The following is a 101,186-nucleotide window of genomic DNA, read 5'->3' as shown; positions in this document are numbered from 1 at the left end:
GATTTATTTATTTATTTTTATTTATTTAAAATTCACTGATTTAACCATGCAATACTGTGGGAGAGGTTCAACAGCAACAACATAAGGCTCTTAAGCATTAAAATATTCATCTGACTTCAGGTCCAGCTTTAACACTTTTCTATCGACTGTGTTTTAGACCTTTTAGCCCTTTCAAACTTTAAATCCTTCCATTTGATAAAAGCGGAGGAGTCTGAATATGACTGCATCGAGCCAATGTTAGCATTACTTAGTTCTCAATTATTTTTTTTTAATGATCATTAGTACTTATGTGGTTGTCTTTACATCATTGTAATGTGATTTGTAAAACTGTTGTCTGTAATTAAAATGAAACTAAAGGACAATTATGTGGACTTGGCTCGGTTGGAGGGCAATTGTTAGGCCTTTAAACACTGCTGTAACACTAGGTGGAGCTTTGCTTACCACCGATAGACTGTATATAGAAGAGGACGTAGCTTCTGGGTCTGGTCCATCTTGAAATAATCTCAACATTAACTAGATATTCGGGCTCAAGCCATAGTTTTGGGGGGTGTCTGTTTGATTGAAAGCCCTGTGGTGCAGTCAGGTTTCAGCTATAAGTGGGTGGGGCATACTGTTCTCCATTTCAATTTAGTCAAATTCACCAGTCACTCCTCCCCATCTCGTCCAAAATTAAAAACTTGAGGCTTCAAAAAGTCAGTTCACAAACCAACTGATGACATCATGGATGGTTGACGCTTGTTACCACCAGAAGTAGAGTTGTTCCCTAACCACTGCTTTGGAACCCAACAGCTGATGTCCTGCTTTCACTTCAAGCCATTGAAACGGGCGCAGCAGAGATAAAACACTCACAATGAAGTTATCACTGCCTCCCCTTACTTATATGACGATATCTACAGTGTGGGAGGTGTAAGATGGAGAAGAGGCAGAAAGATCAGAGGACAAGAAAAAGAGATGTGTATACAGAGAATGTCAAAAACAGATAGAGAGAAAGAAAAATTAGATCTAGAAAAAAAAGATTATGGGATCAAAACGAGAAATGCAGAGGAGACTGAAGCAGCCTGTGAAATAAGATTACATTTATGAGATGGTTGTAAGTGAGACCAAAGCCGCAGGGAAAAAAAGGCACAAGAGAACATCGAAGAGCAGTAAAAATAGAAAGGCTAAAAACAGACGAGAGCAATCCAAGAAACAAATGGAAAACCACATAAAATGAGAGTATAGAATGGGATATGTGTAAAAGAAAGCATATGAGAGAAAGGAGGAAGTCATAAAATTGATGCACAGACAGTCAGTTGTGTGTTTTCTTACATGGAGAAAAAAAAGTCACAACTATTGTAAATTCTTGTAATCTTATGCTGTGTTCTGGTGAACTTGTATTTGCAGATCCTTGAGAACGGGTGTGTAGTCTTTGTCACGATCAGTGCAGGTATTTTTGTTTTGCTGCAATATCACAGATATCTTCTCAGCATCCACCAAAGGTTTGAAAAAACTTCCTGCTACTTTTAGTCAATAACTATTGCCCACTTACTGATGCACCGCTGAGATACTGGAGTTTATACCACCACATTTGAGAGCAGAACATTAAACTAATTATCCAATGTGAGTATGTTGCAGATTTAGATGCTACATTCAGCATCAGTCTTTTCTCTGTGACTTTTTTTGTTTTGTTGCATTATATAAAAAGCACCTCACACGTTTTAAAAGCATAGATAAACATCTCAAAATCAGACAAACCGAATGGTCATATTTTAACTTATAGATCATTTTTAGATACTAGTTTTGAGTAAAATCCCAAAAAGCACTATGGCACATAAATTATATAATCAAATTAAGCTCCACCAAGACCAACTACAGCATTAATTGTCAACTAATCAATATTATAACACCCTGAAATGGCCCATTCTTTACAGTGAGTCCTTTAACATTGAATTGAGTATTTGTTCCCTGTGGAATTGTTACTTTTTTTTTTAAATGATGATTTTAATTCTTCTTCCATCCTGGCGATGTCACATGTGGTTTGTATTTGCCTAAAATATAATGCTCGCTCACGTGTAACATACTGCTGTCTTCGATCAGTTAATGAAGGAGCCAAGTGTAAAACTATCTTAACCTAAATGCAGAGGACATGTAAAATCATGGATTTCGGTCACAGCAGGTTGTTAAACCTTCCTGATGCCACCCGTCACAGTTCCTACTGTGTGTGTGGGCTGCAGCACGACCTGTCTTCCTCCAACATCTGTCAGCACCCTCAGCACAAGAAGCTCTTAACATTGGTGCAATGTGTCAGCTATAATTTTCATGTCAGCGTAGTCCGACAAGCAGTATATTCTCTAGCAGCTGTGGTCTGAAAAACCCTCTGCAATGAAGTCACACCACACACATATTGGTGATAATAATAACAATCTCTGCAGTGAGATTTTAAACTGAAACGTACTGTAAGTGCAACATAGCAAACAATAAAATGATCCATATAAGGACTTCATAACTTAACTGAGGTGAGGTACTTGAGTACATATACACCACATCTGACTTCACCTTTATTGTAATATCTCTTCCCAGAATCACATGATTAATCAGAAGCTTTATCTTGAGGTTATGAAGCTTATCAATTAAAGCTACAAACAAGAAGATAAATGTACTCCTATTAAAAATATGAACCCGCAGAGTTCAAAGTGCTTTTATTCAAGCAAAGGTAAAGTTACTGGAAGAACCAAGTACAATATTCACTCAAAATCACATCACAAATCAGTATTAATTTTCTCTCCACGGTATTTTAGAGGGAACTATTGCACTTTTAAAAAAAAATTTCACATACGTTAACTGTGACGCCGTTGCTTACAAATAACATAACAAATAACAAACTAAATAAGTGAATCATATTTTGATAGTATTTATCGTAGTTTTGCACTGTTGTTTAGTTAGTTCAATTTAGTATTATTCTATTTTTTAATCATATATATTGTATACATTTAATATTTTTTTTACTGTTATTTTTATAACTTTACCCCGTATCTATAAATACTGCTGTAGTGAAAAAGTATCCAGTATTTTATAATACTATAAAACTGTAACTGTATAGTATTTTATTATATTATGACTGAAATTATAAGTAAAATGTATAAAAAAAGAGGTGGGGGGAGAGTAGTCTGAATTGGGTTCTGGAGCCGTGCTCCACCTCACACATCGTACTCATTTGCCAGCCGCGAGTGATTCCAAGCCAGCGGGCAGCACATCCACCACGGCGGCGAAACTGCGCCACCTGGCTTCTGCTGTGAGACCTGCCCGGTCGGTCCCATTATTTCTGTTCACTCGCTCACCCGAATCAGATGACGCCCTGCTAGGGCAACGATTGGCTCTTGTCTCAGACCTTCCCCGAGGTGATTGGTGGAGTGACGAGCACCCAGCACGTGACCTCTACAATGAGCTTCCGCCCACCGAAGGAAGTAAAGCGGTAGGGACTTATTTATTGAGCCCGTTTGGCCACAGCAGACTGTGTCACGGTGCACTTTGTCACGCTTACGTAAATGGTGCGTGATCGTCTTTATTGTGAGACGATCTGTTTTCCTGCTCATCCTTTTAAATACTAATCCTGCCGGAAATATTCGATTTGTTTTTTAAATTTTTTACTTTTTCTGTCTTCCATGTTCATTTTATGCTGTAAATACCATGCCGGGAAACATTGCATGCTGGGAAATAGAGCCGTAACACGTCACCTTTTGATTTTAAAGACACCTTTTTCTTCTTTAAAAAATAACTCATTGTAATATATATATTATATACATAATACACAGTATTATTGCATCACTTTAAAACAGAACATTGTGGTGAAAATGAACATGGAAGACGGAGAAAGTCAATTATTCCTCTTAAATAAAGATACCATAAAATTATCAGTTTAATGTATCGACAAATAAAACTATTGCCTGTAAGCATAAAATGTATCGTTTTTTCTTTTTTTTGTTGAGTTTCCTTTCCTTTTTTGAGCGTTTTAAATTCAATATTCAATGCTCATTAAGATCATTTAATAAAATCTCAGTGAGAATTGACTGATTATTACAGTTTTATGACAGTTTTATTATTACTTTCTAATTAATAATGTAAAATTGACACTATAAATTGACAGGTAAATGTGACATATACAACGAAAACCTGTTCATGTTGCCGCGGCAGCAATTATTCGGCTACGTCTTTAAATCTTCCCATGATCCTTCGCGGGTTTTGACTGTTTTAATTTCAGAACAAGCGGATTTATAAACACTAGAGAGGATCTTTGTCTGAGAAATGTGAGCTACCGCATTTTTTTTTTTTTAAATAGTAACGTTACACTACATTTAACTACGCACTAATTTTTTTTCCGACACCGTGATGTTGACCGGCTGCTCTCGACTCTGCTCTTTATAGTCCGAGGTCGCATTTAACATCCGGGCATTCAGAATACTTGCTCTCTGGGCTACTCGCAGAGGACTCCGTTCCTCCCCACCCCGCCCAGGGGAAAGTCCCCGGACCCCGCGGCAGAAAGTGCCCTGGTTGAAACCAGTGTCGGCCCGCGCTGCACCGTCATGAGCCGAGATGTTCCCCGGAACTGAGCTCGGTGATCGCAGGTCGACTTTGTCAGCGTTGATAGTAATGCAAGTAAGCAGTTACTCACGCCTTAACAGAACGGGGCTCATTCTCGGAATGCTCTCATTTTATCAGCTTTTTAATCATGTAAATATGATTTCACTATTATTTAACTCGTTGTTTCTAACAATGCACAAAATGTATCTGACAGCTCAAATAACTTAAAAAAAAAAAAAAGTAATTAAATAATAGTTTAAATAATATGACGCTTTATTGTAAATCAAACAACCCAACTTTATATAGGCTATACAGATAAAACTAAAATGGTTAATTGACAGAACATTAATTGACATTGTTTTGCTAGATAGGTAGGTAGTTACTTTATTAATCCCCGAGGGGAATTTTTTTTTCGCTACAGCAGCATACAGAAGCAATAAGATAATAATAGAATAATAGAGAAGCAATAAAATAACTGTAAAATAGTAGTACAAAATATTAAATATAAATATAAAATGCACAGTATAAATATCTATATATATTATATACAAGTATGTCAAAAAGTATTTTTTTAACATAAATGTGCTCAGTATTTAATGGTTACGTGTTTCTTAAAGGTCAGGAATTGCTGCTTCTCTTTTTAAAAGCTTTTATTTATTTAGTCGTTGCGATATTTGGAGGACAAAACAAACATCCTGAAGGTGTTTCCTCTTGGTTCTGTCCAAAGAAGTACATTTTTAATTATGGAGTCATTCCGCTAAATACATTTCTACATTTTCACTTCAAATTGGGTTGTAATTTATACGTATTTACACAAGTCATAGAAACCAAGGATAAATCTTTAAAAAAAAAAAAAAATATTTAATCAACCACTATAGCCTCCATTTTTTTTAACCTCATTCTTTTTAATCATTCTTAATTGGTCGCTTTCATGCAGCAGCTATTCTGCTGCTAATTTCCTGGTGATGCATTTGATACACTAGTTTCCCAGCTGAGGATGAGAGTTCATGTTTCATGTTTTGAAATGTTTAGGTCGCCATCTTGTGGTTAGAAATGTGACATGCAACCCATCAGCACCAAGCAGGGTGCTGACCTATTATCACCACTCAGTAAAAATAGGCAAATCAATGACATTAGGCAATAACTTACTTATAAAAAATAATAAAATAAAATGTGTGATTATAAAATGCCACAATCTCTTTCTCTTTTAGTTCAGGATGAACTCCATACATGATCAAATTTAGGAAACCAATAGGCTGCATGGTTTGATATTTAAAGTCAAACATCTGATGCTTATATTTTAATTATGACAGGTGAATAGGAAAGCTTTTACCAGCATAGGCTGTACATTTTTCACGTAGCAAATAAAACATACAGCCTTCATGAGCAGCAGTAACTAAACAACAGCAAAATATTTGTATATCTTACGCTTTAGTTTCATCACTTAGACTAACACGTGTCTGTTCATATTATCATGGAATAAGAGTACATTTAGTGTTGTAATACTGGCTCAGTTTGAACACTTTTCCACCATAAAGTTAGCTTATAAAATGGAAATCAAGAGGGGGATTAATCGCAAGGTGTTGCAGAAACACATCGTCATTATTACTCTTCACTGTGTGCATTGAAAATGGCCAGTAGGTCTCCATTTTCTCAGTGGTCTCATCTTTCTGGGGAGAACAAAAGGGCTTGTCTTTCCATGTTACCACCAGCAGAGGGAGCAACAGCATAACAGCATCCTTCCTAATACTCTATGACATGAAGGCACACACTGACACACACAGACATACTGTATAGCACAGGATTAGGCAGCACACAAAAAGATTACAGCGTCACATGGTGGCCAATCCAAATGGTGCCTTCGAGTAACCTACTTCCCCCCCCTCCCTCCCCCCATCAGGAGCTATCCCATCATTCATTGGGTGTGGGCGTAGGCTCACCCAGCAGCAGCATCACAAAGGTTGAGCCCCTCCTTGCTGTATGCCTGAATTAGGGAAGGGGGGGAAGGAGGGCGGGAGAGACAGAGAGGATCAGGGTCGGATGAATTCCAGTCTGACTGACGAGGCAGTGTGTGCAAATGAAGAGGCGAGTGTGTGAGAGAGGACGAATAAGGGAGGGCTAGAGAGAGAGAGTTGGTTGTGAGCGTGTATATGTCGATGTGTGTATGTGTGTGTGTGTGTGTGTGTGTGTGAGAGAGAGGGGACACAGAGGCTACATCCAGGCAGGAGGAGGAAGGGGACATAAAAAGAGGAAGGAAAAGGGGGACAGGAAGAAGAAGACAAGACAAGGGGAGACACACTAAGAGGGAAGATGGCTGAGCCGGAGCTGAAATCAAGAGGCAGCCGGGAGAGCGTTGCCAAGGCGTCGAGCCAGGAGAAGATGGGGGGTAAGTACAGTGCATGCTCACACTCCCGTAAATACCACATGGTGGAGGGCTGCGTTATTCCACCATGCGCTCTGATGCAACATGGCCTGATGCAAGAGTCGCATGGCAGCGTTGACGTGGGTCGAGTGATGCATCGTGCTGTTTTTGGGTGTGTGGTGGTAACAGGTGATGAAGATGACAGATGTGGCAGTGTGACACATATTAAACAGAAGAAAGTGGGAATGTAAACACAACTATCTGATGCAGACTGTGTTTACATGAACAGAAAAGAGGAAGTAATCAGGATGATGAGGTGTTATTCTGGAGAAACTGATTAGGTTTGACAGGGTAACCTGATATCCACCTTTTCCCAAATCTGAATCCCAATGCATATCTATGTTTATAATGTCTGTTTTGTTTTCATGTTTATAGTCATATAAGTTTGGTATTGCATTTTGTTAAATAAACCAGTGGCTAAAGCATCTCAGCAAGAAACTCTTACTTTGATGATTTCCTTTTCCTGATGATCTCGAATGTAAAAACTGTCGTGTCTGATGTTGTCCTGCTGTCCGCTGACGTCTCTCCACCAGCTACTGAAGCAGACCCCGACCAAGATGGTCTGATTGTGGAGCAACCAGCTTCTCCATCTGCCGACACGGCCTTGGCTCCACCTCCCACGAGCCCCACCGACTGCTCGCCCGGCAAAGGAGAGAAGATTGAGCTGAAACGCAGCATCACCCTCTTCAACGGTGTGGGGATGATCATAGGCACCATCATCGGCTCGGGCATTTTCGTCACTCCAACAGGTGTGGTCAAAGAGACGGGCTCAGCCGGGCTCTCCCTCATCATCTGGTCTGTCTGTGGAGTGATATCCACCATGGGCGCGCTGTGCTATGCAGAGCTGGGCACAACCATTACCAAGTCTGGAGGAGACTACACGTACATCCTGGAGGTGTATGGTGAACTGGCGGCTTTTCTGAAGCTGTGGGTGGAGATGCTCATCATCCGTCCATCCTCCCAGTATGTGGTGTCGCTGGTGTTTGCTACCTACCTCCTGAAACCTCTCTACCCCAGCTGTGCTGTGCCCGACAGTGCCGCCAAGCTCTTCGCCTGCATGTGTCTTAGTGAGTAGATGATGTGGTGCGGGTGTTACCCTGCTGAGTAATAGAAACATATTCTCTGAGTCATCTCAAATGCAATGATTTGATACACCTCACTGCAGGTGAGTATCTCCTGAATTCCTGATTGTACTCCTGTTTGTATCTCCTCACCTCCTGCAGCCTCCCTGACATTTGTAAACTGTATCAGCGTGCGGGCGGCCACCAAAGTCCAGGACCTGTTCACAGTGTCCAAACTGCTCGCCCTGATCATCATCATCCTCTTTGGCTTCATTCAGATTTCCACAGGTGAGCGCCACTCCCTGATAGACCGAGACTCTACGCACAAAGTCACAAAAAAGTCCAGATTGTCTTTATTTTTCCACAATCCATCCAAAGTTTTTAATTATTTAACTTTTGAATGTTTGTTTTAACTATTAACTCGAATTTCTTTTATTCATTCACAACTTAATATCAGTTGCATCACTGCCGTTCAGTTTGTTTCACAAACTGCTTTTAAAATTTTACACCTTACGAAAAGTTGTGAAAAGTCGAGTGGACAAACCACACGAGTTTGTTGGCTTATCATCCCTCCATTGTTAAAGAAAACCTGGTTCTTGTTTCATGTGTGTGATGACGCATGTACCAATATCAACAGTTATAGTATACTATACTTATTTTAGGCAAATCACCCCCAACTTTATTCCTGAATATTACTGCAATAAAATGTAAAACCTCAAAGAGTATTAAATACACATTATTGCCATGTCATAGTCTTCACAGTGTGATTTTAAACTCTCCTTACAAGAAAAATACTTTCCATTGCAAGTGTGTTTCTCAGCATGTAGCTGAGTGTGTTTAGTCAACCGGCCTCCCTTCCTCTCGTTATTATTCATTGCAATAATGATGCTAAAAACATTATACAGTAAATTAAAAAAAATGATTACACATTTTGTAGGATTCATTCAGATTTAGAGTTATCAGTCCATGATCAGTTATTGTCCCATCTTTATTTCTCATCTTTATATATGTATGTGAGGTTTATTTATTTTGTCTCTAATGATCAACACATTGTTGACTGACGCTAACGAGCCGAATGAAGCAGACTGCCCTCCTTTCAGTTTATTTGCACAGTTGCTGAGTCTGAACACAAGGCTCGTCTGTCTGCAGCAATGCCACTGGGGCTGAGCAAGTGTGCAGCCATGTGCATGTGCATCTATGTGGGTGTTCTTTGAAGCTCAACACTGCCGAGCAGGATTTCATACATGACTCATCTGCACAGGACGTATCTCACAGAAATGATAAAAACAGATTTTCAGAAAAATGACACGCCGCAGACAATAAATGACTCTTGTAGGTCAATGCAGTGAATATCATGAGCTAAATATTCCATATGGCTGCCCTAAACATGGCGGCAGACCATCACTGCTGATGTGCAAGGGCAGCTCCACCTTGAATAAGAAGAGAAATGCATGTACGCTTCCCAGAATTGTAACAGCGGAGCGACTGAATCAGGCTCAGTCACACCGTTCAAAATATAAAGCAGCGCGGGAAGACGGTGTGGCCATCACTTGCTCCATGCTTCATCTGCCGCTCTCTCCCCTTTTTGAAAAGGCCACGCCCACCGCCATTGTGCTCCACACTGTGTTACCATGGAAACTAGGTGGCGAAGCTTGCCCGCTGTTGTCACACTGTGGTCTTTCAGAGTGTAAGAGAAGGAGGACAGAGTGAGAAAATAATGCGCGTGTAATAAGCCTCAATGAAAGGCGAGTCATTACCATCTGAAAGCGACAGGTAGAGGAGAGACTTCCAGCTCCGAACTCTTTTGAACACACACACACACACACACACACACACACTCTTCAACAGTGTCCTTCACTGATGCACTGGATTTGTTCGCTGCTGTGGATAAATGAGTGGATTGAAGTTTTTATCTAAAGACATTTCTGCTCATATTTAAATGTCAGCTGTTCTGGACCTGATTATGTTTCTGTACATGAAAGGAGGCGGTCAACCGGCTATCTGCCGGTTGAAAATCTCAAGCATGTCAAAGGGCAGACAGCAACAGTCTGGTCTTGGTTCAGGAAATATAAAGTGGCAGCAGCTCTAAACGAGAATCCGTTTGATGTCCAACTACACAACACCTTCATGAACTAAAGCTGCCAGCGAGAGGAATGTTTATCTTTAGCCTGTTTTAGTTTTATTTCTCTGTCTGTGTATGTCCAGGTGATGTGCCGTATCTGACACCAGAAAAGGCATTCGAAGGCAGCAAAATGGGAGTCGACAACATTGTCTTAGCGCTGTACAGTGGTCTCTTTGCTTTTGGAGGCTGGTGAGGCATTTGTGGTCTTTTTACAGGCCAGAAATAGAAATGATGTATTCGTAGCCGCTAACTGTTTACAAGTAATACTAGTTTTTATCCATTTTTTTTTTAAAAACGCTTCTTTTTTTTTCCCCCCGCGCAGGAATTACCTGAATTATGTAACCGAGGAGATGATCAATCCAGAGAGGTGACTTAAATATGATGAAGGTTGTTTTGACGACTGTACTGACTCTCCTGTAAATATATGCCAACAGCATGAATTCCCTCATCCAGGACTGATTGCATGGAGACTCATAAGTTTTATATCTTTATTGCATTATTGCAGTGAAAAGCACCATGTTTTGTACACCCTTTGTGTGATGCCAGAAATATAACATTTTACAGAGAAGCATGTGACGGTTTTGTTTTTTAAAATTGAGCTTGACTGATCACACTGACCAGATATGACACTGTGCAGTCCTGTTTGCCACGGGACTGCAGGATAAATCACTGATCTCATAAATATAGTACAATATGACTGGAAAATAAATCTGCTGTTAGGTTGCTCTGTCTTCAAGTGACCTTTGACCTTTCACCCCACAGGAACCTGCCCTTGTCTATTATTATATCCATGCCTATAGTGACGGTGGTGTACGTTTTGACCAATCTGGCCTACTTCACCACCATCTCCCCTCAAGAAATGGTTGAATCCGAGGCTGTTGCTGTGGTGAGCATCGTGCTATGAAGTTATCTGCTTCAGTTCATAGCCACATCTTTAACTCGGACATGTTAAATCTGTTGTTTGTTTTTCACATAATGTGAACTGCCCTCATGCGTTTTTACCGTGCTGTTTTGCAGAGTTTCGGGGAGTACCACCTTGGTGTGATGTCCTGGCTGATTCCTGTCTTTGTGGGACTGTCTTGCTTTGGAGCCGTGAACGGGTCTCTCTTCACTTCAGCACGGTGTGTGTTAGAGAATAAAACTACATACTGTTTTGTGCTTATTAGGAAAGTAGGTGGTTATTCTAAGATCAGAGGTTGTTATTGTTTGGAGAGTTTACATAGCCTTACTATTTCATCACAAACATCCCACTGAAGAGCTTTTTTCTTTTTTTCTTCTAGCTTGTTTTATGCTGGCGCTCGAGAAGGTCAGCTTCCTGCTGCTCTGGGATTGGTTCACACAGACATGTTCACACCGGTGCCGTCCCTCATCTTCACAGTAAGAGTCCTGCAACTTACAGTGCAATTTTGTTTTTTGTAAGTAACTTATGATGACATCCAAAAAAGTCTGTTTAAGGAAAATGTTTTTAACATCTGGCAGGGTTTTTCTTTAATTTTTGAGTTGGTGGCTAAATATAGTACAGGCCATAAATATGGCAGCCAAAAGCCTCATATAAGCCTTATGGAAACTATTTCCTGGAGGTAATTAAAAAGTTCACATTATTCAAAGCATATATGTTACAAAACCCTCTTAGAGTACAGTCATTTAGCATGTGTGTATATACTATATATGAGTCCTCCTTTTCCCTTGTATTAGTGTTTGCTATCCATGATGTACGCCATCTCCCAGGACATCTTCTCTGTCATCAACCTCTTCAGCTTTTTCACCTGGTTGTGTGTTGGTATGGCCATTGCTGGCATGCTCTGGCTGCGCATCACCAAGCCCGAACTCAGAAGGCCCATTAAGGTAAAGTATGAAAGGTTATCTCAGGAGGTAAATGTTTGTCGGAGTTTTCCTGTGAGACGTCATTTTTAAAAAGAATGTGAGACTCCCAGAAAGGTTAACCCTGGGTCTACCTGAACCTCAGCCAGTTTCTTTGTCTGCCCAAAAGATCAGCAGGTCTCCTGGCTTTATAATTTTTTTTTATTTTTATTTTTTTTATTTTTTTAATGAAAGCACCATTATATTACTGCCCTTGTTATTAGTTGGAAGTGGAACCATACTGTGTTTCAAAGATAGGAGGGAGTGGTGTTTGTAAATGGCTCTTTGTTTCTCTTTCAATGTGGGAATATTACCTTTGTAGACCAGTCTTTCATCTTTCCTTTGAGTCAGAGTGCTCTCAGCCCATTTTTAAAGATAAACTACTGAAAAGTAATAAATAGATCATCTTTATATTTAGAACTTCTGTCAGGATAATACATTTTACTTCATTCGATCATAATGCTGAGCCATAGTGGCTGAGCATCACGTTTTTCTCAAATACTGTATGTATCTGTAAATACAGCCAAATTCTCAGAATGTAAACAAATGTCAGTTTAGTAGTTTAAAACCGATACTAAACAGAATTTAATTATGTCTGTTAGAATATAATAAAACCCCAGATAACAGTGCAATCACATGACAGCTAGAAATGTTAGCAAAAATTGGAACACCATAACTTTAATTCTGTTCAAATGTTTTACTTCAGTAAAAAGTATCAGCATCAACTGTATAGTAAGAGACAAAAATGAAGCATACGATAATAAAACTAGAATTGTACAACATCCATCAACACATTCTTGAGATATCGCATTTATAAGGATAGCACGGACGGACGGACAACCTGAAAACATCATGCCTCCGGGCACCGCCATTTCAGAGGCATTAAATAATAAAGAAAGATGCATTAATGTGTACTCCAATGATGTAGTCAATAAAGGCAGGTGTAATTTAACTTTACATACAGCTGGGTAACTTTCCACTAGGGATCCATAAAGTCCTATCTTACAGTAGGTCATTAAAATGTATTTATTCCTTTGATTTAGTATAGTATTTAGATTTAGTCATTCATTTGAATCTGCAAAACAATCAGTGACTAAACTGATTAAAAATGTACCAGAATAAAAAAAATTAAAAAATGCCTGCTGTTTATTGAATGGAGGCATAAAGCAGCAGAAACGTAACTGATTTAGTATCTGTCCACTGCTAGTTTTAACTTGTGATGATATCCACAAATACCTCAATAAGGCATATCATTTTAATTAATAACTGTATCATTCTCAACACTCTTATCACATCATCAGTGTTGCAGTATATCATGAAGTTATCGAGCCACAGAGAGACATTACTTTATTTAGTATTTGATATCCTTTATCCTTTTCCCTCTTTTATAACTGTAACCAACCTGCAGCTGTTATATTTTCTCTCTGCAGGTGTATCTTTTTATCCCCGTGACTTTTGTTTTGGGCTGTGTCTTCATGATCTTCGTGTCCTTCTGGGCAGCTCCGTTTGAGTGCCTGGTAGGCAGCAGCATAATTCTCACAGGCATCCCAGCATACTTCCTGGGCTACAAGTGGAAAAAACCTCATGTGGTCAAGAAGATGCTGGGTGAGTGAGACAGTTTTTGTTTATTTTATAGCATTTTTGTGTATTTGTTCAGGTGAGGCTGGAGAAGCATTCATTACAGTTTGTTATGAGAATTCATGTGAGAGTATCTGCTCGAGTGCAGCTGTGGGCACTGATACATCTGGTTTGTTTATATAGTTGGTGCAAAGGACTCAGACAAAGTGTTGATGCAATGTTTAATAAAATCCTGCTACATCTGACCTGTTGTAACCCAGCAAAAGAAAGCAGGCGCAGCTAACATGACGAGTTGTTTCTCCTCAGAAATCTTCACGATGTTCTGTCAGAAGATCTTCATGTCTGTTCCTGAAGAACGGGGGCAACATGAGGCAGCTGAATAATACTGGACAAACTGAACAAGATGAAAGATTGAGTCAATATTTGTGTCTGAACATTCTTGTAATGTTTACATTCATTTATTGTGATTTGGCTATTTTTTTTTTTTTTTTAAACAAAAACCTCTATCTAACCAGGCAGGTAACTGTGGAAGACATTCATATTAGAGAGAAAAAAATGTTTATGTGAATTTATGCTATTGTGTGTAAAGTATGAAGACGTATTTTATGTACACTGCAACTAAAATGTCAAAAGGTCAAATCTTAGTCAGGATTTGACATTTCAACAATTTCCACTGCTTTATTATTCTAAATTGAGTCGACAATTATATCTCCTTTAATGTTAAAACATGCTGAAATGCTGCATGTTAGTTAACGGAGAGTCATGCTTTGATCTTAACATGTGAATAACTGCCACGGGCACTTAACATAATGCAAACACAACATCGGAAGCTGCACATATTGTACTCTAGTAGCCTAAAACACACAGGTTTATTGTGCACCTGCAGTGTACAGATGAGTAGTTTAAAGAGAAAAGACTTTCTTTACATTTGATAAAACTATTACCGAGAATACACACAGTTTATTATAGTTTACAGTTATATAGAATCTGAAAGCTAATGACCTGCAAGTTTAAACTGAGGACTTACTGATATATGGACTAATTTGATGTCATATAAGAAACATCACTGACACTGTATAAATATCAGTGTATAAATAAAGCCAGGTTTGGATGTTTAACACTAGCATAACACTAATTGCATTAGTCCCATACTAACATTTGTTAAATAACAATTAATTTCTATATTTTGTATTTTTTGTATTCATTTGTAAGATGAATCTGCAGCACTATCTTAAAGCACAAAGTGAGCTACAGCAGTGTTTGTAATGTTTTCTTAAGATGTGTTTCTGTAAAGCAGGTCTCTTTCTTGTATCATGTCATTGTAGGATTTAAACAGCTCCTCGTAAACTTGAAGAAATGACAATGGATACCAGCACCTTTGTTTGTGAGGCATTATTAACAGGAGCTGAAGACCTGTCTAGATATCATTGTAGTAGTTGTGTTGTGTTAGTATTTGTATAGGATGCATTTGTTGTATGTTCGAGCTGTGTTAATGCTGATATTCCTTTTTATTTTTGTTTTATTGTCACTATAAGACCAAAATGAATGTTGCAACTTCAGAGACACAGGCTTTGCTTTTAATTTCATGGGAAATCTATCTATAGAAATTGGACTTTTAAACTAAATATCTGAAGTTTTCCAAAAGTCTTTTGCAAGCACTGTCCCATTCCACTCAAGACCCCAGAAGAGAGAAGCCTCTGAGGAAACTGAAGGAGGGTGGAAGTTGTGCAGGTGTCTGGATTTTGCACAGAACAGGAAGACAGTCCCCTTAAAACATCCACCATATCTCTCTGTACTCTGTGTCAGCCTCTACTCATTGTGCTGACAGTTCAGGAAGTTGTCAAATCAACTGGAAATGCATACACTGACACTGGATAATAAGACATATTGGTTCAGGGAACAATGAGGGACATTTTTTAAACATTAATGGAGCTGAACTTCTCAGAGGGAGACAGCAGAACAAAGGAAAGCCTGACAAAAAAACAATTGCCTCTAAAAGGTTTTTTCTCCTTGTAGCAACACACTTTTTGTGACAAGAGATGAAATATGTTGCTTACTTTTTGGAAACACAAACACTCCTCCACCATTATCTTATTTGTTGATGGAAATGGAATTTGAAAGACACCAACATAGACATTTATTTACATGATAAGGCAATAGGAAGCACATCTGTAATCAATGGCCCCTAAAATTTCCCACATATTTTAAGAAGGAAGTTGTTATAAAAGTTTGGACATTTTTATTTAGCATAATGAACCTTCGCCACTTCATGATTTATTCATCTTCAACAGTCAGATAGTTGTATGCACAACAATAAATAACAGATGTTGACAAAATAATTTTATTATTTGCTCTTTTCCTGATAAATCTGATTAAATTCAAACAGCGAACACATTTTGTGTCTAAAAACACTCACTGATTCCAACTCTAAAGATAAATGGTTTCTAAAGGCCTCTAAATATATGACATGTTATGCACAAAATACTGTATCCGTGTGTGTTTAAAGTGTTGCTATCAATATTGCATCAACAATACCTTTAATGGCCTAATGAAACATTCTGAAAAAAAAAAGGAGACTTGTATTTTTCATCTTAAACTTGAGACTGTAACTGTTGTATGTTAGTGACCATGGCAGGTACATGTAACAATAAAAAATATTTTGTTCAAAGTGTTATTGTTTGTATTTTGCAAAGCCAACAAAAGAAAAGCTCCTTTGACGATAAAATCTGATTCCTCACTGCTATATAAATGCAGTGGCTTAATATATTAGCATCAGTTAACAAAGGGGCCGACCGCACCCTCTCTGCAGATAACAGTTCCAAAGAGAAGAAGCAACATACAAGATAGTTTCCATCCCCTCGAGGATGTTTCACACGCACAATTTTCTCAAAATGTCGTCCAATGGTGTTATCGTCCCAGCCATCAAGTGTTTGTGTAGTGATCTGAATGAAATGCTCATCCCTTCTTGTTTGTCTGCCTTGTTTGCTCGCGGTCAGACAATGATGCTTCTGATGACTGTGCTGTCAGGAGAGTTCATATCCGTCTGAAGAGGAAATGAGAGAGTCTGATGGCTGCTGATGGTAGAAGTATCAGAGCTGCTGGACACAATATTAGTGATGGGAGATTGGACAGGCAAGGAGCCAATATTGCACAAGTGTCATAGGGAGTATTATGTCACCTTCAGAGAAAAAGAAGGGTATGAAATCAGGGTTAACAGTTATTTTCATTTGTAACATACAAAATCAGCACATACAGAATATAAGAAAGTCCAGTTTTTGTTTGGGTTTGTTTTGAAGAAATAGTTACCCCTGTTAGACGTTGAAGGTATGGCTTGTTTTAACAGAATCAAAATGGGATTTGTCTTGGATTATACACATCAGGATATTACTTAAGCAATATTTCACGTCATTATTGGCACTTCAGTGTTTACATATGTTTTCTTATCACCGTTTTTTTAGCTTTTCAGTTCCGGAAAAAAAAAAAAAGAAGAGATGTCTGTACAGAGATTTAATTTTTTTTATGTGAAAATGAGAGACTTCTCGTCAGTGGAACTTCTCACCAGCAGGTGGCGATAGAGGAACATTAATAGAAGATGGCAGCAGTATGTAGAGCGGTCCGGTCACTTTAATGCCGTTGGACTGTTGTAATCGGCCACAGCGGTCAAACAAACATCTGTATTTAAATCCATGTGCCTTTAAAATTTTGCATTTTCCCCCCACCCCCCTCTTTTCTTCCAGTATTTAAAGAGTTCAGTTCACACATGTAACTTCTTGAGTTAATGTTAATTCTATGCCACTTTTGCCTGTATTTAAGCAGGACGCTTCTTTTCAGATATACCCTGTTTACATATTCACATCTGGAAACTCAGCTGCCTTGCTCAAGTAGTAATGATGTGGTAATGATGGTGAGACCTTTGATGTTTTGTTTTTTGTCATTACAAATAAAAGTATTAGTCTTTACCTACAGTATAAGTCATCAGGATTTGACTGTAATTAAATGATCTCTATCTTTGGGTAGAGGAGGTGAAAAACAATGCAGTGAGTTTTATGAGTCAGCTCTAGGGGGCACTGTGTCATCATCATGACGGCAGGAGAGAGAGTGCAGGAGGGGTGGGGGGGAGAGAGAGCTGAGGGGGAGGGATGATAGATTCCATTTCTATTCTACCTTTAATCCAACTGTGAAATTCATAACTAAAAGGCAGTTCTTTTTTTCCATCTCAGGTAGTTCTCTGAAAGGCCGTGTACTACTGCATCAACTCTGAGTTTCATCATCGCGCCTTTAACAAAAAACATGGCCAGCGGGCAGAAAAATGTTCCTTGATATACTATTGATCTAGTATGGATTTTTTTTTAAAGAGAGAAAAAGATAAAATAAACCATGAAAAGGTTAAAGTTCATTAAGTGAAGATACTCTGGGAAGCCTAAACTCTTCACCTAATGAGCCACGTGACAGCAGTCACATTAACTTCTGCAACATCAAAGATAATTCTCCTAATTAACCTCAGACACATGCAGGGGGAATGCAAAATTATGTTTATAGGCTACTGCAGCTATCAGGCATCGCTCATCAAAATACTAATGAATCTGTTGAGACTTAATAATGTAAACCACAGCGAGACGATCAAAATAAGTAGAGACATGCACACCCACTTTTCCACTTTAAACATTTTATTACAGACAAAAGAAAACAAAAAGAAGTATTTGTGACACAAAAATGAATCTAATGCTCGTACATCAGTGATGCACCAACAACTTTCTGAAAAAATAGTTATTATTCTAATAATAATGTTGCTTGATCAATAATAATAATAATAATAATAATAATAATAATAATTATGCACCCTGATGAAAATAAGCCAAAATGTTACTTCATATCATTCATAAATAGATGTGAAACCTGCAACCAAATTAAATAGAATGACCATATTGTAAAACATATGATATTCAACAAAACAAAATGGGTTCTCTCATCACTGGCTTTACAAATTAAAGAAGTACATTTGGCAGGTTTATACACAAAATTAAAATATCTACCCCCATGACCGTTCCTCTGAAACGCAAATCCTGCTACAGTGAAAAAACAAAATATCTTAAGAATTTTTTTTTCTTCACAAAAAAAGATAAAGATGAGTTCAACACAATTCTAAAACACCTAATAAAACTAGTCAAAAACTTTAAAACCCACTGTTATGTTTTTTTCTTTAGTAACATTTCACATTTAGCAACTTTTTTTATTCACCTGTACAAGTGGTGTTGGGACTAAAGGGTTGTGGGCGGGGTTACAGGTGGGGGCGGTCCTTACTGACCGAGAGTAGGAGGAGCTAAAAGGAGAGGTTTCAATCATCGACCCCTACAGTCCTGAGGCCACTTGAAGAGAGTGACTCTCTCTATCAGAGCTCCGCCAGCTGAGAAGGAAATTAAGCATCTTTCAGTCTTTGCGTTTCCCTCGTATTTGGAGAGATACAAGACCAGTGAACACAGTTTCAACACAAGTTTTAGTGTGTGTATTCCCTCACTGAATCCGCCTGCACAAAATCACATAACCAAACAAAAAGGATGTTAAAAAAAAAAGCAAGGGACTGCAGCTAAATACACACATAAGAGGGATCCATTTTGGTGATATTTACAATCACTCTGTGATAAATAAAGGAAACAAGGGAGTCCTTTACTAAGGGCAAGGATGATTTACAAATGTCTTATGTGACTATACCTTCATTAAAATGTTGCTTTGCTTTCACTCAGTCGGGGTGTTTCAGTCTGTCCTGAAGTACATCCACCCCGGATGAGGTGACTATATTCTAGTTTCCTGCATTCGATTTTCTAAGACCCCTACGCTTTGAGTATGCTTTGAGCATTTCATCTCCCCAATAAGGGCAGTCCATGGCAAACACAGAGTAATGGAGTGAAGAGGAGAGAAATCATCTTAAAAAGAAAATTCAAAACAAAATCAGAAGACATTTTTTTGGTCTTCATTTCCAGTATGTTGGCATGAGCTTAAAGCTCACTGCCCCTCAAAAAAATGGAAAGTTCACTGATAAGGAAAAAAAAGCAAGAGAAGTGCCTCAGGCTTCTGGCCGATCTAAGTGCTTGGCAAATAGGTGAAGTTACTGTAGCAGTCTTTGGGATTTTCGAAATCCATCAGAAAAAAAAAAAATCAAAATGGTGAAGAAGCAGATACATCGATGATGTTGTTGTTATGTTAGAAAGCTCCCTGGAGTCTGACATTTGGAGGTCTTTCAACTTCAAGTGAGGTAGAGAGGCTTGTCCCGAGCTCCCATGCCACTGCTGAGGAAGAAAGGAAAAACTGTTTTAATGTATGTCTGGATGTATTGATACAACTCTATACAGTTTTGTTCTGACTACTTTTCTGTTTATTCTATATTTCACCAGGAAATCGCTGCAAGATTATCAAATAGTTTTTCTAGGAACGCCTTGCTTAGAGAGCAACTCCAAAACAAACATAAAAGCTGTCGACAAACAACAGACATCAATAAGTGTGAAGTCAAAATTTGCAGATCACTCGGTACTTGAAATGTCAAATATAAAATCTGTTCTCCAGTTATCTTGACTGACACACTGGAAACAATTCAGCAGCCTCCAAAACTCCAAACTACTGTGATCTGACATTGAGGGTGAAGGTTTAAGCAAAGACTCAATCTACCTCAAAGAGTGTCAAACATGATTTGACCCAGGCATGATCCCATTTGACAAACAGATCAATCAGTTATAAATGCAAGCGATACTGACTTCCTCCTCGGCTGCTTCTCGAAGTAGTAACACAGAGTTTCAGGTGTGAGACAAAACATCCCTCTTGTGCCTGCTTAAATAGCTTGATTCAATAAGGGAATGTGCGCTGAGCGAAACACAGGGAAACTTAATTGGATGTCACACTTTTTCCAAGCTTGGTAATAGCATTGTTCTACCGCTGCATTACTCATTTCAATTTCAAGGAGATGCGTTGCTATAGCTGGGAAATTGCAGTTTATGATTAATACTGGCTGAGTCTCTGGGTGTGAAAGTGAAGTGGTTTACAGTAACTCATTTGGAAAATGAGTTACTGTCAGAAAACTTCTTAGTATTCTCAACAATCAAATGTCCTGGGTTGGATTTTTGACCAGCTAACTTTATAATGTCTATCAGGCAAAACTCATGACAAATTTAACACAGTAACTGGTGGGATGAGCTCACCTGCAATGGTTGGGTCCACAGTCCCTGTTGCAGTACTCGCTATCCCAGTCGGGGTTCTGACCGTGCCCTGGATTGGGGGCCCCTGGAGACTGCGAGCCCCCGACACTGTTCTGGTAATCAGCCTGAATGTGGGAGAATCCCTGCAGTTCAGAGAGAAGGAGGAGAAGAGGTTATATCATCCCGCTTTCAGATGGCCAGCCATTAGAGTTTGCTGAGCCATGATACTGAATACGGCCAAATGTCGTTATATCAGTTGCCCGTGAGGGTGGAAAACAGATATAGCACTTTTTCTCTCACCATTTGCTCTCATTGCTCGATTAAAATGGTTCTCAAAATCACACTGACATGACAGCCTGCTGCTGGATTGAAGACATTATGGACTCCCAGGGAAAGGAGAAAATAGTTTGTTTGACACTAGATGGGTCAGTCTTCCATCAGTTAAACGAGTGTTTTAGGCCTGTTATATTATACAAGTGAGGTTTTTTTTCTTCTGACAGCAGCAACTGATGAAAAAAGTTTGAATTTAAATGATAGCCAGAAAAGCCTCGCACCCTGTGGCTCTAAGAAATATCAGCAATGCTAAATACTGGATGCATAACAATGATTAAAGATAAACAACAACTAGTTACAGGTGATATTGTTTGTATATCCAGAAATAATTCCATTAAGTGAATGTATGAAGAATTTTAACAGATGCATGCGATTCATCAATTCACAGATTCTAATAATGGCTTGACCAACCTGTTGGCTGAGAGGAGGGGAATGCAGAGGTGCCTGGAGCCCCATTTGGTGTGAGATGATTGGCTGCGACTGCTGCATGCGGATTGGCTGGTTGAGCAGGGAGCTCTGGTGCAGGGAGAGCTGAGCGTGCGGGTGCAGAGGTGGGCTGATCTGGAAGGGTGCTGGGGGAGAGGCACTCATGCTGGGTGGGAGCATCTGGGACTGGCTAAGGGTCTGAGCCAGGGTGTGGCGGGGCGGCCCGCCATAGCTCTGGAGGTCTGACAGGGGGAAGGAGCCCGGTGGGCCCAGGTAGGGTGAGGAGGGCTGAGGGGGCACACTGTACAGGGGCTGCTTCGGGGGCAGCAGGTGGGAGGGCTGGCTGGTCTGCTGGGCACTTTTTGGTTCAGGGTCATTGTATGTCTGTGGATGCAAAAATACATCATTTTAATAAGACAGCACTCTATTAATGACATGTAACCTGTAAACTAAAAAACCCTCAAAACATCACACTAACTCATCAATCTCAATCCATCAACGTCTGATCCCAGACACATCTCCTCTTTCATTTTTTAAATAGCAGCATCCATTACACTTAAAACAAAATTTCAAGCCTGGACCTGTATTTAAAAGTTTATAAGGCAAGCCGGCAAGCTGACAAACTTTCCAACTCACAGAAATGGTGTTAAAGCATAGTTTGGAATATATGCTTATTCGCTTTCTTGCTGAGATTGACAAGCTCGCGGTTTCCCCCTGTTTCTAGTATTTATGCTAAGCTAAGCTAACTGTCCAGTGGCTCCCCCTCCGTATTACAGTGGCTTCAATCTTCTCCTTAAAGTAGAAAGTGAATAAGCCTATCTCCCAAAATGCTAAATTTACTGTAGGATTTTTTTGGAAAGCTTGCAGTCTTTGCACAGATCACTGTCAGTGTTGACTGAGTCTTTGTTTACCAAATCTCTACCATGCAGGCTGCGAGTAAAAAGTAATCCATATCTACCGTCACAATGGACATAATTGAAAAATACAGGAATGTTCTGTCATCATTCACCCTATTGGTCCAAATTCACATCAGCTGCTTCAGTAGAGTCCTGCTTGTTTTCTACTTACGTAAGGCAGCTGTCCAATACAGTTTAAGAGGACAGTTGACACTTAAAGCTCAAAATACCTTTTACGCATATTGTTGCATACATTTTTTTTCCCTCTCAATTTTTTCAGCCTGTTCTTGCTCTGACAGCTTTCCCCAATCATTTTGCACCACTTCACGCACTCATATGGAGAGACTGACGGATGGGTAAACAGGGTGGAGCTTAAAAAGGGCTGCGGTGACTTGAAGAGAAGCACCAAACTCCACCAAAATCACCCAAACTTGACCTTACTGGACAGTATCCACTCTGAGCAGGTGCAACACCCACAAAAAAAATACCCCACCACCTCCACCTGCACCCCACGCTCCTCAGGCCTCTGTGATGAGCTGTCAGATTGCTCATCTCCAGCCATCAGTGTTGATTAGAAGGTAATGGAGCCCATTTGTATGAATAGAGCTGGGGCCGAGGTAATGATCAATAGACACTTTGACAGATAGATGGAAAAAGGAGAGTGACTCACACACACACACACACACACACACACACACACACACACACACACACACACACACACACACACACACACACACACACACACACACACACACACACACACACACACACACACACACACACATACATATATGCAGGACCCCGAGCAGAGAAATGAGGCTGTTTGCCTGCAGAACAAATGGAATGACAAAAGGAATCTTCCCCACACTATATTGTGTGTTGTTAATACAAGAAGGCACTAAACAATGCAATCCAGAGCCCTCCTCCTTGCATTTCTTTATTCCCCGTGCTACTAAGCTGGTGCATACGAGACGCCATCATTCACTGGGCAAAAAGGATGTCATAGATCTGAATTAGCAGGAAACTGTCAGAGGTGGAAACAGCAGCAAAGCCTGTGATTGTCTGCTTTGATTTTGATGTACTTCCTGTTGTGAATGGTGAGAGGGGGAAATCGATGATCTAATGCATGGCACAGGTGTGGCGTAAGATACATTTAGGATTGCTATTTTCTAAAGATACACACAGTATAGAAGAGATCTACACCTGATAGGATGTGTAGCACTTGAGATAGGGAAATGATTTTCTATCCACGACCTCTCATAGATGTTATGGCCATATGCTGGTGTGCTGTGACTGGCTGACCCTTCCCCCAGCCCTATATCACCATACCAACGACAAATCCCAACCCCCAATATGCACCCTATGGAAATCAGGTATTGTTCCAAATATGGACTGCTCTTTTTGCATCAGATGCACCCACCCTCTCCACCACCACCACCACCACCTCATCCCGAGGAAGCCCCTCCCAGCCCATTAGCAGGGATTTTCCATCCAATCCATCATCAGTCTTGGCCAGGGCTTGTGTGTCATAAGTGTTACCTTGGAAACCAGACTGGCTCGGTACGCGGCCAAAGCTTTCAGGTACTCTTTCTTAGCCGCTTCGGTTTTCCTCTTGTACGCCTGTGAAGAGTAGAAAAATAAATAAAAACACTCTTTGGATGAGAGGAGAGGTTGACATGATCATAAACATGCAGACAATCATTTCTCAATATTCACATACACACGGGCTTTTTTAGGTCACTCTAACACATTCTTAAGCACATCCTGCACATGTGAACACGTACACACACACACACACACACACACACACGCACGCACGCACGCACGCACGCACACACACACACACACACACACACACACACACACACACACACACACACACATTAACATGTCCTTAATGTTTCCCTTTCCATCAGAACCAATGGTACAGAACATCTCTATTTCCTCATCACAGCACTAATACTCCCTCATCTCAATGTGTCTACCTCTATTGTGGCAACACATCATTTCCATTCCAATCCACCTGGAGAAATGAACTGGAACTTCTCTCTCTGTTCCTTTAGCTCCACAATAACACCATCACTACACTGATATTAGTGATGAACCAAAATGGTTGTTGTCTTTTCGTACATTAGGATGTGATCCCGTTGTATGAGTATGTATGAGTGTATTTGAACCTGCCTTCCATATTATTAAAGTGATGTACAGACCTCTGTTGTCATACAAACTACTTGCTGCTGTGTTTTTAAGGAACTCAGTGTGTTTGCATAAAGAATGTGGGTTTATGAGTGAATATGGACATCCACGTGTGATTTCGCACACAGTTATCTTAGTCGATAAAGCACTTATGAATTTGATCATCAGTGGATGTAACAGAACAACGGAAAATGGTTCTATTAGCCAAAAGGACCATAAAAAAAAAAAAATCATGTCTATTATGCACAACATAAAGAGCAGAGAAATGTCCCTCTTAGTAGGTAAAAATGTTTTGATGGATTGTACTTTTTTCTATACTAGCGCTGCTTAAGTACACTTATCTTACTGTATAAGCATGTTTTTCAACACTATAGTTTGTTCATCTAACAAAAGAAGTAAAACTTTTAAATGCTGACTAAAATCGAGCCGCTGTACAAGAACTGTCAAAATAAAAGGATGTAAAACTGTCATAAAACATCGTTTTGTGTAACAGATGAACATTTCTAAATTGCTGTTTGTAAAATATACAGGAATGCTTTTAACTGTTTAGTGTGTAAAGGAACATTATCTTTACACTGTATCCATTCTTGAAATTAAACCCCGCATGCCCCAGGAGACTCGCCAGTTGTAGAAGAAACTAACTACTATGTTTTTTCTTGGCGCTGAATACTCATGAAACACAACATCACGACCTCCTATAACTCCGCCATCATTAGCATTTGCTAGCTATTACTGCTGAGCCGGAGATGACACTAAATAGCAACGAAGACAATAGATTGCTCTTCCTGGATAGCCGAGATGCCCTTCAGCTAAATCCAAGGGTGAGACGATAGTGGAGGGGGATCACTAATTTTGTATTCTAGGCAGGATCAAAATAGCAGGCGGGAGATATAAATAAAGAGAGTGGAAATGAGAACTTCACACATCCCAGCTTGTCAAAGGGCCAATGAAGATGCATGGCGTTGAAGCATCAGCTATGGAGGCTGAAGGGACAGAGGAAATGGGACACTGCCTCAGCCTAGAGTTTTGTGGGGTTTTTATTTTGGCAAAGATGATTTTCACTTTTTTTGCTATATTTTCAGAAAATCTTTTTTTTTGGTTTTGATTGACACAGCACTGCTAAGAAAAACTGAGATGTCTTTGCATGGTGACAGTTGGAAACAAGTAAAGCAACAGCGAGGATTTGAGCGTCTGTGTGTGTATCCATATGTGATTGTTTGCTTTAGAAGGGGTGCACTAGCACATAAGTGTACTTACCCACTGCATAACATATCAGTCTTAAGACTTCTGAAATCTACCCAGGCATGTTTATATTTTTCCCACACTGACCATTTCTTGCCTTTAAAATGTCCTATTTTGTTCATTCTCAGTCTTTTTTACGGCTATTGTTGCACAGAATGGTCCCCACCCTTCCTTCCCTTCCCTTCGCTAGAATTAAATTTAGAGAGAAAATCATTTTAATGAGAGTCAGGGGAGTGGGGATAAACGGATGGATTATCTTTAGAAAGAGAAGAACTAGCTCATTAAGGTGAGCTGTATCTCACAGCAATGTTCTGGTAATTACACAGCAGATAATGCCAAAGAAAGACTGCTTGCCTGCTGCAGCACACATGCCATCTACTGGTGGGACACAAATTATAAATGTATACATATGTGTTTGTGATAATGTACATTGTGCACATTCCCTTGTTCCTTTGCGTGGCAAACATCCTCTTACTAAGCATAAATATTATGTTTACATATATATATACACACACACAAACATAATGTACTCACACATGTACACAATAAGATGATAATAAACTGGGCAAATGTTTTAAGCAATCTAAATGTTTAGATTCTTATCCATCATGCAATGACATAAACGTATCTGATCAATCCCAGATTTATTCTGCAGCATGACAATGACGCACAACATACAGCTATAGTGATAGATAACTATCTTCCATGACAGGAAGAACAAGCAGCAGATAGTATGTCCCTCACAGAGCCCTGATCTCAACATCATGGAGTCAGTCTGGATTCACATGAAGAGAGAGAAGACACTATGACAGAGTCCACAGAAGAACGGTGGCAAGTTCTCCGAGATGATCAGTACAAACAAACCTGCAGAGTAACTTTAATAACTGCGCAAATGGGCGTTTCCATCCAGTATTATTTTGATGTTTTTTCTTTTAACATTTATTTTTATTTAAGTTAACTGATAAATAAAATCTGTTCATGGCATTATGTTTTTTAATCCTCATTTTAGCTTTGGTGCCTAAAACATTTGCACAGGATTGCACAGTATAATGATTGTGCGGTCAATATCCCCAATTTTGCTTCATAATTTCCCTTGCGCTTGTTGAAGAGTTCTGTTTCCTAGTCTGGTTTACTGTTTCAGATCTTCCACATCTGTGTGTTGTGTACCTGTTTCTGTTCCTCTCCTAGGCTGTCCCACATGGAGGCCACAATCTTGGAGACATCCCCGAAGGTGGCGTTGGGGTTTTGGCCCTTAATGGCTGCCTGGGTGTCTCTGAAGAAGAGCGCATATGCTGACACGGGTTTCTGGGGCTCGTTAGGGTCCTTCTTCTTCTTCTTCTTTTGAGGTTTGGGTTTGGGCTTCATCATTTCTGCTGAGGGTCGCTTCTCACTGCTTATCTGGAGACAGAAAGAAGGATGGAGAGGAAGAAAGACAAAGAAACCACTGGTCATAAATCAGTTAATAATAACGCTACTGCTGTAGCTACTACAGAGAGAGGCTTAGGGAGTCTTTCAGTATGCAATGTGTTTATGAGCATGATGCATTGACTGGATAAGATTGTTTTTTTTACAAGGTTTTATATATATATACTGTACACATGCACGCACAAATGCATGCCAGCATGCATGCACGCACATACAATGATACACACACACAAACAAATCAATTTACAGCCATGGGAGCATGTGGACTAAAAGAACCTCAGCCAGACAGGTTCACCTCGGGGTGCAGGAAGGTTTCCTTAACAACTTTTAAAACTGACCAACTTCAAAATGGGCAGAGACTCAGTGTAATTAAAAATTAATCTGAAGCGGTTACATGTGGTTTTGCATTGGTAACATTTTGTCAGTTGCTAAATCACTGAATTCACGGATATTGTATATTTTCTTTTTTTGTCTGTTTCATGTCGACCACAAAGAATTCAATAACACGTCCTGAGGTAACCGTAAGAAAAGGATATTTTTCATAGTGCGTGCCCAGTTAGTTTGTCAACAATAATTCACTGCAATTTCCCCACATTCTCCGAAGGCAAAACTGCTCACATCTGCGTGATGTACTTGATCCAATACACATGAATACATTTTCATTTTCCATGCAGGGCTTTGACTGAGAGTCAAATCCAGGTCACCTGATCCTGGATGTGATTCTAAATGGAAATTGCCTTCTTTGCTGAGGAGAGAACACGTCGAGCATGGGAGAAAGAGGGAGAGGAATGGAGAGGAAGAGGAGGAGGAGGAGAAGGAGAAGGAGAGCGAGAGAGAGAGAGAGAGAGAGAGAGAGAGAGAGAGAGAAGAAGGAGAAAAGAAAGAGAGGAGATGCAGTTGTGGGTGGATGGTGAGGAAAAAGTGACAGCTTGATGTTGCCATTAGTATCGGTGGAACATCAGTTAACCTGATTTCCTGGTTGCTATAAAGGCAGAAAAAACAATCCAATTTCCATCCATATGATAGAAAATATAACGACATGCTGAATATATAATGATATACATTAGTATTATGTCAAATGAAGGATGCTTATGTCACTCTTTATGGTTGTGGAGAGTTATTCAAATGTTGTGAGAGGCTCTGAGTGAAGCGACAGTGAATTCTTTTCTTTTTTTGGCAACGTGACACTGACTCCGAGGCCAAGTTTTGATTTCATCATGTTGTATTTTAGAATTTTTTGCATCACTGAATGTTTGCTTTCATAATCCACTGATCCAGGGTTTCGGTGTTAAACCTCAGCAGGGGGGAGAACAAACCATGAAAAAGATTTGTCCCTGCGTGAGTATCAAACAGCGACTTGAGGACATTTAAAGACGTTCATTTCTATCTAATGCATACTTATCATGAGATTAAGCAACGACCATGTTTTCCCCTTTCACTGTCAACTGGAAAACAGGAAGTGACTGCCTTTGAAAATTGCATTGTTTCACTAAAGCACTTGCCAAACAACACACTTTATTCCACACAGCATGAAATTAACTAATCAAAATTCAAGGTCCAGGAGCACATTTGGCAGCTAAAGAAAAACTTCAAAATGGCTTTTGAGGTATGTGGAAATGAATGAATGTTCCCATTCAGGCTGATGTGAAAGTATTGCTTGTCTATTTCACAGCTTACAGGTAATATTCATTTTTTTGTGTGAGCACGCGTGGTTTCATTAAAAAATAATCATCCCTCACTTTTAGGCAATGAGGCAGAAGACAGGCATTTGAAACGACATCTGTTCCACCCAAGCCTTTGAAGTGAAAATAGAATAAACTGAAGGTAGAGCTAATGGAATGACAAAATAGAAAAAAAAAAGAAGGCTACATAATCTCGCGGAAAATTCACATGTATTCATACAAAGGAAAGAGTGATGACATACAACAGCTCGCAGCAGCATGCAATCAGCCAGGAGAATGAATGGCATATTCTCTCATTTCTTTATTTTCTTCTCTTATAATAAGAGATTCATGCTCTTGAACTCCCATATATACTGTAAGGCTGAAAGATGATATATCAATTAATCTGAAAAACTGAGAAGACAACAGTTGAAAAATAATGAAGATGGATCAAAATACTTCTAAAAAGACATTAAACCAAAACGATACTCTTTTTGGACAGTTTCCATCAAAAAAGGGGAAAATCCACCCTCAGATACTGAATTTGTTCTCATGATGTTTCAGCTTATATCTATTTCTGATACTGGTTTCCTACATTTCCAAGAATACCTTTAGAAAAAGAAGAACAACCGTAGGTGTGAATTATACTGCAAAACAGCTAACTAAAAGAAAGTCTTATAATGTCCATTATTTTGTTTTGTCTTAGCTAACAAATTACTGCAGAGTACCACTTCGCATTATAATATTACAAAATTTGCCTAAAGGTACCAGTTACTGTTCTTACTTACTTAAACAATTTATTTGTGGTTCATGTAAACCTCCTGGTTATCATTATCATAGTCCAAACATCTATTAAGACAAAATGGCCTTTGTTTCTTCAAGAAGACTTAAGTGCAGAAATGGGAGACAGAGGCTTCTGAAATGACTATTATGTCTCCACTAAGAAAATGTAGTGGTTTTACTTGCTGGCTTTACAAATTATTGACAGAGGATAAACAAATACCGACCACGTAGCTACAATATCTAGCTTATTTTCCTGCGTTTTCTCATGGAGGGGCAGGGAACTGTAATGATTATGACAGCTGTTGTTGTCAGTTGAGAAAAAGAGACAGTCACATCCCTTATTCATAATGTAACATTTTGTGGCTGCAATGCATTCTGGTCTATTTTCTGATGTTGTCAGTGGGGAGATTGTTATCTGGTCCTCTTCTATGACAGATTTCTGCTGATGTAAAATGGTGACACCGTGAAACTCTTTGACTCCAATCTGTTGACACCAGATCTTGATGTTTAACATTCAGATTTTAGACGGATGGAGATTTGTTTATGTCCTGCACCAGTGGTATTGTGCTGAAGATATCTGGACTCAACCTGATCTTATTTTAACTGCAATTCACCTGTTTGGTTATGAATAATAAGATTCGAAAGTCGACAAACTAGAATTACCATCTCGTGGTTGTTAACTTTCACCAAATACTGAAGTTGCAGTTTACATCCATGTCTGTCTGGACTCATATCATATATCTAGTGAAGACTGTGAAAGAATTTGGCCAATGAAGTTGATTTTGATAGAACCACACTAACAAGCTGTTGTCATGACAGCAGGCAATGCTTCAAATGGATGTTTCTGCAAAGAAGCTACACATTCTAAAATGTGGATGCTTCACACATCTTTAACCCACCAGCACAGAAAAACTACATAATCACCCAGCCCATCACGACAAACCATGTAAGGCATCCACCAGTCCAGTAAAGGACAGTGTGTCTGTGTGACAGTTAGCCTCACCTTTGAGTTGAAAGTACATGCACATCACAGACAGAGGTCTTTTCACGAAGCCTTAACTATAAGTTTTTGTGCTCACCCCCCCCCCTGCCCTCCCCCCCCTGTTTTCTTTTTCTAAACCAAATGTTTTCTGATGCCAAGAGAAGGCAAACCCATGACACTGACACGCTGTCCTCTAGTGGACTGGTGGGTGTATTACACACTTTGAAGTGATACTGCGTTGAATCATCACGGTTTCAGGGTGGACGGACACGATTTGTGTTACCAATGTAGAATCTGATCAAATGTGAAATACGGTCACAATCTCTCTTCTGTTCCTGAGTTATGGATTGGAATAATGAACAGAGGAGTCTTTTGGACGAACATTATCATGTCACAGTGAAGTTGACCTGACCTTTGGAGAAAAAAATGTCATCATATCTTAATTTTATCCTATTAAACATTTTTTACTTTTTTGCAGGTCATAGTAACCTTTGACATTTGACCATTCAATTCTAAAACGTTCATACTTGAGTCCAAGTGAATATCCGTGTGAAATTTTGAAGAAATTAACTCTAACTGGACCAACAGGAAGCCTGAAAACATATTGCCTGCAGCCACAGCTGTCGCTGGCACAGAGGCACGACAACAGACTGAATCCCAAAATGCAAACTGCATCGCTTGTACCAATTTTCTACCAATTGGAAACGCCAAATTCCCCATACACTGAGTGGTTCAAGATATCTCTCCAAACACTCAACCCCTATAAATCTGGAAATGTTCCTTTAGCTTCCAAGTGACTGAGAAACAAGGCCTGTTAAAGAATTAGTATTCACATTTATAATACTGAGTGTCAGATGATGATGTAGGGTGGGGTGATGCTGTGTGGCTACAACAGTTTGTAGATGGATGGATGGATGAATGGGTGGGTGGGTAGGTAGGTAGATAGAGAGATAGGTAGGTAGGTAGGTAGGTAGGTAGGTAGGTAGGTAGGTAGGTAGGTAGGTAGAGGTAGGTAGGTAGGTAGGTAGGTAGGTAGGTAGGTAGGTAGGTAGGTAGGTAGGTAGGTAGGTAGGTAGGTAGGTAGGTAGATAGATAGATAGATAGATAGATAGATAGATAGATAGATAGATAGATAGATAGATAGATAGATAGATAGATAGATAGATAGAAAGAAAGAAAGAAAGATACGGACATTTTTACATTTTTTTCTACAGTTACGCTGTTGGATGATGCTGATTTTATTCACGAGAACACACTGGGCAGATCAGGTTAACATCAGTGTTAAAACAAATATACCTATTAAAGACTGAAAATTAGACATTACCACAAACAGCACATGGCTGTTAACAGGTAAGACCACCATGTCCTGCACAGAGCAGTAGAGTCTAAATATAATTTTGTACACAGCTTTCTAGTTTACCAGCAAAACGATTGAACTATAGTGTCAGCCTAAACTTGCTCATCCCATCAGCATTTCTGTTGTCTGAGAGAGAGAGAGAGAGAGAGAAAGAGATGGAAGAGTTGGTAAGTGAAGAGAGAGATAGGGAGGAGGAGGAGGGGATAGCTGTAATTCTGAATGGACAGCACTGCACTGGCAAAACGAGATTAGAATTGACAGCCTGATAACTGCGTCACTATCAGCAGAGAGAGAGAGAAATAGAAAGAGCGAAAGAGAGGGAGAGAAAATGAGAAAGAGAGAGTTAGAGTGATATGCAAAGAAAAAGAGGGCGAGAGTTGATGTGAAGAAAATAGATAAAAGCTGAAGGGGGGTGGAATGATATAGAAAGAAGTGAATTGATAACAACAACAAAGATGGGGCAGGAGCAGAGAGAGTTTAAAAGACATGAAAATTAGACAATAAAACCAGGTAATAGCACGGGAGAGTACAAAAGTGGTTGTCCAATCACAGCCTCCTGAATATTTGCATCATAATCATCAGCATATACACTGAACAGCAAAGTGGAGAGTGCTGCATGGAGTATCGATTTTCAAAAGGCCATAAAAACAAACAGGGACTACACTGAGGTGATGCATAGATACACTTTCTCTTTACAGTGATGGCCGTTACAACAAAGCATGATGCAGATACTGAGGAGCACGACACTAAATCAAAACCTGAACGCCAACTACTTCCAAATCTGTATACACTGTCTCATGGCTTTCAAGCCAAACAGCTGTAAAATGGGACACACACACACACACACACACACACACACACACACACACACACACACACACACACACACACACACACACACACACACACACACACACACACACACACACACACAGAGTCACTGTATAATCATCAACAGAGAATACAGGATCAAGATTTTACATGCTATTTTTTGCAGGTAAATATTGTCCGAATGTATGCTGCCCTTAAGAACGAGACAAAGCAAACATACTCCCCAGTAACTGACTGTGATACATAAGAGGCTCTTTAAAACAGCAGTTCAAGAACATCAATCAAAGGTCAGCAGTAAAATGATCTTTCATCAAGCACTGACGGGAAAATAAAGCAGAGAAAGCAGATTTAACGAGCAGATTTCTTTAATGAATGATATATCATGGTTTTTATCAACGCAGGATTGCTCAAATGTTATCTTAAGAATGAGCTTTTTAAAGTCTTACAGTCTTCGAGTTATTACATATGCTTACATATCACATCTGCCCTTAAAAAATGCCCACAATGGAAACAGAAATGTTGCATTTATCATATCCAGAATATTTTCTATTAACAATCCCATAATGCAATGTGTTGCATTTCACAGTTATCAAACACAAAATTATGATTTTTAAATGTTTGTAATCGCAATTCACTTCTCGCTATTCAATCAGCTGCTCATTGTTACACAGGAAGTCATGAAGGAGTGAATGATGAATTGATTACAGATGCAGTTTAGGTAACTTTGGCAGTGACAACTGTGGTGACTGTGGAATAATAACCAATAATTGAATTGCTCATCCTTTAACCAGGAATAACTGATTTTTGGGGGGTTCGAGGATGCAAGCTGTAAACACAGCAGGTCTGAAACAAACAAAGTCTGATATATTATCACCTTACGAAGTTAATGACCAACTTGATAGCAAACACTTGTCCATATGCACATACAGAAGATATTGAGCAGCATCATTGTTCATTAGGAGTTGTTGAGTTGTTTTTGGATCCACTTGATTAATTAAAATCCAGTATTCACTCTCTTTTTAGTTCTGTTTTGCTCCTCACCAACTCCTTGGGGAAATATCTGGCTCTTTAGCGGCTAAATACTCCATTATATTCACCAGCTGGTTGCTAACCTTGTCTGTCTGCCTTTTGGTGCTGGGCATGAAATGTATTCTGGGTGGTTTTTTCAGCTGTTTCCATTGACAACGCCAGCCTGTTCTGGTTGAAAAAGACTGATGAGAGCAGTGACAATCAATCAAATCAGTAAAATGTTTGGAGCCAGAACAAAAACTTTTGAGCTGAAAGATGCTCGTTAGATTTGAGAGGAATTACAATATACAGATTATTCTCACTGTTCATTATTCAAGTGATCCAATATTAATACAAATGTTTATTATAACTGCTTTTGAGAATCAATATTAGTCTTAGACTAACTTGTAAAGTATATTTAGGTGCAGTTTCTTTTATATTGATATTTTGTAATATATTTACCTTTAAAAACATTTACCAGGGAGATTTAATAATAAAATATATATATTTGGTACTGTGCAATAGATCTCTTCAACAGAATGAGCATGGACGTCTCCACACCAACAGTGCGGCTGTTGCAGACTCAAAGCCTTTGGGGGTTAACAAACAGATAAATGGTCATGGTTAAAGCAGAAGCAGGGAGAATAACGTAATTTCAGCATGCAGCATATCATTTTTCTGCAATTTTTACCACAAGCTGCAATTTACAACAGTGAGGCAAACTGCAGCAGCGCAACACAAATATCAGAACACAATGATACTGTGGCAAATGTCTGTTTGAGCGTCTACAAAGTCAGCAGGTTTAAAAATGTAACAGCATTTTTGCATCCAGTTGCCTGCAGCTTGCAAGGATGCAGGCAGTACAGAAATGTATGATAAATGATGAATACTATCCAAAGTTTTCCAGACAACTACATGGATTTAAAACTTGTCAGTCCTCTCTACTTTAGTCTCAGATGATTTTGGAGCGTAAGGGAACAAAATGCTGAAGTGGGATTTGAGAAAAAGTAAGGAAGTCTTTGTTAAGTTAACTATAATTGGGATAGGGATAATATGGTCTCACATTTATTTTGTATGACTTGCATTTAGTCATTATTTAGATATAATTTTCAACTACTATTTCAAAATGCACCTGTGTATAGTGCTCTCAGGTCTGTTGCCTTACAAAATGTTGGCAGGCAAGATGAGAACGTAAACAAAGCTGTTTGAAATCGGCATGGTTCGCCCTTCTGTAAACTAAAACTGCCTGTAGATACCATAAATGGAATCCAAAATTCAAGATGGTTGTTAAAATAGTTTCCTGGAACTGTTTGATTACTACACAACATGTGATAGTCAACTCTTACTCATGTCTTGTGCTGCCTGTCAATTATTTTACAATCACCCCCGTTTTAGACTTTTTTTTGTGTATTCCCATCATCTAGTTCACTTTGAAGGTTTGATAGGTTAAAACATGTCTTAAAATATATACAGTGCCCTCCTCATCTGGAAGCAATTATAGCTCCATGTCAGACCGCCCATCTGTAAGCAATGAGCAGGACTGCATGTCAAAGCCGCTGCACAGATCTCAGAGTAGAACCAGGCACTCGTCCAAGGAGCAGCACTCATCAAATAAAAATAGAGCCCGGCCCAAACAATAATGAACCGGAAGTGCACATTCATGATGGTGATCTAAAAGACATGAAAGGACATCAGTGGGAAGCATATAGACTTGATCCATAAAGAGGCCATTATGGCATTTGTATCCAGTTCTGGTACCAGGCCATTACAAACATACAATGTCTTTATGAGGTGGAGTGTTTCGTCTGTGTTTTCAGACGGGCAGAGTTGCATTTCTGAGCAGGCAATGTGGGTTTGATTTCAGCCAACATTCCCATTGCAGATATTTTAATTCAAACTCAAGCCCAAAGCCATTTCTGAACTAAGCTGCATGATTTATCTGACAGTGGAGGATGACTGACAGCTCTGAGGAGCTCCTCCCTACGAGCTTTGCCTAACAGCACTGGACCTACTTAATCAGCCTAAATTGCAAAGTCGAGGCCCTTGTATTTGGTAATGTGGTGAAAACAGTGGCAAGTGAGAGCTAATTAGATTAACGGTAGTTTAACGAGCTGTTGGAGGGGCCCCCGCAGATTGGATTTTAATAAATAGTGGCAAAAGCATCTGCTATGCACTTCCTGGCTCTGCTGGCATCCTAATTGGCCCCAGTGGGTTGCTGTAGCTCAGCACTGCACAGTGCAATTTAAGAAGAGGAAAAAAGGCAAAATGCTTATTTTCTGTCCAGGTAATTCTGGAAAACGATATATATAAAGTCTTCATGATTGTATGGCTTTACAAGCAAAGCTCTATCAAATTAATACAACACTAATGAATCTGATCACCACAGAATATCTACAAAATGTCAAAGCAGAGAAGAGAGAAAATTTCAAAGTGCAAATAAAACAGCTTTGGACATATTCATCTTTTCCTATTGTTTGTTTTCAAGATGATATGTTCTCATGATCAGGTCTTTGTCGAGCGAACAACACAGAAAGGAAAAAACAATTAATCAAACATGAATGAGCGACCATAGCAGGGTTATTTCCATAGCAACAGCCCGAGGGGACAACTTGAACCCTTTAATGTGAGCTGGTGATGTCTCTTTGTAAACATCTGCGCAGCGGGGGGAGAAAGCCAATGAGAGAGCCTGGCAACAGAGGCATCACAGGGCAGCAACCTCTTGGTATCAATCGAAGTTTCCATTATCTAGTGTTGAAAGGACCAAAAAGTGCTCTGAAACATTGTATTCTGAAGTGTTTGGAGTTGATAAGACTCTTTGTAGGACTTCTTTCCAAAAACAGAGGTGTTGCTGTGCAAATATTGTGGCTGATAAAATATATGCAAATCATTAGAAAGAGCAATGTTACAAGATATAAGTTCATCTCTATAGACATAATTCACCTGTTTTTTCTGCTTAAACAATCACCTTAAAACTGATATCAAGGACATTTACATAATAAACACAGTTTCTTCAAGTTATGACTTTTACATGAGGCATAAATCGCAGTCATGATATTTCTCATACGCATGCCTTATGCAACCTGCAACCAGGAGGCTCTTTCAGCCTCCAGCTGTGACCAACAGCAGGCACTAAATGCACAAAGAGTACAAACAGCTTTTATCTATGGTTGCTTGTTGCTGGCCATGAAGGAACTAGACTAATTGTCATTTTGCAACTCCCAGCTAGGGCAGTGGGGAATTGTTGTCAAAGCAATCTGCTATCTGTGTCCACTGATGTGATTAAAATGCATTAGTCAAAACTTTAAATTTACAACAAGGGTTTTAGAGTTAGGAGAGTAATATATGAGCTGGGGAGAAAAAGAGAACCTCGTGCTCAGAGGGTAACCTGATTGCAGTCTAAAAATGACTCGAGCACCATAAGTATACAGTAGCAGAATAGTAATTCAGTCAGCCACAAAGCTCTCAGCATGTAAAACAGAGCATGAGCAGCCTATAGTTCTCAGCGGTTCCTACTCAAGTCAACAATCCTTGAATAAATCTTCAATCAGTTCTCAGTCTAACGCATCAAAAATCCCAACAAACCCAGTAACAGCAGAGCAAGTAACAGTCTTTAAAAGCTCTAGAGAAAACATGAATAAGGAGTTTTTCCACTCTCCCAGTGCTGAAACAACTCATCAATGACTTGGCTGGATTTGGCGCCTGCCAGCTCAACCGCTGGCAGTAGCAGGTATCCGTAACCTTCTTACAAACACTCTCGTCCCAGACCTCATTGGTTCCTTGGGCGAGAGTAATGGCTTCTTTGCGCTGGGCTGCGCAGTGCTATTGTAGAATCACAGAGCGGTTAATTGAAACAAATGACTCTAATAATGGGACATTATCCCCACAGGCTGGCTTTGTGGTGGGCCTAATTAGCGTTGCGGTGGTGGTGAGGAGGACGAGTCACCACGCTGATCCCTCAAAGGAAGCAGCCGAGGCCCCCTTTTAAGTGGCCAGAACGGGATTCTCCTACTCACAGCGTGTAAGGATGCCAGGCTTTTGCAAAACCAATGTGGAAAACATAAACATGTTGGGGCGGCCTACGGGTCCAGCTCTGTCAGGTTCTGTGGCTGATTTTCCTTTCCTGCTTCTCAACCCTTCCTGACTGAACCAGCTCAGAAGGTTTGAGGTCAGAACAATGAAATGCATTCCTATTTATATTTCTGTTATGATTAGATATAATCTGAAGATGGTTTTCTTTATCTGATAAATCTGTGGATAGTTGGTTTTCAAGTAGAAAAATTGTGAAATCACAGCTTTTCTACAGTTACATCTCAAGATTGGATGTTTGTCCAACCAACAGTTCAAACCACAAAGCTATTCAATTAACTAACAAAACACAGTAAAGCAGCAAAGTCTTACATTTCTGAGGCTTGAACCAGCACAAATTTAGCATTTTTTCCAAAGGATAAATGACTTTGATTTTATAATTACTGTCAATTAATATTCTGTCAATTGACTGGTTGATTAATCAACTAATCATTTCAGCAATTATTAGGATTATTGACAATTTTTCACACAGTTGTCCTCTTGCATGTCATCACGCTCTCTGTCGGAGTGTCAATGGCCCGTAACTAATGGGACAACATGGGATATTGTTTTCCAGATTTATTTTGATCACCGCTGAAATCTGTTTTTGCCATTCCTAATTGTTTACCCTTGTACATGATGATCCCAGAAAGTCAGATATAATGCAGTGTTCAAATCTCTGTGACCAAGCTGTTTTAAATATTCATCAGTTGTAACAGTCGCCTAAGGTTATTTGAATTAGTACCATGAATATTCATGAACTGCAATGAATGTGCATTTGTTTTTAATGCTCAATCCGTTAATGCTCGTCTTCATTACTTCACTCCAAACCCTGCATAATAAGCTACACAAAACAAAGCTTTACTTTTTTAAAGCACGATTCTCTTTGGAAGCCTATTTGTCTCTATGTTTAAATGAAACAGGAGTGCCCTACCAATTATCTCTCTGTCATTTCGTTTGACAACTACAAGACACATTGTTCACCCCTGTTGTGGAGTATAGCACTGAAGGGCATCTGTCTTTTTGTGAAATGGAAAGCCACAACACAAAATATTTCTACTGTTACAAAAAGTGATTTATCTAGGAATGTCACCAAGATGTCATATCTATCCCAGTGAAAGGCAGCGGAGCAAGCAGGTCATATGAGATATGTCTAAAACTTACACTGGAAAAAAGATTGCTGTTTCAATTTTTTTTTTAAAGAAAAGAAACAACACTGGTAATCCAGCTACACTGAGCATGTCAAATCAAACTGCCATTTTCAGCTACATTTTTTAGATACAGTCTTCTCATTAAATAGAAGACGGGGCCTGGAAAAAAAAAAGAAGGAAAAACTGGTCTTCCAGGTTCAAATGTACAAGATGTGCACCTCAGGCCACTGAATAAATTTCACTCTATGTACTGAATAAACACAATTTTACTGTGAGCACTTCCTACATATGCACCTCTTCAGTGCATTTTAATTTCTTGACTTCATGTTTGAATATTACACACCTCAAACAAGATTTTTGATCGACTCACTGATCTCTTTAATGGCTTGATTGGTTCCTATATCTAACTATCACTGTGCTGTCAATAACCACAGATGTCAGTACAGTTTTTTATGTCACTGCTTTGAAATAATTATGGCCTTTTCTCATGCCGTCGATGTCCTAAATGCCAAGTGATGCACAATGAATTTACTTTTGCAGATTAAATGAAGTCAAATGAAGTCAAGCTAACATAACATTGTAGCAATCAGTGACTCTGACAAAGACTGATCCTGAAAACACAGGCGCACACGCACACACACACACACACACACAAGGTCAACACACTTATACAGAGCACACATATGCTGTACAAATAGTTCCAAAGTGCAAACACACTGTACTTATAGGCACTAATGTACAGACACATATTGATGCCTTCTGGATGAAATTAGGTCTTTTTTCAAAAGTTAAAGCTCAATCAATGTTTTTATGTTACATACATGTCCAAAACTACCAAACAAAGCTAAAAAGTAAGTTGGACAATATTGTTGCAGTTGTAATATTGGACATATTGCAACTTTAATGAATGCTTATGTTGCTTGTGGATATGTTGGTTCAACGTGTCCTTCAGTTCGCTGTACTTCGAGCAGCCAAAATAACAAACCATGAACCAAATACGTTGATGCAGCCTTAAAATAAACTTTAAAAAAGATTTAAAACCATAAATTATCCATGATATCAACAATAACCTGCCACTATCAAAAACAGAAGAATGTTAAAATTGCCATAATTTAAAGGCATGTTAGTTACACAGCACCCTGCCAAAAATATTAATCTAGAACTACATATTTAACACAAGTCTACATAATTCCCACAGAAGTCATACGACTGAATATGTGACGTAAACTTGTGAAGCTGGCAGCTGCTTTTTTGGCAGCAGGGGCTTTCCTCCTCCTTAACCAGCCTCATTACACCAGTAATGAGACAGGGACTAGTGCTCTGTTTCAATATTTAAACACACTGGCACCCCTCAAGGCTCCATGTTGGGGCCGTTCTACAAACTCCTTCTCGACCTCTCATTACCATCTGCTGGCGAGGGTCCCTGCTCCTTTATTTTTTTTTTCTCAAAGAGATAGATCTTGCTGGCATCTCCCCCCGCTGTACCATCAGCCAGACCTGAACGATCAGGGGGCTTGTTGAACATGAGATCCCTGGGTGCCACCTCTTCTCCGAGTACTGGGATAGCAGAAACGTTGACAGCTTGGGGTGAGAGGGGGATTCTCCCTCAGCAATGAGCATTCACACGACAGCATGTTACATTTCACAGTATCCAGTCATCCAAGACTTGGCTCTTTCTGCCTTAGTTTAGAGAAGCTGAAAGAGTAGGTCAGCGGTGCGGGGAGGAGTTAAGAGAATATAAGAGTGTTTCTGACAGACAGCTCTCTCTTTTAAAACGCAAAGTGTTGATGCTTCTTCCTTATAAAAGGTGCAATTTTAGGCCTAAGAAATGGTTCAAAACTGGCAGTTAAGACTATTAGGAACAACATGTAACTGCAGAAGAAAAGATCTAACCATGCACCTGAACAAAGTGCGAGATCTTCCAAGTGAACATAAAAAACAAAGCATGCACTAGCTCTAAATATTTGCCTAATACTCAATGCATGTGCTGTATTTGACACCTGTTTTTTTTCCCATCTGCTAAACATCTTTTTAATGTACCAGGTAATATTTTCAGCTGCCTGTGGAGTCAAAATTAGATAAGAGGAAGTTGCCAGAATAAATTTAGCAGGAAAAACAGAGCTCTTGCAGAGACATATGCCTTTCTGCAGGTCAGAAATCTCAAGATTATTATAAAGCTAGTCAACTCTAAGTGAGGAGAAATTACAGACTAATGCTACAAGGAAGAAAGACTGAAGCAAATTAATGTGCCCATGCAGCATGATGATGGTCAGTCCGCTGCTCTCAATCTTGTAATGATTTAACTCTGTTTGCTGTAGGATCGATGTGAGCTGAAAAAGAGAATCCCAAAGCAGGGAGAAGTTTACAGAGCTTTAGCCTTGGGCTAAATGTTGTACAAAAACCAGCAACAACATCCCTCGAGATGAAGTGTATCTGTTGCTACAGCTGAGCTTGTACTTGTAGGAGGTTTAAAATGTGCAGTGAAGGATAGATGTTATTGAAGAGGAGTGTATCCTTAAGGTAACGCTGTCGACTTTTTATTTGCTTCTTCAGCGGCAGTGAAAGAAGGCTGTTGAATGATTAGCGTTTTGGTTTTCCAGCTATCTCCTCCAATTCTGTGAGTTTATTGTAAGGCTTTTGTCAATACAGTACAACGAAGGGTTGTCTTTTCATTTCTGACCCTGGTTACAGTGAGAGCCTATTTCCATCCACCTTTATTATTTTTTAAGCATGCAGCAGACATAAATTCAATCTTGCTTATTATACCTTTATCAGTATGAAATTAAGGTTAATTGACTTTGCTGGGGAAACATCAAATGAAACATCCCTAATGGAACCAAAATGAAAATAACGTCATCTCCAATTGCTTTAAAATATTTCTCAATATACGGCCTACTTTCCTATTCCTCAGCCTCAGAAATAAGCTCCTCTTGTCCCAGGAGATAATAAATGAATTGAATCCCCCCACTCCAACCCCACCAGCCCCCCCTCCTTCTTCCTTATCGGTCATCTATTTTTCCAGAGTAAGCTATTACTTGCTGGGGTTGCTAGGCAACAAGAAATATTAATAGCAGCTATTATTAGCCAGCCTCTGCTAGAGTAGTACTAAAATGTGGAAGTGGGAAACATGAATGTGTTACATAAATCTTTGGACCTTTCACGGTGTGTGCAAGTCTCTGTTTGTGCAGTGATTTATTGCAATGACGGTTCATTTATGAGAAAAGGGGGTGTGAAATAAGAAAATGGAACATTACCCTGAAGGGCTATTTGAAAATAAATAATTGCAAAGGTGAAACAAAAGCTGTTTAAGAAGCAGGCCCTCCTTCTCTGTTTGCCTCTAAAATGTTACTGGCCAAGCAGGGCTGCTTTGCTACATATGCTTGTGCATGGACATCATATAAAGCTTCAATTGTACATGTACTGTACACGTCCATCCAGAGATCCATGTTATAATCTTATCATCAGCTTAATCAAATGATTTTAGTCTTGTCAAACCATCCATCGACACTAAAAAGTAGATTGACTGCAAATGTTCCAGTCAACAGCATCGTTCTCCTGCAGCAAGTATATTCAGCACAGTAGCCAATGGATTGTGACCTAATCCTGAAGACTAGCTTTAATGGAGGCCTTAGCTACCACCCACAGAAAAAAAAAAAAAAAAACGAAGCCTGCAACTTATGCAGTTTGATTCTGAAAATCACATAAGACCTGATTAACGGAGGATAAATGCCAGGGATGCTCACATTAAAGCATAAATATTCATGATGGAGGGCAGAGAGAAAAAAGTAATATTTATGTCAGATGAAAGTATATAACGTTGAATAATTCACCACACAGGCCATCTATAATTCATCTGATTCGATCCTATGATTAAAGCACTTGAATGTGTTCGCCGGGGGGGTGTTTACATGTTCAGTCTGAAGCATGTTTAACACAAGAGAAAGTCCCTTTACTAGAAGGGGGAATAGGGGTCCTCAGAATCCTTTTGAAAAGAAAAAGTAGCTGACAAGGGATACCCCCTCCCTCCCCATCAAGATTTTCTGTTGAAAACCTGCTCCCCCACCCCACTCTCCCCATCTTATTCAGATCCCTTTTTGCTTTGCCGATCATAACGACTGAAAATGTGCAGCACCGACTTTCTTGCTGCCTTTCTTGGCACACGTTAAGGCAAGGAAATCTCTGAGTTGTGCAGCTGTATGGATATTAAAGAAGCTCTGCTGCAAAGGTCTGGGTGTTAAGGAAGCAGTAGCTCTCTGTATTCATAAATGTTGCATAAAGCACAAAGAAAAATTTGTCATTTGACTGTTTTAGTGCTGTTTATATAAGGTTAGAGCTTCACAGTATTGCAGTATTTTAAAAAATGAACTTTCCATGACAAGAACATGTGAAACCTTCACACAAAATGCTCTCTGCGCTGACTTGCTGGCTAACTTCCAACTCTCTGACTGCAAAGACTAATAGCCCACCACAGCGCTTGACTTGCATGATCACAGAGGGCCACAGCTAAAAAGAGACAGACAAAAAAAAGAAGAAGATGTGCTCACCGAGTGCATAGGCCCAGAGAGGAGGTGAGTGTCCTGACCCAGCATGTTGGACATCATGAGGGCAGGCAGCTCGGGGTAGGAGTAGGTGTTGAGCAAGCCATTGTGAGGCAGGGAGTGGAAGGGGTAACCTGACTCATGCTCCATGAGATGGAGCAGAGAAGGGTCGGCGTGGTTCGGGGGTGTGATCGGTGGGATCTCATAGTCTTCGTCCCCTGCTCCTCCTCCGCTGCCTCTGCCCTGACTGGAGTAGCTCTGAAAAAAGAAGAAAAAAAAGAAAGTAATACATTTTTTAGAAGAGGAAAATACAATCACAGTGACCTTTACCTAAAGTATTTACTCCTTTTTGCTACATTTTAGGGTTGCAAGAAGATATTTTTTTCCCAGCATATATTAACAAAAACAATGAAAAATGCCAGGACAGGTCACAGAAATACTTTCATACTGTTTATATGAGCATTTTGGAGTCTACAGTAATTTGCTTATCTGTGAAACATGGGAGGAAGCACACAAGAAAAATCCACAGGAACACATAACAATATAAAAACGTCTGTACCTGCATCTCAAAACAGTGTCACACTTAAATAAAATAGTAAGCACATATAGACACTTGAATCTCAAGGAAAAACAAGTACAAAGAAAATCCCATCAGACAACCATGTTACAATCGTATGCAACATTTTAATGGCAAAATGAACTTCAACAACAATCCAGGAAAGAAGCAGCAAACAAAAGATGTTCCAGAGTAATTAAAAAGCGTCATAATTAGCTTTTAAATGCACCTGTTGATTTTTGTTGTTTGGATTTGTGTTTGCTGCACTCAGACACTGAACTGCAGCAGGCAATACAGTCTGTTTTGCTGAAAATAAAAGTAATTATAAATGCAAATTGTTGCGCTTACAAAAGTGTAAAGAATTTATTCAACACAAATGTGCACAGCCAATTAATTAGTTAGACAGTTAGACAAGAACAGCTGGTGGACAGAAGAAGTTGCTTCAGAAGTCTTGACAGCTTTGAAGCAACAAACTGTCAGCCTGTACGCCTTTAAAATACAGTTAATCAATTTTATTACGTGGAAAAACACCACTGACAGTCACTTAGTGGCCATTCTGTAATCTCATAATTATAATGCCAATCATATTTTTAGAAACAGAAACACTGAACTAAACAAACTTCCTCATTCTAAAACGTATGCAGAATATCCAAATGACCCCGCGGCAGTTGAAACAGCACAGACTTTTTGGTACTAATAAGGTGATACATGAGCAGTGTCTTTTTCAGGGCCTATCTTGACATAATATTGCACTGAGAAATATGATTTTGTGCTCTCAAAAAGCATACTGAGGGTATTCACCAGGGAGTGAAAAGCAATTTTGTCAGAGGCAATCTGATGCCAACTCCCCTTTATAATGACTGAGGAAAATTAATCATCACAAATAATATTCCAGTGTCAGCCATTCAAGAGCTTTTTAATAGAATTTTTATTATTCATGTCTCGTGGTACACATCAACTAGTCCGTTCTGCAACATTTCAGAAATCAATTCAATATCATCTTCGTGTAGGCTGTCATCTCGCCTGCCAGTGCAGCAATTCATCTTGCAAACAAATACTTTTAGCAAACAAATGGCAAGAAACGTTGAGGAATAGCTACGATGTCCCCACTAGCAGAACCAGTGCTTGAAGATAGGATAAAAGTCTCATAATGTGCACTATCATTAGGGAGAAAATAATAATAATAAAAGGGAGTATGTTTACTATCAGGGGGCGATGTGCTGTTTTCTCTTCCCATAACACTCACACTCAGTGCTTGCTTAGAAATATTATCACAGACAATTCCTTTTCCCTTGATAAGTTTTGCAAATGTCTGTTTCTTTGGCGTCTAGCATTTAGCACTGTTGTCGTTTGTTATTATTGTTAACAAACATATGCTGCAGAATAAATTCAAATAAAAATACAAACAAATCTGTGCAAATCTGTGCATCAATGCCTGCCACATACTACTACAGTATGATATCTAAGCATGCATACATTAAACTGAGGCTGGAGGGATCATCAGGTGACTGGTAAGTGACTGTCTGTTGAACATGTGTATTTTAGTAGTGATGCACCAAGGAGAGACCAACAGCTAAACCAGTGCTTACTTCAACTTCGACTTCAACTTTAATGTCAGTCCACCATATGACATACAGACATATAGATGGTGTGCAAAAACAAAAAGGCAAAACAAGTAGCATACATAACACAAACCCTTTACTGCATATACTGTTTACAGGTTTTGTGAACGCAACATTAAAGCTGAAAACTGTTGTGTTATTAGTTGAAAAATCACTGATACTAAAGTGGACACTGTTCATAGATAAAGTATATGCATGCAGAGGTTAAGCACTGCTTGACTAAAATGAGTTTCAAGGCACAAAGGTTGGGAACTAGTACTCTGATGTAGCCCTGTCTAATCAACAAAGATCAAATGAAAGAGGAGTAGAGGCCTGTTTCGTATAAATGACTAATTAAACATGTTGAAGCACAAAAAAAAAGCTTACGAGAGGACATTAATTACTCTACTTCAGCAATTAGACCACTGTGGGCGCAAATTTAACTTAGCAATCATTTGACTTTGGATTACATTTTAGAACAAAAATGTTTACGTGCAGCACATATCAGTTTCTGATGAACACAGCTATGTTTCTTCACCCCTTGTTCAGTAATGTGTCAGATGCCACATTGAAGATGAATAGTAAATGTTACCAATACTGTTGAAATATCTCTAGGTTTTCTCTAGGGACGTAAACGTAAACAATTGAGGATTGACCCAATAATATAGTTGCATCCTGTGTTTTTGGCCACTTTTTCTCCCCAAGATGAAACATAACTGTTGTCATGTACATGCACCAAGATTTAAATGCTGTCAGAGGCTATTTTATGGCCGCGCCTCTCATCGGTTTTGTGATTTTATTTTTTTTCTCCCCCCCTTACAGCTTCTTATGATGCCCTTGGAGATAAGACGCAGGACAAGGACATCACAAGTTTAACATTTTCAAACACAGATAAATAATTCATAAATATACTGTCTTTCAGGACATGGAGAAGAGTGGATAAAAGAGAGAGGGGTCAGAAAAAACCGCCAAATGTTGATTCAGCCTTCTCTAGCTATAACCTTCACCCCCCTTCTGCAGAGGTGAAATTTCAGCAAATCTGTCATTTTCCTGGACAAAGACGCTACTTTGGACCTTTGAAGACTCCACATATATATTATTTTTAAATGTTCTGTTTTTAAACTTGATAAACATGATAGTACCGAGCCTTGCACATCACTTGTGACTCGACATCAAAACACCATAATGTTCACAATCTTTAACATGATTTAGAGATGTGAGATATTGCGCTGAGGCATATTGACTATCATCATGCATAAACCATTTGCCAGTTCTTTGAGAAAAAAAAAACAGGAGTGAGATGATTCACTGCATAGGATCAGTGTTGAGTTTTTATCGATGGGAGATCCAGGCTGACAACACAAGCATGTCCTCTGATGTTCAACGCTAACATCTTAAAACGAAACTGAAAACTGGTTGTGAGAAGAATTTGAAGAAAACATAAAACTATATTTACTGTTTGTTTTGAACCTGAGGTAAAATCACTTATGTTTGCATTTTTAAATCAATAAATATCTGAGGTGTCTCGACCTAAATTAAACTAATGACATTACTGCCAAGCAGAAAAGGAATGTGAAGTATAAACTACAAATCATGCTTGGAGGGAAAAAGAAAACCTTCTGCACTGCATAAACATTTTTATTTTTAAATCAAGTTTCACTTAAAACAAGTGTGACCGAAGTCGATCAACCAGTATGACCTGGACAACACACTATTCATTGCACAGTTACATTTTTTTTTACTTGTAGTGTTATTTAAAAACGAGCCATTACATATTTTGAGTATTAACCACACTGTGTTTGTATTGTTTTCTTATAGTTGTCAATAACTGTAAGGTATTTCCAATTTCAACATCCAAATATTTTAGTTATTTTAGATCTTATGCGTTCCAAATTAAATAATTCACATGCAGAGGTGCAACAGAAAAAGCAGTAAAACTCTGCTTTTTCATCTATTTTTAAGATACTGAGACATCAATCCCAAAATTGTATTCGAGTTTAGTTGGATGTTTTTTTTTTAATTGAAATGTGCTTTTATTCAGCAAAATATGGTATCACAAAATGTATTATTTAAGTACAGAAAGTCACCAGTCATACAGTTTTTAGTCCTCTTCCTTGCATGTAAACATTTCTCTGATTTGTTTAGTTTATGGACACGACATTATTCATGTTCACATTCTCAGAGAATAATACACACATGCTGTTCAGCCAACAACAGAATTTTACCTTGAGATGAGAGCTTGTAGGTGGAATGGTCTCTGAAACCAAACATTGCTCCACCTTGTCAAGTAATCTTAAGTAATTAAGTTATCTGTAAGTGGAAAAACATTAATCAGCTTAGCTAAAAGTATTTTTGACACAAATGGCTGAGAAGATGAGATGAAGTCATTAGCCTGGTGATGGAGTCATTCAGGGCCTATGAGGTGTTTAGTGGAAGACAGCTCATCTGGGAACAATGATGTGTTCGTCAAAGGGAGGAGAATGAAAATGTTGCACAGTATACCAGAGAGCCTGTCATGGCTGATTGGGGGCAAATTGTCCAAAGACAAGAGCTGTCTGTCTTTGATGGACTTTGTTACTATAGTATCAGCTTATTTGTGATCTGAAACACTTTTAAAAATAGCTAATCAGAAAAGAAAAGAACATCTTCCTTGCGTTACCAAACCCCATAACTTTGAATGCGTATACAATGTCCTATATGGAAAGTCATCGAGCCATATGCTTCCTGTAAAAAAATGACAGAGCAGCACGGTTTAAGCGACAAACAACAGCTGGCCATGCATACATAAAGGTTTTCATGTCCACTATCTGTACTCCAGATAGATGGATGGCAACAGTAAATCTTTTAAACATCTTCTGGGGAATTTGAAAATTCCCCTTCACAGATAAATCTTGCGGAGCAGAGAAAGGGCAGAAATCAAACTCATCATCAATGAGTGTTTGAGCCGATGCGTGCAGCACAAGTGACCATTACAGTGATGGTCTGCAGGGTCCACAGAGGCTATCTGACCTTGCTTTGAGACGACAATAAACTCCATTTGGGTGATGTATCAAGAAAAGCAGCCGTTGTGGTACAATAGAAGGAGAAAGGAATAGCAGATCCACCGGGTTGACTGACAGAAAGACAGAACTGGGATAAGTGAAGTGTGTGTGTGTGTGTGTGTGTGTGTGTGTGTGTGTGTGTGTGTGTGTGTGTGTGTGTGTGTGTGTGTGTGTGTGTGTGTGTGTGTGTGTGTGTGTGTGTGTGTGTGTGTGTGTGTGTGTGTGTGGTACATTTCACTAAGTCCGATAGTAGCTCAGGGTCATAGGTAGCGTCCGTCACTAAAGGACAGGTGGGCTGTGGCGGGCTTCAACCAATAGCGAAGGAGTGAGCTAACCTCTTCTCTGCTCCCCCATGCACTAGTAATTCTCTCAAATGTCACATCAAAATGGATCTCATTTAGGTGGGTAAAAAGGACCTGACTCTCCATTGCAGATGTGGGTGGACCTGCACTGGATTGTACATGAACTCTAAAAACACGGCCGCAAAGGAAATATTTTGAAAAGGTGTGAAGAAGGGCCGTGTGCCACACATTTGAGTCAGTTCAATTCAAGAAAGAAAATAAAAAAAGAAGTCAGTTATAGATCAAAGATGAAGGGTGAACAAATATCTCTGATCTTTGTACTGCAACAGAGAAGTAGAACATTATTTAATGTTGGGACCAAAGGCTGAGTTCCATTTTTTGTTGTTGACAAATACGGTAATACCGTGGTCTTAGACACATTTCCTATTCTTATTCATTAGAGAGAATCGTATAAATAAATAAAATATGTTGTCTCGTAGTCACTCATCCCCCCCAAGGGAACATGGAAGCCCCGGTAATCACATATGGCACAATAGCTTGCTCATAATCCCCTTTATTTTTATTTTCATGATGTCACTCTCTTTAAGCCCCTTGCTTTATGAGTCGCAAACTGAGTGGAGAGAGGGGAGAAGAGGAGGAGCGCCGAGCAGAGGAAAAAGCAAGGGAGGGGTGAAAACAAATGATGTGGATCCCTCATTGTTCTTTCTCTATGCCCTCATTCCAGTCAGGGCAATAAGAGAACATTGTGATTTACTGTCAGTGAAGCGCAAGAGTGCATCAGAGAGAATCCACTGCGGCAGGGGCCATTAAAATAGATTTAACTTCCCACAGTATTAGGCCAGATGTCTACACTTCTATTATATTTCAATCAGCCATGACCTTGGTCTCTATATGATGAGAAAGATCACTAAGAGAGAGGGAAAGAGAGAGTGAAAATACATGCGGAAAACCAATAGGAATATCAAACTACTTAGTCCTACTAAATCCCTGCGCTCCGTCGTGCTGCATATACAGAGAGAGGCCGGGACCGAAATAGAGCCAAGGGTTTCAAGTTCTCTTAAAAGAGTGTATGAATCATTGAGTGCACTCTTGCTGCTGATAAGTTGCTGTTTTTGGGGAGTGCTGTTTTTCTGCGGGGTATGTATTTGAGGTGGAATCGAGGGAGTACGCCAAAAAGAGTGGGACAGTGGGTCGTTTTGATGTTTTCCAAAGCCTCTGATATCGACAGATGAAAGAGGAATCTGTTCATATTCTTCGGAAAAGGAAAATGTTGACTTCTCACATCAACATGGACCCCTTTCTATTAACATTTATAAAAAAAAAAAAATCATCCTGCCACAGACTTTAGACTCTTTTAATAGCTTTCTATTCTGAATGAATCCTCATATAATTTATCGGTGGCATCGTTCCATCCATTTCAGTCCTATGAAAGCAGAGCAGAGGTCACTGCTTGTTCTATTTCAGAGACTGATGATAATTGGACTTATTGGCTGACATGGACTGACCTACATAAAGAACTACCAATCCTTGGTTACAACTGAAATGTACAATCCCTCCTAGCATGGGCGTGGATGTTGTGCGGATGCTCTTCTGATGTCCCTCCAGCATTGTTTTCACATATCAATGACCCAGTGTTGGTTGAGAGTTGAAAACAGAATTCAGCTTGAATTCGTGAAACGGAAATTGTACACTCTCTTGAAATTTAAATACACGCCGCACAATATGTATCTCGACCGCATTCTGGCGACCTTGCCAGCGGCTCTGTTCAGCCTCAAAGAAGTGAGATGTGTGTTGGCGTTTTCAGACCCTCAATTTTCATTTTTCATCCTTTGTCTCAAATGTCCCCCCCATCTTTTTCGTGCAGGGAGAGAACACAGATAGCGGATAGAGAGAGAAGCACACTCAGTGGAATATAAGGGGATGTTTGGTGGGGAGAGTGAGTGTTGTGAAGTGAGGAGAGTGTTGCAGTTGTGGTGGTGGGGGTATAATGGTGCACTGTGAGTCACTATTAAGTAACGGTGCCTTTTCACATCAGCATCGCCCACATTGGGTGTACAGTGCCAGGGTGTACTGAGGTGTCTCTGACTCAGAGAGAAAGAGGGAGAGAGAGAGAGAGGGACGGCGATAGAGAGAGACGAGAGATGGAGGGTGTGCTGGTCCTAATGGCCAAACAACATCTGGATTTCTATTAATGGTTGGATGACAAAACATCATCATGTCACAGTTTTAAGAGATCTATCTGTCTTTGTTGTTCAAGGGGAACGGTGAAAGGAAACAGCCAGCCAGGCTCTGTTTAAATGTAATAAAATCTGCCAACGCCTCCGAAGCCCCATTAATTTAGTAATGAGTTATATCTCATTTGTTTAGTGTCTTAAAAAAAAGTTGCAAAGTAAAATTGGAAAAAATTTTGTATTGCAGGTTTTTTTTTCTACTTTTAGTTAGCAAAGCTAAACTGTCTGCTGTTTTCAGCTTCATATCTAGTGGACATGTTTTATCTTTAAGTTGTATCAAACATTTATTGACATACTTCCCAGCATGCATTGCATTTGGTCTAAAATGATCCAATGTCTGAAAATGTCTGATGGAGTCTTGTTATTTATCTTATTTGTCTTTGCCACTTTAGATGTTTTATTCATTTATCAGCACTGATCGATATACCTTCTATCAGCATAGCAACAGATACAATAAATGTGTAGTTGATAAACTGCTTTACAAAAATAGAATTAAACATAGTTGAAAACCTATATTTAAACCTAAATAACTTAGTTACTGGCTAAATTTGATTTCTTTAGTTTACTCAACTTGCTTGGTTTAGTTGAAAAAATAAGTTTTACATTTGAATAAGTGAGGAACAAAATAGACAAATAAGTCACTTACTTTACTTAAATTCTTATCTTGAAAGACATTTTCAAGGGTAGTTATTTTATTTGATGAGCTGTGTTTAATTACTTTTTATGTGCATTTTCTTCAAAACATTAAGTGAAGTGAATGGATGAATGAGTTTGCGTGTGTGGAGTTCAGCTGATGTGTGTGAGAGCGATACATTTTCAGGAGAAAGAGGCTGGGTGGGTGAACAAGGGTGAAATAACTGAGAAAGAAAGAGTAAGACGGAGAATGTGAGTGTGGGGGGCGCGTCGGAGTTAAGAAATACACAAAAATAAACAGACAGAGCCGTAGCCTGAAAACAGACAGAAAATACAGATGAGGAGAAAGAGAGTGAGAGAGCCTGCATCCAACAAGTTAGGTTTCTATTCTGATCTCGACCATCAGCTGCTGTTCTCTTACAGCCGGCCAAATCAATAGAGACACATGGCTCAGCAAGACACCTGGAAGCAGAAAACATAGTGGCATAAACAGGCTGAAACTTGCTGCTTCTCCAAAGACCAGTGGCCCCTGAGCTTCCTCTACTGCAAAGGGATACAATGCAACAAGTAGAGCACAACAGACAGGAAGAGTAACATACATAAAATGACTCCCCCTCTTCCTGCTACTGGCCTGTTTTCTCCTTTAAGCTCCAACTCTAACCAGCTACTGTATTTCTCTAAATCATACGTATATACACATGGACATGCATCCACACAGCCAAACCAGCTAAAACAGAAATATACATGCAAGTACAAGTCTGTGATCATTCAAAGTGATCAGGCCTGATATGAATCCAAATAAAGAACACTTATTATCCATTATAGAAAATGACAATTTGTGTTGGGGGAGGGGGGTGGGTGGGTGGGTGGGTGGGGGGGGGTGAAGGAAGCCATTTTGGATTTGGCTGTGTTCATTTTCATGAAGCTATTACAGTGCAGCAAAAATATACACTGCAGCCAGCATTATTTTACATATATATGAGTGGTAGGTGGATAATGACTGAATTGCAATCTTCACTTTATTATTAAGTTTGAAATTATGTTCTTCCACGGGAGGGAGATTTGAGTGTCGCGTCTATGTCATTTCCAGTCGACACAGAAGCTGCAGTGCTGGTTGTTAAAGCACCCTTTTCATGCTTTTGGAAGAGAGATGTTCATTTAAGACTTATTTCGGTAAATGATGTCCTCATTCTTAAATCCAATCAGACAGCTGTGACTGACTCGGTTGTTTTTATAACTGGGGAATCAGCAGTCAATGGGCACATAAACCTGCATGTGTTTGAATCACTGAAAATATATTTGATATGGGCAGCTTCTCAGAGGTCTGCAGCCAGGGTATTTTGGATGATTTAAAATCTGTATTGTTCGTTACAGCATTTTCAGTCAATCAGGATAATTGAGATGTTTAATAATTTTTAATTCAACAAACTACCCTCTTCGTAGCTTTGTGTGTGGGCAGATACAATAAAGCTGGTCAACAAATAAACCCACCCACACTTTTTGTTTATAAGCTGAAACCTCAAAAGATGAACCAAATGGAAAAAAACATCAATATCATTAAACTGTCTAATAGCTCCATGTGTGCAGTTTATATGCACGTTTTGTGCAAAAACCATACAGTATTCTCAAGCTTTGGAAACATCTTGTTTGAATGGACAGATTGTGTCCAAGCATACAGTGAACGGTCCCTTTAAAGCTGTTTCTGATTAGCGGTTTTCTCTTTTTAAAAGCCCAAAGATGTTATGTGTAATGCAATCTTCTGGCTTTGTCAAACTGCTACCTCAGTGTGTACGCGGTGGAAGACCCCAGACATGCAAACAAAGGACTCTCTGTTCTGGCTACAAGCACCTTTTTCACAGGCACACATCACGTAAAGGCTCGGGTGGGCATCTTACCGCAGTGTTAAAACTTGCATTAAGGCATATGGGCTCCCTCTTTCACCGTATGCTTGCGCAATCGTAAAGGTGCGTCTGAGCATTGTCCTCAGAACAAAAGAATAAAAGTCTTACTGCAGGGCGATTCACCCAAAATAAGCAGAAGACAAACAGCAGAAAATGTTCTTTTACAAACACAGCTGGGGAATGCTTATTAAAAATGATAAATAAATTAAATAAGTAATATGCACACACCAGAATGTAGGCATCTATTCAGCATATTCATTAGACAGTAATTACCATTTCAAATTGATGCAGAAAGTCATTGGCATATTTGTCTGATTTAACTTCAAAAGCAAACCATATGTAACAAACCACTGCACAGCTAATGCATCCAATTAAGCATCAATTAAGAAATGATTGACTCACATGCACGGCAAGCAGTCAGAGGGATGAATTTGGCATGACGCATAAAGAAAATGCCCACATTCCTTGAATGTGATGGCTTTGAAGATATTTATAGTTTAACCTCTTCATACCCTTCAGTTGGATAATCACTATGGCTCTTACCCAAGTACTGCACCAACAAAATTGAAGAGGAACATTGGAGTTAAAGGAGTTGTCAAAAGAAAGAAAATGTTGTGCCTTAGAATCAAGATCAGGGTGAACCACACAGGTATTTTTCAACAGGGCAGAAGCAGAAAATAGCCAGAAATGTCTGTCACAAATTCTGAGAGCCCAATGCGACATCTTTTTATTGCTTGTTTGGTCAAACCAACAGTCCAAAACCTAAAGATTTTAAGCTATTAAGTGAGAAAAGCAGAAAATCTGAGACACTGAGAAAGCTGGAGCTAGGAAATGGGTGGAAATGAAAAAATAACCAATCATCCAAACATTTGTAAATGTATTTATTCATTTATTTTATAAATTTAATAGATCTTTTGCACTTTGAAGGTGAAAAACTGTGCTGAGAACTCTATGAAACCATTTACCTCTGAGCAAAGGTGCACATCCTCCCTCTTTCAAATCTCAAATTAAATGTTCTCTATTAGAGGATCGAAAGCCAAACAGCGAACTCTGTGTTCAGAGGGCTTTTCAGAACTGGTGTGTAAGCTTCCATTTGACGGCACTGACAGAGCATCAACTGAAACTGACATGTTTTGAAAAGCCCAAATTGCCTTATCCACTAAGAACGTATTTGTTGACACAACACTGCAAACCTGGAGTGGGCGTTGGTGATTGACACGTGACCGCTTCAACAGAGAAACTACAAAGCTGGACATTTATCCCAATTAGCACACACCCCTGTACGCACGCAAAGTGACATAATTAGGGCAGACGATGAAATGTGGCCAACAACGATGGACCTCATGGTCTGTGATGTGTGCTGTAAGTAGACAATAAGCTGCTAAAGCTCCCACTCGACCCCTCATTATAGTCACTCAATCCCAACTTCAAAGAAAAGACAACCTTATGGCTATAGGATGATGTGTGTGTGTGTGTGTGTGTGTGTGTGTGTGTGTGTGTGTGTGTGTGTGTGTGTGTGTGTGTGTGTGTGTGTGTGTGTGTGTGCGTGCGTGCGTGCGTGTGTGTGCATGTGTGTGTGTGTGTGTGCGTGTGTGTGTTTGTGAGGGTTTATGAGAGCATAGTGTGTGTTTAAGTGCACATACATATGTTCTTGTTCATCAATCTGTGCGAGGGCCAATTTAAGTTTTACACCATGAGAGTCGGTACATTTTTGGAAAGTGAGCACATTTTGGCCAGTTTTCACTTCTTCGAAGAGCTGTTAGAGAGTTAAGACATGTTTTTAGGGCTTGCGTTATAATTAGATTCATTTTAAAGGGTCAGTTACGCAATTTAAAAAAAAGAAGGTAGCTCTATTGAAACCGTTTAAAGCACTGCTTGTCGATCACCTAAAATAGCCAGGAACTGGATGGGCTGGTGAGTTTTTCATACATCATATTTACGATACTACCTATTAACTTTCATTCATTCACATTGTACAGGGGGTGGTAGATGACGTTTTAGGGGAAGATCTTAAACTCATTAGCATAGAAATCCAAAACTATTTGCATGCCCAGACTGCTCCAAGGGACAGTGGGTAAATATGTTTTTGCAATATGGATGCACTGACCCTTTAATGTACGGAATGGGGTTAGTTGTCATGGTTACATTGAGGGTTATGGCAAGAGACTGCATTATGTCAATGTGTGTCCTCACAAGCATAGATACATGAACACATGCGAGAGTGCACAGTTTGCATGTGAGTGACACTACACGTCGCCTTGGACATGTGCTTATGACTTATGAATAACTTTGTGTCAGAGAACGTGTCACTTCCTATTACAGTTAATGTGTGTTTGTGTGAAACAGAGACAATGTGTGTGTGACGTCCTTGGCTTTCTGCCTTTGTCCAGTGACTCTCTGACTTATTTGGCAAGGCGCTAATTGACCTGGAGCCTCCACCTCATCGTGTTTTGTCAGAACATGAAGGCCCTGCTGCTGGATCAACAAATCCTGGAGCTCCAAATTCTACCATATGTCCAGCCATGTGTTCCCATCTACCAGCTGGGAGCACTCAGCACTGTGCCTGTCTAACTCTCTGACTGTGTGACAGGGGACTGCGCCGCTCCAGACTGGGACCAGTGCTTCAACGAGCTCAGAGTGGTGAATGTTACTGCTGGCGGTTTAGCAGTGAGCGACGTGTCTAGTGCGGTGGGCTGACAAGTCACCAACACTGTCGGGGCTGATGGTTTAATCCCTCCGATGTTAAAGATATGTTAATGTACTTTGGGTAAAATCATCTATCAAAAGGCACGTGTTTGGTGGAGGCTAAAGGGATACTTAGGCTTATGAGGAATTAAATGTTTTCCTCCTGGGTGCAAAGGGTTCAAACTCATGGATGCCTTTTATAGAGTGATGCTCATTTCAAGGCTACCAATCATTCATTTAATACCAATCATATAAAGATTTTTATAGAAATTTTCCACGAGATCTTGTAAAAGACCCTGTTTTTGCACACATTGGCATAAAGCCTAAAAGATCAAATGATACAGTAATGAAGACTTATGAGAGCCGCCGTGGGGGGGAAAGTCCATTTTTGAAATTCATAAAGTTTTCACTGAAGTACAGAGGCAAATTTGAGGCCATAATTTGGACATATCATACCCACAATAGTTAATAGAGGCCGTGTTGAAAGGTGACACATGACTGTAATTTGTGTTTTCCATTCAAGTTGACCAGAAAGTGTATACATTCCCCAGTTTTCATTGGCACCGTCTTCGCTGACAAATATATACATGCCAAACCATAAATCTATAAATTCTTTAAATACTGACACCAGCTCCTTCAGACAGTTATTTATTATTTAATGTCTGTGGGGTTTATAGGAAAAGTCTTACCTGGTTTGGCGACCGAAACTCTTGGTTATTGTCATTCATGTACATGTTGTCACCATCAAACTGTGGACAGAAACAGAAAGGAGAAATAAACATGGTATGCAAGAGGAGGTTTGTAAAAAAAATTTTTTTTTTTAAATACAAAATTGGAGGCCTCTGGAGGAGGTTCGAAGAGGAAAAGCTCTTTACGGGTGGCCTGAAGTGTGAGACTAATGACTTTGTCACTTTGGTTAAACCTCATGGTGGCATGGCAGCGTGGGTAATTACTGTTCGTCAGCGGGCCGGTAATTAGGCTACATGAGCACAGTGACGAGAGATGGGCTTTTCCCTGTGGGCTGCGCTGTGTGTGTGAGAAAGAGAATGAATGTGAATGAATCTGAGTGTGTATAGTAGTAAAGTGTGTGCATGTCTGTCTTTTAGGCTGTTTATCCAGTGTGTGTGTGTGTGTGTGTGTGTGTGTGTTTGCGGCACCGTGAGAGCATGCTGTGTCTTCGGGATAGAGCTAATCAGGCAATGAAAGATCACTTGCTGCAGGTGCCAAAACACTGCTTGACACGGGGTTAGGACTCACGTAACAACAAGCGACCCCTCGACCCTCAAGGGTGCTGGGAAACAGCACCAGGTCACCAGTTGAGCACTACATGCAACATGCTAGCTCTGATGTCTAGTATGTAACTGAGCTACATCCCTGAGGGTTTCCCCAGTGAGATCAGCTTAAACTGTGCTACAAATGAAGAAAAAAAACAACACCAAATCTGTTTTTAGCGCCACAGAAAATGAGACTCTGCCCTACAAACGGCTCAAGAACTGAACCTGTGCAGAGTTAAGTTGAATGAGAAACTGTTACTATGTTAAGAAGAGCCGTATTGTAAAAATGCCCTTGGTTTCCAAAGGCATTAAGGTTTGTCATACCACACTTGCAGCAAATGGAGCAAACCTTTTCCAGACTGGATAATAACGGTCGTGAGCACTTACACGCACACAAAAACACAATGTGTAAAATAAAGGCCCCTTTTTTGTTTGTTAACTGAGGTCATTCTCTGTAGTATCAATGCACACAAGACATGGGAACAGACAGCAGAAACAACATGATCAAACTAGACAGCACTCATGTCAAATTCCTCAGATGTGAAGATACGGGGGTGTTCTGCTTTGTGCCTACAGAGAAAGTGACCAAAGGCTTGGAAAATAAACACACGCTGGATATCATACGACATACCTGCTCAAAACAATGACCAAATAGGTAGGCTAATGGGAGGAAATGGGCAGGATTCCTGGATGGGGGATGGGGGATTTAATATCTACAATCGTAGACAGGATTAAGTCGAATTGGCTAAATGAGCATGTGAGCGGTGAGAAAGAGAAATTACTGAACATTATTGCAGGAGAAAGGCCGGGGGAACGAGCGCCTGCCTCAGGGCAATGGTTGGTTAACGATGCATATCTTGGAAGCCCTAGTGAGGATTCACTTGGTTATTCTAATGATTACATTTACATTCAACCACACATGCAAACATGAAACTGAGACAGGAGCTGCATACATGCTGCATTTAAGCCTCATTCACACCTCGCATGATTAATCTAAAAGCACCACACCAGCAGTAAAAACTACATGTTTGTTTCAAGTGAAATTGAATGCTGACTAATTGTTGAATGCTACATGCTGGACATAAATACACTAATTTGCCTAATTAAGCATGGCGGTATCTATCCCCTGACTGAACCGCAGCGAGAAGAGTCTGAGGCTCACTGAGAGGGCCAAAGTAATGTTGACCTTGGTGACACATCTGCAAAAAAACTCTTCACTCCTCACATGAAAGCCTCTTGTCCTCGCCTAACTGAGCAATTTCATTCCATTGAAATCCACTTTAATGCCATTGGTGACGTACAGCCATTTTAAGAGCTTCTTTAGGATAAGATTCTCTTGGGTAAAAAGGGTGTGTAGTCACTGAACAACACTCCCATGTCTTACATTATAGCTCATTTTCCAAACTGAATTCTTCCAGTGCAAATCCTTGTTAACTCTTCTTTCCGCTTAAAAGGACGCAATGAAGTGAGATCATGCTCATTTTCCCCAATTACGTCTATAATGTATTATTCACCAAAAAAAAGGGCAAAATAGCCTAGAAAGGTCAGCCATTTTGTGCTTCAACATGGCTGCCCATATATTGCGACATAAAGCTCTTTCCTCTTTCTCTTCTCTTCTCTCTCGATAGCTCTCCTTTGCACTTCCTCGCTCTCCCACTTAAAATGCCAATTTATCCTCGGCTCAATGCTATCAGCTCTGCCATTACTCCCCATATACTGCAGGAATCATCTTCTCTTTCTCTTTTGTTCCCTTTCTCCTCTTCATCTTCCTCTTTTCTCTCAATCTCTCCATCTTTCTCGCTCTACTCCCTTTTCTCTGTTACTGTTTCTCACCTCCTCCTTGTTTCTTTCTCTCTTCTCTGTTCGCTTTCCCGTGTTCTCATCATCCCCACCTCTCTCCGTGTTACAACCTCCCTACTTCTACTTCTCTATCTCCCACCCTGCCCCTCTTTCCCCCTCTTTTCTCTTTTTATTCGGCAGGCCTTGGCATCGCTTTCTCATCGGCAGTCTAATTGGGCATTCTGCCTGAGACAAGGGCCTCATTAAGCAGTAATTACACACATGTTGTTTTCGGCAAACATCTCTATTTGGATTGCTTTGCATGGTAATTGTTCAGCAGGGACCACTGCTCGCGATGTTTCCCTCCGTGACACACGTGGTGCTGATGGAGAGGAATAAAAACATGGAAAAGACGGGTGGAGAGGCAGGGAGGGGTGGAGAGAGAGAAAGAGAAAGGAGGGGAGGAGGGGGGGGGGTGCAAGAACAGAGAAAAATTATAATAGGTTGTGGAAGAGAGACAAATTGAGAAATAAAGAATGCATACATGAGAGAGAAGGAGGATGAGAGCAACACTGAGGCAGAAAAGAGACAAGCTGAAAGGATGAAGGCAATGCTGAGGCAGTAAATGGAGAAAGACAATGAATAAATGACAAAAAAAGAGGTAGACAGATTCAGCATGAGAGGAAAATGAGGTGTAGAGGTAGAGAGAGCGTGAAAAAAGATACAGAGAATGAGTAAATGAAGAAGAGAAACAAGGAAGTAAAGACAGTGACAGAGGGAGACAGAGAGAGAGAGTTCCAGAAGTAGGTCATGCCTCGCAATCATCGACAAAGCTGAGCGTTTCAAAAATAATGAAGCCACAAGGTGGAAGTAATGCTAACTAGTATATCCAGGGAAAACATCTAATATTTACACAGTGCTAATGGTGCAATACAATGCAGGGATCTTTTAATGTTGGGGTGCACAGGGGAGACAGCTGATAGCAGGATTGGAGGCAAAATTACAGACTCCACTAAAGATTGTTTTTGATTGATGGACAGCTCTTCACTAAGCCTTCTAACATCTGTTTGTGAAGAGAGTGGGGTAAAGGGCAGCTGCATGTGTGTCTGCGTAGTGCCACAACTGTCCAGCCATTAAAGAGAAAAATAACCTTGTAATGAAATTTTTTTTAAAACACGATCTTGAAAGCATTTATTTATGAAATGAATTAAAATAATAAATGAAGCTAATTATATGAACTACACAAACACAACCTTTTGTCTGCTAATATTAATAACTGCACTGCATTTCAGGTTTGTTTATAAAGCTTTTGATCACAAGCGGTTCTCAAAGGGTTTTACGAGTGGTGAAAAATACAGAGGTACATTTACTTTAGGGTTATGTAAAAGGGTATTTCCATCTTTTGCTCCTTTCTTCCTCTTAAGAGAAAAGAAATTCACTTTTTACTCAACTACATGTATTTGACACATTTATAGTTACTAGTTACTTTACTGCAGATTCAAATTTTACAAACAAGTATGTGAGCAATTCAAAAAATATGACATGTTACAGATTAAACTACTTAACTACAACACAACTACTACATTCATTTAATATCTATATTATCTATGATATTAAAGTGCTGTTTATATTCTAAAGTATTATTAACAATTCAGTTGTATGAATAAAATACTCTGAAAAGGGAGTTTCTTTTTAAGACACATTTTTATTGTATATTTCACTGTGACAGCACTACTGTGGAAGATATTAGCACATTTTCTAACAGCTGCACTACATTCTCATATACTGTAATGCAGCGAAAGTAGTACAAGTGATATGATAACATGTCACTGAAAACAAAAAGCCATATTTTTACTTTTACCCTATCGACATTTAACTAGGCCATTGCAACTTATGTAAAAGTTGTAACAAACAAAAAAAATAACCCTGACAATGTAACACCAAAGAAAAACCACAACAAACTTTTTGAACTTTTCAATTAATAAAAGGGAATCTATAAGCAGAATACTTGTGACTTTAAAAGCCTTTGCCAGTACACCAAGTCTCTAAAAATAATTCTCTCACCGAGCGGAATTAATAAGCCCAGAACAGTACACAGCCATTCTGTGAAGACAGGGGGTGTGGTGGTGTTGGTGGTGGTGAGGGCTCATGCAATATGTATGCCTGTTTGAGCACCCTTCTTCCTCATCTTCCCCCTCTTCTCTTTATTTCTCTTTTTACATCTCTCTCGCTCTCTCTCTCCAGTCCTCTGTTCAATTAAGCTGTAGGAGCGACCTAACAAACCTCAACCTGAGACAATGTGCCACTGAATTTTGATGTTGCCCAACTTGTCACTGCTGGTTCAAAGCCACAGAGGATGAGACAGACAGAATGACACACCAACCTGTGTGTGTAGGGAACAGACACGCACAGACACACTCACACACACTTAAAAACAGTGGAACATTGAAAGACAAGAGAGTGAGAAGCAGAAACAGCTGGAAAGAAAGAAAGAAAGAAAGAAAGAAAGAAAGAAAGAAAGAAAGAAAGAAAGAAAGAAAGAAAGAAAGAAAGAAAGAAAGAAAGAAAGAAAGAAAGAAAGAAAGAAAGAAAGAAAGAAAGAAAGCTGTATTAGGTAGATATTCAGAGTAGCATGACAGGAGGAGGAGAGAGAAAGAGACAGAGAAGAGAGACTATAGTAACAATTCTGGTGTTGCACCACGCCCCAAGCAAACAATGAACATGGGCAAACAATGAACATGGCACACACACGCACACACACACACACACACACACACATACATAAACACACTTTCACATTCACACACACAAAGCCCATAAAAAGCACAGCCTGTGGCCATGGCGACACATGCTCTGTTGTCGTTAGATAAGGGAAACAGGGCCTCTTCCTGGGTGTGAGTTTGATCCTACACACACACACACACACACACACACACACACACACACACACACACACACACACACACACACACACACACACATTGAACACACTGCACTCACACTACACGTGCACGCTTAGCTGCAGCAGCACTGGGGTCACATCCACCAACACCCAGCATCTTGTGTATCCTCACCTTTATCAGCTGCATGGTTAATTTTCATATGTAAAACCTGGGCTTTGTCTATCCGAACACGTGGGGCTCCGGTCAGTGGACCACACAGACGACATGGTCTGATACGGACAAGATACAAGGAGCAGCTTCCTGAACCTGTCACAGGATTTTGATGGAGTTCTGTTTGGAGTTGTTTGGCTTAGAAAGTATTCGGTTGTAGTAATAGAGAACATGAATCAGTGTCGTGTTGCATTCCTCAAAGGGTCATTTCAAAAGTGTTAAAAAGACGAGCTGCTTTACTTCTCCAGCTGATTTCCTGAAAGAAATATTTGGTAGTATTGTCAGCGATGGAGCAATCTATCAGCTCACATTTGATGAGTATCAGTTCCACAGTGTGACAACACACACAAACTTACAGCACCCTTATCACTAGGAATAAAAAATAAAAAATAAAAAAAGAGGCTTTTTTCACAGAAAACACAATACAGGTTTCAACCGCTTCCGGCTCCACTGATGCCTTGTGATGTGCAGGGAAAAAAAAAAAAAAAAGGGCAGGCTGAAGCTCCCATTCATCCACTTTGCTGTTAGACTGGAGCAACCACAAAACAGAACCAACAGTCAGGCGCAGAGATGGTGACAGATGGGAGGGGAGATTGAGATTGTGTGTGTAGGATGGGGGTGGAGGGGAGGCGGGTAGGTTGGTGCTAAATTAGGTTTTGTTTCCACCGTGAACTTGGGTTCACTGTGACTTAGTGAGTTCACAACGGGATACAAATCTAAACAGAGATGGTGGCGCACGATTCACTGCAATCACAGGTCAATGGCTTTAAGAATGTGATGAGATTTAGCTGTTTTCATTTTCTGTTATTGACATATCTGTAATCAAAACAATGTCATAAAGCAATCGGATATTATTTATCTTTGAAACGTAGGAACTCAAGTCTAAAATAAAACCCCAAAATATGTTTAATACAGCATCCATCTTAGGATCGTGTGTACATTTTAAACTTACAAGTAACTCTATATTTGTGTTGCAAACAGCAGGAACAAAATGTTTTTTTAATTAACTTTAATATTAGAAATCATGCAACACGGCATCAGTAAACAACACACATGTTACACATGTTTACCAACCCGCCAAGACTGTTATTGTTTTATACTAAAAGATATAGTTGCTGATACTATCCAACATTGTGTTGCTGCTTTTTAGGAGATACGCCTCACATTTAACTTTAAATCTCTATGTCTAAAATTTTCTTTGGCAGTCCCATTTCTTAATTTAAATTGATTATAATCAATATTTTTACAGTGGATCATATGACTACATGTACTGTATATGAAATTGGTTGCTTTAAGTGTTGAACCCTCAAAGAATCATCACTCAACTCTAAAGTTCCCCTCAGTTCTCACATGAGCATTTGTTTGCTTCAGCTCATTGATTTGGTTTTCTGGCCGCAACTTTTCTATTTCAGTTCACTCTCACCGTTCTCATCTGTATTATTTTCTGCCACAGCAGCCAGCTCTTTTCAGAGAAAAACCTCTGAAAGTTGACAGTGGTGGAGCATTTAGCAACAAAAGAACCTGATATCGCCCTTATTGTTTGTGTGTGTGTGGGTGGGGTGGCGGGGGGGGGGGGGGGGATATAGCTAAAAGCAGAGTGACGATTAGACTTAATACTGATTGGATGAACTAGAGAAATTACTTCAAATGAATGCTAATGTTCCTACAAAAATGATAGAGGTGTAAACATGCTGTTTGCAACAAATTAATTGGTGATAATAACTCAGTGTTGTGTTTTTAGCTTGTTTCTGCTGAATCCATGTAGCCAAAGCATCTGTTGTTGCAGGTTTGTAGTTCAACAGCCAAACGCTTCTCTATAAAATTATACAGGTGCAGCTTCGAGTCAGAGCTTCTCTCCCTATTGGACTTGTTGGAGGAACCATGGCTGCACAGCCTCAAAGAGGTGTCAGCACACGGTTTGATTGTGTATCATCTGTAACGTCAGTCTGTCTGTGCAGAAACTTGAACAGAGTGCAAATGAGGTCACAGTCATGGAGTGAGCCACGTGCGAGCACATGTGCAAAGGTCTATCAGAAAAAGTATATCAGACCAAAGTGACACCCACATGGCCTCCCTCATCCTGCTGTGGTGGCATTCAACTGCCTGCCTGCTAACCAGTGCTGGGAAACACCTCTTTAGCATCAAGGACAGTAGCATCACATGCAAGTAGCAGCTAGCCCCAGCAGGTGTTGGTGCGCTGAACTTGACAACACGGGCGCCACAAGGAGGAAAGTAGTTATCCCACCGGTCTACCTGTCACTTCGACTGTCTGGGGTGAGAATGTGTGTATTTGCACGTTTGTGCGTCTGCGTGTCTGTACAGTACGTGAGCCTAGGCCAGTGAGGTTTCTCTGGCAGCACGAGAGGATGCAGAGCACAGGCCACTTTTAACTGACTGGGGTAAACAGTGATAGAAGATAAAGGGCAGAGTGAATGTCACATTACCCCAGCCCTTTGCCTCTGCTCACCGCAGCATCAGATAGCTGCAGCAGGAAAAAAAAAAAAGTCTGGTTTCCTCTAGCATATAATTGGTTATCTCATTGCAATCTACTGCTCTCTTGCCTCTGCACACAGTCAAGTATGAAAGAGCAAAAGGAGAAGAAGAAAAAGGTTTGACTGTTCTGACAGCGACTAAGATCATTATAAGCATTAGAACCACATCAGTCTATTTCCATCGGTGTTAACATGCCACGGACTTAAACATGCAGCATAGTTCAGAAATGAACAGACACGAATAGAACAACAGTTCCTGATAATCAGGTTGTGGTCTTGTCACTTTCAAACAAATAATTATAGCACTTGTAATGTTAACACAAAAACACTTTTACAGTATATTAAAATAAGAAGGATGGTTCATTAATACCAACAATGTCAACACCTGATTATTAATGTAGTTTTGAGAAAAGAAATTAAATTCATGTCATCTTATTCTGATATAAGAAAGATCCTTTTTTTTTTTTAATTCCATCATTAGCATATTCTATGAAAAATAGTTCTGTTTTACACTTATTGTGATTCATTGGATGAAAAAAGTTTGTAAAAATGAACTCTAAAGATGCCATAGGCGCTTTCAGATTCAAAGTTAATATGTTTCCAAGAAATGCCGCAAAGTGTTACTTCACTTTAACAACTACATAGGCGTATCTTGCACCTTTGAATGTTTTCACACAAATGTTGCCGCAATAAACTCCTGACATCATGTGTAAATTCCAGTAAAATACCAGTCTGTGAATAAAAATACATGCAATATGTGTGTTGTACGGTAGAAAATAAATTAAGAATTTTTTTCTGCTAATGTATGTCTGTATATGTGTGTGTTCTTAAAGGTAATTTCACAAGTTCAAGTAAATATGTCTCCCAATGAACTGCAGTTTTATCTTAACTCCGGATATACTCAGTTTGGAGCCTCCAGAATTCCTCCGGGCCCAGGTTAGTACCTGAAGGTACACCTTTCTAAATCAGTTGGCTAGCACAAACAGAAAAGGTTTCAGATATGGGGGGCTTGGCTACTGTTTCTCACCACAGCAGTGGGCAGTCTTTTCCTAGATGGATTGATGCCTGGAGGGGGGGCAGTGTGGAGCCTAACCCCTCGTTCACCCACAGTGTACCGGGCCTGTGGTTAGAGAGAGAGACGGCGGGGAGAAATAGAGAAGAGAGAAAGAAGACAAAAGTAGGGAAGGAAACGAGATGGCGGGGCTTTAGTTTGCGAGGCACAAGCAGGGCATTTGTAAAGGGAACATGGCAAGCCCCCCCCCCCACCTCATGAACCTTTCCCTCCTTCTCCCTTTCTCTGGATGCTCTGCTCTTCCCCTCGTGCTCAGCGCACGCGTGCAGGGGGCGGAGTAATGACATGAGACTTACACAGTGACTCTATGCAGCTGAATGGAGGTTAATGAGCTGACATCCCCTCCACCCCGAACACGCCTCCTCCTCATGCCCACCTCCTGACTCTCTTACACACACTGACAAGCATATACACAAAACCCCTACAAGACAGTGGGGCTGAACGCTGGCATTGAGCCAAGGCTCTGCAGATCAAAGGAACATCATGGGGCACGACTGGAGTTTACACTGTCTCCATGTACAGTACATACAGCTCGCAGCAATAGTTGTGAACAACTGTGAGAGAATTCTAACATAATGTACATAATAATTATGACCTGCAAACATCAGCTAATGAAATCAAGAGCACATATAGTGGCCCAATGAATGAAGATGTAGTGATCATTAAACAACAGCAATCAGAGGTTGAATAATGTCTGGTTAAAATTTTATTTAGACTGAAGGTGGTGCCATGTTGTTACCTGATTTTAAAGAGTCTCTGTGCGTTACAATACCCATACTACCATATTATTTAGTATGCCAGATTTAGTATGTCCCAATACATAGTATGTTAAATGCAGTATGCCAAAGGTACCAGGATGTCCTGCTACATTCGGTCGTATGTTGCAGCGTGCAGGCCAGCATGGTTCTCTGGCAGTTCAGACCCACAATCTTCTGCCGCAGTTGAAGATACGTCACATCGACTGAGCCACCGAGAGAGTTGGTAGCGCTAATGATCCACCCAGCTGCATTAAAAGGAAGTGTTCTTGTTACAAATTGCATTTTAAATGTTGCGCTACGGATCGCAAGGGATATGACAAAGAGGGTCAAAGTTCAGGGTGCATTTCTATGAGAAAGTAGTATGTCACAGTTGTATGCATACTACATGCAACAGTACATATTTTGTTAGGGTAGCTGCAACGCATATTAAAAGTAAAAAGAAAAAAAGAATGCGATTCAGAACGCAGCTTTTGTCTATGTACGAGGGATTTTAGGACATTAAATATGCTAAGGGTGCCTTTGAATTTGTTCATTCATTTTAGAGGTATTTGCTCAACGTCTAAAGTGCTGGGCAACTGGAAGTTTTATTCTGCTGCACTAGAAGACAAATCAGGGAATCATCAAAATCATTGGATTTCAGCAGAACGAATACGTTGGCACCAGGTCAGTGCCAAAAGCCTGAAAATGTGATGATACTTGTTTTCCAATGGTAATGTTGGTACTGAGGGTAATGTACAGACGTCTGTAGGTAACGGCGATACTGGACAGTAACAAAAGCATGAGAAATGTTGGTGGCAGCAGCAGGTGCAACAGCACTTGTAACAAAATAATAGTAAGTAATAGTAAGAGCACATCAAGACTGAATAATTCAGTGATATTGGGACTTATTACCAAATTTCAGAAATCATGACATCACAATTCATTAGGATTCATCTTCAGGTTCATTTATGGTTATAAATGTGTCTACCAAATGTCAGCCCACTTAATTTTTGACCAAACTGACAAAGATGATCAACTACGACTGTCAGTTATGCTGTTTGCATGGATGAAAATAATGTCCAACCACAAGTGTCAAAATCCTACCAAACACTACACAACAAAACACAACACAACACCACAGTCGATTTATTACAGACAACACCACAAACCACAGGCTAAACACTAACAGAAAATAGAGCACTGTGAATAACCGATTAGACCCTCAGATGCGCCCCCATTTCTTGGTTCTCACGTGGTGGTGTGTGGGTGTGTACGATGTTGAATAAAACCTCAGTGGCCTTTAAGTTGCATCACTGGAAAACCAACATGTAAAGGTGACAATGTTTGACAGATAAAGAGTCCATCTGAGCAGAAGAATCCACAGACATAAATAAATAGCAGAAAGGTAATGAAAAAAACCCAGCCTGGTTCAAAGAAAAGATTCAGAAAACCTTTCAGCAGAAAAAAAACAAACTTAGATGAATGTAAGTTCTAGTAAACGAATTACATTTGTATGAGGCCATCTGAGAATAAATAAACAGGTGCAGGTGTACTGAATGCTGACATCAGGCAAGTGAATCGGGCATTTTGTTTGTTTGCCAATGAGACATCCCAAGACTGCTCGTGTTGAATCTATGTATAACATAAGCACTTGGTACTCATATTGCCATCTGACAGTTTCATTACACCTGACTGACGAGAGACAGGATACTAACGTTTAAGCTAGGAGCTTTCAAAACTGGAGTTAGAGATCATTTTTTTAATCAAAATGTCAGAGTAATGTACCCTGATGTAGCTCAAATGCCTTAATCACCTCATATAAATGAGTAAAAAGCAACTGTGTAAAATAACAGCCTTCATGGAATAAAAGACTTTTACCAAAAGCAGAAATAGAATTGATAATGGTGCAGCGAAACACTTTCACAGAGCTTGAAAACAATGGAAGATGGATGGTTAGTCATTAGCACCCATTGTGAATCTTTCCAGTGAGTAATTTGTGGGAAGGCTTGTGCATTTTTAATAGTCTTAAACTGAAGAGCCCTAAGAACACAAACTCCATAAAATAATAACAGGCATTTCACCTTAGCACTATCTGAGCCTCTCAATTATTTACCACTAATGAATTGCTTCGGGCAATATTCTTCCTAAGTACAAAATCAACCATCCCAGGGAGGCTGAATCAGCTCGCTCAAATACTTAAATACATTTACTCAATTATGCTCACTGTTTCTGATATGAAAGAGACAAGGATGTCAAGCTTTCTTCTGCTTGCTATTTCATGTGCTCTGTTTTAGCTTTGATATTTCACAAAAAATCCTCCCGTGGACAACAATGATTAATTGATAAAACATTTTTATAGAAAAGCAATAACAAAGTTCTTGACTTTTCCTCTATTTTTGTATCTGTGGTGTGGGAGGATACAATAAAAGCATGTTTGCTGTTATTGTGGTGTCTAGCCTTAGTCACATAGCAGTGTTGCAGGCTAGTTGCCAGGCATCTACCAGGCAATTTGCACCGGTTGCAATTCTGTGCTTCTGTTTTTGGATTTTTACATTCATATATGTGAGTGTGCTCGAGCAAGTGTTTATAAATGCGCATATTTTATATCTGCGGTCCGCTCAGAGTAACAAACTGAGCATTCAGCTTGATTCTTATACGTTCAACATTTTTATCAACACTTAATCAGAAAGCATTTCCAACCATGATACTTCCACTGCATAATGGAGCCGGTCAGACCCAACTAAATGTGGTAAAGTCCATGCTATCCAGATGTAATCATTAGTCTTTGGCTGTAACTGGAGGGAAATTGAAGTGCAAAGGATCCCGTTCCTAGACAGCTGGTAGTTGTAAATTCCTATCAGGGAATAAAAAACAGGGAAGGAGGGTGAGAGTTTGAAAGAAAACATATACTATTTTCATTTCAACTGCTTTAGGGATTAAGGCTTGGGGCTCTAGAAAAAACTGCATTAAAATAATCCACCATTTGCATGTTTTATCTCACAAAGGAGGCTCACATAGACACGCATGCACACCAACCCCCACTCTCCCTCCCGCCTTCTCCTCCTTCCCCTCCCCCATTCTGGGTGAGCACACACACACACACACACACACACACACACACACACACACACACACACACACACACACACACACACACACACACACACATGCTCATACGTACGTCACACATATACACACTGTCATCATTAAACACACACACACACACACACACACACACACACACACACACACACACACACACACACACACACACACACACACACACACACACACACACACACACACACACACACACACACATCGAGATCAACCTGCTGCCATCTGCTCTACGCGCTCTGTACAATCCTTGCAGAATACATTATTCACTACAATACATCACATCACATTCCCTCAATGTCATAGCCTTGCGCTGAAGAGTGAGAGAGAGACAGGAGGAGAGTGGAGAGCAAAACAGCTATTGTACTGAAAAGGGATTGAGAAACAGAGAGAGATTTGACCTGTTACTGGTGCAAGACCAAATTAAAAGACAGCTTTATTTGGCTTTAAGGTGAAAAAAGGCTGTCAGCGAAATGTGTTCCTGTTAGAGCTACCAGGCTATATTAGAAATCCAGACTAGGAGGACAGTTTACGAAAAGTGAAGGATAACACAGGCTAAGAAAGTGAGAGGAGGTCGGACTGGCAGGAGGATAACTTTTGGTTACACAGCATGGTCCACTTTTGTGAAGGCCAATCTTAGTACTGTTAACAAGTGTCAACCGCATGATCTGATAAGTGTAAACAAATCCTGTGAAAAAAACATCATACTTACCCTAAACGGAAGTTCTTTCATCAATTATCAATATTTTGGCACAATAACAGTGAGTAATGTCAGTATTAGTAACTCAGTCATTGAGGAGCATTTATTAGCTAAAGATCCCTTTCTTCTTCAGGACTTGGTGAAGACAAACAAAAGCAGAGTGAAGATTGGACGTTTTATTTGCCAGATGGTTCACTGGGAATTTACAGCAACAAGGCAGTGTGACTTTATAGGTTTAATCATTTTTGGACATTAGTGGCATAGAGGATAAGCTGTATCTAGCTTTGCCTACATAAATTATAATTGGTAGTAGGATCAATTATTTTAGTCTTTTTATGGGATTTGTTGATTTTCTGTCTGCCCCCCCCCCCCCCCCCCCCCCCCCCGACCGGTCGAGGCAGATGGTCGCCCACCTCTGAGCCTGGTTCTGTCAAAGGTTTGTCTCCCTGTTAAATTGGAGTTTTTTTTCCTTCCACCCATCACTCGTGGGAATTGTTGAATTGTTGGGTTTCTCTCTATAATGCTGTAAAGTTATTTTGTAAGGCATTTGTTGTGTTAGGAGCCCTGAGATGACTTGTGATTTGGCACTGAATAAAATTGAATTGTTGACAAAAAGAAAAATATAAAACGATTGCAGTCGTATCTAGAGAATTGTTAATTCACTGTGTATAACTATAATTGAAGTGAGGTTTTTTGTTTATTTAAAAGGTAGACATACATAAACGTACAATAGACTGTTTAGACCAGGTTTGTTTACATGTTTATTTTCTCCCTGTTAGTTCTTGTGTGCAAATCATGAACATGTTTGCGCATGTGTGCGTGTCGCCATTGTGCTGTGGCAGTACAGAGGGAGGGAACAGCTGGCAGGCCCACACTTGACTACGTATTGACCTGCTTTGCATTCACCTGTTATTCAGCCAAACCTAATGTTTCCACTTGGCTCTGCTGCAGCTGAGCTGCAATTAACCTCGCTGTGAGTGCAAGGCAAGCAAGTCTTAAGTAATCTGTCAGAGTAGTTTGAAACTTTTGCTAAATGTCATTCTACCGTATCTTGTTAAATTAATAGTTTTTATTTTACTTAAATTTTCACACTTTGAAGAAAAGAGCGGAAAGTGTTGCTCAAGGAAAGACTTCTAACCCTTCTTACATTAACAGTACCTGTGAATGGCGCCTATATTCACACAGCATACAAGTTTTTCACTTTCTTAAGGTGTCTGACAGGGTGCACATGATCTCCTGATTGCAGATAATTAGCCTCTGCAAATGTTGTTTGCCCGTCTAAACCATTTGAATGGGAGCAAGCGCTGCTGCTGCATCCAACACTTCCCTTATCTGCAATTCACTCCTCCACTTTGCCTCCTCTCATTTTTTCCCACCCTCCATTTCCCCCTCCCTGCACTTTTCCCAGATGCCCTCTCAGCTCTTGTCTGTGTTTGGGCTGCGACTGTGAAGGGTCACTGACTGGCTTGTCTCCCATGTGGAGCAGTGATCATCTATGTGTGTGTGTGTGTGTGTGTGTGTGTGTGTGTGTGTGTGTGTGTGTGTGTGTGTGTGTGTGTGTGTGTGTGTGTGTGTGTGTGTGTGTGTGTGTGTGTGTGTGTGTGTGTGTGTGTGTGTGTGTATGTATGTGTGTGTGTGTGTGTGGGTCAGAAAGAGAGAGAGACAGCACACACTCGTCTATGGATAATTATATGAATGAGAGAGTAAGAACAGCAACAAAAAAAGAAGTGTGAGTGTGTGAATTTATCCCAATGTGTGTGCAGTTGAGCCTGAGTGCCTTTCCCACTGCGTGTGTTTCAAACTGTTTGAATGTGTATCTTTGTGTGTGTGTGTGTGTGTGTGTGTGTGTGTGTGTGTGTGTGTGTGTGTGTGTGTGTGTGTGTGTGTGTGTGTGTGTGTGTGTGTGTGTGCACGCGCGCGCGCTTTGCTAGCTCAGTGCCAGGTCTCTCTAATGAGTCTGTCAGGCGCTGTTAGCGACGGCGTGCTCCCCTGGCTCAGCGCACTCCTACAGACACACTGTGATTAGCCGGGCCAACGGCACGCCACCGGGCCAGATTAAACACTCACCACGCCGCCAGGGAACACACACACACACACACACACACACACACACACACACACACACACACACACACACACACACACACACACACACACACACACACACACACACACACACACACACACACACACACACTCAGCACAGCGCACATTAGAGAAAGCGTCACACACACTCGCACAAGCCCCACACACAGACGTACTAAGACACACAGCTTCATCATCATTGTGCCTATTAGCCCGCTCTGATACAGTAACACGTACTTGCCCTCCAGAGCCAGGTGTTGGTGCAACTGGAATTGAAAATTAATGTGAAATATAAACATAATACAAGCCACCAGTGGCACGGGCAAGAAAATGCTAGTATTTCATTAATCTGTCCGCCTTTATTGAATTCCTGTCTGTCGCTAATCTTGAACATCACTCAGAAATGAAGGCCAACCCTTTTGGCTCCAACAGCTTTCAACATCTTCATTAAAGCGACATGATTCACTAATTACAGGTAATTACCCTTTAATGAGCAGCCCAGATGAATGAGCAGATATGCAGAGGAGGGGCGGGCAGGAGCACACGTCGTTTTTCATTCCTCAAGGGCCAGCAGCGGACTGACTGACTGACTGACTGACTGACTGACTGACTGACTGACTGACTGACTGACTGACTGACTGACTGACTGACTGACTGACTGACTGACTGGGTGTTACAGCTTGACATGGCTAGAAAAGGCTGGTCTGACTGTCACACATCCTACATGTGGTTTATGATACAATATACTGAACATGAGTTATCTGATTAAGGGGACCAGATGGGTGCACACTGGGTTGTCTTAGTTCACAACCGCACACACAAACTGTGGTTCTGTACACTACACACAAGTACCTCCATATCGGCTTCCCCAAACTTTTTGGTTTGACACTCATTAATTAGAAGCAGAGCCTCTCATAGGTTTCACAGGACTCTAAATTCTCTGCAGATTGTTTAATTTGAATAAATCTTTGCGCCCACAACAGTTTTTCCAATTTGTCCTGAAACAACAGTCGGGTGCCCATATGAATACTGAAACTCCGCCTGTTGATACTAGCCATTAAAAAAATCCCTTCCAAAAGTTGAACGAAAGCTAAAATGAGCCTCCAACCTCCAGTTTGGGACCTACTTTTGAATATGATATTAAATTAAAAGTATGTTGTGTTTCTGTATCATTGATTGTGGCTATTGTAAAAAGTGTTTTTTTTTAAAAAAATTTATAGAATTGACATATTAACAGCAGCAGTTTGGTCACCTTCTGAAAAATGAATGTGACTACTTACACTTTAAAGTCATGTTAAAGCATGTTATTCTTCACAAATCATAAGAAGTTACGTCCAGTATCAAGCACTGCAGCAGTGTGCTCTAACTTCTTAATCACTGTAGACTAACCTGTCAGTAACCTGAGATAGACGAGCAGTGATTATCCTGACACCAAAGACAAATGTGGGTTTTTCCTGGGTCAACATTTAAAGGGAATGTTACTGACACTGTTTAGGAGTGAGATGTGTAACACATCGAAGGCTGCAATGGGTTGAAGCTTTTCTAACTGTGAAGGTGTGGGAGGTGCAGACTGCAAACTCAAAACAGAGGCGTGTTCATTGTTCCTTTGTTGTTTAACAAGAGGAAACAAACTCGCCATTTTTTTCCCCTCTGCTTCTCTCTGTCTCTGAAAAACGAACAAGTGAAAATGAGATTGATCTAACAACCTGCCAACAGTGAAGTTTCTTATCTTGGGCCTGCAGAAGAAAGTTCCCACAAGAAGACACTGTGCACCAATTTTCCCCTCCTTCTGATTCTTCTCCTCCCTCTCTCTTACCGTCTCTCGTGCCAAGTGGCCTATTTTTACCCCTTCGTGTGGCATCTCAGGGTTTTCCTTGTCACCACCATGTTTCCTGTCATCAGTGTGTCAGTACAGTTGAACAGTGCAGTTACTGAAAAGGCAGTGACACTGTTTGACTAACTGTTTTTCTCTCTTCTCAGATGTGGTCACAGATCTTTGTTGTCAAGGTAGTATGGCCTTGACATATATATTTGTTTGCCTTTTACACCTCAATAATGACAAATAAAAAAAGGTATGTTAGGTTGATTAGATAAAACGTAAATTTTAGGCCAAAAGGCTGGGAACATTTTCTTGGTTCACTGTCTTCTCTTTCTTTGCCTGGGTCGTATGATGAGAATATTTACAGGATAATATATACTTTGTTTACGATACACAAATTCAGTCACCATGCCAAAGTTATTTGTACTCCTACATTGACCTCTCATCTGAACCTCACCCTCTTCCACCAAAGCATATCTATCATGATGCCATGTGCAACAACACAACACTGTGTCTTTTCTCTGGCTGAAATGTGCAGAATGTGATATACTGTACTATGTGTCACAATAGAGGAATTGTGTTCCTCGAGGGAAAGTATGAGTTGGAAGAGGAAAATATCAGCGCAGGATGTATGCTTTCCAACCTCATAAGACATTCCAGTTGTGAGTGAGGGTTGCTCGTGGAGACATAAATGAGCAACATGATTTTCTCGGATGTGACTGTGTTGCCTCACCCCTATTGCGGCAGACTGTAGTGACTTTTATATTAAAAAAATTTGAAGCACTTTACTACAACCCATTTTAATAACCTTTCTCTCTACAGGGCAATTAGGCCTAAACATTTCAAACGATCCCAAATCAGTTCCAGATGCATATGAGTGAGTAAAATTCCTTTATGAAGTACAAATATACGTTTGGTCTTAAAATGATAAACAGTGAAAGGCCAATAGACTGCATGAAGTTAGCTCTTTGTGCTCGTCTTGTATGACACACAGAGCCTCTTTTGTTCTGCCACTCACTACTTATGTTACTGTAGAGCTCTAATGCACACAGATCGATAGCATACTTTCCATTTCAACACATCGAGCTGATGTTCGGACACATGGTTGGAATTGATCCTGTTCTGTCAACACAAAGTTTTAGGTCTCGATGTCTTCTTTCATCTGCAAAGTCTTAAAATAAAAAGATTTTATCACGGCCATGTTCACAATCTCAAATCCCTTCGTCGCTTGATGTTGACGTCTCTGTACTACACATTGAATACCTGCATTGCTGATGACGTTGTGAGTCAAGGTGCTTGTGAAACGGAGCAACAGAGGCACAGACATATTAACATCAAAACAGAACATCTGGCCCATTTATATGAATCAAATTTTAAAACGTTCTGTCACTTTCAAACGCACTCTTGTGCACATTATAGACATTTTATGATGGGAGGAAAAGCCAAATACTGGCTCAAATAAAGCTAATCTGAAACAGCTGTGAAGTCGTGATGACCATAAAACATGTTAATACACCAATAAAACGACCAGTGAAGAAATATATATATTAAAAAAACAACAACAACAACAACAAAACCAGATGCATATCGCCCATCAGTCTAGAACAAACAAACCAGCAAAATCAATTTCCTTCCCCCCACAGGATGTCCACCACATGCGAGCAGGTTTTTACGACCACGACTGAAAGGTGCAAAAACATCAAGCATGTTTGAAGTGAGCTCAACTATTAATCTGCACATGTAACAAGCTCATAGTACAAGAGGAACACTGTCTAAATATACTGAAACCTTTACACACGTGAAGGCAGAAAACAGGAACTCTCATTCAAACAGGTCATTGGCTGCAACACACTGTATGACTGTAAAGATTTTAATCTCAAGGTTGCAGCAAAATGCGCAACAATGGTTCTTGTTGCAAAAATTCTGTGACAAACGTTACTTTACTTGTTATATAATACATTTCTGTCTGGCAGAAACACCTTCCTGGAGTCAAACTGAAAATGTCAAATTATGTCATGTACACTGACAGCTTGCCCGCAGGCTGTACAGCATGCCTTTACACCTTAGACAATTAAATATGTCTATTAAGATCCTTCTTCTACATGACTGCTTAAGTATGAAAAACAACACCAGGAAGCATCAGAATGTGTTTTCTTCTTTGGAAATAAATTATATGTTGCTCTTTAAAGATGATACATTGTAGGAGGAAACTCTTTACATTTTGTGAAGCTCTCAGCCCACACAAACACACTAGGTGCTTCTAAGACCAAGATAAAATGTTTTCAGTGATAACAATAAAGTAGCTCTTCTTGGTTCGATGAGCCAAACCATCAGCTCCTGAAAGGCAGAGATGGAGAGAGAAACAGAGACAGGGAGGGCACTAATCCCATTACCGTCTCTTCCTGGCATGAGAGAATATTCATTTCTCTGTGGCAATCGTCAGGAGGGTGACAACGGGGAAAAAAAATTTAATCGTACATCCCACCATTTTATTTTCCATGTAATTAAATCAGTTAAATGTTATAAAAACATGTAAACTCCATCAATGACTTTGAGCCATTTGCATTTTTAATCAGGCCAGATTAATTCTAATAAGCGTGCTGGGCTAAGGCGATGACAGAGCAGGCCTATTGTGTGTCTGTCACACTCATTTAATTCTGTCATTATGTCCCATATCCTATTATGTTAATTGGCTTTTTATTCCCAATCAACAACCAGCCAAGGCTATTAAGTAATAATCTCCAACTAGAGCACTTTTAACCTTCAACGTGTTAGAAGTTTGCTACCTTAAAAACAACAAGTGGCTGATCACAGGGAAAATGCAAAATCAGTGCTGAGCTTATTCAACCTGGCTACCTGCTCCAAATGAAAAATGACTGTCAAGATGCTGGATGTTGACACTTGGCATCGGGTGTAAAGCAAACACATTAGACAGAGGAAATGGGCATCACCATCTTCTCCTGCAAAGTAACTAAGCAAAGAAGATGAATGTGTCTGATGTGTTCAGCCATTTCCTTTCGCTCCCTCTCTGGGGAGTCACTCGAAAACGAAATCTCTAAAGAAACTGAACCTGCAGTTTAATTGAAAGCCACTGCTGCAAACAAATAGGAGAAGGGCTTAAAGATTACAGCCAATGAGACATGCAGAAAGCCAAATATCCCTGACAAAAGGATGATAACATTGTAAGTGAAAATAGCAGACATAATCTTAAAAGAGCAGTAGGAGGAACACCATCTGGAAAAAAAACTTGTATTCATGATTCATTAATGACACTTAATGCTGCACGATGAGTTCCAACACTAAGTTTTATGATATTACCTAGTCCATCTCATCTTTTACTTTTTGTCTTAAATCTCATTCATTACTTTGCCATGTCTGAGTGGTTTGTTTGCTCCAAAGATAATTCAATTAACTAAAGCATAATTTCTGCCACTGAGAAAACAAAAATATAATTAATAAGGCCATACTCTGCATAAGGCGAGGAACCTTTTCCACATCCTAATGCGGCCTCACAAAGCAGCAAACACCATTTGCCCCCCCACCCCTAAAAAAAAAAAAAAAAAAAAAAACATGCCTCAGCAGCAACGCTAGGAGCACCTCTGGAAAAGTCCATCACAGTACAATAACACTGTTGACTGTGTTTCTTGGTTTGTTTGTATATAATATATATAGATATATACTGTACTGTATATTTATATACATATATATATATGTTGACTGTGTTCTTGGTTTGTTTGTATATAATATATATATAGATATATAATGTACTGTATAAACTGTGCATTTTATATTTTATATTTATATTTTTTTACTGCTATTTACTGCTATTTTATTGCTTTTCTATTATTCTATTCTATTCTAGTATTTTATTCTATTATTTCTATTATTATCTTATTGTTTCTGTATGCTGCTGTAGCGAAAAAAAATTCCCCTCGGGGATTAATAAAGCAAATACCTACCTACCTAATGTGTGGTGTTAATGCAAAGATGTGGGACAGTGAATCCCAGTCACATCATTAGACACCATGCAGGACTTGTGGCATCAAATATGTGGTCGGACACATTTTCAGCTCAGTCACAATACTGGCTTGGCTAAGTTAGGTGACCTTTCTTTGAAATAGTCTTTGAAACAGGAAATGTACTTTTCAGCTGTCATTGACAGTTATCTGGCAACCGCAATCTCATTACAGTTTAAATGTGTTTCTCACAAGACAGTAAAAGAGTACAAAGCAAACATTTGTGAAAATATGGAGGGAAAAAAAAGATAAATCCCTCTACCTTTTAAAGATTTAAAGAACACCGTAATCTTTTTTCTTTTTTTCTTTTTTTTTAACATAATCTAAGACTGGCATTACTTTTGTGAAGTGACTAACTCCTAATTCAAGACTGTTATTTTTTATTTTTTAAAGTTTCATTTACTCCAACTTAATAAGGAAAGTAAATCTAAATCAACCAGATACTGAAACAATGGAGTACAAATATATCAAATATGGATTTATATGATCAAAGTTTGTTGAATCACTTTTTAACACTAAAATAAACATGTCGATTTTCCAAATTGATTACAATATATGTAAATGTCCAAGTATTACACACAGAAATGTAGGTGTTACATAATAGATGTTCAATATTTATATAAAACAAACTTCTTCCTCGTCATTAGAAGCATTAGGTGCAGGTGTTCTACACAATTTCTTCTTTTTTTTTAATGAGATATTTCTCAGTTATTGTCTTTGTTTTGTTGATCTAATATGCAACTAAGTTTAACAAGCTTGGTTTACTAAAAACAAAGACTTTACACAGTATACTCATCCATATAATATAAAAGGTTTAAATTTATCTGTGATGCAGTCGTTCCTTTTGTTCGAGGCCGGTATAATAATGGAAACAAATGTCTTCCATTCAGTAGCTCAACATGTACAGTAAACAATGCCAGGAAAGCAGTGGGGGCCGGGAGGGCTTTGCCTGAATAGAAGCCTGCCTTATGCAATTGACGGTTGAACCTTTTAATGTTCACAGTGTCTTACTGCCGTCTCTCCTCTCGACGAAACGCTTGTGCAGTCATCTCGCTCATATTCTTAACTCTAAAATTAGCCGTGGAGTACAGCAAGCTGTCAGAGCTGATTTGCCTCGACAGGTACAGCTCCAATGTATTCATTTTCTCATACGCAGAAAAGTGCTTTTCGAGGTTTCAGTACCCCCCACTTTGCCTATATCTCTGTGCATTAGTGTCTTTTTCAGAAGCCACTTCATGCCGGAAGAGATTTTTGAGAGATTTTCTCCAGCCCCAAAAGACAAATGCAAAAAGGCAAAGTGTCGCCTCTTAAACAGTCCAATAACATGTGTTCTCCTTTATCAAACAGAGCGAGCCGCAGTTTCTCAACTCTTACTCGCTAATGTCAGCAGTTATGATACGTCGAACCTCGGCGCGCGGCCGTTTCACACTCCCACAAGCAATTTCACTTTTAGCGCTCTGAAGACTTCATAAACCTTTTCATTTCACAGTCAGACCTCATGAAAGTGCCGTGTGGCCTCACAATTTACATTTTACTCACTATTTATCTGTAAAGAAGACTTAATAAGTTCCCTCTTGAGTACACACGAGGTGAGCGTTACTATGGGGACGGAGAGTGCTCCTCTGTGCTCCATGTCACTGAGGCCTGTTCCATTGTGGCAAGAGACAACAGCTGTCTTTACCTTTGGCAGGCAAACAGACTCATTAAGGGCAGCCATGTTTGTTTTTGTGCCCGATACCTAGCCCTAAGCAAACACTGCCATATCTCCACTCCACAGCTCTTGCAGTCTCAACATTTCCTTCCCTATTGCGGAGGGAGGCCCTGGCACGTTGAGCCTGCTGCACGTTTTTTTTTGTTTTGTTTTTTCTCCCCGCAAGCTCTGGCCAAGCTGCCAATTGCTCTCAAAGAATGCGTGCTTAATTGAGAAATTTAGTCGAGGTTTGAGCTGATGAAATGCTGAAATGCAGCTAGCACACTGTAGTGATGCTATGAATGATGTGTATGGGTTATGTGCATAATGTATGCCATTATACTGCCCGATATCACGTCTTCTGGTATGTTACAAGAAAGCCTCCTTTGTTTGTTGTGCTGTCGACGTGATAAAGGCGTCATTATTTGGTCTGCTCACAGCTAACAGCTAAAATCTGCAGTGAAAGGTTTCATTCGCATATTTTGTCCCCTCTCAGCAATGTCTGCGGCTTGAGTGACAAGGCAGGTTGAATTCATAACGCTTTGACAAAAATTCCATTTAAGAGGGAAAATGGCATTGAATGTCATTCCATTACTGCAGATGGCAAACATGGGAACACTTTAACCCAGAAGGCATTCACATTGACTTATACAAAACAGCAGAAAGACTTTTCTTCTAATATATGTACAGTACCTGAGCATTTTCAGCAAGAGCATCTTAAGAGTAGTCTTCCAAAATGTACTTACTTATTTGATTTCATCCCTTTTCACTATTTGTCAAGCCCAGAGTCACAATGCATTGTGAAATGAGTTCTTAATGTGGAGTAATGAGGCTGTCATGGCAAAGCAGTCTCTGCTTGTTTGAGTTTGACTCATGTCGTAGATTCAATTAAATCAGCTGAAGTCAAGCTGGCCTCAGGCCAGATCGGTAATGGTTGACCTCATTCAAACAATGCTCTGACATATTGAAACAATAAGAGGAAGGGCCTTGAATCAGTTGCAAAAGCAAACTCCGCTCAAAAGCGATAAGGTAGAAAAATTACAGCGAAGTCAACTAAATGTTTGAAAGCTTCATGAAGGCGTGTCTTCATGGGTGCACATAAAGTGTTTCTATCTTTCTGGTGCCAGACTTTTTGCTTGTGTAAAGCATTATAGGACAGGATGACTGTTGTGAGTGTGTGATGTCATTAAAATTACAGACCTAAAGGACAACAAATGCTGAGGATTGTCCAACACATATAAATGTGGTAAATAAAAGATAAACATCCCTATGATCAAAATACTAAATCACATGTTTTGTGAACTTCGACTCTCCCTTTGCCTGTATAAAACTAAATTGCTTGAGCTTCAGCGATAAAACTATATAACACGTTTTTAACACAGCTGGTCCATTTCTTCTTCTGGAGGTTTACTTGTCCCCAGAAGTCTAAACTGATTTATTTGGATGTTGAAATGCCTGGAATCTAAATTATGACACAAACACTCCCAAGGCTATGTAAACAACCTTTCCAGTTCCAGTCTACAACCGTGCTTTCTGAGCAATAACTTGAGTGCCAAAGGCAAAAGCACTTCTCACTTTTGGAAGGGTCTCCACTGTCACAGTTACAAAGAGAGGGCTCTCCTCGGTCTGGTTAACAGGCAGTAGGTATCTCTGAAAAGCTTATTGTGCCGTACAATGTACAATCACTTACGTTACCTATTTTAAAGCATATTTACCATTCATAATGTGTGAATTAACAGTTTGGAGAGACAGAAACATCCTGAGTGCTTTGTAGAATAAACAAAAGTGCGGTAACAAGATCAAAACGGAACATCTTGCTTCACTCACTCGTTTCTCTATTCACCAGGGCACTAGCAGTTACAGTAAACAGATAAAAGAGCACACACACACACACACACACACACACACACACACACACACACACACACACACACACACACACACACACACACACACACACACACACACACACACACACACACACACACACACACACACACACACACACACACACACACACACACACACACAACACACACACACACACACACACACACACTCAAGCAAACACACACACACAGAGTAACGGCATCTCATTAAGCAGTGTTCCCTCTGGCCCTCATTCCATTAGAAATTAAAACTCAGGACAATTAGTGGCATATTGGTCTCAGCTCAGTGCACTATAGTGGCACTCTCAAGGCTCCAAGATGACTTAATTACAGGTACATCTGAAAACAGTGCGACGGCGCTGCGACAGAGCACACGGTGAAAACCAGGAGCAAGTGTCAGCCACAACAAGGTTCACAGAGATGAAGAATAAATTGCTGGAAATAGTTCTGTATACCTGAAAAAAAGAAAATCACAGAGACATAAGTGTTGGCTGTGTTAATGTGATAATAGAAACCTTGGATATTTTTAGGGGTTTTAGAAATAATACTTTAATGTAATATAATGTGCTTTAACTTCAACTACTCACAAAACGTAGATCACTTTGAAGGACACCAAACAGGATGAGAGAGGCTAAAGGTCAAATGTTGGTGAGTTCAGATTTCACTGGATAGCACTCGTTTCAATGTTTAGGAGATAGTTCACTCTTGAGCTGGGGGGTAGAGAGGTGTAAACATCTGATAAAGATTTAATTTGTGCTCAAATTCTATATCTGTGGCCTCTGAACTGGTCAGGTTCTTTAAATCACCAACACGTAGATTTGACATAAAATCTTAATTAAGTCAAACCTGAATCCAGTATATGAGCCTCACTACAGTGTGTCTCCATGGACGTAAGCACAGAAAGCAAGTTATTCAATCAAATTCCTGAAGGAGCGCAGACAACAAACTTATTTCTGATGTGCTTCATCACTCTGCTCATGACAAGGACACATTTTTCTGTAATTGAACCAACCCTAGTTTATGTAACGACTGACCGTTCTGCCCTTCAAGCCAGAGAGAGACAGAAAGGGCGATTTGATCGCCTCGTGTACTTGCTGTTGTCACATGACACCATGTCCCATTATATTGTGATGTTGTCATAGGAGGAGAGGAAATGAAATGCCTTAAAGCTATGTGGGGAGTGTGTGTGTGTGTGTGTGTGTGTGTGTGTGTGTGTGTGTGTGTGTGTGTGTGTGTGTGTGTGTGTGTGTGTGTGTGTGTGTGTGTGTGTGTGTGTGTGTGTGTGTGTGTGTGTGTGTGAGTGTGTGGTGGGGAATTTAGAGGTGTAAAAGTGAGTGAGTGTGCGTGACCCTGTGTGTGGTCCTGTGGTTCAAAGTTTGTCTTAAATGTCTTAATTGGGCAACTTGGGATTTTTTTGTTATTGTGGCCATCCAATAATAGCATCTGTTGTCCCAAAACATGTCTAGACTTTATGGACAGTTTCATCAATGAGAAAAGATGACTGACAGAAAAAAAATTGTCAAATGTCCCCAGATGATGACACGACTATGCAGTTATGGTTCTCTGAGACTAGTATCTCAAACTTGCATTGTAAGGCTAAAACATCATGTGTAAGCCCACCAATAAATCATATTGAAAAACTTAAGATGAGCAGTCTAACTGTGAGGATGTAAATACTGCCTAGAAGAAATGTTGATAATTTCAGTATCATCAGTATTACAGAAGGGTATCTAGATGTTAACAAGACTATCTCAGAACCTAGTATATGACTGGACCATAGACTGTATAAAAAGTGGACGTAGTTCTGGGTCTGTCAAATGGGTCTTCTTATTAGGTCTCAAAAAGGCATGTTTTTGGGGGTGTGTCTGTTTGATTGACATGCCTGTGGTGCAGTCAGGCTTCCGTAATTGGTGGGCGGGGCATAGTGTCCTTGGGTTTCCAATCAGATCAAGTCAGATCCACTTCTCGCTTCCCCCAGCTTGCCCAAATATGGTCACTTCTGCCTCCAAACCACTCCGAACTGGCAAGATGGCTACGTCGAACAGTTGGGTCACCAACCACTAGGTGACGTCACTGTTGGTTGCTGCTTGGACCGGACACATTCAGGGCTTTTAATTTGAAACAAGGGCTGTACATTTTATAACTCAGTCATGTGGCATAACTTCATCACTCACTTACTACCCCATCAGTCCAGCCAAAAAATAAATTAACGCTTGTCCAAAACTGTTTATTATACTACCCCACTGAGTGAGGACTAAACCAGTAACCATTGAGGCTGTAGCACATGTTTTAAAACCCTCTTGATCTATCAAAATAAAAGTGAGCATGTTGTGTATGGTAACAACAAAATTTCAATGACTGACACCACTCACTGACAACCACTGCATTGGTACTACAAGAGGTCAACGTTCACCCAAGACCTAAAACTGATTCGAGCTGAAGCCTGCCCTCAAGAGTCTACACCCAATTTATCTCCTCAATAACCTCACTGTGGTTTTCTTGCCTTGTTTTTAACTCTGGTTTGATACCAGCTTGAACCTATAAAAATACCAACAGTACATGCAGCCTGAGAACAGACGAGACTGTAGCTATTATCCACCTCAACTCTTAAAAGCCTTCTTGTCCTGCCAATAACCATGGTACTTGAAAACTTTGGAGATAGCTCAGCTTTGCATTTTGATAATTTTTTTATGCAAATGTAGTCATTGCCTGATGATATATGAGATGTCTGAAAGCTCGTTTCCTACATGACAGCAACGTGAACACGTCTCCCCATGATACACTGTGCTTGAATAAATGATCATTGGTACGACCTCCTATGGTGTGAAGAGGTCGCAATGGTTAATGAGTTCAGTGCCACATGTGTGTGTGTGTGTGTGTGTGTGTGTGTGTGTGTGTGTGTGTGTGTGTGTGTGTGTGTGTGTGTGTGTGTGTGTGTGTGTGTGTGTGTGTGTGTGTGTGTGTGTGTGTGTGTGTGTGTGTGTGTTTATGAGCTATCACTGAGATACAAAACAGATAAGTGCAAACTGTTTTTATACAGTGGCTTTTTTTTTATCACTTTCATTTATTCTTACATGTGATGGGGATTTTTGGCTCAAACCACAAGGCGTGACAGAAATTGTAGGGGAAACACTGTATGAATTCAGTCACAGTCTAAACCTGCTTTTCATGCAGTCTTTGCCCCTCTACAGTTTCTTGTGGTGAAGTGCAGTTGATGCTTTTGCTCTAAAACTGTACCAGATTGCATCATTTTCCACCTGAAATATGTACACCGTTTAATGAAGTTGCTGTCAAGCTCCAAGTGAGACCAGTGAGTATTTAACTGTGCGTGTGTGTCAAAACATGGTTACAGTTTTACACATGATAATGGCTGAATCTAGATACTGTGAAAGGGAAACGCTTTTCGGTTTTTAACAATGGAAAAATTGGGGACAATGAGTGATGAAAGAACCTGTTGTTTTTTTCAACAAGTCACTGTGTCAGTTGAGAATTTCCTTTGTGTGCGTCTCTGTGTTCGGGGGATGTTGCATGAATGGGCAGTCAGCATTTAGGGTTCAAAAGAAAACAGCAGCCTGAGCTCCTGTCTGTGTGAAAACCAAGGCTATGGTGCTCTGTATCAAGTGCCATTGTTTTGGTAATAGTAAACCTGGGGCACTTGCCAGGAGGCATTAGTCATTCATCTAACAAGTTCCACAAAGCAAACCACAAAGTGCTCCACTGTCGACTTCCTCTTATTGAATTCCGAGCACATAAGCACATTTCCAAGTATCTTAAAGTGAGGTAGAAACTTTCGGATGACTAGCTACCTAAAATATGAATGCCATGTTTGTGTATTTGTGCATTGCCATGACAGGAGGCCAGCTCCTTTGGAAGCTTGTCGTTTTTTGTTTTTTTTTAGAGAGAAGTGAGGGAGAGAAGCAGTGAGGTGGCGGGTGAAAGGCGGATAGGAGGGGATTAGGGCGGAGTGCAATTATTCAGCAGGCCAGGCATACGACATGATCTCTAATTACCCACAAAGCAATGTGTAACCCAAGCCACAGATTAGGCTGCATTATCAGGCTTAATAAAACATGACCATCTCTCAGTTTCACTCCCTTTCCATGCCCTGCTGCTGCAAACACTTGTTTCTGGCATTCCCATTGCCTTTGCAAAGTAACTGACTGAACTGTACCTGTTGCTGCAGTCAAACAGCAACAGGTACAAAAGCCCAACAAGCAACATGCATGGTCTGGGTATCAACTTTAAAATTAAAGGATCAAGTTATCCAAATTGGAAAGAACATATTTTCACACTTCATGATGCAGAGAGGTTTTTTTTGTCAAGTGTTTAGACATGTCTCTAAAAATATCTTATTTCACCCCATTACATTGGAGTTATCTGGAATTAAAATTTGTGGCTTTTATAGTACTTAGAAAATTACATTCAAAATAATTCACAGCAACACTTCATTTCAGAAAGACTTGGGTAAATAAATTCATCCCTCTCGAGGTTCATGACAATTTTTTGTTTGCTTGTAATTTGGGTGAACTGACCCTTTGGGGCTACAGCCACACTAATTTGTTTTGTTTCAAAATGTGCAACTTTTGCTCTATTTGCGTCATTTTTGAGCCCATTAAAAGTAAACTTTTAAGAACGTTGTGACCCCATTTTAGTTCGAAAACTCAGGGATTGTATATAGAAATGGACACATTTAAAAACACCTTCGTCCGCTTCCCGTTAGGTCTTCTTAATCCCAAAGTGTCCTTTCCTTATTTGTCACGCCCCAAATCACATGACCTTTTTTCCATAAGAAAACAAACATCAGCATTGACTACTAGTGGTTAATTCAAAATGGATATTAAATTACAGGTGTTTCTGACCTTGTTGTCTGTGCCAGCAGCTGTTGGGCAGTTAAATTCTGCATTATAAAATGCATTTTATTATGCTGGCTACTGACTCCAGCTTTGACTCCAGCGATGTGTGACAACCAGTGTTTGGTGACCCAGCAGATTCTGTGACCTACTCCAACACTGACCATCTCACTTCTCATGACTCAAATGCGGTCTATCACCAGTTGTGAGTGGTATGCTCAGTGTATTTAAATGGCCGTGTAATATGCGGTTCAGGCGTGTTAGTATGGATGGAGATTAGCCGGGAGAAATTGCTAAAACACTTGTGCTGACAGAGATAGTTTTCCTTAAAACAAAAAACTACTGTAGACGTAGCCTAAGTCAATTACTAAGATTAAAAAAAAATTATATTACAAACAATGGCCTTGTTTTAAAATAAAACAGCCACTATGCCTCTTTATCCTTTGCCTTGATTTTAAATCACTGAACTGGCAATAGAAAAAATACTGGTAATATTAGTAGTAGTAATAATCTAACAATATAATACACGATATGGCAATAAAACAGTGACAGGGCATATATGCTGCTCTATGAGTACTTTTACATTCAAGACTTATTATTTGTCATTACTTTTACTTTTCAGGAAATGTTTGCCTACTTTTCTGAAGGGCCTGAATACTTCTTCCACTGTTGCCGACGTGCTGGCAACAGAAACACAAAAGCATGCATGCATAAGCATACACCTTCATATATACTTGCTGGGTTCACGTGGGTTGTGCCAGTAAGTGCTGCTTTAGGCTATGGTTTTTCACTACTGTCTACTGTGTTATTAGCTATTCTATAAAAAGATGTGCTCAAGTTTCCCTTTCCTGTGTGTTAACAAGTCTTCTGAGCTGCTATGAGACTGCTGAAGTCTAGTTAAGAGACAGACGGAGTCCCCAATAGCATAACACCATTGACCATATGTCATAACTTCCAAAATCCTACTTTTCTTTTCTCTGTTTGTTTTTCTTAGCGACATCACTCATCGGCATGGCTTGTGGCCAGTTTGAGATTAAATAGGTCGACAACACAAAGACAGGGCCTCTTTCTCTGGCTTTCCCTCCCTTTTCTCAATCCACAAGCCTCCTCTAATCTCTACTTTCTATTTTCTTCAACATCTATCTCTAGTCATTTATCTCCCACTAACTCTTAGCAACTTTCCCCTTTTTCTCCAATTCCCATTACTTAAACTAAACAAATAGCACTGAAAAACTAAAACCATGTTATTACCACTCTGTACTTTCTGTCACACTTCACTCTCTGCCCATTGTAAATGATCATGGAGCTCATCATTAGCTCTCAGGGAGGAAGAATGAGCCACAGTTTGATTACCTCGGTGGCTCTGTGGGCTCCCGCAGTCTGCTGACTGAATTGGACGCAGACGATTACAGCCTTGCACAAGCAATTACATCTGCCTGCTAAATATCTCACACTTAATAAATACATGCTCCTGACAGACAAGGGACGGGGGAGACAGTCACAGTTGGGAAAAGAGGAAAAGAGAGTGAATTCTGGATCGTATGGATTTATCAACTGTCTTCATTAAGTGGAAACTGACTCTCACAGTACAGTTAGAATTCATGAAAGACACCGGTGCTCAGATTATAAATCAAATATCTGATGGTGAACAGCAACCTGAAACGTCTATCATTTTAATTGAAAATTCTACCTCCCGTGAATGAGATGACTCCACACTGATCAAAATGTTTGGTTAAACTTTTCACTAGAAGGTTTCAGTACATTGCAGTCTGTATGTACTGTTAGCATGTTAATCTGGGTTTGGACCATTAACTGACCCTTCCTATAGGCACTGTCCCTTTAGGCCACAATGCAAATATGGCACTGACACCAGGCTGATAATATTTGTGAAGGATATTCAGTGAAAACAAGGGAGGGAAAGAGCCTTCAATCGCTGGCAAGGACCTTATATCATGCCCCATGGTGTTTGCACAGGACATACCTCAGGAAGCTGAGACAACTGGGAATGTTTGTCCAGCTTTCAGCCTCCTCCATGCATACATACATAGTAGGTAGATATGTGCATACATGCATACATATATGTAACATCTACTAATTAAAGTACATTCATACACACGATTGGCCTGACCATCAGAGGCAACATGGGGTTCAGTGTGTTGGTCAAAGACATGTCGACATGTGGACATGAGGAGATGGGGACTGAACTGCCAACCCTGGGGTTAGTGAACAACCTGCTCTAACTGCTGAGTTAGAAAGGCCAAAAATGCACATTTAGAGTGATGTAAAACAAAGTGAAGCAGAAGGTTCTCACAAAACTGGAGAATATGTGGAATTTGTACAAGATAGATCGATCGATCGATAGATCGATAGACAGAAGATAGATGAATAAACAGACCACACTGCAACCCTACATCTCTTCTGAGTGTTTGCAGCCATTAGCAAACATAATCAACATTTAACTAAACACCCAGGGGCCTACTCTGCAGCAGGTGCTGGTTCTGTTTCTTTTTCTTTCTTCTTCTGCTGTAAGAATAAGAATGCCATCGCACTGCCCCATGGGAAGGCCCGGGCTGACTAATGTAAGCACACTACAGTGGGGCGGCTGGTCTTAATTATGGTAACAGACGCTGAGGGGGATGCACTGGTACCCACCAACGAGAAAGTAGCTTAGTACTGCCACGGCCAATAATTAGCACGTGGGTAGCCCCCCACCCCCACCACTACCACACACACATTCATATAGTCTCATAACCTACATCAAACACAACCACTGCATTTAAAGGCCAGACAAAGAGACACGAGGCATTTAAATGGTGAAAAAAAAAGCTATATATGATCCTTTGTCTCAATCCCTTTTATCAATAATCATGTTTGGCTGTCTATATCCATCAGCTCTGATCTCCAAAAATTTCTGAAACAAAGTTACAAAAAAGAACAAAAACAAAACTGATGTAGACACCTCATGGTTGGTTGGGGAAAGGACTTTTAAGACAGAGTCTCCGACGTAAAAAAAAAAAAAAAGAATTACAAGGCAAGAAATCTCTGGCTGAATCACAGAGCTGGTATATGGCACAGTGTCGGAGCCAATTCCATTTATATTGAAATTATTTCAAATGGTCGGAATCCCTATTAAAATCTCCTCCATGTTTCGGGACAGAGAGAATATGATTTAGTGGCTGTTTTTGCTCTGCCCCTGCTCGCTGTGTGTCACCGGCCGTTACTGTGGTATGCATGGCCTTCCTCTGCACAGGGCTATGAAAGCAATTGTGATTGTGATTCCGTAGTCAGCAAAACGCTTGAATGGCCCAGAGTTAGCATGCACGGGCACACACACACACACACACACACACACACACACACACACACACACACACACACACACACACACACACACACACACACACACACACACACACACACACACACACACTCACAGTGTCCCCATACTGGGGCACTGATTACTTCAACCCATTTGACTCTCACTCATCCTTTGATTCTCTCTTTCTGCCTCTCTGTCACATACCACAGACTTTGTCATTAGCTAATAGTGAAAGCACCACTCAGCATGAACATATATTACAGCCAGCATTGCAGGGACTGTTTAATTTGCCAGCCAGGTTTAAGAATTCAAAGTTATAAATATAACCTTTGTACATTTGGCCAAACCTACCAATAAAGATGTGTTTGTTTATTCAGGAGCTTGTTTCTCTAGAGGTTGATCACTTGATGGAAACTCAGAGTCCTCCCATGCAAAGTAATCAAACCTTCACACAGCATACACAAGGCAGTCCTGTAATAAAAAATAAATCTCGGATAAGGTATTCAAATGGAGCACATCATTCCCCAGCTTATCTGAGGCAGAGACCACCAACTAACAAAGCCAGCTCTTCAGTCATGCCCTATCTAAGCAGCTATCAGTTGTTGGGAGGATATATGAGCTGGGTGGGGCCTGATTGTATAAACACAGGCCCTACTCTCCCTGCACTCTGTGCTATTGCTGTACTGTAAGCACCTCACCCCAGCAGCAGCAGCACTAGCAGCAGTCAGCACTGTTTGATTAAGGTATTCAAATAAAGGAGCAGACACTGTGTTCCCATTTCACAGAGCAAACTAAAAGCACTGGACACACGAAAAGCCACAGCGCAATTACAGCTGGACATGTTGTATAAGACAATATGTATCTGTTTACTTTCCATGTTTACTACCATACATAAATTGCAAATTAGCACAGCATTTGCACTGTGTATGAGTAATGTGTGTGCCATGCAGCCAGCTGACAGAATTAAAACATGGTACAGTTTCATATCAGCATCAGACCACAAAGCTGTTATTATGATAATATTTTGTGTAATTTTTCCTTGGCTTTGGGAGACCACCACCGTAATAAAAGACACTCACAGTGAAAAAAAAATGAGTATTGACAGCATTGGAGTAGACATCTTCAGGGTTATTTATAGATCTTTTTAAAGCATCTTCATCTGCACTTGCAGTACCTTCTGTGCTCATTTTATGCATCTCTCCTTTTTTTTTCATTCTTACCTTTTTATCTGTTTTACAATGCAATCTGTTTCAGTAAATACAGTATTGGCACATGCTGATTCAGCTACCAGAATAATTGATGACAAACAACTGTTTTCAAATCTCGAAGAAATTTCACATTTCCAGCGTTAGAGAAGTTATTGTTGATCATCAGCACTGCTACAGTATGCAGTGATTGGTAATAGGAGTAATTATCAACAAGGTGAAAGACAGATTAATTCAAGAAGCACTACAAATCTAACATGAACAATTATGAATGAAACAAGCTGCAGCTCCAAATGAGTGGTGGGACGGAGGTTGAGAGCGTGACAGCAGCACGTGTTCCCTGGAAGTCGCATGAACTTGCTAATTACTCAAACTCGGCTCGTGTCCGCGCACAGCATCCAAAGTGAGTCACAGCACACAAAAACAGGTTTGCAAATAAACAGACTATAAAGCAAGAAAGAAACAAGCACTTGCTCATTTTTATCCAATTAAACTTGCGTGTGACTCGGATTAACACGCTAATAATTTCACAGCGATAAAAGGAGAAATGTTTTCTCAGACTGTAAATTGCCTTTTTTTCATGATACTGGAGCAGCCAAAGAAGGATAATGGTGGTAAATCTCATCTGGTGCTCCTTTTTATTCAAATTATGTTGAGTCTTTTCCAATAATGTTATCCCAACAGAATATACTAAAGCTAAACTGGAAGCCAACAAATTCAGAAAGCAAAATATCCACACACATATGCAAAGTGAGCTCTTAGAGACAATTGACCTCAATGCCATGATTAGCCTTTTGCCTCCCTGCTGCTTAAGAAAGAGACCTGGGCAGAATTTGAAACTGGCCAACCAAAGCTGTCAGAGAAGATTAGTAGCAGGCAGATGTGATCTGTAGATACAGTACCTATAACAAATCAGATGTCTATTTTATGCCACAGTCAGTTTGACAAGCTTTGAGGGGAGGAACTTGACCTCGTGCACTGTGTTAACAGGACACCAAATGATCCCCGCTGGTCCCAGCCTCATTTGCATTGCTAGTGAAGGTAGTTAGTGTTACACATGATGATAGCAAATTATACCTCCCCTTGTGGAAAGAACCCGAAGTAAAGGGATCAGGGGGGGTTCAATAATTCAAATGAACACTTGTAATTTTGAGGGGCGCCACACTTTTGTATCAGTGACAGTCATTGGTGTCACTTTCTCCCTCATGAAAGCTTTTTACATCATTTAATATCTAGTGGCTTTGTTTCCAGGATTCATGCAGTGTTTGGATATCAGCATATTTTTAGGATTATCCGCATGGAGGATGATCCTAATTCATGTGACCTACAAAAAGATAGCCTGTGCAGAGGAGACAGTTATATGAGCCCATTTGTGTGTCACAGGTGTAAACCTGCCTTATCAGTTAAGGTTTTATATGAACCTTATTTCATTTGTGATCGTGTGTCCTCATTATCTGTCTTTTTCACTTGAACTAGCTTTGTGCAACCAAACCTAAACAAAGATGATTGTAGCATTATTTTTTTAAGATCTCAGCAGGGAGATGATCTTTTCAGTTGATTACTGAAATGTTCCGTTGACTCACAGAGATTTTCCATTGACACCCCCCCCCCCACACACACACACACACACACACATACAGTAAAAGACAAACATCCCCAACTGTCTTCTATAATATTCCCATCATTGTCACACCTGAATATCTGAGTCAGAAAGTACTCCAAACCATCTTTATCTCATAAGAACTGAAGCAGCGGGTCAACATCCTGAGCCGTGACAATTTGTCATATAACCATGGTAAGTGACAACAACAAACTCTAATTCAGGGATTGCAGGTGCATGCTGTTAACACTAGTGGAAGCTGTAAGTCTGTTAATTAAACAGTTTTAAATAGTTTTCCTAGTTTTTCCACAGGGCATATTTGCTGTTTGTGGTACTAATTAGTACTTTCCCTGTGATCTTATCTCCCTCTGTGGTGTCTTAATCTCTTATGGTAGGATACATTTAGATTTTCAGTGCTCCTCTGTCTTTCTGATTTTTACAACAGGATAAAAACTAGTTGTTGTTTTGTTTTTTAGCAAGGGCTGATTCATTTATTTATTTAGGAAAATGTCAGACTAAAAAAAAAATACCCATATATAATGTAGTTTTAAATGCCACTTGCGCTCCTTCAATGGAGTCAGTGCAGGTCATGCCAAAAGCCGCGGGGTGTCAAAACTGAGGCAGAGAAAAGAGTGATACTTGTAGCAGCCAGACTCTTGTGGTTTCTCGTTACAAAGTAATTAACAGTACATTACTGGCACACATCCATTTAATCGTTGAACTCCCAGCGGAAAACCATGTCAGTCATAAGAAATCATTGAGAGGGAGGATAGTATTGGATCAGAGAGCAGAGTGGGGCAGTATGGATTCTATACAGCCCCTGGTATTCCACATCGGGTGAGACACTTAATACCAGCTTTGTGTAAAACACAACTGCACGATCTCACCGAGGAAATAACACAACAACTATTATGCCTGCAGGGTAAAAAAAAAAAAAAAAAGTTGAACTACACATTTTCTTTTAACATAGAACATTTTAAGATTACAAGCTTTAGTCTAATTTAATACTAATTCTCTGTCTTGTTCCAGACTAAGTTAAAACCAGTCCATCCTTTACTTACTTTATTTGCTGACACTTGACATTTTTTAAAGAGTGTGTAGCTGTGTGAGCGCCTGCGAATAAAACGCGTCCAAAACATGCGTTTGCATTGCGTGAACATTGCAGGCAGAATAGGTTCATAAAAAGACAGGTGAGACCTTCACAAATTCAGTGCACGGGGCTACGCAGAGTGCTATTTACCTTGTTCGAGTGGTAATAGTCCAACGAGCTCAGGCAACTTGGATCAGTCGGTAGGGAGCATGAACCCACATTTGCCGGGGGCGCAGGATAAAATCTCACGTCCATCTCAGGTTGTGCGAGACTGAAGGCATGAAATCACTTTCAGCGTCTTTGACTCACTGTTGTCTTAGCAAACACAACGCCAAAGCGGGAGAGACAAAAAGAAGTGGGGGAGTTTTACTCGGTACACTCTTCCCTCAACATCCGTTCGCGGCCGAACTTCGGCACCAACTCTGGTGATGCGCAGTCGTCCTCAGAGCCCCGCACCAGGATGCGAAACACTCACTCACTCAAAACGTAGAGTACAAAATTCATGGATACGCACGTGTTGGCAAAATAATGCAAACCTCCAACTTAGATCCTGTCTTATTAGATATTTTCACGGCTGAAACAGCAGCTCTTAAATCTGCAGCCTCTGTTTCCCCACTGCTCTCAGGACTCCATACAGGCTTTGTTGTGGAGGTGCATATTCTTGCATTGGTTCCAGTACAGAAGTGGTTGGACTTCCCTCTGCCATGCGACCTCTGCCGATAATAAACGGGAAAGAGGAACGGAGGGAGAAGGGGGAGGGGAGATTGGTGGCTGCCTTGGCAACCGCTCTCCTTTCTGCAACTGCGCGCTTCTGATTAGCTGGAAATGTAGTAGTGTGCACGGCCGTGCATTATAAAGCGCACTCTGCTTCCATCAGTGCTTCATAAAGGCTTCCATTTGGGTTATTGTGCCAAGGCGGATGGGAGGAGGTTGTACAGAGTCTCTGTAGTTCGACCATGTTTTTATATATTTTTATGTTTCATTGGCTGTGCAGATTGTAAAGCTCCCCGAGGAACTTGATATTAGGCTATATAAATACAACTTAAAATTTGATTTGCAACCAGAATTCCTTGTGTTTAATGTCGAGGTTATTATACAAAGCTCATCAGGTCCAAAGCAGCACTTGGATGGGCCTCTGTACTCCTCTCTTTACTGTAATGCCTATGAATAGATCAAAACAAAGGGACATAAGTATTTTAATCCAATGTTTTACAGGGATGAAATCAGTTTTAATAATCAAAGTTGTTTAGCTCACCAGTAATTCATGTATTTGAAGTTTTACCATTATTTTGAAAAAAAAGAATTGCAAAATAAATACGCAAATTGCAAAAAAAAAAAAGTGAACAGCAAACAATAACAATGCAAAGCAGCACACTTGTAACTATCAGCACTTTCTACAGTATGTAAGATACAGTATGCTCAGGGTGGAATATGTACAAGAAGGTTTAATCTTGTATTGGCGTACAGTTGCAAATGTGTGCTGAGAGAAGCCGGGGATGTGAGAGCTGCCTCTGACAGCTCACTGAATGTGATGGATAGCACACCCTTGCCCTGTGATGTGCATGCACATTTGATGTTGAAATGGCCTATCCATGGGACCATTGTCTTTCAATCATGTCAAGGCAAAGTACAGAACAGAGCACATTTTCTGCTGCCGAGCGTTATTACTATGCCACAGTTTACAGCACAATCTATACACCCTGCCTGCACAGAAATGTTGTTCAGCCTCCCGATGCTGTTCTGTTTAAAAGATACCCAATTGTATCTGTTTTTAGGACGCATCTGCAGTAAAATGGTGATAACACAGACTCTTTATCACTCTTTAATAGCGTTGCAGACAGGCTTTCATTAGCTGAACCTGGATGTGGATAAAGGAACACGTAACACAGAGAAGAGTACAATTGTTTTCACACAAACCATGACAGCAGCATCTGCCCACTGCTGCTGTGGGTTCTTATGTTCCCGACCTTCTGGAACTCAAAAAGCGGGTTATTATTTCAGCAAGGTCTATTATGGTCCAGTGCAGCCTCTCTCTATTTTACAGTGCGGGCCCTCACTGGTAGGCACGTCCTGCCACTTTCCCCGGCCCGGCACACAGGGGGTTAACCACGTGGCTCGGTGCCATGGCTTCATGGGAATGGAATGTGGAGTGCTGTGTGCGCAGGGCTCCTTTCCCAGCATCCCTCACTGCCCAGGCGCATGCTAATGATCAGTATTATTGAAGCACAATTGATGGGCTAGCAACCAAACAAGAGAAACTAATTACTACTAAGGCTTTATTGTCCTTTAATTACTGAAGCTCTATGGCAATTAGTGCTGCACAAAGACGCAGCCCTACTTTAATCTCAAATAAAATGTGATGCAGATGAAAAAAAAAAAATTTGGAAGATGAAAGGTAGATAAGATAATTTGGCTTTCGGTTTGCTCCGCAGAAATGATGCCTGATTTGAGTAAAGCGCGGGACAACAAAAGAACTGCTGAGGGCTGTGCTAATTTAAACCGAAAATCATCTCACAACAGACTCAGCATGTGATATTTCTGTGACCTTGGACAGATAAATCCCTCCCAAAAAGTGAAAAAACCTCTTTCCAAGTTACAGTTTGAAAACAGTCAACCAAGCCCCTGGTGTGTGATGTAATTTAAACGGTGAATTTCAAAGTTAAAGAACTGCATCTTTCCAGTGTCACTTACTGACTGTTTTGCACCCGTTTGAGGTTTATTTCACACTTCTGAGCAAACTATTCACAGCTGGTATGGGCAGGAAAGTGAAACATACTGTACAGCACATATAGTTCCTGCACTCATTATATATGTTCTTATGCCCTATATTGATTGATTCTCAAGGACACTGGTCAGTTTTAAACAACAAAGGGCATGATAAATATGAATGACATTTTGTAGCTGCATCATTTTCATCCTGATTTACTCGTGTCAAATTTTTCCATGCACTGATTTTTTTTTTATACTGAAAGCACAGTCTCCTCAGGCTATTACAGTTTAATCAGTTTGAGCAGTCACTTCCTGTGCCTGTGCATTCAAACTTTTTACAGTTTAAAAAGTATCATGACCTTTTAAAACATCATTAGTCCTGATTTATACATCATTAAATCAGTTTCATAATTACCATATATAACATACAGTAGCATGAAGTTACATGCTTCTAGTCTCTACATATCTATACTGGCATTCATAAACTATTAAATCAGTGATTTGCACAATCTACAACCCCTTCACAAGTCCTTCTGTAAATACAATTGTACATAACTACTAATGAATTTCAAATGCAAACCAGACATACAAAGTGCAAGCGGTTTCCACTGGAAAGCCTAAAAAAACTTAAGCATCAGAAATATGTCTAATCTGTACCAGCCCACAACAGCAAAACCTAAATAAAAGAAGTTAGTCCTTCACAACACTTTCTACACAATACCAGTGACAGTTTTACCTGTTTATATATACATCATGTCTGTTAGTAAAAATAAAGGAGATAAACTTTAAAATCTGAAACTAAAGCTGCAGTTCATAGAGGACAACATGGGACTTGGAATAGAGAAAGAGACCGTGTAAAAGTCTATGAGGAAATAAGTTATAAATAAAGGTGGACAGGAAAACCTACAGTGAACAACATTATGGTTAGGATGTTGGTGCTTTTTTGTTCACCACTTGACTGTTTGGTTATACATCAAGCAATTAAAAAAATTAATTTTGTTTAAATAATACACAGCATTGCACAGAAGAAGCAAATTGAATGATATTTCAGGTTTTTATTTATTTATTAAATGATTCTGAGTTGATAGACTTTCAGATTTTCTAGTTTCCAGCAGCCAGCTGTTGGACTATAAACTCAGTGAACAGCTATACACCTCAATTAAAATCAAATTAAAAAAAACGTCTGCTTTAGACATTTAAGCACATGTAGACCGTATTTGAGATGTGATCAGAATGACTTTGTAATGAGGAAAGTAATGAGATGGACACTAAATATTCATTTTTATGTAGTGCAATGAAATCATCTGCATCATAGAACTGAAGCTTTTTTTTTTTTCCACTTAGATGATTTAGAAAAACATTTAAACTTTGAATTATGCTTTGGATGTGTTGACCATAGATTTGAATAACAACAGATTACTTTCTTTGTCCTTTTTGACCATTTTTGTAAACAATACTTTTCTGAAATTCTGTTCCTGCATGGTGCACACATCCAGAGAAGAAGGCGAGCATGTGGTACCTTCACTTTCTACCATTTAGCATAATTTGATCAATTCATGCAAACCATTAGCTGAAGGGCAGCTGAGGAAAGGTACATACAAATGATACAATTATATTAAAGCCTCTCTATGTTGGTGCCTCTAAAAAAATTCAAAAAACAAATACTTTCCTCTATATAAAGTACTTTGAGTATTTATATGATGCATGTATGTTATATATACATTATAATATATTTTCTGCTGAGGTACACTGTATGTTAAAATAAGATATAGCGCTTTTGATTTTTTTTTTATCTGTTTGTCATAGTTTTTTAGTTTCATGTCACCACTGCATTGTTGAGGTGTGCACCACCAACAACAGTGTGTCCCAATGTGTCCTCCTCATCACACACCACCTGTCTGTTATACCTGTCTGGTAATAATGGCCTGTACAGTAGATAAATGCAAGGCTGTGAAGTCACGCAGGGCACATCCAGCTAAATTCAGCACAGAGTTAAGGGATAAATGTCAAAGGTTATTCATTTACTGAAAATCATTTCATAAAATGTCGATGGACCTGTCCTACTGCTTCCCCTTTAAAATAAATTAGTAATAATATAAAACAATGAATTGCTGTTGGTGAAGAAAGTTAAAATGAGATTTTTAGGAAACACTTCCCAAAACAAAGATTTTGTGTCTTTTAATTACCTGAGGAAAACTTCAGGGCAGTGTTCTGTCCGACTTGCTGACCTTTGAACCCTTTGCCAGGTCATACTGACCCTGATTATTTCCGCAGGGCATGGGAACCAGCAGTGTGTCCTGAGTGTGTCAACAACCTGATCCAAGAGCACAAACATCAGTTAAGATAATACGTTTGAGCTCATTCATTTACGAGAGAGCAAAAGAATCAGTTGTAATTTTCCATTTTGCGTGATTGCATTTGTACTGTGGCAACGTGTTACGAAACATGAGCCAGTCTTTTGTTTCTTCTCGAGACTTCCGTTGGACTAGATGTAGTGATATAATGGCCTCAGTGCAGCTCTGCAGACAAGGGGATCATGACCTAGTTTCCCCAGAGGTCAGCGCTCATACTCTGTTTCTGGATTTAAAGCCTTTGAAATGTGAACGGGAAGAAAGATTATGTGCATATGCAGTTTTTCTTGACTCATTCCACACAAGGAAAATGCTGACTCCCTCACAGAAGTCAGATACAGTACAGTACGCATGTAAGTCTGAACAAGCAGGGGAAAAATTGTTAGGATATCATTTGACTGACATCATGTCCTCATTGTGTCATCCACCTTGCAAATCACCCTGAAGCATAATTAAGGAAAATCACCACAGGGCTTACATGCATTGACTCTTGATTTGGTAAAAAGAGACGTGTATACCTTTCCCCTCTGCATGAAGGGCTGCAGGAAGACAGAGAACCTCAGTGAGAAGGAGAGCAGACTTGTCAGTCTGACCACGTTCCATTTAGCACTTCATTTCAAGGAAATTCAAGAGACTCTTCTAATTGCCTATAGCATTTCAGCTCTCATTTGGGGAAGAATGTATTGCAGTCTGCAGGAGCTCACTTCAGTGTTTTTTCACATCATTAAAAAGGCCAACATGTGCACATGGTGGTAATGTCGAGTGAGTTGAAGTTTACATTTTTTTTTGCACATTGTTTGCGTAAAAACAATGTTCAGAGAAAGAATGTGTTGTTTTAATTGCCCGTGTTTGGTATGCGTGATCACAAAAAGTCTGAAATTTACTCACGACTTCTTTTTCACATTTTACCTGATGCATACGACTGAGTGCTTGTTTTGTGCACGTGTAGGAAAACAGGACCTATTCTTAGTTTTACTCTATGAGGCACATGGCATCATTTGCCAGCGAAAATTGTTTGTCATTCAAGCGGAGGAATTGTGACTCATTCCTATATAAAGAAATTCAAGCATCCAATCATGGTCCCTTTCAGATGAGCAATTAGGATTCATTTTGAGTAGCTCAATTTACAGATGTTGTTACTGAGTGGAGGAGGGAGGTGGGAGGGGGGGGGGAGGAAAAAATGAGGCTAATTTAAATTCAGGCATCTTTTTAATGTGACCTAACAGCAATAACAACCAATAAATACATTTTATTTTCTAGTGACTGCACTTTTTGGCATTTATTTGGTCACAAGTCAACATTTTATTTTTAATATCAAAAATTTTCAGGAGCTGTTAACCTTCACAGCTTTTTTGTAAAACATATTTTTCTGTTAAACAAAATATCACTAACATGCATGCTGGTGGAACAATGTTTTTGCTTCTCATGTATCATCCTCTGGCTAAATGAAGCATACAAAATTTGTATCTGGGCTGAAGGATGATGCCTGCACTGGCCTCTATCCTGGTCCTGTATAGCTGTGAAATAAGAAGAGCACCATAGATTTATTGGAGACATTGAAATGGTTTGTTTGGCCTCAAGTTTGTGGATACATTTGGAAAGTTTACTTTGCTCCAAACGTATTGGAAGTTAAAGGGATTTTCAAGCT

At 39.9% G+C, this 101,186-nt stretch overlaps 2 protein-coding genes across 3 annotated transcripts; one reads left to right on the top strand and one right to left on the bottom strand.

The window, feature by feature from the left end:
* The first annotated feature begins 6,573 nt into the window (after positions 1–6,573).
* LOC138615429 (large neutral amino acids transporter small subunit 1-like) lies at positions 6,574–15,159 on the top strand. Its single transcript, XM_069689075.1, has 11 exons — positions 6,574–6,943; positions 7,513–8,046; positions 8,203–8,328; positions 10,246–10,351; positions 10,485–10,529; positions 10,925–11,048; positions 11,180–11,283; positions 11,443–11,539; positions 11,858–12,007; positions 13,453–13,627; positions 13,907–15,159. The coding sequence occupies exons 1-11, from the start codon at positions 6,868–6,870 to the stop codon at positions 13,981–13,983; spliced, it is 1,614 nt and encodes a 537-aa protein (XP_069545176.1). The 5' UTR covers positions 6,574–6,867; the 3' UTR covers positions 13,984–15,159.
* Positions 15,160–18,249: 3,090 nt separating this feature from the next.
* LOC138615428 (TOX high mobility group box family member 2-like) lies at positions 18,250–95,211 on the bottom strand. Of its 2 annotated transcripts, XM_069689072.1 has the most exons (9): positions 94,629–95,211; positions 66,317–66,409; positions 57,321–57,380; positions 43,688–43,939; positions 27,048–27,278; positions 23,982–24,062; positions 21,529–21,927; positions 20,788–20,927; positions 18,250–19,884 (listed from the first exon to the last, which is right to left on the bottom strand). In XM_069689072.1, the coding sequence occupies exons 1-9, from the start codon at positions 94,731–94,733 to the stop codon at positions 19,842–19,844; spliced, it is 1,404 nt and encodes a 467-aa protein (XP_069545173.1). In that variant the 5' UTR covers positions 94,734–95,211; the 3' UTR covers positions 18,250–19,841. The 2 variants fall into 2 exon arrangements, with proteins under 2 accessions (XP_069545173.1, XP_069545175.1); XM_069689074.1 differs by lacking the exon at positions 66,317–66,409.
* Positions 95,212–101,186: the final 5,975 nt, after the last annotated feature.

Source organism: Brachyistius frenatus, unplaced genomic scaffold (assembly GCF_029030835.1).
Source record: "Brachyistius frenatus isolate BFR_SWC_R1_liver_20210118 unplaced genomic scaffold, ASM2903083v1 Contig_6, whole genome shotgun sequence".
NCBI classification, from domain to species: domain Eukaryota; kingdom Metazoa; phylum Chordata; class Actinopteri; family Embiotocidae; genus Brachyistius; species Brachyistius frenatus.
The sequence above is the reverse complement of the archived record's forward strand: the minus strand, read 5'-3'. Positions and strand labels throughout refer to the sequence as shown.

Coding starts and splice junctions, on each gene's coding strand:
- LOC138615428 (XM_069689072.1), bottom strand. CDS start 94,733: ATGGACGTGAGATTTTATCCTGCGCCCCCGGCAAATGTGGGTTCATGC. Junction 66,410..94,628: donor ACTATTACCACTCGAACAAG/GTAAATAGCACT, acceptor CTCTAACCACAG/GCCCGGTACACTGTGGGTGA. Junction 43,940..57,320: donor AGTTTCGGTCGCCAAACCAG/GTAAGACTTTTC, acceptor TTCTTTTTTCAG/AGCTACTCCAGTCAGGGCAG.
- LOC138615429 (XM_069689075.1), top strand. CDS start 6,868: ATGGCTGAGCCGGAGCTGAAATCAAGAGGCAGCCGGGAGAGCGTTGCC. Junction 8,047..8,202: donor CTTCGCCTGCATGTGTCTTA/GTGAGTAGATGA, acceptor CACCTCCTGCAG/CCTCCCTGACATTTGTAAAC. Junction 10,530..10,924: donor GAGATGATCAATCCAGAGAG/GTGACTTAAATA, acceptor TTCACCCCACAG/GAACCTGCCCTTGTCTATTA.